The sequence below is a fragment of the Cucurbita pepo genome, chromosome 5, assembly GCF_057944985.1.
Source record: "Cucurbita pepo subsp. pepo isolate OVF chromosome 5, ASM5794498v1, whole genome shotgun sequence".
NCBI classification, from domain to species: Eukaryota; Viridiplantae; Streptophyta; class Magnoliopsida; order Cucurbitales; family Cucurbitaceae; genus Cucurbita; species Cucurbita pepo.
In genome coordinates this window covers 14,858,626-14,971,457 of record NC_141802.1, presented here as the reverse complement: position 1 = coordinate 14,971,457, position 112,832 = coordinate 14,858,626, and the positions used below count along the sequence as shown (strand labels likewise).

The 112,832-nt window shown below is 34.6% G+C and overlaps 10 protein-coding genes, 4 non-coding genes and 1 pseudogene across 30 annotated transcripts; 4 read left to right on the top strand and 11 right to left on the bottom strand.

The window, feature by feature from the left end:
* Positions 1-4,302: 4,302 nt before the first annotated feature.
* SRT2 (sirtuin 2) lies at positions 4,303-11,157 on the bottom strand. Of its 2 annotated transcripts, XM_023678535.2 has the most exons (12): positions 10,811-11,157; positions 10,594-10,672; positions 10,316-10,358; positions 9,990-10,224; positions 9,806-9,871; positions 9,032-9,077; positions 6,928-7,088; positions 6,708-6,837; positions 6,417-6,581; positions 5,374-5,501; positions 4,685-4,784; positions 4,303-4,599 (listed from the first exon to the last, which is right to left on the bottom strand). In XM_023678535.2, exons 2-12 carry the CDS (start codon positions 10,612-10,614, stop codon positions 4,546-4,548), a joined length of 1,149 nt encoding a protein of 382 aa, XP_023534303.2. In that variant the 5' UTR covers positions 10,615-10,672; positions 10,811-11,157; the 3' UTR covers positions 4,303-4,545. The 2 variants fall into 2 exon arrangements, with proteins under 2 accessions (XP_023534303.2, XP_023534301.2); XM_023678533.2 differs by lacking the exon at positions 10,594-10,672 and having other exon boundaries at positions 10,811-11,156.
* A 905-nt stretch (positions 11,158-12,062) lies between these two features.
* Positions 12,063-16,113, bottom strand: LOC111794699 (Photosystem II reaction center PsbP family protein). Of its 3 annotated transcripts, none has more exons than XM_023676810.2 (6): positions 15,974-16,113; positions 15,121-15,142; positions 14,752-14,977; positions 13,607-13,829; positions 13,363-13,518; positions 12,063-12,457 (listed from the first exon to the last, which is right to left on the bottom strand). In XM_023676810.2, exons 1-6 carry the CDS (start codon positions 16,016-16,018, stop codon positions 12,197-12,199), a joined length of 933 nt encoding a protein of 310 aa, XP_023532578.2. In that variant the 5' UTR covers positions 16,019-16,113; the 3' UTR covers positions 12,063-12,196. The 3 variants fall into 3 exon arrangements, with proteins under 3 accessions (XP_023532578.2, XP_023532580.2, XP_023532579.2); XM_023676812.2 differs by having other exon boundaries at positions 15,099-15,142; positions 15,974-16,069; XM_023676811.2 differs by lacking the exon at positions 15,121-15,142 and having other exon boundaries at positions 14,752-14,891.
* Positions 16,114-16,569: 456 nt separating this feature from the next.
* LOC111795388 (uncharacterized) lies at positions 16,570-22,772 on the top strand. Its single transcript, XM_087123711.1, has 16 exons — positions 16,570-16,838; positions 16,941-17,123; positions 17,266-17,349; positions 17,442-17,513; positions 17,583-17,654; positions 17,750-17,986; positions 18,963-19,073; positions 19,171-19,287; positions 19,661-19,783; positions 19,890-19,958; positions 20,089-20,195; positions 20,354-20,437; positions 20,555-20,642; positions 21,214-21,333; positions 21,792-21,976; positions 22,154-22,772. The coding sequence occupies exons 2-16, from the start codon at positions 17,010-17,012 to the stop codon at positions 22,464-22,466; spliced, it is 1,896 nt and encodes a 631-aa protein (XP_086979837.1). The 5' UTR covers positions 16,570-16,838; positions 16,941-17,009; the 3' UTR covers positions 22,467-22,772.
* A 914-nt stretch (positions 22,773-23,686) lies between these two features.
* LOC111795387 (T-complex protein 1 subunit gamma) lies at positions 23,687-28,371 on the top strand. Its single transcript, XM_023677784.2, has 13 exons — positions 23,687-23,876; positions 24,099-24,160; positions 24,241-24,313; positions 24,529-24,596; positions 24,778-24,847; positions 25,108-25,176; positions 25,259-25,330; positions 25,566-25,639; positions 26,051-26,713; positions 26,800-26,925; positions 27,252-27,356; positions 27,457-27,531; positions 27,924-28,371. Exons 1-13 carry the CDS (start codon positions 23,852-23,854, stop codon positions 28,107-28,109), a joined length of 1,668 nt encoding a protein of 555 aa, XP_023533552.2. The 5' UTR covers positions 23,687-23,851; the 3' UTR covers positions 28,110-28,371.
* Positions 28,372-30,112: 1,741 nt separating this feature from the next.
* LOC111795386 (eukaryotic translation initiation factor 6-2) lies at positions 30,113-34,304 on the bottom strand. 3 transcript variants are annotated; one of them, XM_023677781.2, is made up of 8 exons: positions 34,145-34,304; positions 32,520-32,600; positions 32,285-32,381; positions 32,059-32,144; positions 31,881-31,925; positions 31,048-31,178; positions 30,666-30,776; positions 30,113-30,558 (listed from the first exon to the last, which is right to left on the bottom strand). In XM_023677781.2, the coding sequence occupies exons 2-8, from the start codon at positions 32,527-32,529 to the stop codon at positions 30,301-30,303; spliced, it is 738 nt and encodes a 245-aa protein (XP_023533549.2). In that variant the 5' UTR covers positions 32,530-32,600; positions 34,145-34,304; the 3' UTR covers positions 30,113-30,300. The 3 variants fall into 3 exon arrangements, with proteins under 3 accessions (XP_023533549.2, XP_086979762.1, XP_023533550.2); XM_087123636.1 differs by lacking the exon at positions 34,145-34,304 and adding an exon at positions 33,550-33,683; XM_023677782.2 differs by lacking the exon at positions 34,145-34,304 and adding an exon at positions 33,046-33,092.
* A 1,211-nt stretch (positions 34,305-35,515) lies between these two features.
* On the bottom strand, positions 35,516-57,182 carry LOC111795384 (uncharacterized). Of its 11 annotated transcripts, none has more exons than XR_015421054.1 (23): positions 56,395-57,181; positions 55,236-55,298; positions 54,647-54,990; positions 54,458-54,557; positions 54,309-54,386; positions 53,687-53,746; positions 53,448-53,552; positions 53,166-53,276; positions 49,906-49,947; positions 49,687-49,800; positions 49,430-49,611; positions 46,094-46,359; positions 45,899-46,014; positions 43,972-44,014; positions 43,764-43,855; positions 43,024-43,072; positions 41,668-41,738; positions 41,384-41,503; positions 38,468-38,568; positions 37,711-37,756; positions 36,473-36,519; positions 36,140-36,232; positions 35,516-35,862 (listed from the first exon to the last, which is right to left on the bottom strand). XR_015421054.1 is itself a non-coding variant. In XM_023677779.2 (23 exons), exons 1-23 carry the CDS (start codon positions 56,572-56,574, stop codon positions 35,781-35,783), a joined length of 2,295 nt encoding a protein of 764 aa, XP_023533547.2. In that variant the 5' UTR covers positions 56,575-57,182; the 3' UTR covers positions 35,516-35,780. The 11 variants fall into 11 exon arrangements, 10 of the variants coding, with proteins under 10 accessions (XP_023533547.2, XP_086979928.1, XP_086979925.1 ...); XM_023677779.2 differs by lacking the exon at positions 36,140-36,232 and having other exon boundaries at positions 54,647-54,773; positions 54,891-54,990; positions 56,395-57,182; XM_087123802.1 differs by lacking the exon at positions 36,140-36,232 and having other exon boundaries at positions 54,647-54,773; positions 54,891-54,987; positions 56,395-57,182.
* Positions 57,183-63,415: 6,233 nt separating this feature from the next.
* LOC111794756 (uncharacterized) lies at positions 63,416-72,620 on the top strand. 2 transcript variants are annotated; one of them, XM_023676893.2, is made up of 12 exons: positions 63,417-63,758; positions 64,900-65,010; positions 67,292-67,378; positions 70,363-70,416; positions 70,559-70,704; positions 70,793-70,937; positions 71,025-71,162; positions 71,267-71,338; positions 71,420-71,493; positions 71,619-71,760; positions 72,159-72,237; positions 72,318-72,620. In XM_023676893.2, the coding sequence occupies exons 1-12, from the start codon at positions 63,561-63,563 to the stop codon at positions 72,413-72,415; spliced, it is 1,344 nt and encodes a 447-aa protein (XP_023532661.2). In that variant the 5' UTR covers positions 63,417-63,560; the 3' UTR covers positions 72,416-72,620. The 2 variants fall into 2 exon arrangements, with proteins under 2 accessions (XP_086980420.1, XP_023532661.2); XM_087124294.1 differs by lacking the exon at positions 64,900-65,010 and having other exon boundaries at positions 63,416-63,758.
* Positions 72,621-73,556: 936 nt separating this feature from the next.
* On the bottom strand, positions 73,557-73,860 carry LOC147792697 (signal recognition particle RNA). Its single transcript, XR_015421277.1, has one exon.
* Positions 73,861-78,739: 4,879 nt separating this feature from the next.
* On the bottom strand, positions 78,740-79,032 carry LOC147792696 (signal recognition particle RNA). Its single transcript, XR_015421278.1, has one exon.
* Positions 79,033-80,164: 1,132 nt separating this feature from the next.
* Positions 80,165-80,479, bottom strand: LOC147792695 (signal recognition particle RNA). Its single transcript, XR_015421279.1, has one exon.
* A 504-nt stretch (positions 80,480-80,983) lies between these two features.
* LOC147792694 (signal recognition particle RNA) lies at positions 80,984-81,287 on the bottom strand. The gene has a single exon (XR_015421271.1).
* A 2,024-nt stretch (positions 81,288-83,311) lies between these two features.
* On the bottom strand, positions 83,312-83,575 carry LOC147792693 (signal recognition particle RNA; annotated as a pseudogene).
* A 3,192-nt stretch (positions 83,576-86,767) lies between these two features.
* Positions 86,768-93,436, top strand: LOC111794846 (RAF-like serine/threonine-protein kinase 20). The gene is made up of 9 exons (XM_023677010.2): positions 86,768-87,128; positions 88,111-90,834; positions 90,940-91,020; positions 91,265-91,417; positions 91,687-91,850; positions 92,036-92,183; positions 92,271-92,393; positions 92,802-92,889; positions 93,072-93,436. The coding sequence occupies exons 2-9, from the start codon at positions 88,249-88,251 to the stop codon at positions 93,266-93,268; spliced, it is 3,540 nt and encodes a 1,179-aa protein (XP_023532778.2). The 5' UTR covers positions 86,768-87,128; positions 88,111-88,248; the 3' UTR covers positions 93,269-93,436.
* Positions 93,437-94,240: 804 nt separating this feature from the next.
* Positions 94,241-97,663, bottom strand: RH36 (RNA helicase 36). Its single transcript, XM_023678977.2, has 6 exons — positions 96,875-97,663; positions 96,428-96,750; positions 96,148-96,351; positions 95,987-96,068; positions 95,490-95,588; positions 94,241-94,706 (listed from the first exon to the last, which is right to left on the bottom strand). Exons 1-6 carry the CDS (start codon positions 97,499-97,501, stop codon positions 94,533-94,535), a joined length of 1,509 nt encoding a protein of 502 aa, XP_023534745.2. The 5' UTR covers positions 97,502-97,663; the 3' UTR covers positions 94,241-94,532.
* Positions 97,664-98,993: 1,330 nt separating this feature from the next.
* Positions 98,994-112,494, bottom strand: FTSH12 (FTSH protease 12). Its single transcript, XM_023677683.2, has 19 exons — positions 111,791-112,494; positions 110,852-111,036; positions 108,462-108,688; positions 107,912-108,183; positions 107,415-107,492; positions 107,090-107,332; positions 106,855-106,995; positions 106,562-106,729; positions 105,617-105,729; positions 104,219-104,435; positions 103,477-103,548; positions 102,383-102,502; positions 102,081-102,197; positions 101,815-101,991; positions 101,494-101,613; positions 101,305-101,379; positions 100,677-100,784; positions 100,235-100,315; positions 98,994-99,502 (listed from the first exon to the last, which is right to left on the bottom strand). Exons 1-19 carry the CDS (start codon positions 112,202-112,204, stop codon positions 99,425-99,427), a joined length of 3,006 nt encoding a protein of 1,001 aa, XP_023533451.2. The 5' UTR covers positions 112,205-112,494; the 3' UTR covers positions 98,994-99,424.
* Positions 112,495-112,832: the final 338 nt, after the last annotated feature.

Below are 112,832 nucleotides of genomic sequence, written 5' to 3'. Positions count from 1 at the left end.
ACCATTCAATTTAAATATATATTTTTTTAAAAAATTACCCGTTAGAAATTATTTTAAAGAGTTATTTTTTTTAAAATTAATAATAAACTCATAAACTTTTTATTTATTTCAACTCAACCCAACTTAAATAATTTTATTACCTATTTCAATTCAGATTGTATTGAATTTATTGAATTTTTAAGTCATTAAATTCCTTGAACACCGCTATAAACGATATTAGTAAGATTCAAGTATTTCAAAATAATAGCAAACAAATAAATAATTTGTTATATAAATTAGCTTAGCATAATTCAAATAAGGTGATTTCGTTCGTTTTAATTTAATAATTTTAGATTTAAACTTCTAATCTCTCGATTAAAAGTGGTAGAACATAAACGAGACGAGATTGTATTGATGAACGTACATCAAATAATAAATAAATATGAAGTAGATGCATATCCATATCCATTTAATTTGAGAAAGACCCCACCATGTGCTCCACCATTATGTCCTTATATTTTCATGAAGTCATGAATTTAATGCGTCCCTAACACATTAATTACACTTATCTCATGTTTAATCGCTCTCTAATTTTTAGGTTACTATCATTTGAATTTCGACCTTGTAATAAACGGATATTTTGTTCACAAAATTCTGGTCGAAAAATTTCAACATTAATAATAGAATCCTTCGCCCGGCATATGATGAATTCAAAAAGAAAAAAAAAAGGGTCTTTATCTACCCATAATAATAATCTTTTAAGATTCATTTCAATCGTCCAGATTATAAGTTTTATTGATGAATTGATCGATGTTTTTAACATTGTATTAATCAGCAAAGCTTTATTTATACATTATTGAACGAAGAACGCTCACTTACAAAATTTCATATAAGTCATATCCAAAAATCATAAATTCTTTTTTCTAGCGATTTACTTGGGATAAAAAACAAGTTTGTCAATCTCAATTCCCTTTCAACTAAGTCTAAATACATGGATTTTTACCTATTATCAATCCACAAATGAAACCTAAGTTTGAGTTTATGAACTTCATTTTTCTATACCACTGGACCCGCTATACCAACGTTCTAATTTTAGCTTCATTAGTATTTTCACTTATTATACGTTCGAGATAACTTCTTGAACTAATCCAAAAAGATTAGACTATGAGGCGACGGATAAGAGAAGAATTTGGGCTGAAATCCAAACACGGTGCCTATGAGGTTGAGGTCGACTTTGTGGTTAAACTTATCGTGACACTAAGGCCAACTCCTTGATTGATCTCACAAGAGGGGTGCATGGTGACACAAACGCGCTTTCGAAGGCAGCAGACTAGCGATTGTGCGGCACTCACTTTCCAGCGACAAGTGAGCTTAAGCCAATTTGTTCTTGCGTCGCCTACGGTCAAGCGACGTATGATCGAGCCTCTAGCCTCGGTTTTAAAAGAAGATTTTAGAAAACGAGGAGAGAGAGAGATTTTAGAAAGAGAGATTTTGGAAAGAGACGTTATATAAGCAAGCAAGACAAAGATAACAACGGCTTAGCATATATAACCTTGGGTAGGGAGAAGTTGACAACTAGTCATATCCCCCTATAGTACATTCTGAGCCATTTTAAGTCTGGCAGGCCTAGACATGATATTTTTGAGGCGTACGCCCTAGAATTACAAAAGAAAAAACACTAGAATGAAAAGACATGACAAGGGTTGGCTTGTCATGGGCATGCGGCCATGGGCAACATGCCCTGGACGAGCATGACCGTGACACATGGCGCCATGCAACCCTGGGCTCGTAGTACCATGGTATGATTCATCTTTAACCTAATTTACATGGAGAAAGGTAAGAAACTTTGTAGGGTTCTCAACTTGGAGAACGTATTACACTCAAAATTCTCCTAGATAACTTGAGCATCAAAGCTAATGGAACAAGCATCACATTGTATGCACGCTCTTCTTCTTTTGCAGACCACGTTCTTCCCCACTTTAAAAGAATTTATCATTATTGTCGAGTCAATAGGCTTGCTTTATACTTAACTTAATTTTTAGAAGATTTAATTTGTGGAGCAGAAATAAACATTTAAAATATTTTCATGGACGTACATGTTTCAAAAATGCCTTTAAAGCAACATAAACGAAATATTAAATAAAAGAAAGTAAATATTAAAATTGACAACGCCCTATACTAACCTTAGGTCTAAGAAATTAAATATAATTATCTTATGCATGTGTCATGGTCTTTACTTGTGATGTCGTCGGTCTATTGTACATGAGTCTTATAGCACATGGTTAAATGATAGACTTTGAAAAACGTAAACAACAAACTAAGTACAACCTAACCCTACATTATGGCCCGAGTGGCTTAGTTAGACAGACTATGTGGAGAAAAGCACAAGTTAGACAAGTACTTGTTTGAACCAAGTCATTATTACTTTGATAAACGGAACCAAATTGAAATATTTTTAGGTAATCCTCTACAATGGGAAGTTATCTCGAATGAAAGAGTTGAAAATGAAGAAGATGACAATGCCACCCTTTTAACTGGGAGGTTTGGTTCAGAGGAGTATTTGCAATACGAGAGTAAAATTGAACATGTTTTTAATTGCAACAATTTTCGTGAAAAAAAAGAAAGTTTAAGCTTGTCGTGGCTAAGTTTTGTGATTATGCAATTATTTGATGGATATCTTTGAAACAGAGTGGATGAGAAATTATGAAAAACCAATTGTATCATTGAAGGAATTGAAGACATTAATGAGAAAAAAAGTACATTTCTAATCTAGTACTCAAGCAAAAACTATATACTTCCCCACAGATCCAAAAGTGGAAAAGATTATTACAAATAAATGGAGACTCTTGTGAATAGAGCATGCATTGATGAAAACGAAGAGAAAACAATAACTAGATTCCTAGGTGGATTGAACTGAAAATTGGCTCATCAACTGGATAGGCAAGGATACTTTGATTAGGGGTGTACATGGGTCCGGTTAGGTTGGGTTGAGGGAATTTTTTGAACCAACCCAAAAGTTAGGGTTGGTTGGATTGGGGACCCAACCCAGCTTGAAATTGTTTCACAATCCAATGGGACTCAATTAAGGGTTAAGTTCCAACCCAAAGTATCGATACTAACAAATTACACTCACATAGTCACCGCATTTTATCCTGTGTTAAGAATCATATTCATCTCTTATTCCGCGATAATTTCATGCACCCTTATGAGTATAAGTAATTGCTCCTATGTTTCTATAAGCAATTTGCATAGAACTCTTAGATCCTATATACATGTCTTATAAGAGTCTAAATTTTGTAAAAGAAGAATAAGCTCAAGAAAAATTGGTGATAAAAGAAGAATAAGCTCAACAAAATTAGATCCCAATAATGAAATGGATAAAAACAAAGAACTTCGTAGAATAAATTGACATGATTACAAGAACGAAAGTAATAACAAAAACAATATAGGAAAAACAACAAAGACAAAGCATCTAAGTAGAAACAGAGGAACACTCAAAGGGGAGATCACTCTAAGTTTCAATACCTCGGACATTACCACTTCATTGATGGATTCAATCTCCTTTGGTACTCAGCTGGTGGACTAAAGGTGTTCTCCATTAAAATCTTATGCAAGACAATAGATAGGCTTATTACCTTTATTGTCACTACGAGACCAATTCCAGGCATACTTACAAGACTAAGCAATTTTTCTTATTCTACCGACTCAAAGCAGTGATATAATGATAGGATAACATGAAGAATCTCCTAAGAAAGCATAACAAAGGTGAACAAACTATTGTTTCATTTCTAGTTCATGAATTTTAACTTGCTTAATTTCATTGATAACTAATGTCAGCATGTTCCAACTCCGATACTGTCCTATGGGCAAATGATCCAATGCATCACAGTAGAAGAAATTTCTTGATCTAAAATCCATAAATTCTCAAAAACTAAATTTCATAAGCAAATATGGTTTCCTCAAGTTAAGCTAAACTTAATTTCAAATGGACTCACGAGGTAACCAAGTGATAGTTTTGGGATTAACTAAACATGCATTTGATGCTTTGTCATCTTTTGAACTTCTGTAGCATGAGTTGGAAACATAGAGGATTAAAATTTAAATGGTAAAAAGTTGAAGAAATATACTTATTTCTCCTTCTACAATGATGAGCTGAAAAAACAAATAAATATATTGTGTTAGTATCTAAATGGAAAGATTAAAAACAAACAAAATAAAACACAAGAATCCGAGAGAAAATATGTATCCATAGCTGAAATGTCAAAGAAAAAAAAAATGAAGTGAAACACAATAACATGGAGAAGAAGAAGAAATGGAAAAGCCTAAACCAAATCGAATATATATATTGATAAATTAAGTAAATTTTAAATACAATGAAAATATTGAGATTTATTTAAGTAAATTGAGAAGAAGATGATCTAACTCTGTGACCAGCTCAGCAATCTTGTGCTATTAATAATACAACAATCAAGGTATCCATTTCCCAAATGTAATTTGGCAAAATAGATCATAGATTCTCTACTGATAACTACGAAGTTGTAATTGAAACAGAGACCTGAAGTGATATCATTGAAGGGCAGGAATGCTAAGGGACCCCATTTGAAGCACTCTAGGCATGATCTGTAACAAATGGCCAAACAATGAAGGAATACAAGCGCAGAGAGATGCATTTTTCAGAGAAAAAGAGAGGGCGGGAGAATTGTACCTCACCCAACCTAGCATTTATTTTCAGTGATACAAAGTCATCAGCTCTTGTAACACCAACATTTACAATTCCTGTAGCAGCACCTGCCTCGTGAGCCGCTCTGCGAGATTCGATACCACAAGTTAGAGTCTCTCTTTATACACGAAACATGATAAATCTCCCCTAGAATTGTCTAGATCCAAAGGATTACGACCATTTAGTTTTTTAATGTATTCTAAACATTCTTGCTTACGTGCAAGTTTAGATATTAGTTTGATGGTTAAATTATGAATTTGTCCCTATGCTTTAGACAAGGTTTCAATTCGGGTAGATGGTTTTAAAAGTTACAATTTAATTCCCATAATGAGTGTTTTAGTCTCAATTTTGGATCTTACTCCTAGTATTCAAAATTTTCAATGAGTAGGACCTGTTTGATAATCATTTGGTTTTTGAAAATTAAGCTTATAAATATTACTTTTACCTTTACCTGTGAGTTGTTTTGTTATGTTATTACTTTTTACCCATGTTTTCAAAAACAAAGGCAAGCTATATATATTAATAAGTTGTTTTTTATTTTGGAATTTGAGTAAGAATTTAAATCTTTCTCTAAGAAAGTGAAAACTATGATTAAAAAAATTGGTAGAAAAATAAACAACTAAAAACAAAAAACGGTTATCAAAATTTTCAAGATAGAGAAGCAAAGAGAGCACCTCACAAGCCGAAAAGCAGACATGGTCATTACAGATGACCCTAATATGAGTAAAGCATCACAATTTCTAGCAGCTTCCATCGCCTTATTAGCTCTATCCTTCGGAACATTATCGCCAAAGAATACGACCTTCAAGTTAATCGGGAAAAAAATGAACACAAAACGTTAGCAAGTAATTGAATAATATGAAATTATAAAAATAAAAGTTTCACTGTTCAAATCTATGCACTTATATAAGCAAGCAAACAATGTATTATCGTAAAGAAAATCTTAATAAGCAAGAAAAGCAAATAGATATTTCTCCATGAAACAATAATCAAGGGACATTGACAGATGAGAAATATTTGTCACACCAAAACACTTAACCAGGCCATAAACTCATAACAGTTGACACTACATTCCAGTGAATTTAGTATGAAAGATAATTTTTTTTTTTTTTCTTTTTTCTTTTTTCTTTTTCTCCTCCAGTCATTACATCGAGAAATGTAGAAGAGGGAACTGGCCATAGTATCACACTGCTACGATGAGACTGATACCTTGAAGTTCATTTAAAGTTCCAGTTTCCAATAAAATGACATGTCTTCAACCATTTACTTATAGAGCTTGCGTACACTTCAACTATTCTCACGAGCCAACCCTTGACCCTATTACATTTGGTTGCCAAGGAAATTCGCATGATAATAAATCCTAGTTAAGTAGATACCATCGCTCAAACTCATTCCCTCTAAGCCCTCTATTATTTACCGTCTTTATTGACCACTAGGCTGACTCATGATGGTATCCCTCCTTGCATTATATTCATGACCCACTCCCACTAATCCGGGGTGGATGAGAGGCTCCATCCACCAAGCTATCTCTAGAAGATAACTAAGTCCTAGTAATCATTACTCCACAACATCTCTGGCCGCATAATCATTAACTACCCACGAACACAACATATTGTCCAATACTGTCAACTGAGTTTCCTTGATCCTCAAAACCACAATAAATAGTTCAGATGCTTATAGTACGTACTCATTTAGTTAATGAAAGAAATGATCTTACATCAGGCTTGAGCACTCCATTGCACTCTTGGCAGGTCGGAATACAAAAGTCCTGCTCCCAAAACTTTTCATCAATTTCAATATCACCATCTGGCCTTTGCTTCATACCAAAGCTTTTGTCTGACCCTGAGCCTCCATCATGCAAACTTTCAATTGCTTCTGCCCACTGTAGCAAAATATATTTGCAGAAATATCTAAATCGGTTTGCATACATTTAATTCCATACTTACGAGTTGGAAATAAAAGTAAATCAGCTGTCTCCAAGAACAACAAATAAAACAACAACAAAAACCTTTGGGTTGAGAGCTTTCACTTGATCCTGAAATGAATTCCTACAAATGGAAAAGCCGCAATCTAAACATATTACTGAATACACAGTTCCATGTAATTCAAGTGGATTACTACCAGCACGATGGTGCAACCTGGAATAAGAGTAAAACTTTCAGTCCCACAAAACTTCTTCAACATAAAACTAGAGCTCATCGTGTGAAGAGTGGTTGCTTTCTCGTTACCTATCAACGTTTTGTGTGATCAGTAAATTAATTCGGCCTACTTTTTCAAGAGATGCTAGAGAAAAATGTGCAGGGCCAGGCTGTGCAGCTGTAAATCGTCTCCACCCTGCATAACTCCTTGCCCAATATCGACGACGACTCCGGATTGAACGAACAAACTCCTGCTTCCAAGAAAATCCAACCTTTAAACTTATGAAAGCATAACAAATGTCGAAATATGGTGAACTTTATCATAAATCCAAACTAAAACTCTTCTCATGATTAGTTATAGACTAAAATAAATGAGGATGCTCAAAGATGACTTTCTTTAAAATGTATCCTCATCATCTAATTGTCTCCCAAAACAAAACAATATGGGTGATATTTCACTGCTTGATTACTCACATCTACGATCTACTATAACTCTTCACCTTGTATTTGTGAGTGAATAAATAATTGATTAGATGCTAGTTGATAACGAACTGGTCGATAATTGGATCAAAAAGAATTTGGTTATGGCGCAAGACTTTGAGAAAGCTCATTTGAAAATAGATTAGAAACTCAACAGACTGGTGCAAAGAAGAAAGGCCAGACAGATAGGTGGAATTGCTTTCGGGGATGCCTTTCTTTGACTATTTTATCATTAATGCACGATTAAAGTTAAGCCTAGAAGTACCTAGCTACTAGAGGCCATCAGAAGGCAATCCTATTCAGTTTTCTCATTTTTCATGGTGGTGGCTGATTTTTAAGCAAGCTCATAATCATACCTAAAAGTTTGGATCACGGCTTTCTGGAGTGATTCAAGGTTGGTAAGGATCCTTTTCAAGCTAATGTACAGTGCACTCGCCAAGTTTTTCTTGCTAAGTGCCGAGTATATCAATTAAATTCTATAAAAACTAAGGCCCCATCAAATAAAGTTTTTGTTTCCATTTTCAAGTTTCAAAAACTAGGCTGTTCATAATTTATTTCTTTGTTTGAACACTTTCATTTTAGAAACACTCTCAAAATCATAACCATGTAGTAAAACCTAAAATAAAAAAATAAAAAAAATTATGAGAAATAAATTTCATTATTTATGAAATATACAAAAGAAGAGAGAGTCACAAGCCAAAGGACTAGCACTAAAATCTCCAAATGAATAAAAGTGTATAAAAGCTATAAGAATCGAAAGGATAAAAATGTTTACACCAAGATAATGTTAAGAAGCTAACATATTCAAAAACATTATCAAAAGATCTTTCCTTATCATTGGAAATCCTTTCGTTTTGCTCGATCATAAAGCCCAAAAAAAAGCCAAACAAATGCATCCAGAGAACTGTTTTATCTTTTGAGAAAGGGTGGTCAGATAGTGTGTAGTGAAGGAGACATTAGAATCACTTGGAAGGGTCATCAACCAATTGAAAGAGGAGAGAATCTCCTTCGAGAAATTCAGAAGTGTTGTTCACATTTGAAATTAGGAAGTTTGTTTACAAAGTAAAGGAAAGCCTGTGCCTAAGTAGGTGAGAGTTTTTCTTTGGGTGTGCATCCAAGGAAAGTTGAACACCAATAATCTGCGCCTTTGCTTATCTCCCAGCTGGTGTGTTACTTGTAAGGAAGGGTTGAAATAGGATGCACATCTCTTTCTTCACTGTGCCCTTGCCCAGGACACTTGGGCCAGATTATTTGAGATCTTTGGCATCCTTTGGTGTTGCTCGAATAGAATTGATGAGGCTACCATTCAGCTAATTTATGGACCCCAATTCAAAAGGCAAGCTAGTTAAGGGGCAAATGTTATGGCTACGTTTTGGAGGATTTAGTTGGGGAGAAATCAGATAGTCTCCAAAGAGAGTTATTCTAGCCTAGAGGGCAAATGTTATGGCTACGTTTTGGAGGATTTCAGCTTAGTTTTTTAAGTAGAAATATATATATTATCAGCATCAAACATAAACTAAGGTTATAAATACCCACTATTCAGTAATGGTTACTTCCAAAATTAACAGTCGCTTCCATTGCAATATTGATTCTTTTATTTAAAAATGCAGATAAAGTACGTGCTGTGCTATTATCAATACTTTTGTTTCAAAATGTCAAAGCAATATCATCATAACAGTGCAACAAGAAGGTACCACACATGCCTTCAGATCACCTGATGTGTAATTGGTTTGAAACCAGAACTATAAGCTCCATTCGGGCTGCCGCATAGAGAAACTTTTGCATTAGAAAAGATAAGTGTGGGCGTATTAAAGAAAATGAAAGGTTACATAATCAAAGTATGACCAAAACGTGTTAAGCCAAATAATAGAAAGTGTGTCATCAGCAAAGAAACAAACTGAGGTCTTCAAATCAAGGTAAGGTTAGTTTAAGAAGGCAGAACCAAATTAATAGAAGTTTTGAAGACAGCAAATATAATATTGGATATTGATAATCTATGTATACAAAATTTTAGTTTGATTACAACAGAACACGCATGCACGTGTACACTTGAACTTACTCGCCAGTATGTAGATTCATAAAGGGTGCTCAAAACTAGAGAGACTTTTCTCATTGGATAAGTAGTAAGTGGAGTGTTGATGTTCTGAATGGAGGGAAAACAGATAGTAATCAAATTTAAAAACATAAAAAGGTTTGCTTGGATCAACTGGAAAACTTCAAACCATATAGGGTAGGACAGTATACAATCTGTAGACTGTAATACACCATGCATGAAAGTTTTCATTCTACGCCCCAAAACTGTGTATGAACAAACATGAGACTTGAGAGTTCCGCTAACTCTCTAAATCAAAGTGAACTTGGCAGAATTTGTATACAAATCTAACCTCTCTACGTTTGATGTTCGTAATCATCTCAACGTTAAAACAAATACAGATGAGGAACAAATAAAGGTGGAATATAGGTATGAGAAAGGAAGGGAAGATAGAACCTTCTATAATCAGGAATTCCACATTCTGTACTAATTCCAGCTCCTGTCAATACTACAAGGTTGGAACTGCAGGATGCATAATAGTACAAATCAAAGGAAAATGTGATGTCAATGATGTAACGTCACAAAAGAATAGTTGTTGATTCAAAAATATTAAGAAACCAATAAAGTTATGTAAACTGACCTTTGATCAAGAAAATTATATAAGAGATCAACATCTTTCATGCTAGGAGGATCAGAATCAGGAACGAGCTTCTTGTCCCTCAGCAAGTTTTGGTGAGGTTTTTCTACACTGATTGATGAGGAACTAACTGAAAATTTACGTGTCGTTTGGAAATTCCTCGAGAAGTAATAAAGAGATGCCAACCATCTTCCCTTTCTAAGAAATCGCCCACTTTGTCCTCTAGGTTGAACAATATCTATTATTGTTTAGGACAAAATAAATGATCAAGTCATTTATTGGATACTATTAGATATTAAAAATTTCTAATGGAATAGAAGCTCGCTTGCCTCCCATGATGTTTCCAAGTAACTTCCTTGTGGTTGAGGAAGACTACAAGTTCAAAAAATGGAAAAAAAAAATATCAATAAAAAAATAAAGCATAAGGAAACTTCAGCAGTGTGGAGTAAAATTTCTCCTATACAGTTGACAACATGAGTAAGAACAAGAAGAGGCACCAGCCAAAGACAAGGAATTTAGCTTCAGCAAGATGCTAATCTAACACAAATTCTTCAAATATGTTAACTGAATTTAGTGTTTACAGCACGAAGAACCTATTTCTACCTACCTCCAAGTGAATGCTATCCATTTCTTCTACACTTGTTCTTCAATTCTACAAACAATAGAAGATACAATCTCTCCTATATCTTTGGATGATAAGAACAAATAAAAGGCATAAACACATCACAGATTCACGAGGAACGCAACGAAAAATAAACAATTCAATCCAAAAGAATCCGAAAATGAACAATAACAGCATGAAATGGAGGGAGAATAGAACATACACAGAAGGGTTGATAGAACAGCAAGCGGACGAACATTGGCACCGTTGAGAATTCAAATTTTCTTTTCTGGGGAGAAATCAAGAAGATATTCGAGAGGTGAGTTGTGGTAGATTATTCAGCTGACGTACCAGTCGATCAAGTTTGCGGCATCCGTCAAACTTCCACGTTGCATAGCTTTCCACCGGTTGTTCTGCTTCTCCTGGGAATTAGGATGCAATCAATTATATAAACTACATCACTTTTTCCATGGATTTTTAAACATTTCATTTGAATTTTGGAACTTCAAATTGTTTCCGGAAGAACTTCAGAACTTGTAATTTGACCTAATTTACAACCAAATTTTAATTGTAGTATCTTCGTTTATTTGTGTTCATCCAATTTAGAGTCGAAAATATTATTATCAGAATTTTAAAATTAATTTATGTAATAGATAATGGTAAAAATATAATATAATATAATATAATATAAGTAATTAATTAAGTTTAATTAACTATTGATGTTAGCATATTGTTAAAAATTAATAAATTGTAATTAGTTTTATTATTGCTTAAATTATTTATTATTAATATTTTTAAGAATCAATACTTACATAATTTTTTATTAGATTAAGTTCTTTAATTTCCAATGTTAATGTAAAATATTTATTTATTTTTATTAATTAATTAAATAATGTACCAAAATAGTAAATGGAAATAATTTTAGTTTATTTCTTACATTTAATTAATTATTTAATTTCACAAATTTAATATTCATATACATTAAACAAAATTAATTATATCAATCACATCCATATAGTTTATTCCGACGGTTGTCTTTTTCACACTAACAAAAATCAAAATTTTGATAAAATATATTTTTGGTCTCGAATTCCGACTATTGTCTTTGAGATCAAAATAGATGAGAAGAAGAGGGGCCGCCCTCTTATACTTTCCGCATACGGCTCAAGTGGCGAAGGCCCTTTCCTTCGAGCTTGGTAAGTGCTTCACTTTAGCCAAGCTTACTGCTAGCCTATCAACTAGTGCCAAGCTTCGACCGTCAATGCTCGTCGCTTCTGGCCGCCTTATTCCATCACCGGAGAGAATTTGATTTATAATCGAGTCCCTAAAGCTTAAAATTAATATTTAATTGGTTAATAAAATTTAAAATTGATTACTAATTTATCAAACTTCTTCAATAATTATAAATTTTAACAAAAAAAAAAAAAAGAAAAGAAAAAAAAGAAGCCCAACAAGTAAACAAGGTGGGGAAAGAATAGAAAGAACCAAACTTGATATATATTAATTAGAGAGAAAAATGGAAGCCCCATGGTGGCGGCATGGAAAGCAAAGCAGAGACAGAATGGAAATGAGTTAGTTTGGAGGGAGAGCATGAACTGATGATGATCTTTCAGGAGGAAGGAGCTGCATCAAAGGAATGAAGAACCTGCTCCAACATCTTTCTTCTCTGTGAATCAAGAGGGCTCTCTGGTTTGTCAGAGTGGGATATGTTAAGGATGTAAAGCTTCTTAGAAGCCACAAAAGCAGCGGAGAAAACCCGCTTCATCCCCCCTCTAGTGCTGTCGACCGTGTACTCGAACTCGTATACTTGTAGACCTCCCTTACCAGATCTCTCTGCAGCACCAACCACTGCTGCATCCTTTGTACTTTCCTGTATTCATAGAATAAGTAACTAAGATATGGAATCGGTTAATCCCATTTTAGAATGTTTGGATTTGGATAACAATAGTGTTCCTTCCATTTTAGGGGTAGAAATAGAAGAGTTAATAACTTGGACTCAACAAGGCTAGTCCGACAGTATGGGATATCCCACATCGGTTGAGGAGGAGAACGAAACATTCTTCATAAGGGTGTGGAAACCTCTTCCTAGCAGATGAGTTTTAAAAACCTGGAGGGAAAGCCCAAATAGGACAATATCTACTAGCGGTGGGCTTGGGCTGTTACAAATGGTATCAAAGTCAGACATCGAGCGATGTGCCAACGAGGAGACTGAGCCCCGAAGAAGGGCAAACACGAGGCCGTGTGCCAGAAAGGACGTTGGGCCTCGAAAGAGGGGTGGATTGGGAGTCCCACATCGATTGGAGAAGGGAACGAGTGTCAGTGAGGAAGCTGGGCTCTGAAGGGGGGTGTATTATGAGATCCCACGTCGGTTGGGGAGGAGAATGAAACATTCTTTATAAGGGCGTGGAAACCTCTTCCTAGCAGACACATTTTAAAGACCTTGAGGGGAAGGCCGAAAGGGAAAGCCCAAGAAAGACAATATCTGCTAGCGGTGAGTTTGGGCCGTTAGACATAGATTACAAATTTAGTATTTGAAGCATCAGTGTGACCATACATTCTTACAGGGCAAATCATACAATCCAACAGAAAAAAGATCACGAATCAAAACGACAACCATACTAGTTAAACTCGAATGTTATATCATCCCAAAGAAAAAAGAAAACACTCAAATATATTATTTTTCATAGCACTTAAAAGCATCCAACAAAAATCACAGCCAAGCAAGTCTATGCTCCAATCAGTAGGAAATGCCAAAATCTCAAAAAAATAAATTACCTTTCGCTTTTCAGCCTGTATAAGTTTGTCAGCCACGAACTGAGGAGTTCCAAACTCCCCAAGACTTGTAAGACGAACCGGGTTCACTACAACACCAACATTGTTGCTTCCTTTATTCTCCTCTTCAAATAAAACTGTTGCCCCTGCTTTATCAACCTTTACCAAGCACACAGTTTCAGACAGTCTACTCAAAGGAAGAGCCTAAGAATGATCACTGTTAGTTCAGAGAGAGATGGCCAAAAACCTTAACCCAAGAAGATGGTCGAAGAAGAGTAAAGCCCTCCTTTGAATCTGTGTATCTCTCAAGCTCCAACTCTTCAGCAAAAACGGCCTCACAAATGCTTGGTGAAAATCCATACAAGAACAATGAGATAACAGAAACATTCAGAGCTCTCCTGCTTGGGTAAAGGACTGGACTTGTGCACAAGTGGCTGCTTCCTAGTATGTGTTTTTGGGTCACATGAGCACTGTGCTGCAAAATTCAGAATTAGATTCTTGGTGAAGATAATGTGATTTTTTCTTAAAGAGAAAACGTGGGCTAGATTTTTATTGAACAAAAAGAGTTTGAATGATGAAAACATAGATACGCGAAAACAAAAAGATAAAAGAACAGCTAGTTTCACAAAGTGGGAAGAATAAAGGAGAATTCACTCAGTATAATTAAATAAAAACATAATGGAAAGACAACAAAACTGTTGCTGAGACCAACAATCAACTAGAAAACTGTAGCTGCAGCATACCCAATGGAATCTTTGAACTGTAACATACCATACAAAGATTGTTCTTTTCTTCACCATAGCCATATATGGAAGTTTCAAGTTAACCCCTTGGGTATGTGAACCCCGAGTTCACAAACACAAAACCCTCAAATCTATCAATTTCAACTCTAAAGTTTAGGTTAAACACGGATTGCCTCAAGTTCTTTGGCCCACGATAGGATGATCAATCTTATTTGAATATTTCTTTTTGCAAGTAACTCAAGTCATGAATTGCAAAAGGATCAAGAAACTCTTAGCTAAACTTGACAAAAAAAAATCTCAGCTAAAATTTATTCATGGTCAACTGTTCGAAAAATCAAACGGTCAGGCTCTAGATGACCTTCCAACGAACCAAAATGACATATTATTGATCATGGAAAAATGACAAAAATACTCTTGCTTAATATGTCCTAAAAGGATAATTGAAAAACATTAAAGACGACATCAAATCCCAAATAAATAAAAAAGAAAAAAAAATCATAATTTGAAGACTATATGGAGTTCATATCATGTTCTACCTATCCAGCACGGACCAAAAAATTAATAAAACAGATAACTTCATATTGAAGCAAAATGATCTCTTAAAAATGGAAAAATTAATGAAATGTCCATAGGAAGTATGTAATTGAACCTTTGTTCCAAAATATGGTATGAATGATCAATGTCCTTTTGGGCAGGGGGATCTGCATCAAAAGCCAACTTCTTATCCCTCAAAAACCTTGTAGGAAGCTTTTGTTTTGACGAGGAACCGTTTGAAAATTTATATGGTGCCTGAAAATTCATTGAGGAGCAATAAAAAGAAATCAGCCGTCCTCCTTTTGCATCTACAGGCCAACTTTGTCTGGATTGAACAATATCTATTCATCACAGTACACAATAAAACATTATTCATCACTCATTTGATACTTCATATAGTTAAATTTAAAACATTAGGGAAAAATACAAGAAAAACCCCCAATTAAATAAAAGCATGCTTGCCTCACAAGATGTTTCCAAGTACCTTCCCTTTGGGTTTGGAGAGTCTACACATTATAAATAATAAAAGTTAGTTGGGGAGGAAGGGAATGGGGTGGGGATGAAGAGGTTATGAACATAGGGGATAAAAAGACAAAGAAAATTGCTAGAAAACTCAGTAATGAATTCGAACGAAGAGGTATACTACACAACAAACATGTAACAATCTAAGCCCATCGCTAGCAGATATTATCCTTTTTGGGCTTTCCCTTTCGGGCTTCCCCTCAAGGTTTTAAAACGCATCCGCTAAGGAGAGGTTTCCACACCCTTATAAAAAATGTTTCGTTCTCCTTCCCAACCGATGTGGGATCTCACAAAACATGACTTAGGACTTTCGGTTGACTATAGCATAATAAAAGAATTTAACTCAATTCACCTACTTCAGCCATGACCTTCACATAAAAATGTTAAACATGTTATATTATACATTGGGCCAACAAGTTTCAACAATGCAGTGAAAATTAGAGGGGCATTCTTTGCCTTTCACAATGATTTTTATATTACACTACATCAGTGAAAAGATGATGTAATGGATTTTATAGGATACATGTTCAAGTCGATTTTGCAATTCTTGCATCCAAAAGTCTGTATATACAGAACAAATCTCTGAACGGAGAATGTTGTCCATACAAAGACCAGTTTCTTGATTTCTACTAATGATTCAATGTTCAATCGAAAATCGTGTGCATTGAAATCCAGCCGAGAATACATCAATTACATCATAAACGCTAATCAGGACAATTCAAAGAACATCGCCACTAGTAGAGATTAGAAAACACGAAGAATCATGAACATTGTCGATAAATATGAATCTGAGAGGTTGAAAAAATGGAGCATACATGGAAGAAGAGTATGTTGGATGGAAACTGGAGGAGTGTCGCCATAGCCCAAGACGATTGGTTCCACCTCCGCGCTGCTTTCTCTTCGAACTCTGCCTCTGTGCGTATGGTCTGGATAGACTTGTAATGGATGCTCCGTCTGACGTCCACGTTTATTATTGTTTTTCTTTTTTCTTTTCCTTAAATTAATAAAATTACTTTTATTTATCTCAAAAATACTTTTTTTAATTTTATCGCAATTTGTTTATTTTTTTTATTTTTAATAGAAATTAGTAATTTGTTTTTAAAATATTCATTAATATTTTTAAAATTTATTAAAAAAATTAAAAAAAAAAAAAAACAATTAATAACATCAAATTTGTATTTTAAAAAAAATAGATTAAAAGAGAGTTAATTCGGTCGGGTTGGGCCGGCCCGGTTCGGAAAGAATTAACCGGAAACGAACAAAGAACCAAACCGCTCTACTTATTATTATAATTTTAAATGTTTTTCCTGTTTCCGTCCCAGTTTCGGCTCGTGCTAACGCACGTGCCGCTATTTTTTATTATTTAATTTTTATTTTTAATAATTTATAATTTTCTTTTTAGAGCTTCTGGTTCTTCTCAGTTTAGGTTTAGGGTTGGCTTTCAGACTTCCAGACTCCCTCGCTTTCCAATACAGCCGCCGACGCCCTCCACCTGCCGGACTTTAGCTGCCTAGTTCCACAGACGTCGACGTTGCAGTTGCCGTCGCCGCCGCTGCCGCCGCTGCCGCCGTCCACTTTTCTTTCTTCTCTCTCTCTATCTTTCTCTCTCTGCTGCAACCAACGTCAGCACGCTAGTCGAAACAAGTATTTCGGTTTCGTTTGATTGTTCTAATTAGCGGGGTATATTTATTTACCTTCATACCAAACTTGTTTGTTCTTTACGTTTTTGTTTCTCCAATTATTTTTGTTTGAATCTTTTATTCAGTTGTTCTTTTGTTTCAGGCTTGAACCTCGCCCTATTCCCAGGCCCCACTGTGGCAGTAGGATCTCAGTAGGGTTTGGGTATTAATCATGGGGATGGAATTGGAAAATGGCCAAGCTCAGTTCCAGGATATGGAGGGCGTTAACTTCACAGATTCTCAGTTAGTTGATTTCATTAGGGGGTTTCTTAGTTCAGTGTCACTGGTATTGTTCCATTAACACCGTTTTTTTTTGTTCTTTACTTAAAAAGAATGGTTTTTAAATCTTTGAGTTGCACGATATGCTTCCAAGTTCTCACTGCTAATCAATTTATGAATTACTTACAGAAGCTTTTCAATTGGTATAGGGAAATACTGATGGATATAACCAGCTTGTTGGTGTTATACACCATAGGGAACGACTATCCCCTGATGAGGTTGCCTTGCTCGTGGTATGAACTTTAAGATCACTGCTGTTTTTGACCAATGATGCGAGATTTAATTCCATACTAACTAGCTTTTAATTCACCTGATGCACTAACAGACATGTTTGAAGGCACTATGTGGAGCAGTTTCTTTTATAGACAACGCTCTCCATGAATCTTTGCTTGCAGGAGTAAGTTTATCACTAAACTCCGTGTCTGTATCCTGCAATTTTCTTGTTGTAATGGAAATTCTGTTTCAGATTTTTAAAATGAGCTTATGGGATTATGGACCTAACGTGATGGATGCCCTGGTTGAACTTATAACATCCCTGGTACAAGCATTTATGATACTATAACTCTCACTCTTTCTTGAGGTTTCCTTAATAGTTCCATGATCTCGAGGCTTTTTGTCTTTTTAATATTTCAGGCCGTTTCAAGTGGAAAATATGTGGATTCATGCTTGGATATGCTTGTTAATAATTTCATGCCGCCCCATTACTACAAGGATTTACTGAAGAAACCACATGGTCTTATCAGAAAGGATGAAGTTTTTTCTCGAGTGCACACAGCTTTAAAAGACATCTCGGACTTGGTGCCTCTTGCACCCTTGAGATTAGAGCAAATAGTTGTCAATAAAATGCAGAGAGTCTTTTTCAAAGAATCTGTGAGTTGAATTTATAGCTTAAAGTTGCCCAAGAGGAATCTAATTGAAAATTGTGCTTATTTCTAACTAGTTATCTTCAGTTTAAATTATCATTTTGGTTTTCGAACTTTGGTTTCCTTCAATTTTAGTCCTTGTATTTACAAATGTCAAATTTTAGCCCCTATGTTTTCAAAAAGAAAAAAATCTTAAAATCAGTCATTCAATGTTCAATTTTTATTGAAATTGGTTAAATAATAATAGTACAATAGATATACTAAATATTTTTTGAAAAATCTATGAATAATTAGTTTTATGATTGCATGTTTTGTAAAGAAAGTATTGCTAATTATAGTTATTTTTCTACCCAAATTTGACTGTTTCATGACCATTGAATGACTTGGAAATTTTGTGTGACTAAATATTTTTTGAAAAATCTATGAATAATTAGTTTTATGATTGCATGTTTTGTAAAGAAAGTATTGCTAATTATAGTTATTTTTCTACCCAAATTTGACTTTTTCATGACCATTGAATGACTTGGAAATTTTGTGTGAAGCTGAATGCCCTTTTTTTGTTTCTATGCTTTGGCAGACTGAAATTTTTTATTCCTAGATTTATTTCTTTAAAGGACCCTTCAAAATATATAGTTTGAACTGGAACAATACCTGTATGATTTGTAGTTGAAATATATTTACTAAATGCTAAATTTATTCAATCTTTGAACCTACAAAATCCTCTTCCTATTTTTATGAATAAATGTGTAAATATGAACTGGATGGCATAAACCATTAATAAGTCAGATATCATAAAGATGGTTACATATTCAAAGGCTCTGGTCAGATGCTTCTTGCTTGCTTAAGATAGAGATTGCTTTGATTTCTTTCTGGAATATTTTCTAAAAACTTACTTTTTATTTCACCTTCAAAACATTTGCACCCTTAGTTAGAAATTTGTTTTGTGGTTGTCCTCCACTTACATCTGTTTAACCTTAATGTAGTTGACCTCAGTATATGTGGAGAACATGTTGAGGTTGGAAAAAGGTTCATTGAGCGAATTTGTTGGGAGAAAGATCTTAACAGCGCTGGTAGATAAGCTTTTAGATTTGGATGTAAGTCGAAACAAATATTTCAGTGAATAAGTTGTTTGAATTCACATTTGTTTATGTGATCACTGAAGAATTATAATGAATTTTAACCCTCTGGCAGGTGGAGATTGGGTGGGATGATATCTTACAAGATGATTTCAGTAAAGGAATCTTTGAGATTGAACTCGAAGATGATGATGATGAAATTACCGATGATATTAATGAGGATTCTATTGAGGTAAGATCCAACGTCTAGGCTGGATAAAGAAATATATTTCTTCAACTAAGTTGTAATGGCACTCGATCCCTTTTTTAGCTTCCCTTCTTCGTTGTTTTGTCTCGTTTGTTTGTTGTGGTTGGCATTTGTTTCATTTTTCTCTTTACATACAAATTCTAATCTTCTAGTATATGTATTAACGGATCTGAAGTAAAAGCTAAATATCTTTGGGGTCTGCAATACTTAAATATTTTATCAAAGTCATGTTTTTTCAAACATTATTCCGTTTTGATTGAAAAATTACTTACATGTTTTCCTTCTGCTATATGTTTTGATTGTATTTCTTTTATTCATGTTGTTATTTGCTGGGTTGAATTTGAGCTTATTTTGCCAGCTTCCTAGCGAACTAAGTCGTAAGAGCTTAACTGGAAATGTGATTGCTGAAACTTTAGACAGTTTGATCGTTCTAACATTTGAACATCTTGAATCATGTGAACGTGATGGACGATTGAATGAGGTAAGTTCTGTGTAGTTTATTTCATTTTCCTTTTTATTTGTTCTCAATTTTTTTATTTATATTGCAAATGAGTAATTTTTCCATGTTTCTTTAATGTGGTGGTTAGGTTTTTGAAATTTTACTCCTATCTTTTCAAAGAACTGTTCTGACTGCTTACAAGTCTAAATTCGCCCAGGTAATTAACATGTCCTTGCCCCTTATTCTGTGCCGTTGCTTATTTACTCTGGCTCAGTGAGCCTTCATTTTATATATTTTTTTTTAAAAGGTGGAAACTGAATCACACTTTTGATGTTTTTTCTTGGCAGTTTGTCATATTCTATGCTTGTGCATTAGATCCTGAAGTTTGTGGTGCAAGATTTGCCGTTACGCTAGCAGATATGTTTATTTCATGCAATGATCCTCCACTTACCAGGTATTAAAAAATCTTGTGAAAGCTATATTCTCTAGCGTTGTGAGATTCAGAAAAGATCTGATAGTGGTGCCAACGTAGTTAATTTTGCCCTGTCTTGTACACATTTTCATTTTTTATATGAATGAAATTAAGGAATATATTTTTGTGGTATTGTGCAGGATGAGTGCTGTTTCATATCTTGCGAGCTATTTGTCTCGTGGGAAATTTCTGTCAACCTCTTTGGTTACCACTATATTGAAAAGGTTCACTTGTCAATATTAACTATGTTTCTGTGATGAAAAACATGAAACTGATAAAATTAAAGTGGGGAGGGTAAATTATTGTGGCTTTAAGTCTAATTTTGCCTCTAATTTTTTCAGACTGGTGGATTGGTGTTTAGAGTATGGCAAAACGCAGCATGTTGACCTAAACCCAAAGGCTCATAAAGTATTTTATTCTGGTTGCCAGGTATGCAATGTTTGGACTTGTTTTGCTAGATGCACATATCCTAAAGCACATAGCATTATCCAATAGCTTAAATGAGCATATACGGGTTCCCAAATTCTAAATCATACATTTATATACATACATCATGCTCAACATGCTCAAACAAGGGATAGTATATCAACTAGGGTATAATGGAAAACTTATGAACATATTAACTCTAGAAGAGTTCACAATTTTGCACTGTGGAAAGTTACGAAACTAAGTATCACTTATGAACATATTAACTCTATAAGAGTTCACAATTTTGCACTGTGGAAAGTTACGAAACTAAGTATCGTGCTAAACCTAGCACAAACAAGTTTCGTAGGCTTAGCAAACTAGCTTAACTAGGCTTCTAAACACGATTTATAATCGTTTGTCCAGTGTCTTAATGTCGCGTACAAGTATTTCTTTAAATTTAGTCAATGTGGTTACATATTTGTTTGTCAACTTCTCGAGCTTGGTTTGGGTCTTTAGGAAAGCTGGCATACTAGCAGTTTTTTGTTTACACTCTGATTTAATGGCTTTTTATCTGTTAATTTATTTTCCACAGGCCATAATGTATGTGCTTTGCTTCCGGATGAGATCGATTTTGGAGATTCCACGGCTTAAGTCACAACTTCTGCTTATGCCTATAGGTCCAATCTTGACACACAGATTGGGCCCACTGAAGGTATGTAATTTATTGATCCCTTGATCTTTGGTTGTCTTCATTTATTTATTTTTCTTGGATCTGTCTGTTGTTCCTTGTACCTAAAATCAATGTTAAATGAGGTAAATATTTTCTGTATCCCGAGTAAGCATATGGACTCTGCTGCCTGAAGCATCAAATTTAAAACGTCATTACTTTTCGATTGATGCAATAAAACAATAATCGCCCTCATAGATATCGTACGTATGCACTAAGGTACAAATGTTTAGAAGTTCATATTTTGGCTTTGGAGCTTGACATCTTTAATTATAATTGTCACTCCTGTCCAGTGCCTCAATATGAACTCTACATATCGGGACTCTCTGCTATAGCAGTGTGATGTTGTCATGAACCTCCAAATAGATTTGAACTGCTGCCTGAAACTTTGTTCTGTACAATTTTCTTCTACAAATGTTATTTAAAGCATTTTTATTCAACAGGTTTGCCTACCTTCTATTGTCGAGGAATTTCTTCGGAAAGCAAATGATGCCAATTTATTCACACCATCAGAGACTTTTATATTCAATGGTTTACTGGAGTCTGAATATTCAAAGACTTTTGGTGGAATGGAAAGGCTTGACATGTTTTTCCCATTTGATCCTTGCCTATTGAAAAGATGTGACAGGTTATACTCTTTAATATTTATTGATACTTCTTTATTAGCCTTTTAAGACAACAGAGTTGATAAAAGCATATCACATTACAAATAACATACAGTAGAATATAAGTTAAAATCATTTTGCTTATTGTGAACCATGCTCAAAAGTGACTGATAGTTTGTTGTTCCCCTTCGTCTATGAAGATATCTTCGACCATATTTTGTGTATTGGTCGATGGTTAGACCTTCATACGATGAAGAAGAAGACGACGACGACGACGAAGGTAGCAGTGACGAAGATGTTGCTGAAGTTTTTCCAGATAGAATCGAGGAAAACCTTATGGACGACGAAGCAATGGCAAGAAGCTACGATGATAGGGAATTCGATCTTGATGAATTTGATTCTGCATTAAACAAAATGTCCATCACACCAAGAAATTCTATTCTGTACAGGCGAGATTCGGTTCAAATGCCCTCGCGAATCCTACCCTCCACAAGTCCAGGATCATTGTGGTAAGCAAGAATCTCATCTGGAATATAGGTATGTGGAATGCAAATGAGAATGGCTTGGCTTGACTTGACTGAATGCAAATCTAGGTTGGGTTATTGGGGTTCGTGTTTATTTTATAAAATGTGTATGATAGGGTGAGTGATGTTGGGGTTCAGTTTTGTTTTCTCAGTCCTTTTTCTAGCTTTGCATCGCTTTTATGAGTAGTAATTAATTGCCGTTGCTCCACGCTTGTAATAGCTGCAGCAAGTGATCAAATACAATACAGCTATCATTTTGTTCATGTCTAAATGATATGTCTTATTAGTTACTGAACTTAGCTTATAACGCAATTTAGCCTTTTTTTTCACTCTTATATTGGGTTTTTAATGAGATCATATTATTTAATATATTTATTTAGTTAATTAGTGATATTCGAGGTGAAAATGATTTTTGTTTGGAAAACTTATCGAATAAGAAGCTATAAATATAATGTTTCACGACATTAAAGGTAGGTAGATTTCACAAATCAAATAGGAAGCGATAAATGTAATGTTGCACGACATGACGTTAATGATAGGTAGATCAGTAAATTCAAAGACGTTTTCATGACTTGAATAATGAGTCGTCATTCTTTCAAGGAGATGAGTCAGGTATTAGGTCTATTAAGATTAGTATATGCTTTATATTTAAATTTACTTTAAATGATATCAAAATTAGTATAATATATATATATATATATAATATTTATTTATTTATTATGAGATTGTATGACATTTAAAATGTATTGTAAATAAAAAATATATATTTAATATTCAAAAGTTTTATTTTAGATGACCCAATATAATCACTAAAAGACCTTTAGATAAAACTAAAATATTCGAAAAATTAATTATGAAATAAAATAAATATGTATATATAATTGTATGTTTTTTTTTAATTAACCATAAATTTGGATGAATTCTTAATTTTAAAATAATTTATAAATCAGAACACAATCATAAAATTTTTATTTATTTAAACCCAATTCAATGGGTTGGATGGTTACTTCAATTCTTAATTTAAAAAAAAAAAAAAAAAAAAAAAAAAAAAAAAAAACTCATATTTGCATTGCCATATTTTCAAAACTTAATTTATTTATTATTTATTATTTATTGTTTAAAATTTCACTCACATTTGTAGCATTTTATTTTATTTTTATCAAATAAAAAAAAAAAAAAAATGTGAAATAGAGAGAGGACGAGGTTAGAGAGGGAACCGAAAAATTGAAGAGAGTTCGAGAGAGAGTGTTGGTTGCTCTCAGTCCCGAACTTAGAAGCCTAAGCCTTTCTTCTTCTTCCACCTTTCTCCATTTTTCTTTCTAGGGTTTTGGCGTAGGGTTTTCGACGTCCGTATCTCCATCGAAGTCAGCGACGATGCACGCTCCAGTTCTCGTTCTCAGTGAGCCTCTTTCTCTCTTTTTTATTTTTCGTTTTGTTTTCTTCCATGATTTCGTTTTCTGTTTCTTCGATCTCAAATCGAATGGGGACTGTGTTGATTTTATTAGCTATTTTGAATGTTTTCCGAACATTTCGACTTCTTGATTCATCTGCATCTCCTTGTTGTTTCTGATTCTCTGTGTTAAGACTTTTGAACTGTTTTGTGTGTTGGTGAATTGAGCAGAAGATTCTTTAAAACGTGAGTCTGGAACCAAGGTTCACCATGCTAACATTCAGGCTTCTAAGGTTTGTGTAATTTGCTTCTTCTTACATTTACTTCTTTCTCAAGTTCGTACCATTTTGTAGCATTTTCATTTGTCTTGCAGGCTGTTGCTGATATCATTCGTACCACGTTGGGGCCGAGATCTATGTTGAAGATGTTACTTGATGCTAGTGGAGGTGTTTCCATTTTTTCCCCCTTTTCTTTCGAAAAAAAAGAACTTAATGGTCAGATGGAAAATGAAACTATTTTGATATTGCTATCATAAGTTTGATATTATTCTGTCAAGGTTTAATTGTTTCAATTAGCATCCAGTTATTCCCATCTTATGAAAATTGAAACGAACATGGTTTTGTTAGTTTGTCTTCCTGACTACTCTCTCTGGATTCAACAGGAATCGTTGTCACCAATGATGGAAATGCCATTCTCCGGGAGTTAGATATTGCACATCCTGCAGCAAAAGTATGTTTTCTACCAATTTTCTTTTGCTATATTTCTAGCCTTGTACCCTTGTATTGTTTGCTATGTTCCTTTTTTTTTATCTTACCAAATTAGGGCTTGTACCTGTTACTTCCCTCCTTTTTTTACTTTTCTGTTTGTTGCTTTACCGATTTGGCATGACCTGGCTTTTTGCTGCTGACAGTCGATGATTGAACTTAGCCGGACACAAGATGAGGAAGTAGGAGATGGAACTACATCAGTTATTGTGCTTGGTATGTATTGGACCAGTGTATAATGCTTTATTTTTTCGAGAGAGCAATTAACCATTGATCTATTCTGAGTGGGTTTTCAATTTTGTTTTTCTTGTATGGGTGAGTATTTTGGGATGTTTGGTGGGGACTTCTCTCTCTCTCTCTCACTCTCTCTCCCTTTTGGTGATTTAATCTATACATTAATGACGATACTCGTTGACTTGACTCTCTCTCTCTCTCTCTTTTCTGTCTTATTCTAACTTCTCATTTGAATGTTGAAGCTGGTGAGATGCTTCATGTTGCTGAGGCCTTCATTGAGAAAAATTATCACCCAACAGTCATTTGCCGGGGTAATTTTCATTTTCCAGCTTTTGGTTTCTTCTTGGATATTGATCATAATGTAGTCCTTACCAACTTTTTTCTTTACTATAGCCTACAATAAAGCACTGGAGGATGCACTTGCCGTGCTTGATAAAATAGCAATGGACATCGATGTGAAGGATCGTAAGTTACTTGAATGTCCTTATACATTTCAGCTGTTGTGTGAAATGGCTACCGCATAATCATGTTTTCTAACTTAGATGCCAGATGCTGTAATTACTCAATATCATAATCAGAGGAAATACTGTTACTTCAATATATTTCCTCTCAAACAATTTCTGTTTTTTTCTTTCCATCTAAGCTTATGTGACACTAATTGTAAAATCTCTACCTTACTAATGAGACTATCATGTGGCAGGCACTGCTATGTTGGGACTGGTCAAAAGCTGCATAGGCACTAAGTTCACAAGTCAATTTGGAAATTTGATCGCTGTAAGATCCTAATTCTTCTGCCTCGTTGATATTGTTGTGCAATTTCTGTTTACATATTTTTCTAATCTTCTATGTGGATCATGATAAAGTTGTAATATGCTCCATCTCTATAATAGAGCTTTATGAATTTGTTGGGGAAGAAAAACTTAAAATGTTGATTGTTTGGCTGTTCCTTGATCTTCTTGTTCGATGAGGATGCCAGATCTTTGGATTCATTGTTAAATTTTTAGGAGGGACTCGTCTAGATCTGTTGCTAGATTTATTTTCGTTCTGCAACACATATCAGTGTGTATACGTGGTTAGAATCTTATTGGTAGATAGTGCTAGTTTTCTAAAACATCTAAAATTTTCATATAACTTGTGGAATGTTGAGGTTTTGTATATTTAGCTATGTTATTGGTCATTTTCCAGGACTTAGCAATTGATGCCACTGCAATTGTTGGTGTTGATCTTGGCCAAGGCTTACGTGAAGTAGACATCAAGAAGTACATAAAGGTTGAGAAGGTTCCAGGTGGACAGTTAGAAGATTCAAGGGTTCTTAAAGGAGTGATGTTTAACAAGGATGTTGTTGCCCCTGGAAAAATGAGAAGAAAGATTGTCAATCCGCGTATTATTCTTCTCGACTGCCCCCTAGAATACAAAAAAGGTGAAAACCAGACTAATGCTGAGTTGGTCAAAGAAGAAGATTGGGGAATCCTGCTGAAAATGGAAGAAGAGTACATAGAAAACATATGTGCACAGATAATCAGATTCAAACCTGATCTGGTTATTACAGAGAAGGGCCTCAGTGACTTGGCTTGCCATTATCTGAGTAAAGCTGGTATCAGTGCAATTAGAAGGTTGAGAAAGACTGACAATAATAGAATAGCCAAGGCATGTGGTGCTGTAATTGTGAATAGACCTGATGAGTTACAGGAATCAGATGTTGGGACTGGTGCTGGATTGTTTGAAGTTAAGAAGATAGGGGATGAATTTTTTGCATTTATAGTGGAATGCAAGGATCCCAAAGCTTGTACTGTGCTCCTGAGAGGTGCTAGTAAAGATCTTTTGAATGAAGTAGAAAGAAATTTGCAGGTAATTTAATCTTACATTGCATTGTTGGGAGGATCTTTTTGATGTTCTTTCCCATACTTAGCACATCTGTCATTTTCTTGATTCAGGATGCCATGTCTGTAGCAAGGAACATAATAAAAAATCCAAAACTTGTTCCTGGTGGCGGTGCTACTGAGTTGACTGTATCTGCTACACTGAAGCAGAAGAGTTCTTCTATTGAAGGCATAGAAAAGGTAATCCTTAATCCTTCGTGGAGTGTGTTATCCTCTCTTTTCTTGAAATGTGGAGTGCTCATAATCTACATGTTTAGTATGCATATTATTGGCTATTACCCTTTAAATAGAAAACTGTCTTGATTGTTCATTGTGGATAAGTATTTTGGACCAACCTTGTATCTAGTGGGCTGTCCATTTGCCAAATTTATGGGAGTCATTGTTCTTTCACTTGATTTATATCATGCCCCTCACATGATTTGCTTGGTTTAGCTTTGATCTTGTGGATTGCTGCCCTAGCTTTTGTGGTTAAATTGCAATTTGTTTCCCATGTGTGATTGAAACAGTGGCCTTATGAAGCTGCTGCCTTAGCTTTTGAAGCCATACCTCGAACTTTGGCACAGAATTGTGGGGTGAATGTAATAAGAACTATGACAGCGTTGCAAGGAAAGGTATTGAACTTTTGTTTGTAACACATGATATGTTGGAGCCAGGCTTCATTTCTGACAATTATTATGTGTTGATTTTGTCCAATTTTCGGCCACTTTTTAGCATGCCAATGGTGAAAACGCATGGACAGGCATAGATGGAAACACTGGTGAAATCACTGACATGAAAGAGCGTAAGGTATGATTTCCTTTTCCTGGCCATAATCTTCCCTCTACCAAGGGTAACTTTTATAATAAATTAGGCCTCTTTATCGTTCTATGTCCAAAAATGGAAAAACGATTCATGAGGTTCTTATATCCTAAATATAGGACTGCTATCATTTGAACTTGTTTGAATGGAAATGTAATGCCCCTTTGGTCCTTTAGAGATTACTAACTTGTACATGCCCGATAAATTATGATGTGAGTACTGTAACCAATATCTTGCTTGAATTTAATAATAAACTCTGAAGATGACAATGACATAAGAGTTCTATTTTTCTCTTATATCCGTGCTGTTCTGGTGATTGCGGCTCTTGAATTTATTTTTTCTCCTTAGGACTGAACTAACTTTTGCACTTTATCATTCAGATTTGGGATGTGTATAATGTCAAGTCGCAAACATTTAAGACTGCGATAGAAGCTTCCTGCATGCTGCTGAGAATTGACGATATTGTTAGCGGCATTAAGAAGAAACAGGCACCAGGTGCAGGTCCATCAAAGCCACAAATTGAGACGGAAGCTGATGCAGATAATGAGCAAATTCTCCCCGAGTAAATTTTTTTTTTTTTGTTCAAACTGCACTTTAACTTATTTGAGTTCTTCCATATATTTTGGGGGTAGTTTTCGTAGCCTTCCCAATGGTGGCGAGCAATTGGGGTGGGTCCGATTCTTCAGAACTTTAAAAGGTTCCTTGTGTTTTCTTAGGTTGGGACTTCTTAGATATATGGTTAGCGTATGAATACAATTTTGTTACCACCGTTTTGTTTTTGGGTTGATGTTTGAGATAGTTATTTAATATTTCAATTTACACATGGAATTTTATGTTTCGCGACAAAAAAAAACTCTCTTAAATTCGTCTAGAAGTGTGAGTACTGTTATGTACAAAACAGAGTTTGAGAACTTGGACGTGAGGAACTTGTTTACTTGGACGCACAGTGGCTAGTGTCTTGTTTAGAAACATAATAGTTTTGAACGGCTTGTCAACATGGTCTCTGTACTATGGTTGAATTTGGGATTGGTGGCATAATTTGTTTTCTCTTTTCCCCTCCCTCTTGTGCTATGATAGACTTTGGAACTTGGAATTTGGAATTTGCTCTCTAACCTTGACTCTTCTGTAAATTATGGGATATGATTTCGTAGACAGAAGAGATGATTACTTCACTCTGAATTAAGACTTCGCCAACAAACTTTGGAGGCTTGGTCTCCTCTACTATTGCACATCATTCTTTCATTCTCAAAGAACTTAAGGTCATCTTTGTAGCTGTGCATCTTGTTTTGTAGCATTTTTATTTCTCCCCAAATCAACGGCGGTTGCATATTGCTCAATGTGGATCTTATAACATAAAATAGTTAAATATAAATGTGGATATTTTATGATATTTAAATGTGTCTCAACTAAGATATTATATTAGATATTTAATTATACTATTTGAAAAAAAATTCTTCCAAAATCACTATTGGTTGAGCTAAAAGATATTTTCACGCATTATCATCCTTTGAGGGGAAGAATTCGTGTGGTCGAGTAACTTGATTAAGAACTCATCAAATCTTTTTCCATGTTTAAGTTGAGTGTTAATTCCCAACAAGTAAGCAATTTTTTATTGACCTCAAGGTCAAAATTTTTAATATCTACTTGCATATGCTGCATAAAAAATTTAAAAAAAAAAAAAAAAAACATTAAAAGATAATTCAATTTATGTTTTTTTTTTACCAGGTTGTAATTATTTTCTTAGTGTGCTTGGACTTCAAATAGATAATCAAAACAAATTTTGAAGTAATTTAAAAAAAAGTAATAATAATAAATAAATAAATAAAACAAAAAAAAAAATTGACAATTTAATGTGTTTAACAATGATCAAAAGTGCTTTTTTAATTTTAATAAATAAAAAGTAACTTCAAAATTTTGAATTAATTTAAATTAATAAAAAGTAATTAATATCTTAAAAAATATGTAGTGAAAATATAATAATAAATAATAGAATTACTTTTGAATATGGTGCAACAAAAAAAATTTATTATTTGAATCGCTTTTAGAAAAATATAAGATATCTCGTAGAAAAAAACATGTAACATATGAAAACATTATTATTAAACCTATTTATTATTTTAAAAAAAAGTGCTTAAACAAAATTGCCTCCTATTTTTCACCTTTTGGTTAACATTAATAGATAACATAAATTAAATTGGAATATTTTCTCGCATTCATCCGGTAAAAATAACACCAAATTTTCAAAGAAATGGATCCATTTCAAATAAAATATAAAAGCAAAAATACTGAGATATATTTTTTTTAATTGATAAAATCAATTGATTCAAGAAAAAATATCCAAAAAAGACTATTTTATAGGTAATGTAATTCAATTAGAAAAGAGGAAAGGTCGCCAACATGAATATAACTAAGCATGCAGTCACTCACAACTAAAAAGTACCAAAAAAAACTTTAATTTGGTAGGATGAAGTCAAATATTCAAATTCCTATGTTCCAAACCCCAAATGACCATACATCAGTTCCAACAAGTTCGAGGTTGCACGGTTATTTGTGTAACCACACTGAGACATATACAAAAAAGTAACAGGTTTATAATAGCAAAATATGGTTTCCCAATTTCGAATAAAACAAGCTATAAATGCAGAGTCCAATTTCATAATTACAAAGTTGTTAAATAAAAAGAGATAATAGTAATAACAATTAATAACTTACGTGCTTCTGCAACATCTCAGGTGTAGCAAAAGATATAACTAACTTTCACACATAACTGTCTATTAGCGACTTCCTCATCTCGTCAACAATGGAGCTTGGTTGAGCCTCTCTCAATTTGAAAACGCTTTCGACGACCGATAATTCTGTGGCAGTTGTGTCTGAACCACAGAATGCAGTCCAGTCATTGACAATCAATCCAGCAGCAATCACTTCACTTCCACGATTCACAGTTCCAGCAACCAACGGGACCTGAAGAAGAGTCGATAGTTCGTCCAAATCTTCAATAGATGTATGTGGATGAACCTGCAGAATGTTTGCACAATTCAAAGTTACAGAGAATTTTTAACATGAATTTGAAAACAATATGAGACAACACCTTGTTAAAAAAGCATAGGAAGGGTGAAAATTACCAAGCCACCCCTATTCGTGAAGCTACAGTAGCTTCCCACGAGAACATTACCAGCAACTGTCTGCCTAAACACCTCTACTCCAAGAACATCAGCAATGAGCTCTTCAGTTTCCTAACAAGGGATAGGAGAACATGTTACTAAGAGCTAAATCAGTCTCAAGTTGCGTTATATATAATTATTTATTTATTTATTTATTGAGTTACGTTATATATAATTATTTATTTATTTATTTATTGAGTTACGTTATATATATATATTTTATTTATTTATTTATAAAAAGACGATCCACTCAGTGTCCCGTCTTTATTTAGATATGTGCTCAACATTGACAATTGACAAAGCCCAACTAGAAGTAATTTTAAGGAAGGATAAGAAAAAATACCCGGTCAAGATCAGTATGTGTGAGAGCAACATGATCATTACAAGCAATTGTATTCCCCAGAGCAGACAGTCTCTCTTGTATACGTTGAACAACAACTTGGTCAGGTAGGCTGTTTCTCAAGTGCTGAAGTTCTTCAAAATGAAAAGGATACAAGCGTAACGTCAATTTCGTATTTGGCATTACACATTACACATCATCATCACATTTTAACATAAATCAAAGAACATCCAGACGAGTTTTAGGGAAGTCGGAACGAACTTAATTTCATAAAGCATCCTCACTATAGGAAATTGTATTGAAACAAACTTAATAATGCCTACGCCTACAGTTTCAGGTATCATGTGCAAGACATGAAGAAAATAAAAGGTAGCAGTGAAAAACAACAGCAGAAGTGTTAATTTACAGATGTAGAAAGATGAAAATGCATATCAATTTGTTAGTGGCTGCTAAAATTACGTAAGAAATGTTTAGGCTTCACTGACACCACAAAAACGGAACCTCCAAACAGACGTACAGAATTTAAAGTTTCAAACTCAGAACACGTTCATAAATGAGAATAATTAGACTCTTATTGATCAAGGAGGTAACCATTTACAATTTTATCATGTAAACGGCCAGTCAGAATCTATGCTAAAACTATAGTATGAATGATCCTCCTGTCAAAGCTTTAGCAGGGGAGGATAAATTAATTTTAGTTCCATTAACTTCACTTCAATCTCTCTGGCTTGTTAAAAGAGAGACAAAGATGTTCATATAGGCATAAGACTGCAGGTAATATACCCCTAATTACTAATGAAAGGCGTAACATGACAAGAATATAGAAAAAAGCTTGCCTTGGTCAGTAGTGGTGTGGGGTACAAGGAGCCCATTTTTGTTTCCTGCAGTAAGGAATATAAAAAATGAATAACTGATATATTATATCAACATGCAATGCAAATAAGTAGTATGGGCCTCATATCATTATGGGAACCTAAGATGCTGAAAATAATGCGACAAAAAAATTTCACAAACCAGCACATAGACGGCCAATAATGCGAGTGCCGTCAATGGATGTTTTAACAACCGGAATGACACCAGCTAATTCAGCTTCGAAGGAACTAAACCATGCAAACAATGCGTGAGAAATCGGTTCCCATTCAAAGTAAACAACTTAAAGCGAGATTATTGCCTATTTTGTTCTCTTAAGCAAAAGATACAGAAGCACGACCAGGAAACATGAGAGGAAAAAGAAAAAAACCTGTAGAAGTTCTCAGAGCCACCAATTGCAACCAAACAGTACGCATTAGTGAGTTTGGAGAAAACCCCAATTTCACATGAGTTCTCAAACATAAGCCCTGAAGAACAACAGCAAGTGAGAAACGTACTAGTTGACTCAAGCCCAACGAATATCATTTAAAGATACAATAAAAGTAGCCAGAGAAGGAAACATGAACATGAGTAAAATAAGGAACAAAAAAATTGGTGAGACTTACTGTTCGCCATGATTGCAAAAGACAACCTTGATCAATCAACAACAACCTCCCTTGATGACAATTAGGAGTCCCTTGCTACCCCTGCATAGTAAAAGGAAGTTAGATGTGACCCTCTCTCGATTATGACAAGATAACAGAAGACCAGTAATGCTGGAATCACTTTCTCTGCGCAATTGACTAGTTGAGCTAGAAAAAAAAATCATTGGCTAGACCGTGTGTTCATAAAAACCAAAGTCAATATCAGTTTCCCATTATTCATAACCAATGATATATCTTATGCTTACACAAAGATTCCACACTCCCAAAAAAAAAAAAAAAAAACATTAAAACATAAAAACAGCCCTCACAATCCTGATGGTTTATTGCATACTAATTTTTCTTTTTCTTTTTTTTAGACTACAGAGAGAGTATGTGGTAATTGAGGGCGCAAAGCGATGGAGAGAGACGGAAGGACAGTGAGATGGAGAGGGAGAGATGGGCTAAAACAGAGTGAGAATGAGACAGAAGCGAGTGAGAGAGAGCTTACAGGAGAAATTCTTAGCCGATTGCGAAAATCAGAGGTGCCGGCTGCCAATGGAGAGGGAGAGAGAGAGAGATATCGCGACGAGAGAAAAAATCAGCTAGGGCTTGCGGGGTGAAAAGGAACCTTTTTGTTTTGTGAATAATTATTAGAGATACTTTTAAAATTATTAATTATTTAATTCATTAAACTTATTTAAATATAAAAGCAATAACATCGGCAAATCTTCCTACAAAAACGTTTGTGGGAAAACAAGTTCTCTACAAACTTGGTGGCATAAAAACCGAATTGAACCACAATTATTCTGTTGAAGAACTTTGTGAAGAACTTCGGTAAAGGATTAAAAAAACCTAGTCGAACCCAAGAAATCGAACTGAACCACAATCATTCGGTTGTCCACATGAATTTATCTTAAATCAAAGCAAACCAAAATTGTTCGGTTGCCAACCTGAATTCATCTCAAATCAAACAAACAGAACCAAAATTGTTCGGTTAGGCCTTATAGTTTACCTTTGCCAAAACCGACACACCCTATCTCTCAGAGTCTTGAGTTAGCACACAGTATAATTTCCAATTCTCTCGTTTATCTTTTCAATTTTCCTCTCGTTGCACTCGTGGTCAATTGATCTCCCTCTCTCTCTACTTGTGCCTCCTTCAAGAAAGATATGATAAACTTCTATAATTGAAGTTATTATATAAAAGTAAAATTAGTTTGATTTAATCACGTTTTTCTTCATTTTGTGGTCATTTATTCCAATCATAGTTTAAACATGCATAATAAACATTAAACATTAAACATTAAACCCTAGAAGAAGCGGTTACTCAAATGCATTTCAATTTCTGCCCCAAATCCGCCTCTCTTCCCACACATTTAAAACATGAACATTCCCTTAAAAACCAGTTTTGTATTAAATCAAATTTCTGAAGGAATGGCTAACAAATAACAGTTCAGTTCAGTTCAATCCCCTCGAACAACATCAATGTAACCAGTTCCAACAACCATACTTACAAAAAAACAGGAACAAAAACAAAACGAAAGAGCGATGAATCCATTAAAATACAACGCCTTAACGAAAGAAGAAGAAGAAGAAGAAGAAAGACTGACCTGGCGTGGCGGCTCGGCTGCGACGGCAACGGCGGGGACGGAAAAGCGAAGAGAGATTGACAATAACCGAAGGGGGAGGGAGAGAGAGAGAGAGAGAGAGAGAGAGGTTTTATAGTGAAAATTAGTGAGTGTGGCGGCAGAAAGAGTGCTTAGGGTTGGCCAGTTGACTCCTCAAAGGCTGCGTTTTCTATTTCTTTGGGACCAAGCAAAACTTTTATTATCAATTTTATTTTCATTATTTATTTATAAAACATTTAAATATAAATATAATATAATACTTCCAACTAATTTCTAACATTATCTTAATTTATTACTTTAATTATAAATTTGCTTTCGCTAAATTAGTCCTTATTTTAAATTTGAATTGTTATTAATTTAAAATTTTTTAAGCTTACAATAAATTAAACTATGACCAATCATTTTTAAAACAATATTTACATTATCATAATAATAATAATTATTATAATAACTTTGACTAATAATAATAATTTTTAGTAACTAAGATGCTATATTTATTATCATATTAATGAAATAGAAGAATCTAATTATTATTAATAATACCTATCCATTATTTGTTTATATGGAACTTTTTTTTTTCTTCCATTAAGTTCAAATTTCTTATTTTTGCTTAAGAATATATATAAAAACTATGCAGTTAAATCATTTCAATAAAATTAAATGAAGGTTTTAAAAGATGATTAAATAATACATGTTGCGATGATCTTTATATAGACGAAATTTTATTACAATTTTATTACAAAGATTTAAAGTGAAATATTACAAAATAATTATACTATAGCTTTTAAAATATATTGATAATGTTACATAAAACATGTCACATTTCTCTTTATGTTATAATTGGTACAAGTTTTCATTTGAAATATGTTATAAAAACATTATTATAATTTTCTAATGAATTATGAAACATAAAATTGTTAAAATTTTAAAGAAAAATGCGTTGTAACAATGATTATTATTATTATTATTATTATTAAAATATGTTGACAAACTATTCAATTTGTTTATTTATCAAATTTAAAGTTATTTTTAGTTCAAATTATTATAAAATTTGATATTATTAAACGCAATAAATTTGAGGAATTTCTATATTTTATTTTTAAAAATTGTAATTAGAGATGTCTATTTAACCTAGAATAAGAGAGAGGCTTATCTATGCACATTCGCCTCTTAATTTCCTATCTACTTCATGACACAATCATAATATAAAGAGTAGATTGTGACTCTCAAACTACAATAAGTAAAGCGACCATCAAGTAGCGCCCATCCGGCCACACGAGGGTCTAGACGAGTACTATAATGTGATCGAGGACGATGCATCATCCAACACACCACACAGAGTAAGCATTGAAGAGAAGACGAAACACAAGATATGGACATTGAGTAGACTTGAGTGTCACAAAAAGACTTGTTGAAGGGCAGGATAAGGTCTCGAGCCTTCACCTGAAAAGTCGAGGTTCTAAAGAAAATTTAAAAATGCGATTCTAGAATCAAGCCCGTCCATATGAAATATGAAAACTCGCCAAATTTGGTATAAGTCAGACACCAAAGGGATATTCCACGACACCATATGTCTGCTTGCCAAAATCATGTCTACACCCATCAGATTAGAAATGTCTCAAAATGTACCGTAGGAGAGGCATGGTCTCACCTCTACACCACGAACCCTGCGACCTAAGTGAGCTACCTGTGGCACATGTCTGTCACAATGAGAGCAAACATTACAAGACGAGTGTCTGTATTGGACCTCAACCCATGTGTCAAAAGTTGGATACATAATTCTCTCCATACAAATCAACTAACGTTTATATACATATTCTCTCACTAACTTTTCCTTCTTTTTCCCATTGTTAGTGTCTCTCTAATTGAAATTTATTAGCAAACAACTGTCCGATGTAAATTTGTGTAAAAAACAATCAAATTTATGCATCTCAAATGGAATATGAGCTAAGTTAATTAGAATGCAGCTGATGTTACCTATAACAAATACATTTCAACTGATTCATTTGAGTCAATTGGAGTCTACTTCCTTTCTTTTAACACTTCTAAATTGAGGTATGAACTAGAATTCTGCAGAAACGTAACATTATTCAGCGCATTAATAACTGAAGCTCAACAAAAGTGAACCTAATAATTAAAAGTGGCCTTTTAACACTTCCACACCATACATGCTCGTTACCCACATACATTATCTACATAAAGGCTGGTGGGAAAAGAAAATGAAAAAAATAACAAGCTAATTCAACATAAATGACACAAAAAGGGAGTAAAAATACATGGAAAACTTTGCAATTACAAATTTTCTCTTACTTGTGAAAGAACAAAACTCGCCTTTTCCCTTTTCTTCTCTCACCTGCCTGCAAAGCACGGTAGACCTTCATCAGATTCGAAAAAACAAAAGGATAATGTTTGCTCATAAGAAAGCATCCTAAACTTTTAGCTTCAATACATATACAGCTTTCTAAGCAACATTTTTCATTGTTGGTACCTCACTCTCAAGCTTAGTTGAGATTGCCCTTCGGCCATTATGAAAGCCTGACTGTGACAGCCCAAAGTCGGTAGTATAGATACTGTCCTCTTTGGATTTTCCCTCAAGATTTTTAAAACGCGTCTGCTAGGGAGAAGTTTCTACACCCTTATAAAGAATGTTTTGCTCCCCTCTCTAACCGATGTGGGATCTCACAATCCACCCCCTTCCGAGGCTCAACGTCCTCGCTGACACACCGCCCGGTGTCCACCCTCCTTCGGAGCTCAGAGTCCTCGTTGGCACACCTCCCGGTGGTTGGCTCTGATACCATTTGTAACAGCCCAAACTCACCGCTAGCATATATTGTCCTCTTTGGACTTTCTCTTTTGGGCTTCCCCTCGAGGTTTTTAGAATGCGTCTACTAGAGGTTTCACACCCTTATAAAGAATGTTTCGTTCCCCTCTCAACCAATGTGAGATCTTACATTGACTAAATCAGTCAATCATATTGGAGGTAAACTGGCATTCCCAGTAATGGACACAGTGACGTCAGTTGATTGGATACCTCCTTAGAAAAGAGTGGAATGGAGAGAAGCTAAGATAAAGGTCTTGGCTGTTTCTAAACTCTAAACCTCATGTAAGAAAGGAATGTGAGTCAAAAAAGAAGGTTAAACATCAATCATACAAGAAAAGGGCAATCTAGGCTCTCTAAACTAAAATAAAAGGCGTAAATAGCTCCCTTTGGCTAGATCAAGTTTCTAAGCTTAGTTGCACTTGGAGAAGTTGATTCAGGGCAGAGGACAGAGAAAGCAATTGATCTTTCTTGAGGTTCAATCAACTTCCTATAAGAACGTTTGGCTTATAAAGAATTCACTGCTAAAGGCCGATAGTTTTATTTGTTTAATAAAAATATATTTCTAAGACCAAGTCTTTTATACACTTTTGCAGTTCTTAATACTTCCAAACATAATGATTAATGGATTTCCTTTAATAAAAGATTCTCCTACAAAAGGAAAATACAAAAAATATAAGTTGCATAGAATTGGTAAGTAAAAATAAAAGATAAAAAAAAGTGGCCGTACCCTAATAACGAATAGTCTCAAGGTTAGCACAATGGTATCTCTTAAACTGCAAAAAAGAAAACAGAACAAAATAATAAATCACTGAAGACAATGCAGTTGAAAATATTACATTATAGAAACGAATTACAATCTATCATCAGAATCAGAACTTGATTTTATGTAGCCAAGATAATAAATTCCCTAATTACATCCATGAATTGTAAGTGAGTTGCTAATTAATTAATGTCAAATCGAGGGACAAATTTTCTTTACCCAAAAAACTTCGGGTCACTAGGCACAGTTAAACATGTCTTGGAACTGTAGCCGGTCATGAGTTCGAGATTTTGTAATATCATGAATCCCATGTGAGCCTACATGTGTTAAGTATTTCTTTTTTCAATGAAACAGATTTTTTTTTTCCCTGATTCGGTAAAAAGTAGCAGAAGTTCTTATCAACCCCTAGCAGCTCCCAAAAAACACTCCAACTAGAATGAATTATAGCAGCCTAAGACTTTGCATCTGCTATCATCACAAATCTAAGGTCCTTAGAATTTATGTATTTATACCACATATAAGTGTAATGATCATGAAAAGAGCATAATGCATGGCTTCACTTCTAAAGAAACTCAGCAACTTAAAATTTGCTTCTTAAATATTAATGCAAAGTTTGTTTCTTTTCTTTTCTTTTCTTTTGTTCCTTCCATGGGGGAGGGGTGGGAATATGGAAACAGAGGAAGAAATTAATCTATGATAATATAAATTCCAATTCCCTACTTACCAGCTAATATCTGCAGAACTGTTGTCAGCACGCAAGTGATGCTCAACTTTGTTTGAACCAGTTATTACAAACTCAGAGGGATCTCCAAATGGAATTGAAATCTACAAGGATGAGAATAGACATAAAAATTTGTATGGAAAGAATAATCAATGTGAAGAAGTATATCTTTTGAGATCAGAAAAATAATTGTCTACAAAAAGTAATTGTATGTATGGAAAGTATACACAGGTGTGTAAACTTTTAGTCGGGAGAATATACTATGGGTTCTTGGGCTTTTTCTTCTTCTATGACATGAAACAAAAACTATCTTCGAAATTTGGAAGGTACAAGTAGTCAACTTTTTACAATAAATAAAATGAGAGAGAGAGAGAGAGAGAGAGAGAGAGAGAGAGAGAGAGAGAGACCCTCCTGATTAACAATGCACTAGATCATATTTACTTAAATATATACAAGATTAAAGGAGGTCCTCCAAGGGCATCAAGGGAATTGTATTCAGAGGTGCAACTCCCAAATCCGTACGATAAAAATTAAGATTTTAAGCCCAGAAAAAAGGCTATTTTCTCAACGAAAAAGATAAAAAAAAAAAAATTTCATTAAACCAAAATAGATGCATTCCCCTCCTTAGGATTAACATAACTGAGCCAATATGATGGAGAGAGCTTGACCACCAAATTTTTTATATGGAAGCCACCCTCTAGATTAGAGCCCTCCAAAAAAATTAAAAGGCCTCCATTCCATTTGCAATATTGGAAAGCATCATGAAAGGAGTAATATAGAAAGTAGGGAAGCTAGAAACACATTATTGAATGAAAGTGAGGCAGCCTCCTGTAATGCTCAAGGACTTATCCATTAGCAAGCTTGCGAGAGATTCTTTCACTGATATTTTCTCAAGGAGTGGGATACCTTGGGAGAAAATTGAGAGGTATGCTAAGAAAAAAGCAGCAAAGACTGCCTTGCAAGAAAAAGAAGGCTAGGGTTTGAACTTAAACATTTTCTGAATTGAAACCAGTAAAAGTGCTTTGCAAGGCTTAGTATTTACACTAGAGGCCTCATCAAGAAATTGTAATAAATTTGATCCAATTTCCCACTTTCTCCAATATTCAACAAAGAGAATAGAAAGGTATCATCAATGTATTGTTCTGTAGAGATATCTGCAGTGCTAGTAGAAAGCTTCAACAACTTAAGTTAGACCTCTAGATAGAAGTGCTGTCAACAACCAAAATTAGTAAGAAAAGGAGAAGGGCCTCCGTTTCTCAATTCTTTTGCAGAAATGATTTCCTAGGTTTTTCATTAATAATTTTGGAATAATTTGCTCTGGAGGCACAAGCAAAGGCCCTCACCCTTTCCTGTACTTCTAACATCAAGAAAACTCCAACCCACTTCATCAACATCTTTTCATAATGAAGCTAAAACATCCCTTTTTGTTAAAAGGAGTTGGGAATGCACCACTAATATCTTTTAACCTCTAGATTGAGAATACACGTCAATAGGTCACTTTAGCGCACAGTAATCTTTTTCTATGGAACTTTATAATGTCAAGATGGATAGGCTGGGTTTCTTGCAGAAAGTGAGCAAGTTTTATTCTCCATGATGTAAGAGAGTATTCTCTTGATTCTTCAAGAGCCTTCTTCCTGCATTTCCTCATTGCAGAAGCTCACAGCAGTTTGTTCAGCTATCTTTCCCCCTTTGTTCTAGCTGTTATTTTGAAGGACAAATACCCCCGATAATCAAAATCTTCATGAAGAAAATTCTCCGCAGTTGTCTCAATATAAGAAGTGTAGGTCTCAAAACTAATAATGTTTAGACTAGTCATTATTCTCTCTCCCTTAGTTGGTACTCTGTGTCAAGCTAGTGGAAAGGATAGTGATTCATTGTTCCTAAGCTGTTCGGATCTTGTGAAAGAATCTTTGAGCACCATAGGCCTAGAAGAGTTTCTAAGTTTGAACAGCGTTCGCCAATCACCCTTCAACAAGGGACTTTTGTAGTTAAATGGGGTTACAGCTCTTTTCATATTTGTTTCGTTAAGGAGAGTTTCTCGGGAGAAAAAAGATTGGCTTGATCTATGGGATAGTACAGCCTTTCTCGCCTCCAGGAGTGATGTCACTAACTCTTTTCGTACTTATTACCCCGCAATAATTGTGGCCAACAAAAGGTGTTTTGTAGTCATATTTTGTGTCGGGCTTCCGTATGTTTATTTGAAATGTTTTATACCTCGGATGGAAAACTAAAAACTCAGAATGAGAGAAAAGAAAGAGAAAAACAAGATGCAACTAGACAGTGAAGTTAGCTCATTTCTAAACTCATTGTGTTTTCATCAAATATGTTCACTCGAATATGGCACGTTTGTGGTAATGCACAAACATATTTGAACAAAGTGTAATCTAGAAAAAAGTTAATGTTGGCCAGCCTCAAAATGAAAAAAATAAGTTCAGATGTCATGAACTTAAAAGTTCTTTCAGACAAGTAAAATAATTTGATAGCACATGCACATTACCAGACGAAAACACTTTCATCGAACAGTTCCATCCAAATGCAAATGAAAATTTTTGGGGGAATTATAATCCGCTAATCTCATATGACAGGCACACTACTATTCCACCAATAATCTACTAAATTCTTTTGTAATTAGAGCCTCTTGTTGATTATCAATGATTGCAAAACTCTCATTATGCAGTTTTTAGGCGGGATGCCCTCTACCCCTTAGGCTGTTCTTGTTTCTTGTTTTGGGAATCTATATCTTTTGATGTTTCCTTTATTAAAATAATAATTAAAAAAATCTTACTGTAATCTTATAAGATGCCTTTATCATTGACAAGGATCCAGAATTACTTCATCAGAAACGTTTTAGACAACTGAAGATAGCTTAGCTTTTCTTTATGGTCTATGAAAATGAAGAGGAAACTAAGGAGATCGTACAGTTGTATTTGGAGAAAACTTTTCAGTGATGACATCACCACCAGGCCTGCTACATTTTATACTGTATCCTTCCCTTTTGATGGATAGTGTAGCCACTTCCCATGTATCTGGATATCCGGCCTGTCATGGAGTAAACATAAAGAAAACAATCAGGGCACCTAAGATTCTATTATTAATTTGGGGCCAAATGCATGAGCGTGCAAGCAGACATGTATCTACAAACAGAAATTAGATAAGTAGGGTAAATAAAAATGTCCAAAAATTTTTGATCATTTAAGTCATACCCCCATGGATACTTTATATGAAGCATGACCACTAGAAAGAGTCTTCTCTATGTGGTTCTGCATTTCGGGATCTGTTGAGACAAAAGGAGTTGTCAGTTATCTTGCTGTAAATGGTGCCTAAAGCAAACTTATGACTTCTTACGAGAATCACAAGAGGTTCTCAACAATCTTTATGTTCAACAAAAAAGGCAAATTTAATGGTTGCCCAAAAAAGACAAATATTAATGATAGAAAAAAAATCATATTGTTAAGTCACCAATCAATCCAAAAGCTTAAGTTAATGGGTTATGGTAAGTTTAATCTTAATCTTATCATCAATATTTTAACACTTCCTCTTGTATTTAATCTTATCATCACTTTAACACTCCCCTCACTTGTGATCTTGAAAATTGAAAGAAGGCCTGAAAATCAATATTAATGGGGGAGGAAATGACAGAAAACTTAACACTAGGCCTCCAGCTATGGTACCATGTTAAATCACCTATGGATTATGGTAAATAATCTTTATCTCAATGCTTCAACATACAGAGAACTAGTTATAACTTCTCATAATCAATGAGAAGTTTTGTTTCTATTTATACATACATCCAGAACAACCAATAATCAAAAGGATAAAAATTCTCTTTGCTTAGAACAAGCATGTGTTGGAGAAGAACTCTAGTGCACTGAAAAAAAGGAGAATTTAATTGACATATGCTAGGAATTAATGGTGGAGAGATGTAAGGAATGCCACCAATGACATATCTGTTATTACTAGGTAGCAAGCACTGAGTGTAGTATAAGTAGAGTGAGTTCTCATCACTTGGGGCCACCATGTGCATCGTGTTTTTTTGTTGTTTGGATATTTTATGGGTCTTATTAAGGTCTCTGGAAGGGGTTCAGAATGCTATTGACTCTTGTATTAGTTTATTTCAGAAGTGATTGGGGGGAATAGTTTTTTGTTTCCTATGGGAATTTTCTCTTGTAAACTTTGTAAGTTTGCAAACTGATGTAACTTCTAACATCTTCAACAAGAAGTCCTGTTTCGTTGAAGAAAAAAGAATGGCTAAGAGGCCAAAAAATAAGTGGCTTAAGGGAGATAATACACCTAACCCCTAGAAATTTCCTTTGGAGCAGTATATTTCGACTCCCGTTTCCACTTGTTTTCCATGCTCTAGTACTGATTCCTACCACAATTCTATACTAAATAAGAAAATAAATGGATACCCTATCTAAGATCAACCCAATGCCGTCATAACTATCTTAAAGTTCTCCACTCACCCTAGTTTCCAAACTCTAATTTATACAAAAATTATGTCTAGAAAATTAAATATATAGCCCTTAACCAGATCTTAAGTATGTCCACCAGAAACTTACCACAAATAATCTTTAGGTGATCATTGGCAAAAACTTTTACAAGCTCTCCCTGCAATGGCAAAGAACGCAAGTTATAAATACAACGCAGAGTTAAATTGTAGGCAGAATCCAACTCATGAATCCCTGACCACATTCATCTCTCTCATCGGTTCGGCCCATGCAAATGAAATACAATTTAATGCCATTCAGACTGAACTTAAAGGCACGTTCACAGGTGATAGAAATTTTTGTTGAATAAAAAGAATAGCAATTTGTGTTACACCCCACCCCAAACCCACAATTGCCTACCGGATCTGGGTGCTACCTCGACATACAGAAATTAAAGTTCCTTCACACACATTGGATGAACTCAATAAATTACATCCAAGTGTCTGCCCAAAAACACGAGGTGAATGTGAAATGGACAAGGTTTTTTGGTATTTAGTGAACAATAGTTAGAAATTAATTGGTGGATCAGATACTTTTTCCAACAGAGCCAAAACAACACCCAATGATCTAATGAGATAAAAAAAATGGCTTCAATCCAAAATAATAAACAGAATAATTACAAAAGTCTTTCAAAACATAAGGCTAAAGAAAAGCAGAAGCATTAAACTTGGCAAGAGCTCACACCTCTTCCCAAAATCTTTATACCCCTCTAAAGATTCTATCATTCATGTAGCCAAATACTCTATTAAATTTGGTGAATTAGACACTTTAAATTTCATTAAATTGTATTTATTCTGAATCAGATACAGCACCTTGCGCCTTCTGTTATCCAAAGGCTGGACTTCAATAGCTAGATAGGTGTTAACATCATCCGCAGTAACACGATAGTTTGGTTGCTTTGCCCCTGTTACAATTTAAAAAGTATAAGATTCCTTTTTTTTTTTTTTTGGGGGGGGGGGGGGGGGGGGGGGGGGGGGGGTAGTCAGAAACAAAATGTAGAACACACAGAAGAAGTGATACCTTCAATGTAATTCACAGATCCATCCTCCAAATGCCGGACCCACTGCAATTTAAAAGAAGGACCATTAGTTACAAAACGATAGTTAAGTAGCTTAGCAGTGAGTGAAGTTTGCAGCCTCATATATTTATGGGTTTTGACATTCACAAAACTATAATACAAAAGAATAAAGGAAATCCAATACAGACTATAGAGATGCTAGTTAAGAACATAGCCAAGATCAGAACCACTGATCCACAGTCTCATAAGCCAAACTAGCCTTTCAATCTATGAAATAGCAAAGTAAAAAATTGAGATGATTAGCCAAAACAACAAGACTACGAGTTTCATCGACATCCATTAATTGATCAGCAACTATGATTCATTTTCTTGAGAAGAGTTTTCCACGACCAGAATGGATCAACATATGATATATGGACGAATCCTTTCAATTCAAGTTTATGTATGGCAGTGGAACTTGTAGCTCTGTTGTTTTAGCCAACATCTCAATGTTTACGCTTGTCATTTCATACAGTGAGAGGCCAATTTGTCCTATGAGATTGTGGCTTGGTGGTGGTTATGATCTTGGTGGTGGTCTTAGCTTACTCCTCTATGGCTACCATCAGTATCATTATCTGAGATGGTAATAGTCTTTCAGATATCGAGTAGCAGAGGATCAATGGACCATCAAGATACTCACATTCAATGAACAACATCAAACGTCTCATGATCTTTTATTTTCAATAGGATTCGTAATGGATAATATTTGGGTCTTCGATTCTCGCTTTGGCTCTTCCAAAGAGCTCCCAAGCTACATCTACTATGCAGCTTCCTGCTAGTTCTCTTTCCCATTGATTTTGTTTTTACTTTGGCTCTTCCAAAGAGTTCCCTTCCTCCGAGTTCTCTTTTCCATTCATTTTGTTTTAGCTGTTATGTTAACATTGATTTTCTATTATGTTGCTATGTGGCATTGATTAGTAGCCTTATACAATATAATATTAACATGAGATCAACTGAAAAAGGAGTGTGGAAGTAATCAAATTTCCTAGCTACCTTGATGGAGTTACGAAGTCGTTCATGCCAACATGCCAACATCAACCTCAAAAGTCAACTCAATAATAGCAATACATGACTTCTAAATGACAATGAAGAAATGAGACAGTTGCCTTCTTGTAATTATTTAGGTCTAATTCTACTCGATTGGATTCATTGCTTAGTAGAGTTCCTTTTGAGGGTTTGGTGTTTTCACATCCCTTGTACTCTCATTTTTTCTCAATGAAATTTCAGTTTCTTATAAAAGAAAAACATATTTAAAAAATTAATACAAAATCCAACGGTTGAAGAAAAGATAAGAAACATAAGAAAATTTAAATGAAATCTGTTCAAATTGGGAAACATTTTTGTAATTTTTTTGGGACGAGGATTTTCTAAATTTTCAGGGAGAAGGGGGCAGTTCTAGTTTTATTCTTCTGCGGGGAAAACCCAAAAAAGGTTTTTAAAAAATGCTTCCCAAATTGAACAAAATTCATTAAAATCATAACTGTAAACGAACTTGAAGTTGCACACTATGAAGAAGCATGAACCTTAACTGGATCAACTCTTCATACCACTCTAAACATTTGCCTTCAGAGATTCTTTGAATTCTTTCATTCCACATGCCTCTACTAAAGCTTATATAGCATTAACCGTAGAATATTTGCTTTACATTTAAGTTTTACACCAAAAAGAAACTGGAAAGTACTTTCCTCTGACCTTTATTAAAACCCCCAAGAAATACCGAATGTAATCTGAATATCTCATTCCAAAATGTGGACAGAAGAATTACGCATCCAACAAATTTCAGTTACAAAAAAAAGTAACTTCTTATTTTAGTGTCATCACAAGAATTCCAGTTACCAAGAGCAAAATCCGATTCAAACAAGGTAGAATATTGGGTTCAAGAAGATAGACCTCAAAATTACAGCTAGTTGTTCCATTAATTGAGTATCCACATGCTTGGAGCTCTTGCCCCGGAAAAGCTTCACCAGATATTTGAAGCCCCTCAATAGCAGGTAATGGATCATCATCTGAAACCAAAAGTGAACCCCACTTAATATGAACTGTTACTGAAATGCTAACAACAAAAACAGGGAGAAAAATATTTGCCTTCAGAAAACGAAGGTGAAGGTTCCTCGAGGACTGGAGGCAGAATTTGAGAATGAGAGGAGCTTGGTTCATCAAGAGTGGCAGGAGGAGATTGCCCAGAACTCCAGTTGGAGATAGGTTCTCTCTCTGTTTGGTCGGCCAGATCTTGATCATCACTATTGGTTACAGGTTCACGAAATGTCACCTGTTTGTTTGTTCCTTCACTGTAACGTGTACCAAGTAGACTAACAGAAGTTAGATCTGAAGGAATAGTGTGAAGAGCGTCACTACATAAGCAATGAAAAGCCATGTTAATAATAGCAACCAGCATAAAATAATGTTTATCGACACAAGATTAGCTGCTAGCTGTACGTAGTCGTAAATTCTAAAAAGATAGAAAGTTCTACTATTATACGTCAACTTGATTCAAGATTTTGAGATGTTCATCTTTCTTGAAAATATTTCTATGCTCAACTTCTTCTCATTTTCAAACCCACAAACAGTCTATTGAAACTATAAGCTTGTTTACAGTGCCTGCAAATTACAATAGTACCAACAATCCCCACACCAGACACCACACCATCAAAACACTATCCTCGTGGAAGATACCTCCCTAAAAGACGTCTCCAAGGACTTCTACCAAGACTTCTCGTATAAGTGAACAATATGAAAGGTCTAGGAGAACATGTGCTACAAAGCTAACAATCTCAACATGATTAAAAAGGAGAACAATTTCTCTTATGCTTTATTAGTGAAGTAAAAAGCAAGATGAGAAAAACATGAATTTACAAGATTAGAGTGCTGAAGACAAATGAAGGTAGGGGTCATTAAATGTGCTTACATGAAAAATAAGATTTAAAATAACATACACAACAATATAGTTCTTAGAATTATCAAAAAACCAAACGTCATATGAGGGCATTAAAATCTATCAATCAACAGAATAATGTAAGAGATATATCCCATACATCAATGAAATTGCTTAAAAAATCTGGGAGGCAAGTTTTCCCTCACAGTTGAAAGGATTCATTTCCACAAAAACATGTACTAATAAACATTTTAGACCAATCATCCTACATTCCTTAGCTAAAGAACCTTCAGTTCTTTTACTTTCTTTTAATGGAAATCAAGATTGCCCATTGTTTTAGTGAAAATGTGCAACAAAAGTTCAGACAGAAGGAAAAAAAAACCATAAAACCTAACTTTAGAGCTTTTAAAAAGCCACTGCAATTAGAGCTTAATAGAAAAGAGGAGTGATTACAAAAGAGAAGATCTAACCAATGGGAAGAAATAAAAATTTTCAAACCCAAAACTCCCTCTAGACCAAGTAGACTAACAGAAGTCCTTCAGTTTCTCTGTAGCCATTGTTCCTCCTGTCATAGAGCTTTAATTGCATTGCGGCCAGACAAACCTTTTCTTCCTTTAAGGAATGTCAGAGCCTTTGGAAATAAGTCCTTAGGTTTTGACTTCTTTTGTAACCATATTCAAAAGATGGCCCTGTTGTTACGACATCCTCCTTATAATTATGAGTAACTTGCAGGCTCTTTTGGTATTGTTTTTGTTTGGGGGAAGCTCTCTACCCCCGGTCCTTAGGTTATTCCCCTTCTATTGTTGAATATACCCCTTGATGTTTCTTATAAAAAAATAATAATAATAAATATAAAAAAATAAAAATAAAAATAAAAAAATAAAAATAAAAATAAAAAAATAAAAAAATAACAAAATAACAAAATAACAAAATAAAAAAACCTTCCTTTAAAATTCAACACACATAATAGCTGTTCTAATTTATTGAGGGAGGAAACATCAAAACTCAAATTGATTTTTTTTTTTTTTTTTTCTTTTTGGGAGAGAAACAACTATAATTTCATTGATATGATAAAATTACAAAGGGCAGATCTCCAAGCCCTGGGATCTATGATAGAAGTTTCCAATGGGAAGTAAGATAAGAGATAGCAAGATTCTTGAAGGAGTAATTTTTACATCATGACAGCCAAACAAAAAACTAAAAATTCAAGGAAGCTAATAAAGAATCTTTCCTTGTAAAAAAAATGCGGTGGTTTCTTTCACACCAATTAATGATAAAAATTCAGGAAACCTCATTCACTCAAAGGAGGGTGGAGGGAAAATACTGCATTACTCTCCTCTGCCTGTGTCCGTACAACCAATTCAGCTTCAAGGAAAAACAAGGACATCTCAGTTGCAGCTTATAAACCATGTTATGTTCTTCAGAATATGTGGTCCAAAGCAAAATTCCTACTTACTAGCGTTTTGCAATTCCAAATAAATCTAGATACTTCCATTTTCAGGGCAGCTACCTTGCAATAAGCTTTCGTCAAGAATGAAAAAAGAGAGTGCACCAAAAAGATCTCACAATCAAATCCCTAGTTCAAAACACTCTACAGCTCTAGCATGGTAGTCGTAAAGACCTTTCCTCCCAAATTCAGCAAAACACCGCCGAAGACTTAAAGATATCAGCTGAACTGGGTACCAAGATATATATGGACGGTCCTGAAACTGTTTCCAGATAAAGAACCCAGGCAATAATAAGTTCAATAGGAAGTTTGGACCCAATTCTTTGACTTTACTTTTAAGTTGCAAGTGAAGAAGAGATGGTTACTGTCCTTGGTCTCCACCGCTCTAGCCAGCAATTGGGAATCTACTAACTCCTTTTATTTGTTGGGTCAGACAGTTGAACCCTAAAGCAATTGAGTGAGAAAACAGGCAACGTTTAATAGGTCAACATAGTTTGTAAACTCTTGAGCTGTAGCTTCAGTGAAATATGGAATATTTGTGGGAGAAAGGAAATGTTTTTGGTAGTTTAATGCTTGTTAGCACATATAACAGAAAGCTTGAAATGTTACACCTTTTGGCATTAGGTCTAGTACAAAAAGGAAGGTAGCGGGTCCATATGACAAATAAAGAGAAATAGGTGAATCTTTGTATAGATATTGATTTAATTTTAGAGAACGGAGGGTAAAAAAATCTACAGGTATCAATAAACGTGACAGAATATATGATCTGACTATATTTCCCCCAGCATAACTGAATATTCTACAAATGGGGGGGGGGGGGGGGGTATTGTTGAAGTGAGGAAGACTATCCAAATTAAGTAAATTAAGATCACTACTCTCGAGAAAATTACAAGAGCTGAACAAAAGATGATACAAAAGGTTCCAAAACATGATGAAGTTATATGTCATTCGATGAGATAGTTGAAAATCAACATTCATCTCAGGACCATACTAACACGTTTGGCATGCAACATAAATATGCAATGAAAGCAGAACGCACCAACAATTGAGAAGGTTGTTATTGTAATCAGTTCAGTAGCAGTCTTCATGTGAACAGGCTCACCTGCTTGCTTGATGTGAATACCTCCCCAAATCATCTGGTTCCAACTTTTTTGCAACATCTAAACCAATCTGATGATGACTGGGTAGATCCCAATCAGCTGTGGTCTGAGCATCAGAAGAAGAAACTGGGATATTCCCGTTCCAATAAGAAGGTTGAGGAACCAACTCAAGCCCATTTTTAGTCTGGAAAAAAATTTAGAAAATTAAGAAAAATAAATTAATTTAAAAAGGAGGTATAACAGAAAGATGCAAGCATACTGAAGCGGTTAAGGTTGCACCAACAGAATGGAAGGGTGACTGTGGTGCAAAACTTGAGTGGCTTGCATCAGAGCGCCAAGGTGTTAATTGATACTGTGACTCCTTCAATTTTGTCTATCAACGCAGAGTAAGATGCCAGAACAATAAATAGAAGTAAACAAAATGATTTATCAAACTACAGTTTCGCTTGCCATCATTGATCTATTAAATTCTCAGTACCTCAGTGAGAAGAAGCTTCTCCTGCAAGTGCTTGAATAGAATCTGCAAGAATAAATAAACTCCCCAGAGTTACTTCTCCACTTATTTTAATAGAACAGACTAAAAGCTGCTATATAAGTTTTATTAAAGTGAATAATAAAGCTTGTAGGTTAATTTCTTGCATCCTTCTTACACAAGTTAGATGGGACTATAAAATGACAGATATCAGCATATATTAGTCATTTGTTAGTGCATTCATCACAGTAAGGGCAGTACTATCAATCAACTCTACTGAATAACCATTTAGAAGTCAATCTCAAACTTCAAGAACCAATTAGAAAAAAAATTCAAACCTCAGGACCAAGCATGTCAATTTTGAACCCTCAAAGACCAATTTTTTTTTTTTTTTTTTTAATCAGGAACAGTGATTAATACATTTCATGGATGGTATGAAATTACAAAAGGACAATATAAATGTCATGATTTAAAAAGACACTTCCAGAGCAATTAGAGAAGTAAGCCTACACCTATGAACGATTGGTGAGAATTACCAAAGACATCCTTTTACGGACCAAATGGGTGATCAATAAGAAATAAACTCCATATACGTTGATATCTCTCCCGGTAAGGCAATGGACCAATTAAAAGTGGCATTTCTTTTTCTAAAAAAACCTAACGAATGGACAATGAACAAATAGATGCATCAATGTTTCATCCTAAAACTAAATAAAAACTAAATTAATTTATGTCCCATGGATAAAAGTGTATTTTAGCCAAATAGGGAAAAACAAATAAAATACAAATTTTAAATATAGAGAAAGTTAATGAACAAGAATTTTTATTATTTCTTAATAAAGTACTTTACACAAGTCTTTTTGCCAAGTTTCTTATTGGGCTTCAGTTGTAAATTTTTTGGCAATTACCTTTTATGTCTCATTTTGCTTGATTGGAGTCCTTTTTGTGTCAGTTTGGCTCTCTTTGTTCGGGTTTTTTTTATACCCTCCTTGTGTACTTCGATTTCTTCTCAAAATAGTTTGATAATTTGGGGATGGGGCATTCGCAAGATCGCAATTACGGCAATCCTCCTTGTGAAAATTAACATCCCTTAACTATTTAATTTCTTTTTCCTTTTCTTGTTTTTTCTAATTGGGAACCCTTTATACAATCCCCCTATGGTTTGGCAAGCTTTCGTTCTCTTTTGTATATTTCATAGATCTAATGAAATGACATACTTCCCATATAAAAAATGATGGGATTAGAGTGTAAAGGTCAATATTAATTACCAAGGTAGTTGTAGTAGGAATTTGTTAGAGACTAAATGTTATAAAATTAATTTAATCAAATGATGACATTAGAGTGTAAAGCTAAAATAATAATTAAAAGGGTAATTTTAGTAGGAGTTTGTCAGAGACTACTTGTTATAAAGAGAGGGATCAGGCAAGCAAATGATGGAGTTAGAGTGTAAGGGTCAAATAGTAATTACCAAGGTAGTTTTAGTAGGAATTTGTTAGAGACTAAATGTTATAGAATTAATCTAAAAAAGATAGAGACTAAATGTTATAAAACTAATCTTATGAAATGTCATGTTGCCAATGAAAAAATGATGATTGGAGTGCAAAGGTAAAATAGTAATTAGAAAGGTAATTTTAGTAGTAGTTTATTAGAGATACTTGTTATAAAGAGTGGGATCAGGCAAGCAATTTTATGATTGTTCAGACTAGAGCTCGCTCAAAAGGGGATGTGTGATTATTTGTTGTAGGATTGTCAGTTTGTTTAGTCCCTTCGGGCTTAATGGCTCACTTTGTTCGGTTTATGTTTGGCATGAAGGATGATTGTTACGCTTTGATTGGGATTGTGCTCCTGGGTTCGCCTTTTCAAGAGAGGGGCAATATTTTGTGGCATGCTAGTTTCTTTACTAGTTTGTGGGGGTTTGGTTTGAGAGAACCAATAAGACTTTAGAGAGGTGGTGTGGTTTTGAGACAAGGTTCAGGAGATGGTTATTAGGTTTAATGCCTCCTAGCGGGCTTCAGTCACAAGGCTTTTTGTAAATGGTCTTGGTTTAATTTTGTTGGATTGAAGTCCATTTTTGTAGCTTTCCTAGGAATTCTTTTTTGTTGGGCTTGTTTTTTGAATGCTCTTGGTACATTCATCTATTAAATCACCCATCAACCCTGCCGTTTAAGAGGATGGGTTAAGGTAAATTTAATTATATTAACACTTCAATACACCCTCACTTGTGGGCTTGGAAATTTATAAAAATCCCAACAGTGGAAATCAATATTAATTGGAGAAGAAATTACTTTACATAGGTTTGAACACAGGACCTTCTGCTCTAATATCATGTTAATAACAACAAAACCTCCACCTATTCCCACAATGGTATGGTATCGTCTATTTTAGGCATAAACCCTCGTGATTTTACTTTTGGTTTCACTCTAGTGGCTTTACCTTTGGTTTCATCCAAATGGTTTTGTTTTTGGTTTCACCCAAAAAGGCCTCATTCTAACAAAGATAGTTTTCACTTCTATACCTATGTTGTTTCCCTTACCTAGCCAATGTCGGACTTTGGTCGCATTCCTAACAATCCTTCTCTTGCATAAAGTACACCATCGAGTCTCTCCTCAAATAGTCATCTATATGTCTAGCTCTAATTCAAGCCAACTCATTTTCTTTGGATCACGTCGCTAGTCCAACAGAGCTCAACCACAAGTATGCACTATGACTGTCTTTGAGGCTCACAAATTCTTTGTTCCCCACATGAGGATTTTACCAACATGGCTAAAGTCTAGAGCTTGGCTCAAATACCACATTAAATCACCATTCAAACCAAAATTTTAAGTTGGTGGATAATAGTAAATTTAATGATATGAACACTCCAACACTCTCACTCACTTGTGGGCTTGAAAATTTATAGAAAGCCCAACAAGTGAAAATCAATATTAATTGGGCGAGGAAATGACAATGCAGGGGTTCAAACTAAGGACCTCTTGCTCATAAATCATGTTAAATCATCAATCAATCAAAAAGTTTAAGTTGATGGGTTAGAATAAATTTAATTATATCAACACTTTAACACATTCATCTTCTCTTAATGAAAGCTCTATTTCTACTCAAAGACGGAAAAGTATTGTTTGTAGAAATTACCTCAAATTATCTAACTACAATTTTTCATCTCTAATCTCAATACAATTTCAAAATCTTGTTATCTAGTTCCTATCCTAGCCCTGGCCCTCAAATAAAGTAAAGTGATTCGTTCAAAATCCACAGATTTAAAGGCTCACCTTGACATTGCTGACGATGGATTGAGCATCAGGAACAGGAGGTTGCAGTGAATATTCTGCAAGAAGAGACAGCAAAGATGATACAAAGGTGGTTCTCTCTTGTTGAGCTTCCTGATACAACCAGATGAGAACCATGGAGTCTATTACAGATAATATTAGAAAAGAAATACAATGGGGTATCTTAACGGAAACTAAATTGTTATCAAACTAGTTAATGGCAACAAAATTAAGCATTCTGAAAGACCAGAAGCCACGTCAGAAATGCCAAAGCAAGGAAGGAACCTGCAACGCATATGTAAGACGGATATTTTCCTCAATTATGTCTTGTCTATAGGAGTGAGCTTTAGAAGCAGCATCAACAAGCTCTTGTTGTTGTTGATCAAAGGCCTAATAGAAGGAAACCAAAAAGGAAAAGAAGCCCAACAGCAAAACACCAATGAGAATGGAATCGAAGGAAATGATAAAAGTAGAAAATTCAGGGAATGTAATAGACAATGAATACAAATCAAAACCCTGCTTACCAAACGCATATAGGCAATACGTTTTTCCAGAACATATTTTTCATTTCGTATTTGTGCTTCCTATTACAATAAGAATCATCAGCGTCTCCAAGTAAAAGAAATCCTAAAAAAAATTGATATAACAATAAAAAAATAAAAAAAATGTTGGTAAGAAACAAAGCAAATACAAGGCATACAAAAAAAGTCAACCAAGAAAATTCCCAAAAGCTACCAAAGGGATTCCAATCCAACCAAATTAAATCAAGTCCTTATAATTACAAAAAGGTCAAGTGATCGATACCCACAAGGAGGTATTTAACTTCACCAACTCTCAAACCTCATCATAAGACCTCTCACTCTCCCTAAAAATTCCATTATTCCTATCAATCCAAACCTCCCACAAGATCGCAAAGAAACTGGAAACTTGCATGCCACAGAACTATCTTTATCACGAAAAGGCAAACCCAGAAGAACCTCCTCAATTCTAGTGAAACAATCATGATTCCAAACCCAGTATAAATTAAAAGCATCCAACCAAAGGGCCCAAAGGGACTGACAAAGGGGCATCCCCATAAAATGTGAATTTTGTAAATATATGAAAATATTTACAATGGGCTAAGATAGTCCATATGATTCATTTTACCTTGACAGAATAATCAGCAAGATGCTTGCGTAACAGCACAATTTCATCTTCATGTTCCTGGACTTTAACAACAAGATCCTAAATATGAAACATAGGTTAAAGGGCTTCCTTGTAAATATATGAAACAAAGGACTAGAACTAAGACATGCCTGTTTCCAGAGACTGTTGGGAATATTTGCTTCAGCCTTTGGCATCATGCCATGTCCAGAAAACTTAATCTGTGGATCATATTCTCCATCCACTGCAAACCTAACAGTCATGAAATAGTTTTCATATGCTATGTTTTATTTAAACTAATAACATAATTGGCCAAGGATGAATCACATCATTTTACTTGCCTGCTAGCAGAGAAAGATGTTGTAGATGGTGAAGAGAATTGTGAGCAACCAGCATTGTCAACCGGTGGCTGAACACCAGGAAGAGCATTCACCATCCTGTCCGACTTGCTGTTCTCAAAGCGAGATTCTGTATCAACCCGCATGGAAACTTCATCCTTTTGCAAAACATCTTGATGGACAACTAGCGCACCCTGTGAATCAACAATAGAAATGTTCTTCTTAAACCTATGTCCTTCACTATCACCTGAAATATCTGATTGATGCTCCCCATTAGATCCTTGATGGTCATTCTCAATCCATTGGTTTGTGGAATGAAGCCTTTGAGCCAAAGGTTCATCAACCTTCTGCCACATTTCAATGAAAAAATGAATAGAAAAATCCACAACGAGGTCAAATTTCTTCCAAACTGATAAACATACTCCTACTGAACTGAATGCAAGATATGAAAATAATTAGAGAAGTGAGCAAAATTCAACCACAATCAACTGCATCCAAGAAACTAAATGCTTGGAAAAAAACACAAAACCCACATTTCAGAACATTAATGAAACACTTAGATTTTGTATTAAATTCAATTTATAGTACTTACATATTTCTCAAGTTTCTGGATCTTTTTCTGAAGTTCAATCCTCAGTCGGTTATTTTCCTCCACCTAAGGTATTTAAATTCACTCATGTCAGCATGTAACTTTAAATAATGAAATCTAAGCTGTAACTGAGTCAAATACTCATGCTATGTAAAACACACAGTAATGGGTCAATAAAAATACAAACAAGGAGAAGGAACAACCAGGTGCAGTTGCTGATGTGGGTAATAGCACATACACCGGTATATGAAAGAATGCTTAAACTACTGGCTTTTAACCAGTACTAAAAAAATGCAAGTTGAAAATTACATCATCAGTAACTCAAACAAGAATTCGGATAGAGAAATATGTTTCGGGGACTCCACCTGAGAAGAAGGATGTCCCATAATACAAATTACACGCACTAATCTGTTGACACCATTCTCAAATATCATCAATGATGTCTAATTGCCAAGTTTCTTTGTCTCACCAAACAAACAATGCTTATGTTTATACGACTTGATAAAGTTGAAACACAGGTATGCTACCCATGCTACCCAGGATAGATAGCGGCTTAAGCTTCTACATTTCATGTAGAATAAAGCTGCTTCATCAATTGACATTTCGTTTCAACTCACAACAGTTGAAGTCATTGAACTATAAGACGCTTCAATGGTATACACACTTTTTTTCCTTTAGAAACTTTCTAATCGAATCATACCCAGATTATCCTCCTTAACAAAATGAGGAAAAAAAACAACAGCATCAACTACAAAACCAGCAACAACGGTTATGATCATATAAAAATCGAAAGAGAAGGTAGTTTTATGAACCCATAGTAGATTGCGGTAGCCTATAATCCCAAGCGTTGAGAAAGCAGATTTTGGATAAAGAGAAAGATTGGATTCCTGCAGCTAGTATCTCTATATTCCTACAACATTCTCAATGGAAAAAATACTGCTCAATTGATGGTATGCATTATGCACAACATCGAAAACATGAAAAGGGTTTTAGAAAGAAAACGTGAAGGAAACAACCATGGAGTTAGAGATCTTAGAATCGCGCAAAAGTGAAGTGAATACAATACTAAATTTAGTGATGAATTAACAGACGAGTAGCATTCGTTTGATGTTGAGAGACGGAATATGAAGGGGGGGGAGGGGCAAAGGAAAATTCATTGCACCTGTTGCTTGATGGTAGCCTCGGCTGCTTCAACAGCTTTCAGTACCTGGAACAAGTTGCTATCATTGTTGTTACTGTGATTGTTGGATGAGTGGGAGTTAGATTGCTCTGCTGGTGCAGCACTGACGGCCAAGTCAGAGAATTTTTCAGCCAATGATCTCCCGTCGAAACCATTTTTCATCTTCAACCCCTAGCTCAAACTCAGCTCAAACCAACCGAAAAATGAATGATCCGAACCAGAATAGCTCTTGGTATCTCAAATTAGTGATAAATTCAGCCGCAGAATTGGGTCGTAGGAGTGACACCTCCTCTTTCGGACATTAAAACAACTCAATCAGTGAGAGAAAGAAGGTATGACGTACGAATATCGTGTGAACCCCAAAAGCAAAATGAATATAAAACCCTAACGCAGTGGGAACAAAAGAGAGATGACATATAACTTCAATCCCAATTCTCTATCTGTCCCGCAATGATTCATAATATAGTGATGCGGTTTCGATGATTTCTTCGAATAAATTAAAGGGAAATTAAGATGAAAGCGAAGGGTTAAAGGAGACAGGAGGAAGTCGAATTCAGCTTAGCCTGAACTTTAGCTCGAACGAAACCACTGTTTTGAACCTGAAGCAATCCATCAATCGATCAAATCCATGGCGTTGTGTATGGATCAAATCCAAGTCGGCTCCTCCGCCTGCGAGCTTCCGAGTGAGTGAATTACACGACGCTCGTCGCCATGGTTTATTATGTAATTCAGGTCCCCTCCTCATTTTACCTTTTCTCTCACTCCCTCTCCCACTGAATTAATATTCAATCAAAAATACTTTTTTACTTTTAAAAATTTTCAAAAATATCTTAAATTTTAAAAAATAAAAAATATTCCTATTTAGTTTTCGATATAAACGAATACTTTATTTCAAAAATATTCTTTCAAAATACATTTAACTTTTTAAAGTTCCATTAGAGAAAATTTAAATTTCGAAAATATATTTAATATCTAAAAAGTACTCAGTAACGACTCCACTGTTGAGTCGGAAAATTCATTCATATGCAATATTGTTCTTGATAGGACCAACTTTTCCCGACTATTTACACACGCATGAACCCACTAAGCATGTTTATAAAGGCATCCTTAGGTTTAAGGGCAGGCCAGCACAATCTTATGCTGCCAAAAAAAAATTAATAGAAAGGAGTGTGCATTCATATCATGGTTTAGCCTCTGTCCCAAACATGTTGTGGAAGTATCCTATTCTCGAGATATACAACATAAATGAGGTCTTGCATTTTCAAATTACGGTACATGGTTATGATGCACATCATATTTCCACATTTTTCATGACGTAATGTAACGACTCGATTTTCGAGAGCTTGAGTCACGAACCGTTATCGGCTGATGTTGAATACTAGAAAATATACCTAAATTTAAAACATTTTAATCGTGCATGCACTAGGGAAAGTTAGATTCAATACAACATTCAAAATACATAAATATAAACTGACATACTAAGATGACGCACACCCCCAAACACATGACATAGACGATTTATAAATCCAGAAATATAGAAGGCACCGATCTATCCCAAAATTCCATAGCCCCTAATTGTGTGCACCACCACCTTGACTGCTTTGTCGGGCCTTATTTAAAGAGAAAATTAAAGTAGTATGGACGAGTATATAAAATATATTTAGTAAGCAGTTTGCTAGTAGTTCATAGTTCGTCATTGAGTACAAGTTCATCCTAGGCTACACCCTAGGTTTACTCATTCTACTAAGCTCAAGTTAGGATAGTTTAGCGAAAGCTAGTTCAAGTTCTTAGTTCTTAGTCATATTTAGACGTCCCTCCTTCAGATTTTCTCATGATTTCTCTCGGCCTCGTAGATTGTTATTCCTGTTCGTCTCTCTCATCATTATCATAGCTTTAGACCTATAGCGTAGATCCTCGAGGCGCGATATCGGTTATAAGTGTTGGATGATGGAAGTCCCACATCGACTAATTTAGGGAATGATCATGGGTTTATAAGTGAGGAATGCTAACTCCATTGGTATGATGCCTTTTGAGGAAGCCCAAAGCAAAGCCATGAGAGCTTATGCTCGAAGTGGACAATATCATACCATTGTGGAGAGTCGTGATTTCTAACATGGTATCAGAGCCATGCCCTAAACTTAGTCGTGCCAATAAATTGGTAAATCCTCAAATATCGAACAAAGAACTCCTAAAGAAAAGGAGCCAAGCCCCTCCTCGAAGGCAGTCAAAAATGACTAAGACTCCAAAGGAGTCGAGTCTCGATTAAGGGGAGGCGCACTTTGTTCGAGGGGAGGTGTTGGATGATGGAAGTCCCACATCGACTAATTTAGGGAATGATTATGGGTTTATAAGTGAGGAATGCTAACTCCATTGGTATGAGTCCTTTTGGGGAAGCCCAAAGCGTAAGTGGACAATATCGTGTTGGATGATGGAAGTCCCACATCGACTAATTTTAGGGAATGATCATGGGTTTATAAGTAAGGAATGCTAACTCCATTGGTATGAGTCCTTTTGGGGAAGCCCAAAGCGTAAGTGGACAATATCATACCATTGTGGAGAGTCGTGTTCGTCTAACAATAAGTTCTCATAAGTTTCATGCATTCTAAAATGCATCTCAGTCATACAATATGAACTTGATGGAAGTTTGAAGAATGTTGTTCAAATTACCACAAAATGTAGCCAAAATTTATTAAAGTTGAACCGAAATTGCAATCAATTTCACATAAAGAAGAATCAAGTTTCATTTATGCAACAAGGACTTCAAGTGATCATAAAGTACGAAGGTTACAAACTCATGAAATTCTCGTTCTTGGAAGGTCAAGATTTTCATTTTGAGGCTACATAAACCATGTATGTTATATCTGTAAATGAGACCTGGAAAATGTAGTAGCCAAGAGTAAGTTTCTTTACAATTCTATATAGTCTAGATTGCAGGTTTAGAATCATTCAAACTTGACATGATCGACCTTGCTTGTGATTCGAATCTCAAACAAATGCTCTTACCTTAAAATACTTGATCAACAAGATACACTATCGCTCATGACAGGTTCACTAAGAGAAAATTAACTGACAAATTTCTTAATAATTCCCACAAGTACATTCATTAATCATAAGTTAGTTCTATAGCTATCCGGAGCTCGAACAATCGAGTCAGGTTTACGATTCAGGGCTAGTTGATGAACCCCTAATCGTCCATGTATATCCGCATAAAATCACATACATGAACAAATCATCATAAGTCTCAAGTTTAATCATCATAAGTCTCAAGTTCAACCACTCTAAAAGTGCAACGGTGGACCCACAAACTCCCTAATAATTTCCATAAAGTATAATCAGACATCATAAGCTATTGCTATAGTTATTTGGACCCTTGACAATCGAGTTGAGTTTACGATTAAGGGTTAATTGGCGAACCCCTAATTGGCCTCGTATAACTGCATGAAAATCACTAGTATGGTTAAATTGTAAATAGATAATTAGCATAACAACCTAAACGTGGATACTTAGTCATATATAAATTTTTGTTCGAATAGGTAATCCAGTTTGGTTAAACCAACATCAGTCACCCGCATGGCAGTCGTTCAGCCCCTCATCTTTCACGATTTGTAACTTACATTATAGGCCTCGACAATGACTGCTTCCTTCTACAATATTTTAGATCTTGTCATGCTAGATCCATAGACATAACAATCATGAATTTTATTAAGAATTGACGAAGATATTTGATAACTCTCTGATAGTAAAGTTATGTCGAGCAGAGAGAATAATGAAGGAATATATGGCCAAGAACAATGCCACTAGTGGAAGCCTTCAAACAAATGTTCAACTATGTGAGTTCTTGAAAGATATTCCCACCAATTTTTTTTTCAAGAATTTACGGTGGTGGCATTGAGTGAAGAATGTAGTACAATATTGAAAAATAAAATTCTACTAACTTGGAGGGAAGAAGCTAGGTCGAGCATGGTTTGATTTGGGATCAAACATTAATCTAATGTCACTGTCCATTTATAAAAATTTAAGTACCGGTGAAGCTAGACCAACTGCAATCACCCTTCAACTAGCACATCGATCTTTCACTCATCCAGGAAGCACGATTGAAGATATCTTAATTCAAGTGAACAAGTTCATATTTCTAGCAGATTTTATCATTTTGGATTACGAAACGAATCATGATGTACTAATTATCTTGAAGATATCATTTTTAAAAACGGGAAGAACATTGGTAGATGTCTACAAGGGAACTATAATGTTGAGAATGAATGATCAACGAATACAATTCAATGTCAATGATAGTCTGGAGTATCCATCAAATAGAGAAGAATGTTCAACAATTTATGAACAAGTAGTGAATCCAGCAGACAGTTTGAAACAACAGCAACAACAATAATTTCACCGAACAGCTAGCAGGATTGGAGAAACTCATAAGAGTTTTTGATTCATTGAAATTAGAGGAAAGAAAAAGTTAACCAATGAAGTCATCTCTTGAGGAAGCATCCCAGTTAGACTTGAAATCACTGTTGTCGCCCTGTCCGGGAAAAATGGTTGGATGTAGATCCTTCACAAGGAAGATAACTGGTATGGAGGAGCCCTGGTCGGCCTCGTTTATTGCCTTTTGGATCGATTTGACCATTTTTTTATTGATTCGGCACCCATTATCATTGTTCTGACCATATTGAGCTAAATTGAGATTGTGAGTGTCTTGGAAGGTCGTTGGAGTACATGAGGTTATCTAACAGTTTCACATCAAACTTTGCTAAAATTGTCTATGATCAAGGTAAGTGAACACTCTATTGGACGCTATAAGCTAAGTCGGAAGACTAGTCACTATATGTGGTGATGTATATTAGCATGTAATTATAGCGTGGACATAGTATGAGGTAAAATCATGAGTTGCTATTAGAATAGTAATGTTGATGATGCAAGTATGTAATCATGTTATGATATGGTTATATGATACTCGTGTAGATAGAAATGCTAGCCATTAAAAAAATGATGATATTATATGAATAGGCATTATCTATGCACTATTTCCAGTTCACAAATAAGGAAGATAGCGTTGGAGTGGAGGTGACAGATGTGATAAGTTAAGTACGACCCGGAGAGATACATACTAACTATGGGTAGAAAGAAGGAGCCATACATATCTCTTATACTACCCGTGATCGACAGAGCAGGAAAAAAAAATGAAGTTAGAAAGCGATATGATAGGTGGTAACTATCTTGTACTGTTATGGGCCGATGTATTCCTACAGTTGAAAGATAGAGTACATATAGTTCTTTGTTCGACCCTAAACTATATGGTTTCTTACTGAATTAGCTCATGAGAAACAATCGGTCGCTTCATCTAATTTCATTCTATACCCTCCCTCACCTTCGTATCTGTTGATCCCTATCTCTTTTTCTTGCATCCATCTTGGGAGCTAGCTATACTGAAAAAGATTGCAAATTGACGTCAGTCTTCTATGCTATCATCCTCCCTATTCCCCATCAACTTCAAGGCAACAAAAGAGGACGTAGGGGGAACAACATCCAAGTTCTGACAATCCAACAATATCAACCTGCTTCTCAGCAAAGAAAGTTCCACTCACAAACCTCTCACTTGAATTACGAGGACCTACACATATTAGTACAATATAACGGAGTCCCCGGCTAGAACCACACGTGCAAATTTTCCTGCATGTTGCTCGTCCGTGCTTTCCAACGCACTGCCTGTGACTCAGCATGAGAAAATGGGGAGGCTGCACACTTTCGTGTTCAGAGCATTGTCCGAGTGAATAGGCAATTTTAGAGGTTGGGTTGGTTCCGTTTCTAGCCTACCAACAATTTAATTTAGATGCTAGAGGCATACCCGAGGAAAGTCTAGGTCCGCGAGATATATTGTGCATTTTTATTTCATGACACCTCATGCATATGTATGTTCACGATCCATGATATTTTTTTGAAAATGATTAAATGTGACGATATGGTCACAACTATATTAACTATAACTTTGACGACATGGTCAAGTGAGAGGGTGGCGATATGGCCCCAAAAATTTTGTGGCAAGGTCACAACTTGGTAATATGGTCCATATATTTTTCGACTCCAATAATGGTATCGTTTACTAGATATTTTTTTAATACTCTAACCATTTTTTAAAATATTTTATTTTCAAATAAGAAAAGTGGCTAGCCGTGTAGATGGGTCTACGGCATAGTAGTACTTATATATATTAAAATTAAAATTTTTTGAAAGTACACCCAAAGTTCAAAAATATTTTTTTAAAAATTAATTTAACCTATAATTTGACATAAATAATATATTAAAATGGTATAAAATTTTATTATACTAAATTAATAAAGATATTCATAAATTTTTTTGTATTTTGTCTAAAAATATATGTAGATTTTAAAAAATTTCAATAATACTTTTAAATTTTAAAAAACTATAAAAAATACTCTTATAGTTAGTTTTGGATGAAAACGGTTAGCATTTTATTTCAAACATATCTTTGAACTTTCGACCGTGCTTAAAACTTTTTTTTTTTGAAGTTCAAAAAATATATATTATGTTTAAAAAAGTACCCCTTATAAAAAAAAGTTCAAAAAAAATTCTTAACATCGATATATAGATGGAAACGTTCATCGACACCTCATAAATTATCTCTATTTTTAATGTTACTTTTGAAAGTTCATGAGTATTTTTGAAATATTAACGATAAATTATTTTTGGTGTAGGTATGAGAATATTTTTTAAATAAATTATTAATTATTTTTTAAAGAAAGATATTTAAAAAAAAAAAAAAAAAAAAAAATTTAAGGGTGTCATTAAATTTTTTTAGAAGTTTAAAGACATTTTTAAAATAAAGATGAAATTTATAAATATTTTTATTAATTTAGAGAATATTTTATGTAAGGGTAGAATAAAAAATTGTAATAAAAAAGGTATTTTTGAATATTTTTATACGATTAGAACCAAATTTATTTGAAATTAGTTAGGATTTGAAAGCAATATATATGGAGGTGTGGGATGAGAAAGAAAAAGAATAGCATTCCTTTAAACCGACTTCTGGTTGAAAACGAAATCAAAGCGAAGCTTATATAAGTTGAAGATTTGCAAGAACAACAATTTTGTGCAGAGAGCATTTGATCGACAACCAACCTGCATTCATGTTTAAAATGGCGAACAACGAATTCAAGTGGGGAAGTATGAAGATGACCCTCACGGTTGATGAATCCCGAACGCTCTACTCTTTGCTAGCAGGAGGGGATGAACGCCCGTTTCTGGACATCATCGCCGATTTTACATCCAAGATCCCTCGCACTCGTCAATTTATTGCCTGTTATTCCCTCGCTATTCTCTTGGAGGTCATTCCATCCCTATCCATGTTTTCTCCTCATCGTTTTCTGTTATGATTTGTTCTGATTTACACATGTTTACGTCCGAGTTTAGGGCCCTGCTTTATCTGCAAATCTTGTTTCTTCTTCGCCTTCATTTACATGGCCTGCCGTTTCGTTATGTTTTTTGTTCTAGGCCTTGGTTTTTCTTTGTTTGCCCGGTTGTCCTCCTCGGTGCGTGATTTGAAGTCAGGCATCTCCTCATTTGTCCCTTTCTTAAAAATTTATGATTCTAACCTGCAATTACTATTCTCCGCACCAACCTTGAAAACCTACTATGGATGTATTACCTAAATCGATGAGATTGTGGCTACTGAAACTGTTATATATATATATACATATACACATTTACATTGGGTCTGTTTCGAGGCCAAAGAAACGGCGTCAAAATATTTCTCCAATCTCCATTCGATAAATTATACCAATTTGTTTCGCTTCGGGTCATCTTGATAACATTTGTTTTTATAATGCATTTGTCTTTCATTAAAGAAAATAAAACTTTTACGTGTGGCTGAAGATTTTGTTTACTGAGTTCAGTACATGCGATTGGATCTTAAATCGTCAATGCTTTTCACTCTGTCGAGTTAATCAATGTGTAGGATTTTTTCTCTTTTTTTTGTCATTTTTAATTTAGTCTTAGATATTTGGGGTCTTCACTTCCATATGTAGTTTCGGTATGCAGTTCTTTTTAAGAATGTCTGTAGCACTGCTCTTTCTTGAATGTTTGGTATTACAATTCTTTTTTTTTTCTTTTTGGTAGTTTTATCATTAGTATGGAAGTCTTTTCTTCTATAATGAGTGGTTTGGGGTTTTCCCTTTTGTAATTTCGTTCATCAATAAAATGGTGTTCTCTTTCCTAAAGAAAAATGTTATTTCTTTTTGGTGTTTTTCTTCCATATTCAACTGTTTGAACTCTTAAGACGATTGGAACACGGTCTTGATTCCTACTATAGAATTTATCATACCTGTTTGGATAGTGAAGGTTAGATTTCCGTACCTTTGTTGTGTCTGTTCCCAATCGTTTCCTTATCTTTTGCATGAAATCCTTTTATGATGAAGGATTAACTCTTTTTGTGCTTATTGATTACTGATTAATGGATCTAAAATGCAGCCAAAGAAGTTGCTTCATGCCACACAACGTTTAGTGGGATTTTCTATTCTTCACCAGACATATTCCTCGCAAAAATCTTCTTCTAATCCGTTTATATCTTTTATTGTACACGTAAGTACGCTACCTAATGACTTAGTAACAAGAGGCATGTTAGAGTTTTTGTTCTCTTTACAATTCGACTAAAAGTTAAATGTCATTCAGTTGCATATGGATGTTCATGTTTTACAATTTAGTTCTTGCTAAATGTCAGCAGCCTGACACCACTGTGTAATGTATGCTATCGAGGAACTTACTATTGGATTGGAGTCCTTTTTGTAGTTCTTGTTAACCTTTCTTCTTGATCCATTTATTTATTTATTTATTTGTATTGCCCTTGTGTATTATTCTCAATAAAAGTTGGTTTCTTTATTAAAAAAAAAGGCTATCTTTTCATAGTTCTCTATTATGTGCCTCACAAAAAAAGCCCTTACATTCTTTGTGCTTTGCACTTAAGCCTGTAAGGTCTAGTCCTCATTTTTTTGTAGTGCGGCTCATGTTTTAAAAAAAGACTGGGTGAGGTTTCTTCTTTTACTTTAGCCTCCACTGAGCTGCCCCTTGGGATTGATTGCGGCACTGATTGCTTTACAGTAGTCTTTTTATCAGTATGTCAGTGATTGTTCAATTAGAAAGTAATAAATATACTTCTCTGAAATTGTAAAAGAGCTCCCTTCAAACTAGATAAGAAAAAGAAAAAAAAAAAAAAAAATCAAATAGTGATTTAACTTCTAAGACAATTGATTAATTTGCACTTCTCTATCAACTATGAAAAAGAAGCCAATAACGAAGCAAGAAAGTTGTGAAGGCATTGGTGGCTGTGTGAGAGACCTTTGAGTTTTTCTGTAGGTCTTTGGGGAAGGACTGGAGTGAAGTAAGGGGATGTGTGGGTGTGACTCAAGCAGCAGGATGGCAGATTGTCATAGGAAACGTAAGAGGAAGACTATTTGTTAGAACACATTCCTTCACTGCCGTTTCGCCTTCAGGGGATGGATCTTTACTTTTGAAGAGCTTGGCCTCCCGTTTTGTTTTTTGAATATAGTGGAAGTTTGGCTGTTAGAAGCTTTGATGGGTGTAAGCTTCAAGGCAATTACAAGCCCTTTGGATGTGTGATGTGGGAATCATCCTTTGGTTAATTTGGATGGAGATGATCCTCAGTATTTTTGTGGATGTGATGAATACAGAGGATGCTTGTGTTTAGAATGTACAGCACTTGGCTACTTGTCGGGTTCCAAATCATGATGATTTTTTTTGGTAATTATCGTCTTTCCTTCTATGATTTTGGTAATTATAGTCTTGCCTTTCTATGATTATTACGAACTGGAAAGCCTTTCTATGATAGTTTACTTTTGGGAGGGGTTTCCTTCTACCCTCTGCCCTTAGGCTGTCCTCTTTTGTGTTCTTCATATGCTTATCAGATAAATTTCATAGAAAAAAAAAAAGGAGATGTGTTGTAGCTGGGTACAGTGTCATGGTGACGGATGCTTGGCAGGATTGCTCTTTAGTTCAGGAAGGTGTGGCAGATCTTTAGGAGAAGGTGTCTCTCAGATGCTCTGATGTGGGGTTAGGTAGTGCCTAATGCTAGAAATAGACACTATGGTAGCTCTAGATTTTTCCATGAGTGCAGGTCTTCTCATTTCTTAAACAGGTATTGTGGGAAGCTGCTGAACTTGATTATGAAGTTTTTAGAGTGTGGCAGGGGTGCTTTTAGGCTATGGGATTGGTTTGTTTCCCTGGAATGTTATGATGATTTCTGAAAGTAGAATATTGTTGTTTTTTGAGAGAAAGAAGCCACTTAACAAATCCGTTATTTATTACAATTTGGAGTTTTCAAGACCCTTTCAAGTATTCAGATTTTCAACCTTGTTCTCTCTCAAATGCTAAAAATTGCAAATTCAGAACTGAGAGCGTTGTATGGTATGAATTTAGGGTAACCAAGTTCCATGGATATCTTTTAGATCCTGAATTGCACTCTTTCTCCATCAACCTATCCTATTGAACAAACATTTTTTCTCCATTCCCTTCATCTCCCTCTCCCCTGACCTCCCTAATTGAGGGGCTATTATCCACTTGTGTAGCTGCTGAGCTTCACTGTTGATTTTTATTTTTTCTAGTACCTCCATCTTATTTTTTTTATTCTATGTAAAATCATTTCAATTTTAAAATATTAACAATGGCAATATTTTAGAAGTGATTTGCAATGATTATCGATTGCTTTCAATTTCCCAATCCCATTTCATGGGTTTTAGCAAAAAGAAATTATTTCTACAAGATGGACTTGCAAAGAAATTTTCATTGCTTTCTGAATAAGGTTAATTTTAGAAACTTGAGTTTTTCTGCTTCGTATTCTGGGTGTCAGGCTGCTTCTGACGAGGAAGCTGAAAATTGTGAGAGGGCATTTATTTTCCAGCTTTTAGCATCAGACAGCTCCAGTGATGGCAAAGAGGTACAACTTTTAATTAATTACATTGATTTTAATTGGCCATTTTGCATATTTTTAATTGTTTATTATAATTTCTTGTGCTTTTTGGTTTGGAAGATTTTGTGCTAGTAAATCATAGAAACTTAGTTATGAGGAACCATAACTGGATTACAATTGTTCATGGTTATTGGCAACATCCTATTTGTATGCGTTGAAATTTCGTTTATTATGGTGAGTTAATTTCCCCAACCTTTCCATGAGGAATCAAAACTTAGTCCCCTTTCAGTTTGTTCTATCCCTAGATTTGGGGTTGGGATTTGGTTTTACTATTGGAGGCCTCGCCCATTAGTTCTTTTCCTTCCTCTTTGTGAGTTTATGCTCTTTTTTTCTAAGGATAGAGGATAAGGGTCCGTTTGGTTCTAAATAAAAAATTAAATATCTGCATAAATTGCCGATACTATTCACAGAGAACAGATATATGAACATGATCTGGGAGCCAAAAGACAAAACAAAAAAATAAAATAAAAAGGAAGAAAAAGAAGAATAAGAAGAAACAAGAGGAGGAAACATAACTTTTTGTCGAGTAAGTGAAAAGTTTCAAGTTTAATTGGAAAATGACAATAGAAACAAATTTAAAAACCTCACCCACCAAAGAACCCAAAGTTACATTTATTCTCCTTACAGTGGCAGAACAAATTGCATGTATTCTTATAGGAATATTTGCGGACAAAAATGAGTTGCAGATGATTCCTGGCTGGTCATAGCTCATATGCCAAACGATATTTTATTTTATTAATTCTCCAATAACTTGGTACAAGAGGGAAGTCCTACCTTTATAAATATAGGTAAGGTTAGGGGTAAAAAGGCTTAGTTACAATAATACTTCACAATAGTAAAGTCAATTACTCTACTAACTAATCCTAAAAAGCTCAACAAAATAAACCAAGATAATTTCAAATAAAACCTCTAACTATCCTACATCAATCCCTCTCCTAGAGAAATATTTGTCAACGAGGAGGATAATTTCTTGTCCAGAGGTTAATGGGTAGGCAGATGTAAACAACACATTTGAGATGTTGAGATCAAGCGATGTTTTGACAATATAGGCATTTTCTGTTACTCAGTTCATGAATCGACAATGACCAATTGCCCTCTTTTTTTCATTTAGCTTGTCATATGTACCTATGGGAAACCTGTTATTTTCTGAAATGTACCTTGTCTTGTATCTTCTTGATTTGATCGGCTGCTGCTTCAACATCAAGATCTAAACTTTTCAAACTAGAGAAATACATTAGGTGAATAGTTAAATGAGGAAATTTAGTATACACTATCTTAAAAGATATTTTGCACATAGATCTATTCTTCAATTTGAATGCAAATTCAACTTGTGGGGGAGCCTGATGCCATTCTTCAGCATGCCACCACCAAGTCATTGAATTTAATTTTTTGATGTCCTAGTCTCACCTCAGTTTGACCATTAGTTTGAGGGTGGGTGACAAGTTGTATTGTATTTTAATGGTCAACTATAAGTTTTAGTCCCTATTGTTTGTAAGTTTCAATATAGCTCCTTATTTATTAACAATTTTCAATTTAGCTCCTCACAACTGTTAGTGTTAAAATTGGTTGGTTCTCCTTTCAAGGGACAAGCCTTCATTCTGTGGACTAATGCAGTTTATGCAAATTCATGGAGGCTTTGGTTTGAAAGGAACCAAAGAGTTATTAAGGGACTCGAGGCCAACTTTATTGGCTTTTGGGATTTATTTGTTGTCTTTACTTCTATTTGTTGTACCCTTTCGAAGGGGTTCTGTAATTATAGTCTTTCGAATATTTTTGCCGACCAGGGCCTTTTTATCGTAATCCGGTGGCTTTTTGGGGATTGTCCATTCTCCTTCTTCTGTTATGAGCCATTTTGATCTTAGTCTCATTTCCTATTTTTTTTAAAAAACTACCCGACTCTTATATAAAAAAAAAAAAAACTACCTGACATAATATTTATTGGAAAGTAGGAGGAATTAGAAGCTTTTCTCTTTTAGTTGATATTTTCCTCTAAATTTTTGTCAATTCATCATGTATTATGTGATGTAAATTTCTTGCAAGTCAATTATAACATTCACTAACTATGAGAAGCTCAATTGAAAATTTTTAAAACATAAAGAATTAAATTTGAACTTTTATTTAAACCATAGCCACTAATGAACCAATACCCAGATATTAGGGAATTAAATTTACATTTTGTCTAACATTAACTGCCCACCAATTCAATGTTAACAAAGCTGTCATACGTTGACTATAGTCCAGGAAGTTGTTAAATAATATAATATCAATGATAAGTTTGCAACTAATGATTTCTTTGTAGATAACACTCATTGTACTGCCTTAAATTGATGTAAATGCTCCCCCCTTCTAACTATAGTCTTTCTACCTTAGTCACTAATTGGAATTATGTTTTGTAGTCCGCCCATGGTGGTGGGGTTCTTCTCTTTCTTCCGTATTCTTGTCCTTTATATCATTTCTCAATGAAATCTATCCTTTACTTGAAAAAATGTATCAACTACATTTTTTTTATTCTAGACTTATGCTTGATGGAAAAAATAAAATCTTTGTATAAATGCTTCACCTAGCTTGCATGTAAATTTGGTCTCGCAAAGACTGGTGAGCATCTAACAAATAATATTCCCATTGTTTTAAGGCTCATACTTAGACCCAAATACATCTCTTGATTAAACGTGCTCTATTTATTTATTTATCTTGTTTTTAAGGCTAAGACTGGATGGTGGTTAGCTTGTCGTTTAGTGACTTAAAACTTAAAACTGGATGGTGGTTAGCTTATCTTGTGAAGATGTGTCTTGTGTACATCTAGACTTCGACCTTTTCAAAGTGAACTTCCAGCGTAGGATGCTTTCTGTTGCATTTTGTTCAGTTTATGCCTAGTATTGTTGTACTAATCTTATTTTAGTATATAGATAATTCTCCTTATATAACTCATGATGGGGATGTCTGTCTTGCAGTTCCTGAAAAAGTCTGCCTCAGATTACATTGTACATTTCGATCCTTCATTGCATGTAAGACAATGAAGCCAACCTGAACGTAATCTGACTTTTTATTTGTCTACAGGAAAACCATCAAGAGCTCTGCCCACAAGTTCTATTGTGGGAAGAATCGAATTGTAATATATATTTAATGCCAAAGGTTTGTTTTATTCAGGCTTTACCTAAGCGAGAGCAATTGCAACAACAGTTTTGTGATGAACTCCAAGCTCAATCGTTTGATTGCTTTTCTAAAGATGCTTCCGTGAGAAATGTGGTCCCAGACCCTGATGTCCCACGGGGTTGTGATGCAAATTCTGTGGAGTAAGAGTTCTCGTATCAATGATCTATGTGTTGAGCTTAATCTAGCTTCTGCACTATTTTGTTATTTATATGATGTTGGACATCTTAGGTTTGACCAGCAACCTGGAGTTGTACCTAAAGTGGGATCTGGAGAAAAAGATGTGGTGGGGTTATTGTCTAATGTATCACCTCGAGGATCAAGTCCTGAGTGGATTAGGCCTCCTCCACCAAGGCTTCCGACACAGAATGGAGAGGTGAGATACATTTTAACTGTCTCCTTTATAGTTAATGTATTTAGTCTAGAGCAGACCTGATTTATACCTGGCAAAGCCCCTTTACAGTTAGTGTGGTTGAACGTTGACGATGATCATGAACTTTCATGGGACCATGAAATTTGTGTTGATAGTAGTAGAGGTGCCGCTGCGAGGGACTTAATTGCAAAAGCTGTGAAGGGCCCTCTTATACCTGCTGAACACGAGGTTCAAATACTTCTGCAGTTACTTTGTTATCACGTGAATTTTTTTTCCTTGCATAATGAATGCCAAAGGATGAAATGACTCATTGTTGTTCTTTGGTTGACCAGCAAGCGGTGGAGGAGTTGGAAAATGACCCAAAGCTTGTATATCATTGTGGACTGACACCCAGAAAACTACCTGTATGTGTTTTTGAATCATATCATGATTTCACTAAAAAAGAAGTTCTGCCTCATCTTTGTAAATCTTTTTCTTATCAATAGGAACTGGTGGAAAACAATCCTCTAGTTGCAGTTGAAGTTCTAAAGAAATTGATTAATTCCCCTGAAATTGCCGAGTATGGATTGTAATCCTTGTGTTGAATTATTTTATCGTGCATGTCCTGAGATACTGTCGTTCTTTCCTTTTTTTTTTTTTTTTTTTCTTTTTTTCCTGTACTCATTCCCACACCTTTCGTTGCAGGTATTTTCATGTGCTTGTTAACATGGACATGAGTTTACACTCTATGGAAGTTGTCAACAGGCTAACGACAGCTGTTGAACTTCCCTCTGAGTTCATACACATGTACATCAGTAATTGTATATCATCATGTGAGAACATTAAGGTACGCATCTGTACTATACTTCCTGAGTTTACAACATTTGGTAGTTGAGGACTCCTATTGTATGCTTGTTTTCTTGGATGCCCGCGTATTTTCTTTCGTTTTTCTTAATGAGCTTGTTTTCTTACCCAAAAGAAAGAAGAAAAGTTACAGCATTTGAGGCTTTAAGTTCTTATTGTCTTGTATGGCCCTTGAAGACACGTACACTTCTATGAACTTACTCTTGTTTGAATTTTTGGTTCCTATGAACTCGACCTCTTCCCTTCAACCTTTGCTTGCTTGGTTGCCCCTTGAGAAGGATTTGGGTCATTAGTATTTTATGTTTTCTTGATTTTTATGTTCTGTAAGAGAGCACCTGTTTAAGATATGGAACATTTTTAATTGTTCTTATTATTCCACAGGACAAGTACATGCAGAACAGATTAGTTCGACTTGTATGTGTTTTTCTACAGAGTCTGATTCGAAATAACATCATCAATGGTAAGTTCCTGTCATATGCCTCTGCTTGAATTAAATTGTTGGTTGATAATTTGAGTATTTGGTGGTGTTGTTGGTTGCAGTGAAAGATCTTTTCATCGAAGTTCAAGCTTTCTGCATCGAATTCTCTCGCATTAGAGAAGCGGCGGCGTTATTCAGGCTTCTTAAATCTTTGGAATGAGACAGACAGACAGAGTGCTTGCTGCATCTCAGCCGCCATCCTTTTTGTAAATAGCAATTGTTAGCATTTTATATACTCGAGCCTTAGGATCCCTTCTCTCCTCTCTCCTCTCTCCTCTCTCCTCTCTCTCCTCTCCTACTGTCTCTCTGTTATGGCTTAGCAAACATTTGACTAAATATATATTTGGCTTAGCCCACTTCCCATTCGCATTTTGTTATGGAGTAATATGTCTCTATTCAGTGCTCTTCAATTCGTGTTTGTCGTTAAATCGTTTGACTTTAAAACTATTTTTAATTTGTAAGTTTGGTTAGAATTTTAATGTTTTCGTAAGAAAAATGAAATTTATTTATGAATGTTTCTCTAAATATTTATGATTAATGAAAAATTTTAATTTTGAATATGAAGTTAAGGATTCGGATATAGTGATACAAAGATAAAAATTTTAAGGAAATTAGAGAACATCAATGTATAGGTATCATATTAAAGAGATAAGAAATTGTGATTATAGGAATCATATTAAAGAGTAAGTGGAGGCACATGTTTGGTATAGACTAATGTCATATTTACACCTTAAAAACTTAAAAACTAATAATTTAATCTTAATGATAATTTTAATTATTTTATATGTAATTCAATATTATCAATATATACAAAATCTAAATTTATTGGTGTAATTTTGGTCTGTGATTTTGCAAACTAAAATCAGTTTAAAAAGAGTTCTTTTTTGGGAAATATCTAGGTGAGAATTCCAATATTTAGGTGTACAATTTTGAACTATCAAAAGATTTAAGCTCACATTTTTTTCTTTTTTCTTTTTTACATTTTTTTATTATAATTAATTTAAAGATAAAAAGACATTTGATAATCTTGTCTCTTCTTATCTTTAATAAAATTGAGTTCTGCTCGTATTAATTTTTTATGTTTTTATTTTTCTAATACAACAATATATATATATATGTTTTTTAAATCAAGCGAAAGTTTTGTTCATGTTTTCTTTTTTATCCTTACAAATTAACTATTGAAATTTAAAACTTTAATAAAACAAATATAAAAACTATTATAAATCAATAATTGTTATTAATTATCGTAAATTTTCACTTTTATATCCAAATATTAAACAAAACAATAATAATAATATAAAAAAAATAGTTGTTAGGGTGAGAACTACCCACCAAGTATTATTTGGGCCATGGAGTACCGGCCCGCTATCCTTCCACCGACAGGAGTGGGAGGTGACGCTGCTCTGTGAAGCCAGCCTGACGCGGTTTCCTCCATCTCTAAAGGCTGACGCCAATGGACCTTCGCCCATAGACAACAGCCCAAATCCTTACTTGGAATGGACAGGCCAGATATTCACTCCATGGGCCCTACCCAATGGGCTGAACCAATCTCCAACTACTCTAATGCCCTCATTTGAGTTACAAGCCCGCATTACCAAGCTCGGCGATTTTTTGTGGCGCAATTGACATTATAAGGACTACATCTAGTTTCAAATCTAGCAATGTGGGATTCCCCTACAGCTGGAACAGCCCCTTGGTCTCACATCTCCAAACAATTTTTGAGGTTTTATTATTTTAATAAAGTATTTCACAAATGATTTGAAAATCTAAACACAATTTAAATGTCTTTAACACTACAACAAACAAAAAAAAAAAAAAAAAAAAAAAATCGAGTAATCTTCTTCTTAAATATCTTTTCGTTAATTGTATTAGTCTTCATGTCAATTATTTAGATAGAAATTAAATATCAAATTCTTACGTGTTTGTCCTAATTTTTTAATCGTGTTTCACCATTTGGCGCTAATAAAAAATATTTATTATCATAGAAAATTACAAATCAAAGTTACCCATAAGCTAATCCAAAATTTTTATTGTTCTAATTAACATCCAAATTAGCAGTACATTATTAAAGATATTTAGTATTAAATTATAGTTTACCATATATATCATATTTTATATTTTATCATAGGCAAATATCTAGTCGTACCATAAGTAGCTTTCCATATATTGTTATTTCATTCATTACTATTTTTATATCCTTATAATTTATTTAATTATATTGTGTAGAGTGGTTTTAGCAATTATTCGAGAATGAATCAAAATTAGCCAAAATGGTTGAAAATATAGTAAAAAACGAGAAAAATTGCAAACTAAATTCCATTGACACCCCAGCCCACGGTCCCTAGCCAGCAACCTAGCTCATCGATCCATTAGTTAACTCAGAACTGGAACGACCCGTCGACCCGCGCCTTGACCCAACGGCATGCGAACCGACCTAAAGTTGCGAGCCATGGGCGGCACGCATGTGACTCAAACAAGTCGTTTCCTTTGCAGCTGGTTTGTATTCCCCATGGCTTGGCTAGTCAGCTTCGTAGTTCTAGCCCCATATCTTTGGCTTAGATGGGTTCGATAGGGGGTTACTTATTAAGTATTCTAGAAATACTCAAGCCTCGTGCTACTACATTTTCAGATAAAGGCAAAGCACCCATGTGAGACCGACAGCAGCATCACACATCTCGTGACCATGGCACATGCATAGGAGAGTTTGCTTTCCATTCTTAGTATAAGTTAGTATAGGTTGAATTTTAATTACATTCGTAGTATGGTTAGTATAGGTTGAATTTCCGTTTGCATTATTAGTATAGATTGAATTGTAATCACATTAATAAATCATAGGTTAGTGTAAGATGTTTAATTCAGAACTGTTTTTCATTTCTTTCCCTTGTATTCGTTTATTCATGAGATAATAAATGACAAATTGATGTTGCATTTATAATAAGAGTCCATTTAAAATAAATTTCGCATTAAATGTAGGGGCATTAAGGTAATTTTTACGTTTAAAATATAGTAACGATCTTAGATTAAATAGAGAAATTTTAGGGTCGTTATAGTAATAATAAAATTTGTTTGATGGTATATGAACTACAAATTAAGAAAATCCACGCATAGTTGTGATGTTTGCTGGATAGGCTCAATTCCTAAGTTAACTTCGAGAATTAGCAAAATGTAAGACGCTCGTCACTTATGAGGCTGACCCTAGTCTCGACCCCATGACAACTTTCTTGCTCCACTTGATGTAAAACAAATAATTAATTTCAAACTCTTTTAAAACTAAATTAATCATAGTATTAATAATTATTATTATCTTTCGAAACCCGAACAAGAAAATAAAAAAAAGGTAGTTGTTAGGCTGTGGACTACCCACCACTGTATTACATTGGGCATGGAGACTCGGCCCGCTATCGCTCTGTGAAGCCAGCCTCACACTGTTTCCTCCATCTCTAAAGGCTGACGGTCCCTGGGCCTTCCGCCCAAAGACAACAGCCCAACTCCTTACTTGGAATGGACAGGCCAGATTATTCACTACATGGGCCCTACCCAATAGGTAGAGCCAACCTCCAACCACTTTGATGCCCTCATTCGAGTTACAAGCCCGCATTACCAAGTTTAGTGGTCAGTGGCGCAAGTCACCTTATAATCACTGCATCTAATTTCAAATCTAGCAATGTGGGATCCAGGTGAGACCTTTCAGATTTTATTATTTTATTAAGTATTTTTTAGTTTTAAACACTGAGATGTTTGTGTATACGAATTTCAAATACGATTAGATTTTATTATTTTAGTTTTTAAAAAATAAATTTATAAATTTCTACTTAATACATATGCTTTTTTTTAGAACTAATTAAAAATAAAAAATATAAAAAAGTAGTTTTTTTATAATTTTTTTTTAATTTGTCTACGAATTGAAATAATTTCTAAATAAATGAAAAAAAAAGTGGTTTTTAAAAAAGGACTATTTTTTATAATTATAATAAATTTCTAACTTACTCGATATTATTTAAGTTCACGAATTTACTAAATACAAAATAAAAATTTATGAATATAAAAATGAATATAATTGAGATAATTATATATCCATTTTAAAATTTAGAGTCCATTTTATATTTAAAAGATAGAAGATATTATGTAAAATATTTTTAAAGTTAAATGACCCAAAAAAATGAAAGTTTATTATTAAATTTGTAATTAATTTAACATATATTTATTGAGAATTAAATAGAAGGGATAAAACAATTAATTATTATCTTATATTCATCACTTCTCCGTTTGTGAATTTAAAAACAATGAGCAATAATGCTATTTTCTTTTTCTTTTTCTAGTTTAATATTAGGTAGAATAATCCATTAGAAAATAAATATATATTTCAACCGAGTGGATAAAATTATTTAATAAACCAAATTTAAGGGATAATTTCACAACAAAACATAAAAACGCGGAACCGAAATTTAAAATGCATACAAGAATCAATCTTATAATTCATCTATCATGTTAAAAAAAAAGTAACAAAAACTCTAACTGAACAAGCCGAAGAAAAATCAACTTAAAATATAGTGAACCAAGGCAAATTGAACAAAGAATTAGCTCTGTGAAGCCAGCCTCACGCGGTTTCCACCGTCTCTAAGGACAACTGCCCCCCTGGGCCTTCGCCCAAGAACAACAGCCCAACTCCCTACTTGGAATGGATGAGCCAGAGATTTACTCCATGAATCCTACTTTCGCCCAAGAACAACAGCCCAACTCCCTACTTGGAATGGATGAGCCAGAGATTTACTCCATGAATCCTACTTGATAGGCTGTGCAACCTTCATCCACTTTAAAGCCCTCATTTAAGTTACAAGCCCGCATTACCAAGCTCAGCGATTTGTGGTAGCGCAAGTCACATTATAAACACTACATGTATTATCAAATCTAGCAATGTGGGATTCCTCTAGCTGAGAGAACATGCCCTTTGTCTAACTTCTCCAGACAATCTTTCACGTCTCACATTATTTTTGAGTTTCAACACAGATTAAATTTGTGTATATGTTATTTTAATTTTTTCCATAAAAATTTAAGTTTATAATTTTTTAATTTTGTTTTTAATGTTCTGACCTATTCGATATTATTTAAATTCATGAGTATACTTACGGAACACAAAAATAAAATCCCAACCTTCAACCACTTTAATGCTCTCATTTGAGTTACAAGTTTACATTGCCAAGCTCAACAGGGGTGGTGCAAGCCCACTTATAAAAACTTCGTTTAATAACAAATCTATCAATGTGGGATTTTTTTTTTTTTTTTTTTTGACAAATTTATAAAACTTAAATTAATGATAATATTATAAATCTTTCCAAAATCTAAGTTGAACTCTCTTTAAAATAATAATAATAATAATTTAATTATAACTTTTGAAAACTAAACAATGGAAGTTTTTGAAATTATATATATATTTTTTAAAATTAGTTAAGAAAACATAAGTGTAAAATTTGTATCAAAGAATTTATGATAATTTATATTTGAAAATTTTAAAATCAATTTAATATTTGATTTTACATTTTTAAATACCATTAAATTAATTTAAAATAATTAAAATAAACTTCGAAAATAGTTTTGAATACAAACTAATTTAACATTTCAAATTTCTCTCAAAACTAAATTTATAATTCTTCTTATTCTCCAAATTTCTCCTCAACTTCCTTCCAGCACTTTTCCATTTATTTTGAGTGTAAATTTTTTTTATTAGTTATTTATAATATTTTAGGGAAAAGAAATTCAAAAGAGAATAATAAGCATACGCACATTATATACATAAAATGAAACAATTCACGACTTGCCTTTCACCTCAATGACAACTTGTAGTTCACGGCATGGTGTATAATTAATGAATTTAACGTTGACCATTGCTTTAAACTATTATTGTCATTGTCCCTTTTCACGTGTATGCGACTCAATACGTGGCATAGGGACAAACTCGCTCGAACAATAGCATTCTTTGTGCCAGATAAGACGTACACGTCGTAGTCTATTTAAATACCAAATCCAATTCTTTCCGTGCGTATGCAATTGACACGTGACATAGGGACAAACATGCTCGGACAATGATTTTTTTGTGTCAGATAGACGTACACGACATTAGTTTTATGCGTATCAGCACGTGGCATAGGGGCAAGCCCACTCGGACAATAACATTCCTTGCGTCAGATAAGACGTACATGTCTTTAGTTTATTTAAATACCAAATCCAACCCTTTCCCTGTGTATGCAAATCGACATGTGACATAGGGATAGACATGCTCGGACAATGGCTCTTTTGAATTAGGTAAGATGTACACGACGTTAGTTTATTTTTTTATATATATAGATATTAAAATATGTTTGATAGTTGTTTCTTTTTTAAAATAAAATCAAATTTTGTAAATAAAAACAAATACAAAAATATTAGAAAGAATTGAATTGCACAGGTTTTAAAAATTAATCAAAATTAAAAAAAAAAAAAAAAAAAAAAAAGTTGTTGTCGGGTTGAGGACTACCCATCAAGTGTATTTACGGGATATGAAGAACCGGCCCGCAATCCTTCCACCGACAGGGAGTGGGAGGTGACGCTGCTCTGTGAAGCCAGCCTCACGCGGTTCCCTCCATCTCTAAAGGCTAATGCCCATGGGCCTTTGCCCAAAGACAACAGCCAAACTCCTTACTTGGAATGGACAGGCCAGATATTACTTCATGGACCCTGTGCCAACCTCCAACAACTTTAATGCCCTCATTTGAGTTACAAGCCCGCATTACCAAGCTCGGCAATATCCAGTGGCGCAAGTGACATTATAAAGACTACATTTAATATCAAATCTAGCAATGTGGGATCCTCTTGTGTATATGTTATTTTGAATTTTTAGTTTTTGAAATATATAAATATATATAGCATATAAGTATTCTTAGCTTCTTATCTACTTAATACATATTTTTTGTAAATCGGAAAACTAAAAGTAAGTAGTTATTTATTTATTTATTTACTTTTAATTTGACTGAGAATTGAGATGTTTTCTAAATAAATGTGAAACTAATCGTGGAAAATGACTGAGAAAACAAAATGTAGTTATTAAAGGAGGTATATATTTATATATATATATATAATAAACCTCTTTTTTAAATTTTGTTTTTAATAATTTTTTTAATTTAATCGATGTTATTTAAGTTTATTAACAATTCAAACTCGGTGGATAAAACATTGATTATTATTTTATCACGTGGCAATTCTCCCTTTATAAATTTGAAAACAATAAGAAAAAAACGCTACATGGATAAAACATTGATTATTATTTTATCATCCATTTTATTTAGTTTAATACCATGTAAAATAATCGAAGTTCGTTAGAGAATAAATGTATGTATTTAATAATTCAATAAAATTATAAACCAAATTTAATGGGAAAATTATTTAATGCATACGATCAATCTTATAACTTATCTATGTTTAAAAAAGCATAAATAATACTTAAACATACTTCCAACGGTAAGAAAAACTTTGATTCAGTTCAAGTTGAAGTTAAAATCAACTTGAAATGTAATGAATCAAGGTGAACTGAACATAAAGTTGGAGAAAATCCTTGGATTAAGTAGGTAGAAGAATGTTTGAACCGTAAGGAATCACATTAACCGATATGAACTAAAACTAAATCGAGGTAACCGGTAAGGAATCACATTAACTGAGATGAACTAAAATTAACTAAAACTAAATCGAGGTAACCGGTAAGGAATCACATTAACTGAGATGAACTAAAATTAAATCGAGGTAACCATTCTAAAATTTACACATCGTTAATTTATTTAAATAACACGCATTATTATAAAATAGATAAATAAATAATTGTTGTAAGTTTTATATTAGTTAATTGGGAAATAAAATGAAATTAATAAAAATTGTAGAAAAAAATAGTGGTTGTTGGGCTGAGGACTACCAAACAAGTATCATTTGCCATGGAGAACCGGCCCGCTATCCTTCCACCGACGGGAGTGGGAGGTGACGCTGCTCTGTGAAGCCAGTCTCACTGGGTTTCCTCACTGGGTTTCCTCCATCTCTAAGAACAGCTGCCCCTGGGCCTTCGCTTAAGAACAACAAGCCCAATTCCCTACTTGGAATGGACGGCCAGATAATTACTCCTTGGACCCTACCCATTGGGCTGAGCCAACCTCCAACCACTTTAATGCCCTCATTTGAGTTACAAACCCACATTACCCAGCTCGGCAATTGAGGCTGGTGCAAGCCATATTATAAAAAATACATTTAGTTTCAAATTTAGCAATGTGGGAGAAGAATTTGACAATATTGAAGCTAAATTTTCAATTTATGAGAACTATTTATTCTTTAGAGAATTTATAAATAAAATCAATGTAACTCTAATTTAATTAGCATAAAATACATATAGAAATTAGTTGTAGGATGGATTTAAAGAACGAGCAAGAACCTATTTGTTCATTTTAAATATAATATTCATACGAGAATTCTTTTGGATTTATCTTATTTTTGGATCAAAATATTTAATTATTTTCTTTTAAAATTAATTTAATATTTCAATTTAATATTTTTAAATAAGATTTTTATACCGTAAAAAATTAATTTTGGATAATTAAACCAAACTTTAAACTAATTTTAGATACTCAAGTAATTTAACATTTATTGACAAGCACGTTGTACGATGGCGCTTCTTTTCCTGTACAGATTTGAAGAATTAATTAAAAAATAAAATAAAAAAAGTGGTTGTTGGGCTGAGAACAACCCACCAACTATTTATTGGGCTATAGAGACCCGGCCCGCTATCCTTCCACCGAAGGGAGAGGGAGGTTACGCTGCTCTGTGAAGCCAGCCTCACGCGGTTTCCTCCATCTCTAAGGGTGGCTGCACTTGGGCCTTCGCCCAAGAACAACCAACCCAACTCCCTACTTGGAATGGACGGGCCAGATGAATACTCATAAACCCTACCTAATGGGCTGGGCCAACCTCCAACCACTTTAATGCCCCCATTTAGGTTACAAGCCCGCATTACCAAGCTCGGCGGTCATTGGTGGCGCAAGTCACATTATAAACACTACATTTAATTTCAAATCTAGCAAGGTGGGATTCCTAGGGCTGAGAGCAAGCCCTTGGTCTCCACTTCACCATATTAGAGATTTGTGTACTTAATACATATATTTTTTATAATATATATAATAAATGATTTCTTATATTTGAAATTATCTAAGAATTGAAATGATTTCTAAAGAGTGAAAAAAGATGTGTTATTAGAGGAGGTCTAATTTTATATTTAATAATTCTTTGTTTATTCGATGTTATTTAAATTCACAAATCTAATATTATCGGTATAAATATTCCCTATATTAAATTTTATTATATATCAATTTAAAATTTTAGAATAATAAATTAAAAAATTTAGAGATTCATTTTGTATTAAAAAGATAAAAGATATCTTTTAAAATTAAATGACTTGATAAAACATATGAAAGTTTTGGTATAAAATTTGTAATTAATTTAACCTATAGAATAATATATTAATTATTATTTTATAGGTGGCAATTCTAGTTATGTGAATTTAATTCCAACAAATATTCTTTTCTTTTTTCTTTTTTAAAACTAATTCGAATAAATGTTCTTTTCTTCTTCCCTTTTAAAGCGTGAACTAAAGAGAAAATTGGAGAAAACCCTCGGATTGAACGTGAACTAGTGAGAATATCTCTTGAGCTGCATGAAATTGTATTAACAAAAGTGATCTTGAATTAGGTAGAAGCATGTTTGAACGGTAAGAAATTGCCTTAATCAAGGTGATCTGAAATTAAATCAACTTAATCATTAGTGAGAATACCCCTAAACCGGTGTTGAATTGGCTCACTTACACATTAGACCATGCACCTCGAGAGCTTCACAATGGTGAACTAGTTACCCATTCAAAATACGCGAGGCGAACGTAAAATGATAGTAGAAATCTATAAATTGAGAACAAAAATTTACTAGTCGTTCATGGATGATTGATCACACTATGAGATCAATAGCTTTGAGACGAGGATATCCAAAGATAAGGGGATGAGCTAAAGACAATGGTAGAGGAGAATTGACCAACTGTAACTTTTAATATATTTTATGTATCGGAATAATTATAAATTGTGGATATATAAAACTTAATTTTTTTTTTGACAACTCGACAACCTAACACGAATCCAACTCGAAAATAGAGCGTTGGGTTGGGTTACCAATCCAACCAACCCGAACTTTTGAGTTGGGTCAAAAGAATCCCTCAACGCAACCAAACCCGTTTTTTTTTTTTTTTTTTTTTGACAACTCGACAACCTAACATGAATCCAACTCAAAAATAGAGCTTTGGGTTGGGTTACCAATCCAACCAACCCGAACTTTTGAGACTTTTAGTCTCTACTGTAAAGAGAAAGCATAGGGGATAACGGATTGAATATGCAAGTTCAGGAGAATGGAAGAAAGGATAGCAGCTTGTAGGGGATAACGGATTGAATATGCAAGTTCAGGAGAATGGAAGAAAGGATAGCAGCTTGTAACCCTCATTTTATTCAAAGACGGTCTCGAGGCGATAGTCTTTAACCCTCCTTTTATTCAAAGACGCTTGTAACCCTCCTTTTATTCAAAGACGCTTGTAACCCTCCTTTTATTCAAAGACGGTCTCAGGCGATAGTCTTTACTTGTTCTTCAGGTTTAAGGTTAAGAGTCGGAATTGAGAATTCATCTTTCTTGAGGATTTACTAGAAGGTAATAAATAGAATAGACAGAGTATAGGGTAATAGAATAGACAGAGTATAGGGTTATTACGGCAAGCAATGAATATCTTACCGACAACAGTAAAGGGAAAGTAGAGAGAGGGGCAGGAGCGGATCAAGAATAAGTAGTCCTTACGAGGGGCAGGAGCGGATCAAGAATAAGTAGTCCTTACGAGGGGCAGGAGCGGATCAAGAATAAGTAGTCCTTACTTACCTTTCCAATCAGGTTCGAGAGTAAGTAGGTAGTGGGTCAAAAGAATCCCTCAACGCAACCCAACACCTGGACCATGTACAACCCTTATTCAGAAGTACATTTTTTGTAAATAATCTTGGGCCATTGAGACCTGGCCCCCGCTATCCTTCCACCGATGAGAGAGGGAGGTTACGCTGCTCTGTTAAGCCAGCCTCACACAGTTTCCTCCATGCCCAAGAACAACAGCCCAACTCCCTACTTGGAATGGACAAGCCAGATGAACACACTCATGGACCCTATCTAATGGGCTGACCAACCTCCAACCACTTGAATGCCCCCATTTAGGTTACAAGCCCGCATTACCAAGCTCGACAATCCTCAGTGGCGCAAGTCACATTATAAGCACTGCATTTAATTTCAAATCCAGCAATGTGGGATTCCTCTGGCTGAGAGCATTTTTTTTAAAACCAATTAAAAACTAAATCTAAAACTTAAAAATAAATAAATAAATAAAAAGTTGTTTTCTTATATTTGAATTTATCTAAGAATTGAAATGATTTCTAAATAACAGGAAGGAAAAAAAAAGTGTTATTAACGGATGTCTATTTATTTTTATATATATAATAAATGTCACTAAATGATTTTATTGTTCATTTTATTTAGTTTAATGTCAAGTAGAATAATCAAACTTCGTTTGAGAATAAATGTATTTATTTAATTAAATAAATTTATGCATTTATTAAATATTTAATAAACCAAATTTAAGGGAGAAATTATTTAATCTTCGGTGTATTAAGAGGATTTAAAAACGAGAGTCACTAATGTGTCTTACCTCAATAAGCTAAATCCTAAACATTTATAGTTTGAATAGATAATTGTAGTTTACGTTCAATCTCAAGACAATTCATTTTCACCGACCTTTAGAATCAATCTTACTAACTCATCTATCATATTAAAAAAACATAAATAATTCTTACACATATTCCAAACGGTAAGAAAAATTCCTAACTCGACTAAAGCTGAAAGAAAATCAACTTGAAATGTAGTGAACCAAGGCAAATTGAATAGAAAATTGGATAAACCCTCGGATTGAACGTGAACCAGTGAGAATACCACTAAACCTAAATTGATCTTGAATTATGTAGAAAAATGTTTGAATTGCAAGAAATCGCATAAACCGAGGTGAACTGAAACTAAATCAACTTAACCACCATAGTAAGAATACCCCTAAACCGGACTTGAATCATTATAAAATTGTTGAATTGGTTCACTTATACATTAGACCATGCACCTCGACAGCTTCACAATGGTGAACTAGTTACCCAAACTCAAAAAATGTGAAGCAAAGGAAAAATGATAGTAGAGTTATGGTGGCAAAGACTGAGGCATGGTAGCGAGCACAACAATAGCTTTGAGACGAGGATATCCATAGACAAGTGGATGAGCTAAGGACAGTGGCAACCCTGCACCCAACAACCGTATAAGAGGAGAATTGACCCACTATAACATGAACTCACGAAGAGTGAGTCAACCAAATTGAGAAACGGAAACAAATTCTTGTATAATCGCAAGAAGAATGATGAGAAGATGATTTTCAATCATGCGACGAATACGTAATTATCGACCGTGACTTGTTGAGGAGAGATCATATTCGTTTCTAGTACTGGGTTGAAGAACTAATCAACGTGACTTGTTGACTGACATTTTATTAAAAAAGAAAATTATTACCTCAAGCATGCAACTTCAAAATAAATAATTAGCATCTTAACCAAACTCTTAAAAATTTAATAATTATAATTCATTTATTAGGTATATTATTTATTAAGATAGGCTTACAATATGCATACATATATATCTTTCAATAATTGTGTCTGGTATTTAAATATACAAATTTTAACATAATTCAACTAAAATCAACTAACAAATAATAATAATAATAATAATAATAATAACCGGATGAAAATATTTTAAATATTTACTTTAAAAAAAAATCATTTAACAAATCATTTTATACCATAAAAAATATAAATAAATAAATAAAAATAAAAACAAACAAACAAATAAATAAATAATATATATATATATATATATATATAATTAAAAAAGAAAAAGAAAAAGAAAAAGAAAATTCTATCGATGTGGCTAATATTTAAGCGACACTAGTATTTAAAATTTGTCGTCCATAGTTTCCCATTTCATGTCTGATTTCCGTGTTTTCAAGAAAAAACCAACTTTCCATATGGATGTAAATGCCACGTGGAGTTACGTCATTCGTTGACAGCGATGCAAAGTGTAAGTATCTGTTGTGCTCAAATCTACGTGAGCCCGCCGTAAAATAACTACGGAAAAAATGTTAAATCCTAGAAAATTCCACTGAACTACTTTATTGTTAGTTTAGAAAATATCTCATAATTTTAAAATTTTATTAATATAAAAAAAAAAAAAATTAACTCAAATTGTTAGAATTTTGCTGACTTTAAATTTTTTAAAAGTTTGTTAATATCATAAAACTAAAAAAAAAAAATAAATAAATATTCTTACCATTACATTAAAAAAAAAAATACTAGTAAATAATTAAGTTCGATGAGATTTTAGTTATTAATATAAGGTAGTGTAGATAAATATAATTTTAAGTAATTAAAAAAAAATAATTAAACAAACCAATTCAACCCAAGTCGAAAATGGAGATTGGGTTGAGTTGAGTTGGATTGTAAACTCTATTCGAGTTGTTCACTGACCAAAGAATAATAAAGCCACCAACGAACCTTAGGACTTAAATGTTTTAACAAGATTATGCGTGAGTAGTTGACTGTTGGGCAACATGCTCGTGTTAAAACAATCATAAAAGAGTCCTAAGGTTCTTTTAGATACCGTATTTAAAAAATACATTTACAAGTAATACTATGGTTAAAAAATACCCAAAGGAACATTAATACTTTTTTACTTTTGTAAACAAATTATCAAAATATTATATGAGCGAAAACTGTCTAGACACTTCATAGATTACCTACTAACATTTTAATATTACTTTAAAAAGTTCATGAGTATTTTTAAAACACAATAGTAAATATATTTTTTATTTTTAAAAAGTATAAAAGTATATATATATATATATATATTTTGTAGTTGAGGGATATAATTTTGAAATTTTTTCAAAAATTTATTAGAGAAACTTTTAATAATTTTGAAATATTTTAAAAATATTTTGGAGACAAAATACATTATTTTTATTAATTAGATTTTTTTTAACAAAATATAAAAAGCGAAATAAAAGATCTCGGACATTTCAAAGAGCAACCGAAATATTACCACCCCATTGGGGCCCACGGGAGCCGCCTAATCTTTCTTTCAATAGATCGTACGGTCTAAGCAATGCCACGTGGTGCACGACGTTGGAGCCAACGTGGAAGGGGCGGTTGCTTAGTGTGGCATTTATCGAATTTAGTCAACGCGGAAAACAATTTGAAAATGGAGTGGCATTCATGTAAAAAAGAAGATATAATAGGGGCATTTGTGGAAACTGGTTTTAATGGCTCAGCTTCTTTCTTCTCGTTCGAGTGTTGGTGAAGAATATTTTATTCTCAACTTCGCTAATTCGAAAGAAAAGGAAAGGGAAATTTCGAGTTATACAGTCTGAAGATTGAGCTTCTGTTTCTAATATGATCAAACGGAAAAGGAAGTGAAATCTGTTGAAGAAAACTGAAGGAAAAGGTTTCTTAAATTTCGTTTATCGTATTTGTATTTGTTTTTAATTGTCTTGAATCGAAGGTTTAAGTGTTGGAAAGAGTGAATGAACTAAGGGAAAGTGGAAGAAATTTAGTTTGTCGAGCTTCTCGTGGAGGCAGTACAATTGTTTAGTACTCAAACCTTCTCTGGAGGTTTGAGACATGGTGTTTCTTTCGTGGATTGCTCTGCAAATTCATCAGGTACTCCGATTCATTATGGTTCTATTCTTGTATGTGGATCTAATTGAATTTTTGGGGATTCTTGCTTGATCTGATGTTGATTAGTGTGACAATATTTTTATTGATGTGAAATTTATGTTCGTTTTGTGTGTGTGGTATTGTAATTGGGTTCTCGGTGAGATGAATCTGAAGTCTATTGTAAACCTAACGGAGTGTTCATGATCTTAAAATATACAGATAGAAATGAATTGGGGGGGGGGTGTATTGAGATGGTGGAATCTAAATGTCTTCAATCATATAAACAATTAGCCGACCTCTTCGTTATCTGGTTCTTTCGTGTTGACTACTCAAGACTAGAGTATTTTGGTTTGTTTCTAATTGATTGACTCGGCTCTGATTATACAGATCTTTAGTTTTTTGTTTGACTTTATCGGATGAAGGAATTAAAGAATGCAAAGCATTTATGAATTGCTGTGTGGATCAACAAGTTCAAGAAAATCGATTGTTTTGAGTCTACGAATCACAAAAATTTAAGTGTGGTACATTTTTTAGTGACGGTATCATACACATTCAAATTCTTCAATATGCATGTGTCAAACCCTCAATGCTTATTGTTTGATCTATTTTAGAAAATTGATGTCTGCAAAAAAAAAGTATAAAAGAGAAATACTAAATATTGAGAGTGAAAAACATTCAAATTCTCGTATCTGTGTCTGTTCTTCTTGGCTGGAGCGAGTAGGATACTTTAGTGATAGCTTAGTAACTTTGGGGGTCTGTATATGCCTTCTTATGGAGCCAAATCTTTTTCAGGATCTAGCAAACAATCTAGAGCACATATCTATCTATTCCTGGATACCTATATGTATCAGATCACATCTGGAAACTTCAGTTGTTTTCCATATAAAAACCTCTTGTTTGCAAATCAGTATGGTTCAGCTAATTTTGATAGTTTCTACTATTTCTGATGGTTTTTTTAATATATATTCCCCTCTTGGTATTCTAGAGCTAGCAATCTGATTTTCAAGCAACTTTTCCCTGTTGGTTTCTCACTGGTGGAGCTCGTTCAAGTTTGGCCGAGTTAACTATAAAGTTATCAAGACATGATGACATGGAATAGTCAAGAAATGACCCGTTCCAGTGCATGTCCATGCAATATGGATTTGGGGAATTCCAGCCTGCATCTAAATCATTCATAGGAGACCTTGCGAGCATTGTTAACATGCAAGGTGCTGGAAGAACCGTGGACCTTAGGATGTCAGAAGTTAAGCCTGTCCTTAATTACTCCATACAGACAGGTGAGGAGTTTGCTTTTGAGTTCATGCGTGACCGAGCAAATTCCCAGAAACTACTCACATCAGACCCGGTTGGTGACCCTAGTTGTGCATCAGGTTATATGGATTTAAAAGGAATTTTAGGCCTTAGTCATACTGGGTCTGAATGTGGATCAGATATTTCAATGATTAATTCAATGGAAAAGGGATCAAAAGATTTTGAGCGAAGAAACTCTTTATTACATGGAGACAAAAATAGGCATGGACCAGCTCATCAAAAATCATGCGAGCCAACAGGATTTGATTGTGGTCGTGGAATTGCTCATGGCTACACTTCCTCAGGAACCTCTGATAGCTCATCAGCAAAAATGAAAGTCCTCTGCAGTTTTGGTGGGAAAATTTTGCCTCGTCCAAGTGATAGTAAGCTGAGATATGTTGGGGGAGAAACACGCATCATTCAGATAAAAAAGGACATCTCTTGGCAGGAGCTTATGCAGAAAACATCATCAATCTATAATGAAACGTATGCAATTAAATATCAGCTTCCTGGTGAGGACCTTGATGCTTTGGTTTCAGTTTCTTGTGATGAGGATCTCCAGAATATGATTGAGGAGTGTAGTGAATTCAAAGATGAAAAGGGATCCAAAAAACTTAGAATTTTTCTGTTTTCAATGAGTGATTTGGATGAAGGGCAGTTTTCTATGGGTAATGTGGATAATGACTCTGAGATCCAGTATGTTGTTGCAGTCAATGGCCTGGACGGTGCTACAAGAAAAAGCTCAAACCTGCATGGCGTAGCAAGTTTTTCTGCCAAGAACCTGGATGAGGTAGATGGACAGAGCATTAAAAGGGGTACAGTTCTTGAGGACTTGGTTGGTGTCAATGCATCGGCCTTAGCTGGTAACAATGCCTCATCATCCTTGCAGTCCTCACAACCTGTTCGGGCAAATGCCTCTAGTGCTTATGAAACCTTTGTACAGTCTTGTCATGAACATATGATGAATCATGAACCTATGGAAATTCACCAAGGTCGTGAACTTGTAAATCAGCAAGGAGTTTCTCATGAGCCTCAAGGACAATATCCACAGATATCATCAACACTGTTGAAGGGTAAGTTAAATGATTCATATGAGAAGGAGATTCATCCTGAGAGTGGCTGCTTCTCAAATCCCTCTCATTTGTTTGATGGCAATTCAATTTCTAATAATACTTCCGATAAGAAATCAGCTCCAGAGCTCCAGGGTTCTGAAGGATTTTATTCAACGTCTGTTTCTGGAAATCCTATAGTTTCTGGATCGAGTGATATGGATAATATGATTCATAACTTGCCATCAAATGCATATACTCATGGTTATATGGACAGTGAATCAAAGATAGTTGATTGGAGTGTCCTTGAGCCTCCAGCTGCTGCACAAAGAGTGTATTATTCTGAGAGAATTCCTAGGGGGCAGGAGGAGTTGCTGAATCGGTCATCAAAGTCTGATGATACACATGGTTCCCAATTTCTAATCTCTCTCTCACAGACTGATCAGGACCAGATTCCAGAATCCATTGCCAAATTGCAAGATAGCAGTAATTGCCAAGCTGAAAATTCCGTTCCCATGGAAAAACCATCACATGCTGCCTCTAAAGTCAGGAATGATGAGCTTTCCCAAATTCAAGATGGCATAAATATTAATGAGGCAGTTAGTGGAAGAAATTGGAATATTTCACATGATGGTGACGCTGATTTGAAGTTACAAAACAACTTTGATGTTACACGTGATTCAAAAGTAGATGGGATTGTTAAGGCTGGCAAGGAGCTTAATTGCCCTGTGAATAACAATGAGAAACTTGCAGGTCAAGTATCTTCTGTACACAAGGATTCTGCATTGGGTCCTTTACAGCTCAACTTGGGTGAGGTTGTTGGAATGGAATGTACAGACTATAAAAGTCTTCAGCAACCTCAGTTAGCTTATAAGGAAGAAAGTTTAATTAACAATGTTTCTGAAAAAGCATCCGGAGGCATTGTTTCCAAACCAGTGCAAGGAGACATTGTTATAGACATTGATGAGCGATTTTCTCGTGATTTCTTATCTGATATATTCTCCAAAGCAATACCTTCTGAGGATTCATTAGATATTAGCAGCCAACTGCAAGATGGAACTGGGTCATGTTTCCATAATTTGGCACAAGAAAAGTTTGTTCAGAATGATGTTTCTCTTATTGACCAAGATCACATTGGTTTTCCATCTGCTCCTAAGATTGTTGGAGATGACTTTACACCTTTAACAACTATAATTCATGAAGATTCCCATCTCAATTTTGGTGATGACCAGAAAGTGTTACATAGGATAGGTGGAAATGACACCACTGATTTTCTTTCACATTATGATCATTCCCAACTGAATGGCATTGATAGTTCGCAGTTTGATGCTATGATGGAAAACCTAAATGCATTAGAGCATGGGCGTGAGGTACACTTCTGTTTTTACTATAGATCTATAATTCCTTTGTTTCATTCGAAAATTGACTCATAAACTGGGATGAGATTTTCAACTAAATTTTTTTCCTCTTGGCAGGATGTTAAGGTAGGACACAAGGACAGTGGCTTACCTCCTCACGATCCTTCTTTGGGAAACTTTGATCTTAATACGTTACAGGTATGGTTCTTTGATGCTATTTAATATATGATATCCTCTTTTGCTGCCTGTAAATCACTTCTGCCCTTAAATCTCTACACATCAGTCCTGCTGTAAAACCACATGTTTTTCCCAATTAACTCTGGTTGCTTAATTTGAACAGAAGATCAATTTCAGATAGACTGGCCTCTGTATATTAACCCCTTATTCTTTCAGAATCTGTACTATGTTTGCACTTTGCTTACCTTCTGCATGCACATCTTAGATCATAATGAACGATGATCTTGAAGAGTTGAAGGAATTGGGTTCGGGTACTTTCGGCACTGTCTATCATGGAATGTGGAGGGGAACTGATGTTGCTATTAAGAGAATAAAGAAAACCTGCTTTATGGGTCGATCATCAGAGCTGGAGAGATTGGTAATTCTAATTGATTTCAGCTGTTTGTTGCTGCTGCATTATTGTTGTTGTGATCTATTATTTCTGAAAATTTTAAACATATCATTAGTTCCTGGCATTTATCGGGAAATGAATTAAGAAATTATGATGCTATGTCTTGGGTGTTGTTTTTGATCTAATCGTGGGTATATTGATGGTTTCTATTTGGGTTGACATTAAAACCGTCATTTAATTTTTTGTTCTCTCTCTTTCCCTGTCATTTAATTTTTTTTCTCTTCCTTTCCCTATAGACTGTAGAGTTCTGGAGGGAAGCCGATATTCTTTCAAAACTTCACCATCCCAACGTGGTTGCATTTTATGGTGTTGTGCAAGATGGTCCTGGTGGAACATTAGCTACTGTGACAGAGTACATGGTTGATGGGTCCCTGCGACATGTTTTGCTCTCCAAGGATAAGTAAGAACCCAGATGTTGCTTTCTGGTTTTAAGTTCAGTATATTCTGGGATCGATCATGTTATAAACCAAAATTATTTCATTAATTCAGTAACTGATTCGATAGTTTTAAAGTGATAAACCTTGATATATCTTCAAGTTTATTTTCATCATTAATTTTCCCATTTTACAAATTTTAAACTTGCAGGCATCTTGATCGACGTAAGAGGCTAATTATTGCTATGGACGCAGCATTTGGAATGGAATATTTACACTCAAAAAATATTGTCCATTTTGATTTGAAATGTGATAATTTGCTGGTGAACTTAAAAGATTCTCAAAGACCAATTTGCAAGGTAATCCGAGTGTGTTTTTGCTATTTTCTCATGTCCATTCATTTAAGGTATAATGTCTTTCTATGAACGAGTCACCTTCTGTTTCAGGTAGCTGATTTTGGCCTGTCAAAGATCAAGCGAAATACCTTGGTGTCTGGCGGTGTAAGAGGAACCCTACCATGGATGGCACCCGAGCTACTAAATGGTAGCAGCAATAAGGTCTCTGAGAAGGTGATGTACAAGCGTCCTTGTCTTATTAAATGCACTATTAGAGAATTAACCAGAATTTCTGTCACTCCAGCTAGTTTTGGAATCATAGAAGTTTGTCATGGCATGGGAATTTCTCAGTTGCTTGTATTTGGCAGTAAAATTTGAACATGTTCCAAGTCCTCTTGAAATTTGCATGGTTTTGCTTGCATGATTTAGTTTCAAATTAGAAAGCTTGAATTTTATGAGAATACACACATGGACACTGTATGCATATGATACGCTCACACATGCACATAGAATTTGAGGTCGCTTAAGAAATAATTCTGAAACTATCATACTTGTTGATGTATTATTTGATGCACTGAAATGACATGGATACAAAACTCTAAAGCGACAGTCCATTTGACAAAAGAACCATTTGATATTCAGGTCGATGTGTTCTCTTTTGGAATCGTCTTATGGGAAATTCTCACAGGAGAGGAACCATATGCCAACATGCATTACGGGGCTATCATAGGTAAGAATATCTAGACTTTAACTTCTGTCTTGCAAAAAGTACTCTCTTAAAAAATAAAAATAAAAGTACTGATTAGGATCTATAACTTTATGTGCTAACCGAATTCAAACATGTTAAATCAAGCTAAGTTTTAGTTATCAGCAACAGTTCTTGTTTTATGGAAAACCTATCCGTATGTTCAGGGGGTATTGTGAACAACACATTGAGACCAACCATTCCAAGTTACTGCGATCCTGAGTGGAGAAGGTTGATGGAACATTGCTGGGCGCCAAATCCTGCAGATAGGCCATCCTTCACAGAAGTTGCAGGGCGGCTGCGTGTTATGTCAACAGCTGCTAGCCAAGCAAAAGCACAAGGTCCCAAAATACCAAGGTCATAATGTTTCAAATGGATTGTTTAGTTATCAACATGGTTTCTTATATATTTGTTCATTCTATTCTACAGTCTTGTTGGAGATTGTGTATTTTTGTCAATAGAAGGTAGATAAGTGTTTTGGTGTGAAATATACTATTGAAGATTAAATATAATTCTTTATTATATTATAGTATAGTTGATACAGAATCTGATAAAAGGTAGGTAGGGCATTGCTGCCATTGATTTTCCAAGTTCCTGGTTTCGGGCGGTTCGTAAACGAGTGATCCATCTACTCGCTTCAGGTATTATAAAACTCTCCTTTTCACTTCCTTTTTTGCTACTACAATGTGTGATTTTGACAATGATATGGAAAATTTTTGCATCTTCTATCAAGTTAAAAACGTGTTTTTAATACCAATATAAATTATGACTCATTCGAAGTTTTCTTGTTTGCTCTTTTGCCTTGGATATGGTTTCAGTGTTTAATTTGTCTATTTTTTATTTTAATTTCTGTACATTTTAGTTTGATATTTCTAACTATTTTTTTTTATATCTTAATTATATTTTTCACTGTGAAATCTATTATATGCTTCTCTTTTACTAGGAAAATAAGGGTTAAGATTTTCAAATTTTATTAGTTTAAAGGTTTAAACTTCAAATAATAGACCCATGAAAGTATGCAAAGACGAGAACTATTTGCTCATTTTATATTTTCCTCATGATGCTTCGTTTTCTTTCTTTACGGTTTTCATGAAAATTTGATCGTATAGTCGAGACGAGAGAAAGTTCGTGGAGATTCCTCTCTAGGTTCATGCTGCCATTAGAAGTTGGAACTTGATATTTTCTAAACACATTTACTTCGATTTTATACTCTATTTTGATTCTCTTATTTCTTTTTTGAAAGATAGCCATTACATTTTATTAAAATGTCACCAATTTGTATAAAAATGAACATATTTAAAAGTACAAGGATCTAATTGACCAAAAGTTGAAAAAATATAAAAGGCTAAGATAGCATTTAAATACAAAATAATATAGCAAATGAGCTTCGATCAATTGAATTGGTCGTTGTGACATTAGTAAAAACATTTCGACCAAGACGATATTGGGTATTACATTAGAAATATGCTCACCTTCTAAAAGAGAAAAAAGAAACAAACATGAACTAGGTTATAAAAAAAAAAAAAAATCTGCTAAAGACCCAAAAGAAATGAAGCCACTAGGCAATAATAATAATCACAGATGTATTAAGTTAGTGAAATATCAAAATTTTGATGTGGTACAGATTCTCATACAGCTCCCAACTCCTTGGAAGCTTTCTCTCTTCTTCTCTTTCTGCTCCTTTTCTTTAACAATCCTTTCTCTGCCAATGTTTTAAATTTCTGTTTCTTTCGTTCTTTCACTTTCTCCTCAAATCCATCATCCACCATCTTCATTGCTGCCACACGTCTTGCCTTGTATACCTGTGTACAAACGTTGCAAACATGAGTTCAACTCCCTCAAATACACTTCTGGTATGCAGACAAGAAATGCTAAAATCCCCAATGTTGAGAAGTTTGTGTAATTTTAGTGTTTCATATCTCTAGTGTTCGGTATCTCTAGAGCCTATGAGCTACTGAAACAGTGTCCCATCGTACCGACATGGCGGTATCTCTACTATTTGGTATAGATTTACTGGCATCTAAAGAGATGAGAAAATTCATAGGCTCTAGACCGAAACAAGTATCTAGGCTGAGCTTTTTACAGCAAATAATTGTTCCCATAAGTCATAACACTACAAAAACTATGCCTGTGAGATCCCACATCGGTTAAAAGGGAGAACGAAATATTCTTTATAAAGGTGTGGAAATCTCTCCCTAATAGACGCGTTTTAAAAACCTTGAGGGGAAGTCCGACAGAGACAGCCCAAAGAGGACAATAATTGCTAGCGGTGGGCTTGGGCCGTTACAATACCTCTAGAGTGATTCCCCCAAGAACATGTGTTTTCATACACAGAGTGACTATAACAAAGCAATTCACTAGGAAGCTCCATGATGTACTAATTAGAGTGCAGGAATCTCGTTTTTCCTCAGTAGCATGAACTCGACTTGTGAAGTCTACATGTTTTATTTCCACTTTTTAAAGGAAAACGTCCGCATTCAGAAGTTAACCACTCAGATGAGATGAGTTGTGAAGTTCAATTGGCAAACAGCATATAATACACTGAAAAAATCAATCATATTAGGGGGGAAAAGGCCAAAGCATACCTTTGTAACATTCTCAAGCACCTCATTCTCCTTGCATTCGAAAATCTCCAATTTCTTTCCTAGATTGGCCTCTATTTCATGAATAAGCTCCACATCATTCTGTATACGAGATCGACATTCATCGAAGGTAAGAAAAACAAGAAAATCCAACGAAAAAAACACTTGCTTGGAGCGACGAAAACAAAAACATTAGCAATATACTACTTTCCTACATGTATATACCATCGAGATTATGAAATTGTAGTTACGAATCCGCTTTACCATCACAACTTTCTATAAAGAATAGCCCTTGTGAATTGGAGAAGGTTGAATTATAGAAGCAATAGCAAGGACAACTACTATGTTAATGTATATAATACAAGCTTAAGCAAACTTACTATTCACTCCATATCTCAAAAAAACAAGTCTATAGAGAAATTCCTTAACATTCGATGCGGAGTTCGCGTCCAAGAAACAAATCGAGTTAAAAAGTTATCAATCACTTAAGTAACACTCACCTGGGTAATAAAGCTCACAGCCAATCCATGTCGACCTGCTCTTGCAGTACGTCCCACTCGGTGAACATAGTCTCTTGGAAACCTGAGTCAAAATGTTGTTATATTAACATCAACAGCATTCTTGAAAAATTTCTACTTAACCACACGAAATCAATTACCACCTTGGAATATCGTAATTTATGACAAGATCAACCGTCGGAATGTCCAAACCCCGACTAGCTACATCGGTTGCAAGCAAAACAGGAGCTTGTCCCGATTTGAATCGATAAAGCGCAGCAAGCCTCTCAGACTGTGACTTGAATGAATGCAACGCCGCCACATCTTGATCAAGTTCTTCAAGTAACAAACCTAAATGGTGACAGCTTCTGCATATAGTTTAAGAAAAGAGTAAGCAATGAGAGAGACAAGGAACAATGAGAGGTGAAAACCCAAAAAACATACTTGCAAGTGTGCACAAATATGATAGCTGATCGAATACCCATGTCTTTCATTTTAGACATAATGTGGAGTAGATACACATCCTTCACATTCTTTGGTATGAATACATATTGCTGCTTAAGCATATCAACTGTCTTGAACCCTTCATATGCCTCATAAAAGTATGCTTTGTTTGCAGAAAGCTCAAGGAGTGTTTCAAGATCCTTTGTCATTGTTGCAGAGAACAATAGAGTTTGACGATTTCGTGGCAAGCATTTGAAGATAACTTTCAATTCCTCTTCAAATCCAACATCCAATACTCTATCAGCTTCATCCAAAACTAGGAACTGGTGTATAAAAAGATCAGTAAGATATCAAGAACACAACCAGATTGGTATATATTTGCCTGAGAATTTCATGTTCTTGAAAGCTATGAGAACATGAACAATAAGAACAAGACAAGCAACGAACCTTAGTCTTGGAGAAGACGGCAGGGATATCAGGATTCTCCTCCAGCAATACCTTAACCCTCCCCGGCGTTGCAATTACAATGTGAGGTCTCTTCAGCAAACTCTGCGTCTGGTTCAACATGTCCATGCCTCCGACAACCACAGAGCACCGTAAATTCAAGGAGGAACCGAGTGCCCTAAACTGCTCGGCCAATTGATAAGCCAATTCCCTTGTGGGAGTGACGACCAACGCGAAGACGCCGAAAGGGGTTTCCGAAAGCTGTTGAAGAATCGGCAAGGCAAACGCCGCAGTCTTCCCGCTTCCAGTTTGAGCAAGACCTAGTACGTCGAGGCCAGCCAGAATCTTCGGGATGCAGTGGGTTTGAACCGCCGTTGGCTTCTTCATAGCCAATTCCTTGCAGGTCTGGACGATCCATTCCGATAAGCCGAGGTCAGCAAATGTAACGTTCGTGGATTTAGTGGTGAGTTCTGTGGATTTCTCAATCTGAATAGGCGCCTTCTCGGCGGTATTATCGACGGCGGCGGAAACAGCGGCGGCGGTGGGGTTTTTTTGTGAAGGTTTATGGGTTTTCCGATGGGATTTTGAAAAAAGTGGGAAATTCTCGTCGACTGTTACTTCTTGATCCATGAAATCAGAGATGATGAACAACAATTCAAAGGGTTTCCAGGTTAGAACAATCGCAGCAAAAATTTGATGGATTCACGGCCAATTTATCTCTTTTCTCGACAGTGGAAGGCTTGTTGGCGACCAGTAAAACCGAATTGTTGAACTAGGGCGCAGTCTATCGCTCTTGGCACAGTCGTTCCAAGGTTCGAATTTTAAATTTTTATTCTATATTTATTTTTATTTTTTCTTTTTGATAAAAGTTTGGAATTTTTTTAATTATTACTCCTGAGATTCTCAAATTCTATTAATTTGCATCTTAATGTTTTAATTTCATTGGATTAAACTCTAAATTTAATCAATATTGTAATTTTAATCCAATAAATATTCAAGTTTTTGCTAATTTGCCTATTAATTTTAACAATAAATAAATAAATAATATATATATATATATATATATATATATATATATATATATATATATATATATATTAAACTCTAAATTTAATCAATATTGTAATTTTAATCCAATAAATATTCAAGTCTTGCTAATTTGCCTATTAATTTTAACAATATATATATATATATATATATATATATATATATATATATATAAAAGAATCTCTAAAACCAATTAATTTCAGTTAAATTAAATTTTACCCGAGATTAAATTTGAAACAATGCACCAATTAATCCTTAAATAAATTTGTCAAAATTAACAAATTTCAAAAAAAAAAAAAAAAAAAAAAAAAAAAAAACTCTCATGTCATTTTTCTTTCAAATTTTGTATCGTAAATATATTTTATAATTCATTCACACATGAAACTGATCAAATAGTTAAAATTGTCACAAGTTTAGGTTAAAATTATAATAAGTATCTAAATTTGGGATAAATATTATGAATTTTGGAGGTAAACTATGGTTTTTTTTTTCCTTCTTAAAGCTTTTAAAGCTAATTTTATGTTCGGTTCATCAATTTTTTTGTATATTTTTTTTAATTTAGTTCTTTTAACAATTTTTTAATTTAACCTCATCATATTACTCATCGATCATAAATCAACATAACTATCAATTATAAAATATCAATTATCATCTAAAATCGAGTAGAATTCACTATTTTATATATATATATAAATATAAAAGAAAAGAATTAGGAGGTAAAAATAAAGTTATTTTTGTTAATGTCATGTAAATTTTTTACTCGCCTCCATGAAAAATGTTGTAACATTAAAATCTAAATTGAAACTTTTAAATCATTCCAAACTAAATTTAAAATATATATATAATAAAAAAAAAATAAACATTTTAAATTAAAGCATTTATTTAGCCAATATTTTAACATCCATTTGTGAAGTCTAATGAAATTTTGAACTAAAATAATATTGATGTTTGAATATTTTAAGGACCAAAACTGAAATTAAGAATGAAATTATGCCAAAATTATAAATAAAAGAAATCCAAATGTTCAATTTAGCCCATTATTCATTTACAAATTAGACCAACTTGAGACCAAAGCAGCAGTGAAGTAAGAACAGATTAAGTTGTCCATAAATTTATACAACTTCAGATATGAATTCTTGAAAGAGTTTTAAACTCAACCAAGCCTATCAATTGAACAATTCCATAAATGGCACCCATCAAGATGGCAGAGATTATATTTCGTGAAACATGTTGATTGCACTAACGGCAGGCATCTTATACATTAGAACAGTTAAATATATAAAGAATACAACACAAAGTAGCTAAGCCATTGATGCTTCAGCCAACAATACTCAAGGAGCTTCACACCTGATTCGGTCTTATTGAGCTGAGGGTGGGGGCAAAGGCGAGGGCGAGGGCGAGGGCGATGTGCCAACCAGTTATTTTAGAATGAGTAAACCGGGGGCCTCTGCGTAGCTCCTCCTTGGCTCTTGATTGCATCCAGCATCGTCAAACCAGTGAGCCCGTTCAACATCTGTGCAGCGGTGCGGGGTATATGTCTAGAGGTTGGTATCGCAGTTTATCCTTATGAGGCAGTGCCCCCTCCTACACAAATATCCAACTCAAAATTTACTTAACCCTTATGGTTAGCATCACTTCTTAATTTTGTTGGGAAAAGTGATACCCAAATGAAAGTGGGTATAAAGGGAAAGCAGAGGACTTGGGAAAAAGACCTCAACAGAAATGAATATCAGTATGTTTTTGTTTTTTCTATTGTTTCTTATTCTTTTGCTTTGATGGTGCCCTAAATTTCATACCAGAGAGATAATTAGAGGGTGAATTGATTGAGACCGGTGATAAATTGTAATAGTTGAGCTCACTGCTAGTAAATATTGTCATCTTTGGGCTTTCTTTCCGGGGCTTCTCCTCTCGATTTTAAAACGCGTCTGCTAGGGAGAAACACCCTTATAAAAAATGTTTCTCTCCAACCGGCGTGGGATCTCACAGTCCACCCCCTTTGGGGCCCAGCGTCCTCACTGGCACTCGTTCCTCTCTACAATCGATGTGGGATCTCACAATCCACCCCCTTTTGGTACCGAGCGTCCTCTTTGGCACACCACCTAGTGTCTGAGCTCTGATACTATTTGTAACAGCCCAAACCCACCGCTAACAGATATTGTCCTCTTTGGGCTTTCTCTCAAAGTTTTAAAACGTGTTTGCTAGGAAGAGATTTTCACACTCTTATAAAGAATGCTTCATTCTCCACCCCAACTGATGTGGGATCTCATATGAATGAACGAAAAGTAGTCTCTCTGCAATAGAAACAGGAAGACTTACCGCATCCAAGTCTATTTGGAATGGCTTGATGAAGTCCTCGAACATGGCTGGTGACAGACCCTTCATTTTCTCTTCAACTTCCTACACGAAGGAGCGAACAAAGGGATGATAAGGTATATCCAACTTGTGATACCATGAAAACTCAATCAGATAAAAATGGTTTCAGTTCAAAAAGTGAAGAACAGATGAAAATAAAAGCTCCCAGTTTGGTACTAACACTAAACAATAATGATTAAACTGAACTTTTTGTATTTAGCTCCACAGTTTAATTGAAACTAGTAGCCATTTCATCTAATCATCTTTAGTAATCAGGGGTCCATTAATCTGGATTTATACATATCGGTACACGTGTGTGCCTGCAAGAGGGTGTGCGTTTCTTTCGTGGGAGGTTAGGGGAACTAATAGCACTACAGATCGAAGCAAGCAAAGTAGATATTAATACCAATCCAGTTATTCTAGACTTTTCCAGCAGTTCCTCAGTAAGCATTTCAAGTATGTGCCTGTTTTCCCTCAGACCATTCATCGCCAATTCCTCTGTCTCTTCAATATACTGCAGAAAAAGTACTCATAGTCTCAGAAAATATAGATCTTTCAAATATCAAATGATGAACTCTGAAGAACGATCACGGGTTTTCTTTTTCTATCTATATTTAACGAGTCGAGGGTTAATTTTATACCAAGGAACTTGTAACATACTTCTACTTCAGACAGACTGTTAAGTATACTGTGATTTAGACAGAGTATTGGCTACATCGACCGTATATTGCATAGTACACGGGTTTGTTTCTGATTTGGTGGTCATGGTGGAAATCCATGGTTATGTATGCACCCAACCCATACTTTTCTCTGTATAATCTCCCTCTTAACAATACTAACAACCATATAAATTCCTAAAACGTTATGGATATAAGCCTTCCAATCACTTTTTGCTATAAATATTTGCATGTTAGCAAGATATTCAAATATATTGTATCTTCATCTACTATTTTAATGCTAGCTACAAGTTAAATTGATGCAATGATGTGAATCATGTCATGCATATAGACTCGATTTGAAGCGACTAGAAATACCCTTGCCAGCTCCCGGGAAAACAGCTCAGACAATTCGGGCGACATGTTGGCCGGAATCACTTGTGGATCGTCCCACTGACACAAGAACGGGGCAAAGATAAGCCAGTTAATTGAGGAGGATACATAATCAAAAGTGAATAGTATTGAGGTTATTTTGTCATCATTTTAATCACTAGAGAAAAATATTACCCTGTATCTTATCAATTCTCCATCTGGATTATCGGGTCGATCCGCCATCCCAATATTCTTGGTTAAAGCAGCCAGCCCAAGTCTTGAATTCTGAGGGCTGATTACCATCTCCCGAGCAATCTGAAAACACAAGTAATTGAAGAAGATTAGTTTTAGATAAAAAAAAAATTATACATTATTTCCTTGCCTGCCATTTGAATGAAGATAACTTTAAGGTAAGTACTTCACACCAAAGCAAAAAAGCCCAGCTTCCTACCTTTTATGACAAGTAGTTTAAAACAACTCGAGTGTAAGAAAATAATTGTAAGTTTAAGGGCCGACCTTCGTTATTTTCTCTAGGTCATCCTTTCCTCCGTCGGTTATGTCATTACCAAATATAAGACGTTCAGCACAGCGCCCTCCATGAGCTACCACCATTTGCATTTTCATGTAACCAAAGGTGGTGTAACCTTGGTCGACCATATCTTCTCGAGGGAAGAAAACAGTAATTGCTGTTTCCTAATATTAAAAGAAAACGGGGTTAATAGATAATCTTTCCAACTAAACTAAGTGGCAGCGAAATTCAATTTCTACGCTAGAAATTATACCTTGCCCCCTGGTAAAAGCTGAGAAAAGGCGTGCCAATCAAAACGAGGGAACAAGTGAGCTAATAGTATATGACCAGCTTCATGTACAGCCAGCAGTCTCCTTTTCTCAATAGACACCTATTGCGCAGTGACCGAAAAGTAATATTATCAATACTAATGATGATAAGACTATGAACAGTTATCACCATCAGACCCCCCCCCCCCCCCCCCCCCCGCCCGCCCACACACACACACACATAGGGGGCACGAGCGCGCACACACACGTAAAAGAGAGAGAGAGCGAGAGAGATAGGGATTTATACTCTTTCTTCACTTCTCTGTTGCTCTTCTTCAGTGAGAAGTACACCCATACCCTCAAGCAACTGTTTATCTAGAACATCAACAATGTCTTGCTGGTTGATTTTGGAGTGTCCCTTCCTCACCTAGTATTATCGAGACGAAATTAAACATCAGAAGTGAAAAGTATACATAGTATATACCAAGAAGTGAGAAATGTTAATACACAAATAATAATAAAATAAAATACTTTGTGACAACTTTCAAAACAACTGCAAGATACTTGTGTGAGTGTTCGTACACTTAAAGAGGAAAGGAAAAGAAAACTTAAATCGAGGAACCTAAAAACACAAGGTGTTGCAACGACCAAAATGATTCCAAGTATTCATATCATCTCTGAGAGGCCAATTTGGCAACCATCGAGACGTTTACAATAGTCAAACAGATTTCATACATCGGGGAATAGAAGATGAGTAAAAACAAAATCCGACACTTCATAGAGACTAAGCTCAAAATAATGGGTAATATACATAAAAAATCCAGCCATGGACATACGTACACAGAAGTGTATCTCCATTCACAATGACCCAGGGCAACGAAAAAAATTATTAAATTAAAATCAATGCGTCATGGAAAATAAATTTTCTGACACTACAGATAACACGCACCTTTCTTTCTTTCTTTCTTTCTTTTTTTTTTTTTTTTTTTTTTTTTTTTTTTTTGACAAAACTTTCTTTTTTACATTGATTAGAAGGGATTTTTGTATTTAGTCGTTTGTGGGAGCCCGACCGAGGATGTTTTATCTCTCTCTCTAAATATAAGATCTTTTTTTTTTTTTTTTTTTTTTTTTTTTTTTTAAATAAGAACGTAGAAAAAAAATGCTTGTCAAAAGAATTATGACGTACGTGGTTCATCTATTCTAAAAATTCTTAATCTCATCCTTCGTAATTTATGTTTTCCCTCAAACTTTTGTTCTTGATGTGTGGTGTATTAATCGGATAAAGAAAGAACCGTTCCAGGTATTAGGTGTTATCCAATTACAGAAATATGCTTCAAAACCAGAGAAGCTTTCTTTCTGCTCAAAAAGGATGTTATTCGAGAGACAAAATTAAAAGCGTACCGACATTATTGCTGCCTCATTGACAAGATTCTGTATATCTGCTCCAGAAAAACCAACTGTACGGAAGACAAGCTGTTGAGTAAAAGACAGTGGAGATGATAAGTGAAAATCCAAAGTAATTAGAACCTTGAAGAGAAAAATAACATGAAGTATCGAGACACAAAAAAAGCAACTAAAGAAATCAACTGAACAATACTACTCGGATTGAAGATCATTGTTATTCTTCCTTCTAAAATCATGAACGTCTGAATAGTAAAAGTATACGACACCCTCTTTAAAGTAGTATAAAAGTTTACAGCCCCTGAAAAACAGATGCTTTTCCAAGTCTAGTAACAATGCTAACAAAATATGTTCTAAAAAAAGATGTATCGAAATCATATCTTAATGTTCTTATTTCCTCTTCAATAATTGTTTTATTTCTTCTCCATCACCTTTCCAAAATAGTGCAAAAATTCAAAGTTTGATGAATTCTAATCTTATTCAGCTTATAGAAACAGGTTAAATATTTAAAGAAACTTCGAGTGAGGCGATGTTGAATTTTCCAGGAGATGTAATAAGAACATGGAACGGACTAAACTAAAAATGATAATTCAAATGGAAGAAATGAGAATCTTTACAGAACTACATGTAAATTTTACCTACAAAAATTGACTACAAATTTTCTCATTTAGTGCATTGGAAACATAGATAGACAAGTCAAGAGGATGCAAAGCAGTCTGTAAAAAGAAGACACAAAGTTTACCTTCCCAAAATCAACGTCCTCTGCAAGTGGCTTTCCAGCACTGTGCACACCAAATATTTTCACTCTCTGTTTTGCATCTGGTAACCCTATGTACAAACGACGATCAATGCGTCCAGGTCGAACAAATTCAAGGTCTAACTCATCTGGCCTATTAGTAGCACAGATGAATATCACAGCTTGTCTAAGTGAGAACCGATCAACACCAGTTTTTTCCTTCCTAATTATAACCAGACAATAGTAAAACTAATCAATGAAAGAAGGAAATGTTAAAAATGCTTTCAAACCCTAAGTTTGTGATATGAACCACAGCATGCAATATAAACTTCAAGGAAAATGTGAAGAAAATGTTATTCAACTCGTCACATGATATTACAATTCATGTCACATTAAAGAAGAATCAAGCTTCATTTATTCTTGGATGGTTACAAATTTTTGTGGATGATAATCTAGAGTTATAGTGTTTTTTTAATGTATTTTAAGGTTTTTATTTACTTTAAGGTTACATTTACCTAGTGGCTAATTATGGTCATAAAGTAGGAAGGTTACAACTCTTGAAATGCCACATGGAAGGTCAAGAGATTGAAAGCAAAGGGCTAAGTTTTTTTGCAATTCTATGTACTTTAGATTGCATGTTTAGAATAATTCAAGTTTGACCTGATCAATTTTGATCAATTTTGTTTGTGGAGTGATTTGAATCTCAAACAAGTGTTCTTGCCTTGAGATATTCGATCAACAAGGTACTCCGGAACTTACTTTCCTTTGAGTGATTTCTTATTATTTTGAGGTTCTTGGATATTTAGATCTAAAATTCTTATTATTCAATAAGGTTGTTAAATCAAAATTTCAAGAGTTGGAATCATGAAATCAAATTGATTTGGGAGTTTTTGCATTTGTGAACTAAGGATTTGCATCTCTGGCGCTGCAAGGGTTCTTAGATTCAACTAGCTAGGATTTCCATATTAGTTCGTATGACTGAATTCCCATTCCCATCTGATATCAATTGGACTAAACTATACGGAACTTAATACTCAGAGCATAAAAGGAAAACAACCTAGAGGCCACGGTACACCATAGAAAACTTCTTATAATGTTTTGACCCTTTGAGCTCTCCTCAAGTTGGCACACAACAAAAAAACAAATACAAGAACACCTTCCATTGTAGGTTGAACTAGACCCAAACCTTAGCAAGGTAGTGAAATCACCTAACTTACTAGTTGTGTTATGCTAGTGTTATGGTCACTCGTTTATGCTACCATAGTCATAGCCATTTTGGTCATCTGATATGCTCATCGTTTTATTATGCAATCCTAAGTTGGCAAAACTGAAAGATAAGTCAAACGGCCTCAGAAGTACTCTGAAAAATATATCCATATTCTAGCATTTAATTGAAACACTAACTCGCCATCAAGTTGCGAAATCAAAGCCTCAAAGGTTCCCCTTCTTCTTGGATCATTCCTTGCATGCCTTCCAGCAATAGCGTCAATTTCATCCACAAAAACAAACGATGGAGCCTGCGCATAGGACAGCAAAGAGTAACAATTTTCTTCCATAATAAGCCACAGTTATGATTACAATACAGAAAATCACAAAGAAATGTCAAATAGCCGTTTATAGATAACAATTTTAACTTTTCATACTCAAGAACCTTCAGACATTTCTTTGTTAACAGGGTTGTTGCAAGCACACTCAAACTAATTTTCAAAGCATCAGCATTTACAATCAACTCAATTTTTTCCTAGTCAATGAACAAAACATTATTTGACGCTTGTCAAGAGGTTGAAGAAAAAACATAGTGCAGGAAGTGTTAAAAACAGGAAAATAAGCCCTAATTTAAGGAATGCACTTAGAAACTGCAGAATAAAAAACCAAAATGGATATAAGATAATCTTGCATATTGGATGTTGGCCCAAGATACTTCAGGGTTTTCTTTTTTTAATGAGAATTCAAGCCTAAAATGAAAGGAAATATTAGGGCATAAAAAAGAACCATCCCCATAAAAACAATCCCATTAGCTACAAGAAAGGTCTCTAGAAGAAAGAACTCTAATCTAAAAGGATCAAATCTAACTGAAATTACAAAATGCTCTAGTAATTCACTTCAAAAGGAAGGGACATTTTATTTTAAACATGAATACATATTATTCGACTCATGAAAGGACTTGCATGTTAGAGGGAGAAAAAGAGAGAAATTTGAAGTAAATTGGTTCAGAGGGAGAGAGATAGTAAATTAGTTTGAAAGGAATAGGCCCATTGAGAATTTTTCAAAAGGAACCAATATTTTCTCAACCATGAATCGTGAAATAATAATATAATAAACACAAACGTTTTCAAGTAACATGCTTACATTTCTTCTTGCAATAGAAAACATCTCATTGATCCTTGCTACACCACTTTTTTCACTATCTGTGAACTCTGCCCCTGATGCAAACACAAACGGCAACCCACTTTTCCTGGCAAGTGTCCTTGCAAAAAGTGTCTTCCCCGTACCAGGCGGCCCAGAAAGGAGAACACCCTGTTTTTTTTCCAAAAACTAAGAAGTCAATATCATCTCTTCAGATTCAGAGAACAGGGCAACAGAACAACCCATGCTTCACCTGTATGGAAAAAGGAAAAGAAGAAGGAAATGGAAAGGTTTACCCGCACAAACTGCACCCCTTTTTCATAGTACTGCATAGGATTTTGCATATAAATCATCAACTCATCAAGAAGATCCCAAACATCACCACCCAAAATTACTTCCTTGAGAATTGATGTTGTTTCACCAACATTCTCCGCTGGCTGGCCAAGTAAAAATTACCTTGGTTGAAACATTAGACAAGGAAAACAAAGAATACATGAAGTGCAAACAAAAAGAAAACAACCTAAACTTTACCAGGATAAAGTTTTCTGCATGCGCCAAGTCAAAAATTTGGTTGTATTTTTTATAAAGAAAACGCTTAGAAGTAATACTTAGAAGCAAAACAGACTCTCTAATAACCAATAGGATCAGTATTCCAGGCAGCAATGCAATTAGAACTTTGAGAAAATAGTGGATTTGACGCTTCTGAAGGAGATCAACTTCAGCTCCAGAACTGGTGATAGCCTCAAACAAGTGAGGATCAAGGGGAATATCAACCTATCCAAAGTAAGAACAATAAACAAAATTAAAACTTGGGGAAACAGCACATGGCACTATAGCGGTCAAGCAATAAACTTACAGTATATTCTAACGGAAAACCTTCTTTCATTGTCACGTACAATCTTTTCAAGTCCTCCGTGAAGACAACAGCAGCAACCTGTTCCAAGACAATCCACGGCATCAGAGTAAACCAGCTAAATATAAGATTAAGTAGAATAACCTTGTGTAGAGCCCAAAAAAGAATTTTTGTTTGAGAGAACAATAGAATAAACTCGTTTGTGCTATTACTAACATTAAGACTTCATTCTGTTGCAAATGCAACTGATATATTGGTTACTGATGCTCAATCTTGTTCTGCTTCCATATAAATTGTTGTGAAAGAGAAATGCAGTATGTTAATATATCAGCAACTTTTTAATCAGAATTTATATTCTTTCTATGCTTACATAAAAAATAAAAAATAAAAGCACACGAAGTAAAAGCAACTGAACACTAAGAACCCAGAAAAAAATGCATTTAAAAGTTGTCAGACACCAATAAGTCAGATCGCCAAGATAGGAAAACATATAATTGTACCTCAGAGCAATCAAGTTTGTCAAGAAAGTATGTGTAAGGAAGTTTAGGTCGATAACGCCACCATCTCTTAGATATCCAAAGTGCCCTTGTTCCTTGCGAATCTGTTTTTTTTTCTACCACATCCTTACGAAGACTCTTTTCAACCTCTTTCATGTCAAATTCAAGAACATATTTAGCACGGAGAGAATCCATAGCCTCAGCTAACTTCTCTTTCCTAATGATTTCCTTCCACATCTGTAGCCTTTCGCGCCAAGTTCCAGTATCTTCTTGTCCTGCACTAGTTCAATTAAGTATAGAAGTTTTGGGCTTCTAAGAATAAAAAAATTGAGTGTATCATGAGACAGATAGATTTTTAAATAAAATATAGCTTAATTTTGTATAGCTTTTTAGCTGGGATAGGGTCTAGATTTACAGTGTTCTACTAGAGTGCTTGACAACCAACCTGTACAAAAGATTCAGTATTACGGCTGCTCATCCTCTAGAAGAACACAAATCAATTCAAATCAAACAAGTTTTCGAACCAAAACAAGTGATATCGATAAACCATTACCTGATATCCCCAACTGTTCCTTTATCTTCTCCTTTTCATCACCCTTAAATGTTTCATCACTGTCAATAACGTTCTTAACATTATCTTGTATAAGCTCCGAATCATCATCCCATGCATCTTCTCCAACGTAAGAAGAATCTTGAACAAGGGTCCCATCAGTTCCTTCAATAAATTTCTTTATTTTCAGACCTTTGGGCGTAGTTCTCCTCCATAAACCTTTCTTAAACCTGCACATTTCAGTAAAAAGGCCAATTGTTACTTGCAAGGTAATGGATTTAGCTGAGAACAAACAAAATGAATCACTATCAATTCCAGCACTTCTAATCAAAGATGGTCGTCTTCAATCTGTAAATTTCTGAAAGATTCCCAATAAATTTAAAAGAGGAAATATTTCACTGACATTACAGAAGTATTGTGTCAATTTACTCTTCCTATGCTACAGAACAAAGAATGTGAAAATGTCTCAAGCTAGGTTGACTACTATTAGATTTCAAAATCCCCCTTTGGCATTGTGTTACCCCACCTTTACAGACTTTCTCATTGTAAAGAGGTCGTGATTAAAGAGGTTTGAAACACCAACAGCAGCTTTTGGAACCCTTAGACTTGGGAGGAATTTGAAAGATGAAGAGGCTTTGGAGTGGGCCAATCTTAGCCTTGACCTTGCGCTGATTGTTCTCTCACAAACAGAAGACATATGAAGATGACTTCTTAATCCAAGTGGCCACTTCTCTACCAAGTCTCTATTATCCGGGTGACTCCATAAACTTTTTGGGGACATTTTTGGCTATACCCAAATAAGATCAAATTTTTTCTATGGGAAATGTCTCATAGAGCCATCAGCACCAAAGATGTCCTCCAAAGGTGTATGCCTTTCTTGGCCATTTCCCCAGGGTGGAGTTCTTTGTGTAAGGTGGATGATACTAGACCACATATTCATACATTGTCTGTGATACGAAATAAGGTGTCTTAATCATGCCACAAAGATTTCATGGGGAATGACAAGATCCATATATGTTGTTTAGATTTAAGGAGGCTTTATTGTATTTTTTAAGTTTTAGAGAATTGTCTTTAAGATTATAAGTTACAATTAGCAAGTGACCATTATGGTATTGATGGTCATGAAAGTTACAACCTTTCAATTAACCATAGGGTACCGAAAGGTTTATTTTCAAGATTATAAATAGTCATTCATGTTGTTGCTTTAAGTATGAAAATTTTGGATATTATAATGAAAGTTAGCATATTATGCTTCTTAAGCCATGACCTTGTTCATTTGCATTTCTTGTGTTTAGATTTGCATGCTAAAGTCATTCAAGTAGTCTTGATCAAGCTATCTTGTGAAGTGATTCGAATCACGAGTTTAGAAATGAGTTTTCTTTACTCTTAATCTTGATCATCAAAAGATAATCCATTCCAAAACTTTCCTTTGGGTTGATTCCTTATCATTTTTTGGGGTTCTTGGATAATTTAGATCTAAAAGTCTTGTTCTTCAACAAGGTTGTTAGATCAAATCCCAAGTGTTTCATAACAGTCCGTTTGCTTGGAAGTTTTGGACCAGTATTTTTAGTTCATTCAGTTGGTATTTGGCTATTCCTAGAGATGTGAAGGACCTTCTCAACACTGTTTTGTTGGGTCACCCTTTAAGAATGCTAAGGTTTTGTTGTGGATGCACATCACCCGAGCCTTCTTTGGGTTTCTTGGAAGTAAAGAAGCCAAAGAGTTTCTTGGAAAAAGATCACCCCTAGTGTTCTTCCATCTTGTTATTTATTATTATGTTATACCTTGATGTAAAATCTAATCATTGCTTTCTACAATTATGCTTCCCTAATCAATTGGGAATGCTTTTTGTCATCATCATGGATTATCCACCCTTTCTGTAAATTTCATACATTTATGAACTATAAAAATAAAAATAATAATACACTAGATTTCAAATATATATATATATATATATATATATATATATATATATTGAAGCTTGAAATCAAGCTCCTTGCTGAAGGAGAGGATGAAAAAAGGCAAAGAGATCATTACTCGATACTGATATTGATCTATATATCGAGACAATATCTTTAACTTAACTTCTTTTTTCACCCTTTAACTAACATGATCTAATGTATTTTGTATTTACATGTACGTTGATGAATCCTAGGCTTCATTATAAATGAATCATGCAGCACCAATTACAGTTCTAATATTCTGTCTTCATCACATAACCGTGAAGCTCATACACTTCTGCATGCATATGGGTGCAACTTTGGCTTTGTTATATAACAAATAGGCAGCAGAGAGTCAACAATATTCAGAATTTGATGTGCCACATGAAAGTATAGGTATGTTTGTTACTTGATATAAGGTTTGGCAGTTGGAAAATATAAACTGAAACTCACTTTCTAATATTAGAAGGAGATGGCTCAGGAATCAATGCCTCCATATAAGCCTCCGTTAGCTGTTTTCTTTCGCGGTCTACAAAAGGTGCTCGAACTACCATATGAATTCTTTGACAATAACTAATTATAACAAAAGCAAAGAGAAACAAGGCACCAACTCGTTTTGGCTCCCAGTTCTTCAGATCCTGAAATCATAGAAGAAGAAGACAACAGCATTGTCTAGCTTATTCAAAAAGAATGGCAGATGCATAGAAATTGAGGAAATCTATAGCGAATAATTTTAAATTTCAATCGCCTGAGCATTTTCCATAATCAAAATGTGAAGTTCTCTTTCAATTGCTGTAACTTCATTACCTACTCGATAGCAAAATGTTCGTAGATAACATCGTTTTAGCAGATAAAATTGCTTTAAACAATTAAAAAAAAATGGAACTTAATAGTTCACCGTACAAATGGAAAAGAAAGAACAGCTGCTTTCTTCACAAACGATAAGGAAGTTTCAAACAATTACTAAACTGACTCAGAACTTGCTGAATCTTCTTGAAAATAGTTAGTCAATTACGATATTGAGGAATTGTCCATACTTAAAATCATAATTATTGATACGGATTTTTTCCACATCATTCACATAGAGAGGGAATCTTTTGTTACAATAGAAATAGAAGTGATGTGGATTATTCAAGAATCGAAGTCGAGTTGCTTTATAAAAAGAAGATATCAATGAACTTCTATGAAATGGTTTCACGAGATTATCGCAATTGTCGTGATCATGGGATATCATTCAGAAATAGGAATCTGTGTTATCAAAGAATTTCCTATGATTATTTCTCGCAATCATCCACCCTGACGTCCTTACGAATTACGAACCAGACCCACGAGATAATATTTCACGAAGAGTTTCTTTAAAACAAAGAAGATTAGATTAAATTTAAAGATTACCTTCCAACGCTCCCAACTGTTCCAGTTTACAAACTCCGGCCATTTTTCAGTCTTAAACCTCTCCAGTTCAGCTCCTATATTATCTAGCCGTTCATTAGCCTTCCCAAAAATCTCAGCCAACTTCACATCAGTATTTTTCAAATCAAACCCAGTTTCCTTTCTCAAAGACTCGCCAAAATTCAACCAGAACCTCTCGGAGCCGCGACGAACTGACCTACTGAAACTTCCCCAAGGAGACCCGTCACCTCCATTACCATCAGCGGATCCTAGAACTCGAAATTTCGTCCTCCGGCGGGAGTTCTTAGCCCGGCGCCAGGCTGGTATAGTGAAAAGAATGCCATTTCGAGACCCTTGGACGAACGAAGTCGACGGAGAGACAAGCTTGTTCGGTCTGAAACGGGTTGAAACATCCATATTCGAAGAAATTGAGTTCGGATATTGGAAGATAAGCTGAAAATTGAAAAGGAATTGGTTTTTAAAGGTTCCTCAGGGTTTAAGCGAGGGGTTTATACGATGAACTAAAATGCACAGTGATGAAGCTAAAGCTCCATCTCTTCACTGTTCAATCCCGAAAATCGATAAAGAGGAGAAGCTACAGAACTGTCATGGTTCTCTTGCCGTTTGCGCCGTCGTTTCCAAGTGATTTCTTGCCGGCAGGATAGCTTTGCGCTGCGTAATCCGATTGTAATTCCAGTAAATCGACCGGACCCGCCGATATGCGTCTGGATTATCTGGGTTGGATTTGGATTTGGATGCAGTGCCTTAATGGGCCGGTTAAATTGGGCCGACTAAATTGGGCCAACCTCCTGACGGTTTCTTAGAACCAGGCCCAAGTTGGGCCCGAATGACGATCCGCGAAGAGTGTATATATATTTCTTTTAATATTATTAATTAAACAAAAACAATGTTTTTCTTGTTTATTAAAAATGAAAAATATTGATTTTTTTTTAATCGAAAAATATTTTAAATTTTAATTGGAAATATGAAAACAAGAGAACTTATGAAAATAGAGTTCGATTTTGAATATAGTAGCTTAACGACG

What these genes read in the sequence shown, in the direction of transcription:
- FTSH12 (XM_023677683.2), bottom strand. Translation starts at nt 112,204, where the DNA reads ATGGATGTTTCAACCCGTTTCAGACCGAACAAGCTTGTCTCTCCGTCG. An exon ending in GGAACAGTTGGGGATATCAG is followed by an intron (nt 108,184 to 108,461) that starts GTAATGGTTTAT and finishes GAACTAGTGCAG; the next exon opens with GACAAGAAGATACTGGAACT. An exon ending in TTTCCCGGGAGCTGGCAAGG is followed by an intron (nt 100,785 to 101,304) that starts GTATTTCTAGTC and finishes CTTTTTCTGCAG; the next exon opens with TATATTGAAGAGACAGAGGA.
- LOC111794846 (XM_023677010.2), top strand. Translation starts at nt 88,249, where the DNA reads ATGTCCATGCAATATGGATTTGGGGAATTCCAGCCTGCATCTAAATCA. An exon ending in CATCAGAGCTGGAGAGATTG is followed by an intron (nt 91,418 to 91,686) that starts GTAATTCTAATT and finishes CTTTCCCTATAG; the next exon opens with ACTGTAGAGTTCTGGAGGGA. An exon ending in CTCAAAGACCAATTTGCAAG is followed by an intron (nt 92,184 to 92,270) that starts GTAATCCGAGTG and finishes CTTCTGTTTCAG; the next exon opens with GTAGCTGATTTTGGCCTGTC.
- LOC111795384 (XM_023677773.2), bottom strand. Translation starts at nt 56,574, where the DNA reads ATGAAAAATGGTTTCGACGGGAGATCATTGGCTGAAAAATTCTCTGAC. An exon ending in CCATCGTCAGCAATGTCAAG is followed by an intron (nt 49,948 to 53,165) that starts GTGAGCCTTTAA and finishes TTATTCTTGCAG; the next exon opens with ATTCTATTCAAGCACTTGCA. An exon ending in TCACCTAAAGATTATTTGTG is followed by an intron (nt 41,739 to 43,023) that starts GTAAGTTTCTGG and finishes TTGTCTCAACAG; the next exon opens with ATCCCGAAATGCAGAACCAC.
- SRT2 (XM_023678533.2), bottom strand. Translation starts at nt 10,846, where the DNA reads ATGTTCGTCCGCTTGCTGTTCTATCAACCCTTCTGT. An exon ending in ACTTGGAAACATCATGGGAG is followed by an intron (nt 10,225 to 10,315) that starts GCAAGCGAGCTT and finishes AAACAATAATAG; the next exon opens with ATATTGTTCAACCTAGAGGA. An exon ending in GGAATTCCTGATTATAGAAG is followed by an intron (nt 9,078 to 9,805) that starts GTTCTATCTTCC and finishes TCTATGCGGCAG; the next exon opens with CCCGAATGGAGCTTATAGTT.
- RH36 (XM_023678977.2), bottom strand. Translation starts at nt 97,501, where the DNA reads ATGGATCAAGAAGTAACAGTCGACGAGAATTTCCCACTTTTTTCAAAA. An exon ending in ATATTTGTGCACACTTGCAA is followed by an intron (nt 96,352 to 96,427) that starts GTATGTTTTTTG and finishes AACTATATGCAG; the next exon opens with AAGCTGTCACCATTTAGGTT. An exon ending in CTGTGAGCTTTATTACCCAG is followed by an intron (nt 95,589 to 95,986) that starts GTGAGTGTTACT and finishes TCTCGTATACAG; the next exon opens with AATGATGTGGAGCTTATTCA.
- LOC111794756 (XM_023676893.2), top strand. Translation starts at nt 63,561, where the DNA reads ATGTTTAAAATGGCGAACAACGAATTCAAGTGGGGAAGTATGAAGATG. An exon ending in ATTTCGATCCTTCATTGCAT is followed by an intron (nt 70,417 to 70,558) that starts GTAAGACAATGA and finishes TGTTTTATTCAG; the next exon opens with GCTTTACCTAAGCGAGAGCA. An exon ending in TGTGATGCAAATTCTGTGGA is followed by an intron (nt 70,705 to 70,792) that starts GTAAGAGTTCTC and finishes TGGACATCTTAG; the next exon opens with GTTTGACCAGCAACCTGGAG.
- LOC111795388 (XM_087123711.1), top strand. Translation starts at nt 17,010, where the DNA reads ATGGGGATGGAATTGGAAAATGGCCAAGCTCAGTTCCAGGATATGGAG. An exon ending in TTAATGAGGATTCTATTGAG is followed by an intron (nt 19,288 to 19,660) that starts GTAAGATCCAAC and finishes TTATTTTGCCAG; the next exon opens with CTTCCTAGCGAACTAAGTCG. An exon ending in CTATTGAAAAGATGTGACAG is followed by an intron (nt 21,977 to 22,153) that starts GTTATACTCTTT and finishes TCGTCTATGAAG; the next exon opens with ATATCTTCGACCATATTTTG.
- LOC111795387 (XM_023677784.2), top strand. Translation starts at nt 23,852, where the DNA reads ATGCACGCTCCAGTTCTCGTTCTCA. An exon ending in CCCAACAGTCATTTGCCGGG is followed by an intron (nt 25,177 to 25,258) that starts GTAATTTTCATT and finishes TCTTTACTATAG; the next exon opens with CCTACAATAAAGCACTGGAG. An exon ending in GGACATCGATGTGAAGGATC is followed by an intron (nt 25,331 to 25,565) that starts GTAAGTTACTTG and finishes ATCATGTGGCAG; the next exon opens with GCACTGCTATGTTGGGACTG.
- LOC111795386 (XM_023677781.2), bottom strand. An exon ending in GGCTCTGAGAACTTCTACAG is followed by an intron (nt 32,145 to 32,284) that starts GTTTTTTTCTTT and finishes TGCATGGTTTAG; the next exon opens with TTCCTTCGAAGCTGAATTAG. An exon ending in TATTGGCCGTCTATGTGCTG is followed by an intron (nt 31,926 to 32,058) that starts GTTTGTGAAATT and finishes TCCTTACTGCAG; the next exon opens with GAAACAAAAATGGGCTCCTT.
- LOC111794699 (XM_023676810.2), bottom strand. Translation starts at nt 16,018, where the DNA reads ATGGCGACACTCCTCCAGTTTCCATCCAACATACTCTTCTTCCAT. An exon ending in CCAACATACTCTTCTTCCAT is followed by an intron (nt 15,143 to 15,973) that starts GTATGCTCCATT and finishes TATAATGTGTAG; the next exon opens with ACTCTCCAAACCCAAAGGGA. An exon ending in TACCATATTTTGGAACAAAG is followed by an intron (nt 13,830 to 14,751) that starts GTTCAATTACAT and finishes TTTGCAGCACAG; the next exon opens with TGCTCATGTGACCCAAAAAC.